Source organism: Argentina anserina, chromosome 2 (genome assembly GCF_933775445.1).
Source record: "Argentina anserina chromosome 2, drPotAnse1.1, whole genome shotgun sequence".
Classification (NCBI taxonomy): domain Eukaryota; kingdom Viridiplantae; phylum Streptophyta; class Magnoliopsida; order Rosales; family Rosaceae; genus Argentina; species Argentina anserina.
Window position 1 is genome coordinate 27,241,994 of NC_065873.1, and position 130,537 is coordinate 27,372,530.

At 37.6% G+C, this 130,537-nt stretch overlaps 18 protein-coding genes and 1 pseudogene across 19 annotated transcripts; 10 read left to right on the forward strand and 9 right to left on the reverse strand.

Annotated features, from left to right (window-relative positions):
* The first annotated feature begins 1,826 nt into the window (after window positions 1-1,826).
* Window positions 1,827-4,300, forward strand: LOC126782939 (uncharacterized). The gene is made up of 6 exons (XM_050508296.1): window positions 1,827-2,308; window positions 2,497-2,606; window positions 2,838-2,902; window positions 3,030-3,119; window positions 3,200-3,292; window positions 3,509-4,300. The coding sequence occupies exons 1-6, from the start codon at window positions 1,938-1,940 to the stop codon at window positions 3,944-3,946; spliced, it is 1,167 nt and encodes a 388-aa protein (XP_050364253.1). The 5' UTR covers window positions 1,827-1,937; the 3' UTR covers window positions 3,947-4,300.
* An 11,042-nt stretch (window positions 4,301-15,342) lies between these two features.
* Window positions 15,343-15,834, reverse strand: LOC126784301 (lachrymatory-factor synthase-like). Its single transcript, XM_050509771.1, has one exon. It carries the CDS (start codon window positions 15,832-15,834, stop codon window positions 15,343-15,345), a length of 492 nt encoding a protein of 163 aa, XP_050365728.1.
* Window positions 15,835-20,028: 4,194 nt separating this feature from the next.
* On the reverse strand, window positions 20,029-27,200 carry LOC126784302 (lachrymatory-factor synthase-like). The gene is given in 2 exon segments (XM_050509772.1): window positions 20,029-20,400; window positions 26,982-27,200. Coding segments are annotated over 2 exon segments (576 nt in total). The 3' UTR covers window positions 20,029-20,043.
* A 448-nt stretch (window positions 27,201-27,648) lies between these two features.
* On the reverse strand, window positions 27,649-28,332 carry LOC126784303 (lachrymatory-factor synthase-like). The gene has a single exon (XM_050509774.1). The coding sequence runs from the start codon at window positions 28,330-28,332 to the stop codon at window positions 27,742-27,744; it is 591 nt and encodes a 196-aa protein (XP_050365731.1). The 3' UTR covers window positions 27,649-27,741.
* Window positions 28,333-31,336: 3,004 nt separating this feature from the next.
* LOC126784304 (protein FAR1-RELATED SEQUENCE 5-like) lies at window positions 31,337-32,548 on the reverse strand. Its single transcript, XM_050509775.1, has 2 exons — window positions 31,549-32,548; window positions 31,337-31,446 (listed from the first exon to the last, which is right to left on the reverse strand). The coding sequence occupies exons 1-2, from the start codon at window positions 32,546-32,548 to the stop codon at window positions 31,337-31,339; spliced, it is 1,110 nt and encodes a 369-aa protein (XP_050365732.1).
* A 36-nt stretch (window positions 32,549-32,584) lies between these two features.
* On the reverse strand, window positions 32,585-33,901 carry LOC126784305 (protein FAR1-RELATED SEQUENCE 5-like). The gene has a single exon (XM_050509776.1). It carries the CDS (start codon window positions 33,899-33,901, stop codon window positions 32,585-32,587), a length of 1,317 nt encoding a protein of 438 aa, XP_050365733.1.
* Window positions 33,902-36,501: 2,600 nt separating this feature from the next.
* Window positions 36,502-37,492, forward strand: LOC126784535 (uncharacterized). Its single transcript, XM_050510000.1, has one exon. The coding sequence runs from the start codon at window positions 36,577-36,579 to the stop codon at window positions 37,153-37,155; it is 579 nt and encodes a 192-aa protein (XP_050365957.1). The 5' UTR covers window positions 36,502-36,576; the 3' UTR covers window positions 37,156-37,492.
* Window positions 37,493-39,341: 1,849 nt separating this feature from the next.
* Window positions 39,342-45,195, forward strand: LOC126782185 (casein kinase 1-like protein HD16). The gene is made up of 18 exons (XM_050507381.1): window positions 39,342-39,793; window positions 40,093-40,203; window positions 40,300-40,373; window positions 40,485-40,554; window positions 40,655-40,710; window positions 40,804-40,875; window positions 41,234-41,328; window positions 41,427-41,493; window positions 41,571-41,700; window positions 41,784-42,002; window positions 42,098-42,240; window positions 42,325-42,499; window positions 42,653-42,743; window positions 42,823-42,980; window positions 43,087-43,275; window positions 43,367-44,138; window positions 44,237-44,312; window positions 44,956-45,195. The coding sequence occupies exons 1-16, from the start codon at window positions 39,524-39,526 to the stop codon at window positions 43,424-43,426; spliced, it is 1,980 nt and encodes a 659-aa protein (XP_050363338.1). The 5' UTR covers window positions 39,342-39,523; the 3' UTR covers window positions 43,427-44,138; window positions 44,237-44,312; window positions 44,956-45,195.
* A 10,392-nt stretch (window positions 45,196-55,587) lies between these two features.
* LOC126783422 (GATA transcription factor 12) lies at window positions 55,588-57,310 on the forward strand. Its single transcript, XM_050508892.1, has 2 exons — window positions 55,588-56,036; window positions 56,307-57,310. Exons 1-2 carry the CDS (start codon window positions 55,719-55,721, stop codon window positions 57,093-57,095), a joined length of 1,107 nt encoding a protein of 368 aa, XP_050364849.1. The 5' UTR covers window positions 55,588-55,718; the 3' UTR covers window positions 57,096-57,310.
* Window positions 57,311-62,481: 5,171 nt separating this feature from the next.
* Window positions 62,482-64,993, reverse strand: LOC126783633 (protein NONRESPONDING TO OXYLIPINS 2, mitochondrial). Of its 2 annotated transcripts, none has more exons than XM_050509137.1 (3): window positions 64,782-64,993; window positions 64,512-64,633; window positions 62,482-63,092 (listed from the first exon to the last, which is right to left on the reverse strand). In XM_050509137.1, the coding sequence occupies exons 1-3, from the start codon at window positions 64,901-64,903 to the stop codon at window positions 63,067-63,069; spliced, it is 270 nt and encodes an 89-aa protein (XP_050365094.1). In that variant the 5' UTR covers window positions 64,904-64,993; the 3' UTR covers window positions 62,482-63,066. The 2 variants fall into 2 exon arrangements, with proteins under 2 accessions (XP_050365094.1, XP_050365093.1); XM_050509136.1 differs by having other exon boundaries at window positions 62,486-63,092; window positions 64,454-64,633; window positions 64,782-64,991.
* Window positions 64,994-65,195: 202 nt separating this feature from the next.
* On the reverse strand, window positions 65,196-68,285 carry LOC126784306 (uncharacterized). Its single transcript, XM_050509777.1, has 8 exons — window positions 68,097-68,285; window positions 67,607-67,819; window positions 66,906-66,966; window positions 66,742-66,778; window positions 66,338-66,415; window positions 66,158-66,230; window positions 65,869-65,908; window positions 65,196-65,602 (listed from the first exon to the last, which is right to left on the reverse strand). The coding sequence occupies exons 1-8, from the start codon at window positions 68,283-68,285 to the stop codon at window positions 65,553-65,555; spliced, it is 741 nt and encodes a 246-aa protein (XP_050365734.1). The 3' UTR covers window positions 65,196-65,552.
* A 418-nt stretch (window positions 68,286-68,703) lies between these two features.
* On the forward strand, window positions 68,704-69,572 carry LOC126784307 (uncharacterized). Its single transcript, XM_050509778.1, has one exon. The coding sequence runs from the start codon at window positions 68,892-68,894 to the stop codon at window positions 69,570-69,572; it is 681 nt and encodes a 226-aa protein (XP_050365735.1). The 5' UTR covers window positions 68,704-68,891.
* Window positions 69,573-75,861: 6,289 nt separating this feature from the next.
* LOC126783264 (uncharacterized) lies at window positions 75,862-78,773 on the forward strand. Its single transcript, XM_050508706.1, is given in 5 exon segments — window positions 75,862-76,045; window positions 76,111-76,272; window positions 76,943-76,978; window positions 77,081-77,181; window positions 77,275-78,773. Coding segments are annotated over 5 exon segments (1,701 nt in total). The 5' UTR covers window positions 75,862-75,939; the 3' UTR covers window positions 78,571-78,773.
* A 1,212-nt stretch (window positions 78,774-79,985) lies between these two features.
* Window positions 79,986-85,559, forward strand: LOC126782488 (nuclear pore complex protein NUP85). Its single transcript, XM_050507746.1, has 18 exons — window positions 79,986-80,420; window positions 80,518-80,620; window positions 80,714-80,824; window positions 80,940-81,023; window positions 81,412-81,483; window positions 81,591-81,647; window positions 82,028-82,147; window positions 82,237-82,437; window positions 82,534-82,644; window positions 82,731-82,768; window positions 82,945-83,101; window positions 83,508-83,609; window positions 83,741-83,797; window positions 84,249-84,395; window positions 84,484-84,554; window positions 84,636-84,723; window positions 84,991-85,047; window positions 85,169-85,559. The coding sequence occupies exons 1-18, from the start codon at window positions 80,044-80,046 to the stop codon at window positions 85,361-85,363; spliced, it is 2,148 nt and encodes a 715-aa protein (XP_050363703.1). The 5' UTR covers window positions 79,986-80,043; the 3' UTR covers window positions 85,364-85,559.
* Window positions 85,560-86,414: 855 nt separating this feature from the next.
* LOC126783798 (F-box protein At3g58530-like) lies at window positions 86,415-88,280 on the forward strand. Its single transcript, XM_050509333.1, has 2 exons — window positions 86,415-86,719; window positions 86,794-88,280. Exon 2 carries the CDS (start codon window positions 86,898-86,900, stop codon window positions 88,068-88,070), a length of 1,173 nt encoding a protein of 390 aa, XP_050365290.1. The 5' UTR covers window positions 86,415-86,719; window positions 86,794-86,897; the 3' UTR covers window positions 88,071-88,280.
* A 951-nt stretch (window positions 88,281-89,231) lies between these two features.
* Window positions 89,232-91,359, forward strand: LOC126783041 (ABC transporter F family member 4-like; annotated as a pseudogene).
* Window positions 91,360-92,426: 1,067 nt separating this feature from the next.
* Window positions 92,427-96,897, reverse strand: LOC126783040 (protein unc-13 homolog). Its single transcript, XM_050508420.1, has 5 exons — window positions 96,306-96,897; window positions 95,167-96,033; window positions 94,521-94,976; window positions 93,900-94,089; window positions 92,427-93,812 (listed from the first exon to the last, which is right to left on the reverse strand). The coding sequence occupies exons 1-5, from the start codon at window positions 96,846-96,848 to the stop codon at window positions 92,878-92,880; spliced, it is 2,991 nt and encodes a 996-aa protein (XP_050364377.1). The 5' UTR covers window positions 96,849-96,897; the 3' UTR covers window positions 92,427-92,877.
* Window positions 96,898-98,885: 1,988 nt separating this feature from the next.
* On the forward strand, window positions 98,886-100,799 carry LOC126783706 (probable transcriptional regulatory protein At2g25830). The gene is given in 9 exon segments (XM_050509221.1): window positions 98,886-99,045; window positions 99,196-99,281; window positions 99,393-99,454; window positions 99,545-99,701; window positions 99,802-99,921; window positions 99,923-100,083; window positions 100,528-100,648; window positions 100,708-100,729; window positions 100,732-100,799. Coding segments are annotated over 9 exon segments (888 nt in total). The 5' UTR covers window positions 98,886-98,954.
* Window positions 100,800-101,459: 660 nt separating this feature from the next.
* On the reverse strand, window positions 101,460-104,574 carry LOC126783307 (carotenoid cleavage dioxygenase 8 homolog B, chloroplastic). Its single transcript, XM_050508753.1, has 5 exons — window positions 104,226-104,574; window positions 102,640-103,383; window positions 102,324-102,520; window positions 102,033-102,222; window positions 101,460-101,928 (listed from the first exon to the last, which is right to left on the reverse strand). Exons 1-5 carry the CDS (start codon window positions 104,529-104,531, stop codon window positions 101,680-101,682), a joined length of 1,686 nt encoding a protein of 561 aa, XP_050364710.1. The 5' UTR covers window positions 104,532-104,574; the 3' UTR covers window positions 101,460-101,679.
* Between the last annotated feature and the right edge of the window lie 25,963 nt (window positions 104,575-130,537).

The following is a 130,537-nucleotide window of genomic DNA, read 5'->3' on the forward strand; positions in this document are numbered from 1 at the left end:
TAGATGAAATAAATTAATATCTAGAAGGGTTAGTATCGTAAACCAAAAAATGAAAAAAAAATAGAAAAAGAAAAGAAAAGGGGGCTGAAAACATGGGAGAGAGTTGGGATATGGTTTCACGCTTTCATCTACAAGACGCGAGTGGATTGGGAAATTGAACGAGGTAACATTCCGGGTAGGTTTCTGCAAATTTTTCTTTGAGTTTTTTTTTCTTCCAATTGTTCTCTCACCCGAGGTTTTCGTCCTCCCTAATTGCAGGGTTCTTCACATTGTTAGATTAGAGTTTGATGTTTGCAATTAAATATGTGGAATTATATATAAGGGTTTCAAACCATGCATGTGAGTCTTCTCTATCCCATATCGTTGGTTTAATTTGAGTTTGGGTGAGTACATCCATTGGCTATTGATTGATATTTGATCATTATTTTTCTCTTCTAAGATTGTTAATTAGGACCGGATGAATTTTTTCTCGAGACTTATTGATCTTTAATATTAATTTGCACTATATACTTAATCACATTATCAAGACAACAAAAATACAAAGTAACACGCGCGCGTGAAGGCGAGCTAACTGATAACGAAGCTTTCATAATCAGAGATGATTAATTATAGATCGCATGTCAGACAAGACAAGGACGATAATTCAGAGGGTGGAGTTTGAACTTCCATGCATGCTTGCGTGGCGGGCTTGTAGCTTATGATGAGGACAGACACGACATTCGTTAACCGTCTTTTCCCTTCCAAGAAAACGACTCAGCTCGAGCCAGCCGCAGAAAGAAAACTATGCCAATTAGCTCTTCATGATGATTTCCTCTTCTAACAGAGATTAATTTGTCCATTATTTTGTTTTTTTGGAGAATGATGGAACTATATTCCCGTAGAAGTTACCAAGTTGGTCGTATATGTAACGTCGAGCAGGAGCAAAACACTCCGGTATACAACATAAAACTTATAAAAAAATGAAATCATTGACATGAGCTAAATCCAAAGCAAAAAAATATAAATAATCAGACAATTTAAAACTAAAATAAAAAATAAAAAATAAAAACTATGAAATTATTGAATCTTTATTAGATCGATTAAAGACAAATTTGAATAAAAATCTTTAGGCCTATAAACCGCATGGTGTACCTTTCAAATTGAAGAAGCATATTGAGACTCTCAATATTGTACAAAGATCTTTGTACAATACCTCCACGAGTGAATCATAGAGCCATAACTTACATACACAAAAAAACCTCAAACTCATATAAACAAACCGATAACTAGTTAACTACTATAGTACCATCATAACCACCAATCTTGTCTCCTCCATGGACTTTAAATGAATATATTTGTCTTTTTTTTATTAAATTTTATTGATCAATAACACTTAACCGTTATATAGTTATTAGTGATTAAAAAAAACAAGTAATGGAAAAATGAATAGAAGGCGTTGTTCGAGCCAAGCTGTTTAGCCAGCTCCGAAATTGAATTTCGGTCTTGAGTTTCTTTTTCTTCGAGAAGATATCGCCTTCAATTTCCCAACTGCCATACCAAATAAACCATATCACATACAGCCACAATCCCCTACTCCCTCCCCAAAATTGCCGAACAAACTCTTACCCATTACAACTCCAATCCCCAATCAAACCCCACCACGTCACCAAATCGCCCCTTCCCGCTCTCTCCCACGCAACGCTGACCGTGCACGGTCGGGACCCACACTCTAAACGGCCGAGATTGACCGCTGCAATAGCGGAGCGGCATTCAACCCCCACACGTATATGTAAAATCCCATCAAATGCGCTAGAATCATTTTCTTCCTCTTTTTTCTCTCTCTTATCTCCTCTCTCACTTTCCGCTGTCGTTTCGCTTTTGAGATTTTCCTCCCTTAACCACCATTCCGGCCGTTACGCCGCCGCCGGCTTTCTCTCTCCACCGTCGATTCTCATACCATGTCGACGGCGGAGATGGACCAGCTGACCTCGGGGGCCAGCAACCGCATCATCCCGCTCCTCAAGGCTCTGAGGACCTCTCTCTTCGTCGTCTACACCGTCTTTCTCTCGCTCCTCCTCTTCGTCCTCCCCCGCCGCCGCCGCTGCCTCTCCGACTCGCTCTCGGACTCCGCCGCCAAGAAGCGCAAATCGGCGTGGCGGAGAGAGGAGGAGGACACTTTCAGACGGCGAGCTCTGGCTGAGGGCCTTCATGCCGGTGACGGCGACTGCGACGAGGACCGAAGGTTCCGTCGCGACACCTTCTTGTTCTACGGCGTGAGGCAGAGCGCTTTATTCTGCCGCTCTTGGTTTCCGATCTCCGGTAATCCAAGGTAAAACTCTTCTCTGTCAATTTTACATAATCAATCTGTTATTTTCGTTTGTAATTAAGCAGAATAATCAGCTGGATGTGTTAAGTAGTCTTTGATAATTTAGGGTTTATTGATCGTTGATTCCGGAATTTCTTGTAGTTCTTTTGAATCTTTATAGTGTTGTGAGAAGCTTTGTGTTGTAATTGCAGGGGTATTTTGATCATCATACATGGACTGAATGAACACAGTGGAAGATATGCCGATTTCGCGAGGCAGCTGACCTCTTGCAACTTTGGGGTTTATGCAATGGACTGGATAGGTAGCTTTTTTCTTTTCAATATTTTGTTAATTTTAGTTCTTTCGATTTATAGTTGGAAATTAGTCAAATTGCAATCAGTGTTTTGGCATAGTAAATTAGAAAAATGAGTACTTTAATTATGTTCACTGGCTTTAGTGAGGTTTAGAACATGATGTTATGTATTTTATACAATAGGATTGCATGAGTTAAATTTAGAATCGCTTATGGTACTGTATTGTTCATATGTTGTAGGTCATGGTGGCAGTGATGGATTGCATGGCTATGTGCCTTCACTTGACCATGTCGTTGCTGATACTGTAAGTTCAAGCTTTATTTTAAGTTTATCATAGATTATGTATCTTTAACTCTGCAGCATTATACCATCAATCAACGAAACATATGATAGATTTAAGTTTGACAGTTTTGTGGTTTCTATGTTTGAAGGGGGATTTCTTGGAAAAGGTTAGATTAGAGAACCCTGGAGTACCGTGCTTCCTCTTTGGTCACTCAACTGGAGGAGCTGTGGTTTTGAAGGTAAATCATTGAAAGATTTATTTTGTTTGGTTTAGTTAATCTTTGTTTCCAAAAGTGTAAATTGGTGAACTTTTGTGTAGGCGGCGGCTTATGCTAAAATTGAAGAAATGGTGGAAGGTATAATATTGACCTCACCTGCTTTGCGTGTTAAACCAGCACATCCAATTGTTGGGGTACGTTCTTTGCTTCTTCACATATTACAATAACTATATGTTGATGCTTCAACTTTTATGCGATTTTATCTTCCATTTCCTTTGAGCTTTGTTGGTCCGTGTTCGTCTCATGGGTGCAGGCACTTCTAAATGTTAACTGGTGTTGAATGCATGTCTGTGTTTACCTTTTGAATTCATGGTTGTTTACATGTTAAGAAGTGTGATCTCTTGATCTAGGCTGTGGCTCCAATTATATCTATGGTCGCTCCAAAGTTCCAGTTTAAAGGCGCGAACAAAAGGGGAATTCCAGTATCAAGAGATCCTGCAGCATTGGTGGCCAAGTATTCTGATCCCCTAGTCTATACAGGGCCAATAAGAGTCAGAACAGGCTATGAAATATTGCGTATCTCTGCTCACTTGATGCGAAACTTTAAGTTTGTCACTGTACCCTTCTTTGTCCTTCATGGGACTGCTGATAGAGTCACAGATCCTCTAGCCTCGCAGGATCTGTACACAGAGGCAGCATCTGAGTTCAAAGCCATCAAGCTCTATGATGGTTTCTTGCATGACCTCCTGTTTGAGCCTGAACGTGAAGAGATTGCGCAGGATATAATCGAGTGGATGGAGAAGCGATTAGGCGCTGCTGTCTTAGAAGACGTGACCAACTTTGCATAAATTATTTGCCCCACCCCATCCTGGCAAAACAAAAGGAAATGGGCAGTTTTGAAGCAGTTAGGCTGTATACGTTGACGCCCATTTAGAAGTGGAAAATTGTCAATGTGGTTTGCTTATCGATCTAATATTCTAATGTTCATAGGGTGTATAGATTCGGATCAGCAAAATGGTATCGCTTTCATCTTGGCACCCTGCTGATGTGAAGATGATGATAAGTGTGTTTAGGAAAGTGTGTCCTCGTGTACGATAAATTGAACTTGTTAGTGCGCAGCACATTATTGATTTTGATATTGTTTTCTCAAATTCTTTGGTGATACTTCAAATCATGAATCCAACTGAAGTTAGCGGGTTCAACACCTGGGCTTGTTATCGTTCTCTTCTGGCTTGTGCTATCCGTGTTCTGATTGACGAGAACGATAGATGCCGATATGATAGCTACGCAGACTTTTGGCGCGGAGTAGTTTTGTCTGTGTAGTCTGTGGCTTCTTTCAAGAATCTGTGAAGGGAAACACCAGACCGATCACATCGTTGGATTTTTGTTCAGGAAAGAGGTTAGCGTTACAGGGTACCTTCTACGCCTTGTATGTATCGAAACCGATTAGAGCAAGTTGCATATCAGCGACTGTTTATTTGTTACAATCCACAGAGTTTAACATCAAATCATCTTTCCCCTTAACCATTGAAACGGAATTGACCATTGAAAAGAAATTGATAAAGGGTGGTGTTATTAACACGCACACGATGTGAATGATAATGACGCTATTAGATATTGAAGGGGATGTGTTATATGCATCACTAAGATTATCGGGTACGGAAGTATACTGGCCCAACTCTTCATGAAAAGTGGTAACCTTCTTTTTTTTTTTTTTTGGTTAAGTGGTAACCTTCTACTTACAGTTGAGGTTCTGTAAGAATAAAAGTAGAGCTTTCTGGCCGCAGTCCACTTTGGGGAATCAACGACTCGAATGAACCAGTGAGGGGGTCATCAGCACAAACTCAAAAAGTTAATAGGCAATAGTCATGTAAAGGCATACGATTATGCCTAGCGCCTCATGACACACTGGATTTTTTTTTAACATTAGCGCACGTAGCATTTCAATAAAATAAAATCTGAACGAGCACACAACCAAAGTAAAAAAGAACTCGATACGAATTGAAGTGTTCAATTACAGAGACGACATACACTAGCAAGAACACAACGTAAATGTGAATCATCACACAGTAGCACTAGTACTACACAAAAGAGCATCTTCAATCTTCTTTGCCATCCCTTGTAGAATAGACTCCAAAAAAGACCGGAAGTCTACGAATTCCATCCCTTCGATCGAATCACCAACAAACGACCACTCGATAATGCACCCTTCATCGTTGTTCATCGGTACCACTTGCATGGTTCCAACATACGACATGAACCCCATGTTAGACTCAATAACCTCGTAGCTCAAGCACCGTTTGATCGGATCCACCGAGATCAGCTTCTCTTTCGCCCACCGAACGTTGGTCTGGTCGTCGTCGGTAGATGGTAAGGCACAGTAGCGGATCAGGCCAGGCTGGCTGTGTTAGACTAAATATGTGAATGACCACATGTTAACATCTCAAGCAAGAATTGATTCCACAAACATGGCACACAGAATATGAAAACAGAACATTGTGTATTCCTGATAGTGTAGAGACTCACCAGTTGAAGAACCTCCTAAGCCTGCCATTGCTACACGTTTTCTGCAGCTGCACCAAGACACTCTTCTGAAACACACACAAGAACACAGTATGGGGCTGAACTTAATGTTTTCTCTCCTATATGTGATCAGGGAATGTCTCTCTTATTTATACCGGTGTAAAACTCCACTTTGTGCTCACCCATAGAGAGTCCAAAGTAGACTGAAATATTATCTGTTAAGAGACCTAATTGATATCACAATCTTCATATTGAACAGGTTGTCAATCTGATAAGACTTCTAGATTTATCAAGAGATATATATCTTGATAACTACTGTAATAAGATTACTGCATATATAATTTCTGCTATTCAACTTGATTTAATCCAATTGAATTATCTGAAGTGGTTAAGATAATGTCAAGTCCATTTTATTTCTAACAATCTCCCACTTGGACTGATATTATCTTTACTGTATAATTGAACTAATGACTGAAACAAATAGCAACTGTAATGTGCACATGAATTATATAAAACCATGTACTTATCCAGCTTATCAAGTAAAAGTAACTATTGCAGAACTCAGAAACAAGTATGTTATAAGCAACAAGTTGATTAAGAGCCACTAACAAGGATCACAGTACTCTCATAAGCTATTGTGATAGTGAAATATGAAGGCTAATATATCTACTTGTAAATGCCATTCTTTCACATCCCTCTGTATGACTTTGTCAAAACAAAATCTCCAGCAACATAATGAACTCCAGTGAACATGGAATTGCTGGACTGATCTGAACTGCTTAAAGCATGAATGTTCACTTGTAAAACACACAATACTTATAAAATGGAATAAAAAACTTTCAGAATTCGAATTAAAGGACATGTATGATTCTGAAACACCTTAAATTTTATTGATTTCTTGCAGAACAAAGTACAAAAGTTGCAGTAATAAAGTACAGAAACTGGAACTAAATGTTACAGTGAGATAAAAATTCATAAATTGCTTAGTACTCCCACTGAACTCAAACATCATCCAATTTGGACAAAATTCCCATATTCTTTACATGTTTCTTGAATGTTTCAACAGGTAATGCCTTAGTAAAAGGATATGCAAGCTGTGACTCGGTATCAATATCTAAAACTATAACCTCTCCATTTTTCACTCTCTGTCTAGTACTGTAGAATTTTAGATCAATGTGTTTAGAGTTGCAGGACCTTTTATTGTTCTTAGTGAAGAACACTGCAGCTTCATTATCACAGAATATCTTAAGTGCATCAGAAACTAAGGAACTTAATATTTCAATTTGAATTATAAAATTCCTCATCCATAATCCCTGACACAGTCCTTCATAAACTGCTATATATTCAGCTTGCATGGTGGAGGTGGTAATCAATTTTTGTTTCATTGTTTTCCAAGACACAGCCCCTCCAGCAAGCATGAATACATATCCACAAGTTGATTTATTTGATTCTGGAAAACGACCTGCAAAGTCTGAATCTGTGTATCCTACCAACTCTAACTCTTTCTCCTGCCTATACACTAGCATATGAGACTTGGTCCTCTGTAAATACCTAAGTACTTTTTTCCCAGCTATCCAATGTTCATGAGTAGGATTAGATTGAAATCTAGAGAGGATGCCAACTGCAAAAGCCAAATCAGGCCTTGTGCAGACCTGAGCATACATGAGACTTCCAATAAGTTTAGCATACAATGTGCTATCTATATCAGAACTCTTCCCCCCAATTTTTGAATTTTTATTCTTTGACAATTTATCTCCTTTAGACATAGGAACTTCCCCAAAAGCACAGTTTTCCATATTAAATCTTTTTAGGACCTTTTGTATGTAGTTATTTTGAGAAAGTCCTAATAAGCCCTGTGCTCTATTCCTATGAATTTCAATCCCTAAAACATAAGAGGCTTCACCTAAATCTTTCATATCAAACTGATTTGATAAAAATGATTTAGTTTCTTTAAGTAGCTTTACATTGCTGCTTGCTAAAAGAATATCATCAACATACAATATAAGAAAAATAAAACTATTCCCAACTGTCTTGATATAAACACATTCATCAACAATGTTTTCTGCAAATCCAAATGAAGAGATTACTGAATCAAATTTTTTATACCACTGTCTAGAAGCTTGTTTCAATCCATATATGGATTTCTCAAGCTTACAAACTAAATTCTCTTTCCCAGGTTCCACAAAACCTTCAGGTTGTTGCATATATATGACTTCTTCTAATTCTCCATTTAAGAATGTTGTTTTAACATCCATTTGATGCAGTTCCATGTTATAATGAGCTACGAGTGCCATTATAATTCTGAATGAATCCTTGGTGGACACAGGAGAAAAGGTTTCATCATAGTCTATGCCCATTTTTTGTGTGAACCCTTTTGCTACTAACCTAGCCTTATACCTCTCTATGTTTCCATTAACAGCCCTCTTAGTCTTAAAAACCCATTTTGAACCTATAGCTTTCTGATTTGGGTTAGGTCTTACAAGTTTCCATACTTTGTTTTGACTCATGGAAACAATTTCTGCTTCCATTGCTTTATGCCATTCTGTAATTTCAGTGCTCTCTATTGCTTGTTTATAACTTAATGGATCATTATCTTCTGCATCCAACTCTTGTAAATAAACAATATAATTGCTATTTTCCCCAAAAGTTGGTTTTCTATGTCTCTGAGATCTCCTAAGCTGAGGTTGTTCTACAATTTGATGTTCAGCTTGAATTTGGTTAGGTTCAACTAAATGCTCATTTTGAGCATGGTTAGGAGCATTCTGATCTAAGACTACTGGTTCCTCGAAATTTTGATTTTGGACTGTAATTTCTGTATCATTACTTTGCATTTCATTTCCTGAATTAAAAGGTAAAAAATTTTGCACAAGAACATTTTCTGTATTTTCTGTAGTTTCCTCAAAAACTGCAGTCAAGTCTTCAAAACTTGTATTACAGATATCTTCATCCATGAACTTAGCTTGATGTGTTTCAAAAGTTCTGGTTGTTCTATTAGGTGTATAAAATTTATAACCTTTTGATTGTTCACAATAACCAATGAAATGACAACTTAAGGTTTTCTGATCTAACTTTTGTGCTAATTCTTTAGGTATTTTTGCTTCAGCTTTGCATCCCCAAACATGAAAATGATGCAAGCTTGGTTGTTTTCCTGTCCAAAGTTCAAATGGAGTCTTTTCTACAGATTTACTAGGGGCTCGGTTGCAAATATAATTTGCAGTCTTAAGAGCCTCACCCCATAGGAATTTAGGCAACCCTGTAGTGCACATCATGCTTATCACCATATTTATTAAGGTTCTATTTTTTCTTTCTGCCACCCCGTTTTGTTGAGGGTTGTAAGGAGTTGTGTACTGAGCCTTAATGCCATTCTCTTGTAAGTAAAGTGCAAAAGGTCCCTTTTGTTGGCCTGATTCAGTATGTCTACCATAGTACTCCCCTCCTCTATCAGACCTAACAATTTTAACTTTATTCTCTAGCTGCAATTCAACTTCAGTTTTATATATTTTGAATGCCTGTAGTGCTTGAGATTTTTCTGATAAAAGATAAATATAGCAGTACCTAGAAAAATCATCTATAAAGGTGATAAAATATATGTTTTCACAGATGGTTATGTGTTTAAAAGGGCCACATATGTCTGTATGAATTATTTCCAATAGTGAATGACTCTTAAATGCATTTGTGTTTCTGTTGTGTGTCATTTTCCCTTTGCAACACTATGCAATCTGTTAAATCAGAATAATCTAAAGGTGGTAAAATTTTATTCTTTTCCAATGTTTTAAGTCTTTCTTTAGATATATGGCCTAATCTCTTATGCCAAAGGTTAGCAGACTTGTTATTATGTATGGTTCTTTTACTTCCTGTAACATGGTTAACTGAATTTATGCTTTCTGCATTCTCAATAGCTAGAATCTCCTGTTTAATCACAGAACAATCTAATTTAAGGTAATTATTGCATAACAAACCACCACCAATGTATTCAGAACCTCGAAAAATTTTTATTCCATCAAAATCAATAACAAGTCTCAATCCAATACCAACCAAAAGACCTACTGAAATAAGATTCCTTTTTAAAGAAGGAATGTAATAAACATTGTTCAAGAAAAGAAAATTTCCAAATCCTTGTCCTAAATCTAATTTCAAGGTTCCAATCGCCTTAACTGCTACCCTGGCACCATTTCCCACACAGACATGTTGCTCATTGTTCCTTGGAGCTCGCCTCTTTATAATACCCTGCAATGAAGTGGTAATATGGATAGGTGAGCCCGAGTCTAACCAGTATGAATGACTATCTATATTAACAAAGTTAACTTCTAGGGAAAATACTGAATTAGGGTATGAGTCACCTTTCTTAATCATCCAGGCTTTAAAACCTGGACAGTCTTTCTTTCTGTGACCAACTTTCTTGCAAAAGAAACATCTGAACCTTGATCCATTCCCTCCAGCCTCTCCATTGCAACCTTTAACATAGCATTTTTTCTCACATGCCTTCTCATGATTCCCAGAAACTTTAGTTGGAACAGTTTTCTTAACTTTAAGTTTGTTTTTACCCTTCCATTTTGGCTTTTCAACTAAATTAATGGCAGTGGTTGGCTTGGACTCTTTCTTAATCCTCTCCTCCTCATTAACACAGACTGAAATGAGTTTGTTGAGGCTCCAATTGGCTTCAGATGCATTATAGGAGGTTTTCAGGTTACTGTAGGTGGTAGGTAAGGAATCTAGCACTTGAGCCACAACCTGGTCATCTTTAACTCCCATGTTTAAATCTCTAAGCCTAGCATTAATGTCCATCATGCCCATAATGTGTTCTCTCACAGAGCCAACACCAGTAAAATTCATGTCATTAAACTGTCTAGACAGCCTAGAAATCTCAGCCTTATCATTTTCCATGTAATATTCAGAGATAGCCTCTAAATAATCCCAAGCAGTCTCAGGTTCCTTAATTGACCCTCTAATAGAGTCTATCATGGTAGTCCTAATGAAACTCTTAGTCTTCCTATTGCTAGTGTGCCACTCTTTATAGATCCTTTTGGTCTCAGCATCATCTTCATCAGTAGGCTCAGCAGGAACATCCTCAACCATGCATAAATCCAATTGATTGGTCATGGTTATATGATAATCTATGTGCCTTCGCCAGTCCTTATAGTTAGTTCCATTAAGCAACACCACTTGACCAAGGTTAACAAAAGTAGAGCCTAAAACAAACAAGGAAAAACATACATAAGCTACTGCAAGCACCATTTTGTGTGTTTATATATATATTATATATTCTGTAAGCTTCAGTCTTATAAAAACAGTCATGCATACTACCAAAAATTAATTGCTCAACCATTTTTCAAATCAGAAGCATGAAACTTTAATTTTCCCCATAGAGCTGTAGTTGATAGTGAATAACATCTTTGGATATAAAATTCATCATCCTAAAGTTTCTTTATCACCAAACCATGGTTGTTATATACCAGTTATTAATGAAACAGTCAAAACTTTGGTTAAGAAAAGTTCCAAGAATCTGAAAAGATATATAAGCCATATAAGATGCTGCATTAACACAAAACAACACAGTGAACATCTTCTTTGGAAGAACAGAATATAAGTGTTATGTTGAATTAGCTGCACAAGCTCAGTTTGTTAAATGAAAATTTTAAGAAACAATAAGAAAAAAATTGCTTTGTGCAATATAGTCCATAAAGCTTCCTTTAAATCACAAACTAAATCAAAGGTCTTATTTCCAGTTCAAAACCTCAGTAAAACCAATGATCTTCAACTATGATTAATTCTGCAGATTTTGTATATATATAATTTGGGAGATTACTGTAATATATATATATATACTTCCTCTTAAAAATTTCTGGCAAAATCATAGTCATGCAGAAACACTATTCAATCACAGAAGCAATACAATTGAATCCATACAGTGCCTGAAAATAAACGTACAAGCCTCCATCTCCAGATCATGTCAAAATCAACCAATTCAGTTATCACAGATCATCTAAATGCCTAGCACACGTCAACCACAACGAATACTTTATCTATATGCCAACACTTCTTCATATGACCATCCACAAATGCAGAATTGAAGTTTTGACAAGATTTAGATTGAAGACTTACCTTTGCCTCTGCTACAGCGCTGCAATTTGTTAGCATAAACTCAGACAATAAACCCAATCTGGCCATATTTGCGCCTAAAAGGGTTTGAATCCCTTCACTGAGATTAATACTCTCAGTTGCGCATCAATTCCCCCAAAAAACCCAGAAGCACGATTATGCAGGACAAGAAATTGGATATGAATTGGGTGCATGAATGGGTTATTAAGTAGGCTTAGAATCGATGAATGCGGATTGAGGATTTTTGCCTACTTCCGAAAAATAGGGTTTTATTCTCTTATGTAGTTTTACTGAAACGAAAACAAAACAAAATTCTTTTATGCAGTTTGTGTTATTCTTGTTCAGCTCTGATACCACATGTTAGACTAAATATGTGAATGACCACATGTTAACATCTCAAGCAAGAATTGATTCCACAAACATGGCACACAGAATATGAAAACAGAACATTGTGTATTCCTGATAGTGTAGAGACTCACCAGTTGAAGAACCTCCTAAGCCTGCCATTGCTACACGTTTTCTGCAGCTGCACCAAGACACTCTTCTGAAACACACACAAGAACACAGTATGGGGCTGAACTTAATGTTTTCTCTCCTATATGTGATCAGGGAATGTCTCTCTTATTTATACCGGTGTAAAACTCCACTTTGTGCTCACCCATAGAGAGTCCAAAGTAGACTGAAATATTATCTGTTAAGAGACCTAATTGATATCACAATCTTCATATTGAACAGGCTGTCAATCTGATAAGACTTCTAGATTTATCAAGAGATATATATCTTGATAACTACTGTAATAGGATTACTGCATATATAATTTCTGCTATTCAACTTGATTTAATCCAATTGAATTATCTGAAGTGGTTAAGATAATGTCAAGTCCATTTTATTTCTAACAGGCTGGGGACTCCTTCGACTTGGTAGCAAGTTTCAAGGTCTGAGAAGATTCTTTGTAGGTTACAGAAATCGGCTAGGAAAGGCCAGACCTGTTGTGGTGGTGAGGTTTTTAGCTCCACTGAGTTTTTTCCTTCCCATGTCGCGTCTGCTAGAACCGTTGACCTCATGGGAAAGAAAGATTGAGAGAGAAGTGAGAGGAAGAGATGTACTTCAAGGGGAGACAAGGAAAGCTTCATGTCATTTACAAAAAAAAATATATTCACATTTAATATTTTAAGTATGTTATTGAAGATAATCTCGGATTCGTCTATGGTGCAGCGCTGCATACCATACATACCGAATCGGACGGTAGATAGAGGATGTCTTAAAATGCACGTGGAGTCCGTGGGGTGTATGAATGGTAGATTAGAGGTATGTATGGTATGCACCATAAAATTTCCCGATAATCTATGCAAAGTTTCATTTAATTTGACAATGGTTTAAGCTTTTAAAATTGAAATTTACATGAACGGTTTACATTAAACAAATTTAATTCGTTGATTGATTTAATTTAATTTCATACCTTAACGATAACCGAATTAGATGAAATTTTGCACATATGATCTTGAATAACATATCTAAATATTGAATCACATATAGTGAAAAAATTTGACCAAACATGTGTTAAAATTGAAATTTCACTCTATAATTTTAAAACAAAGCTTCATTCTATATAAGAACGGTATATATATAGGCAATTTAAATACTAATCCATCATTTGTGGGGGCCGTGGGACAGTTATTACCCAAATAATTAGGAAAATTTTATTGTACATTTGATGTATGAGAAAGTGTTTATAAATTACTAGCACCACCAATTCACGTGCCTTTGGGCCGGAGAGTGAGATAATTATCAATTATTTCAGATAATACTGTATGGAGAAAACCACTCGATCATTATCACCCAGCGTCAGAGTTCAAAGACATCGAGCTCTATGATGGTTTCTTGCATGACCTCCTGTTTGAGCCTGAACGTGAAGAGATCGCGCAGGATATAATTGAGTGGATGGAGTAGCGATTAGGTGCTCTTAGAAGACGTGACACACTTTGCATAAATTATTTGCCTCACCGGCTCACCCCATCCCGGCAAAAGAAACGGAACTGGGCAGTTTTGAAGCAGTTAGGCCATACACATTGATGCCCATTTAGAAGTGGAAAATTGTCAATATGGTTTGCTTATCATCATCAAAACTTGTATCTAATAGTAATGTTCTTGGGTAGGTGGCTGGGCTTGTACTACCCTTCTCTTCTGGCTTGTGCTATCCTTGTTCTGATTGACGAAAACGATAGATGCCGATATGAAAGCTACGTAAACAGACTTTTGGCGCCGAGTACGTAGTTTTGTACGTGTGGTCTCTGGCTTCTTTCAAGAATTGTGAAGGAAAACACCAAACCAATCACATCGTTGGACTTTTGTTCACAAAAGACGTTAACGTTATATGGTACATTGGCTACCTTCTACGCCTTGTAAGTATCTCAACTCCGTTCAACTGAAGCAATCGAACGCCTTAACCGTTTCAACGAAATTGATAAAGGGTAGTGTTATTAACACGCATACCCTTCCAATGAACATGTTAATGAAAACGCTATTAGACTTTTTAAAAGGGTGTGTTATTAGACTTTTAAGATTCGTACCCAATAAAGTAGACTGTCCAAACCCTTCAGGAAAAGTCCGCAGTCCGCTTTGGTGAAGCAATGACTCCAATGAACCAAATGAGGGCAGTGGCCGGAGGGAGAAAGAAATGTGATGGGGGCACTTTTTTTTTTGACAAATACATACATACATGTACCACATAGATTTCCATCATTGAAAACGTTCTCATTCAATTCAATACAATACATCTCAAGGAGTTCATATTTATCTATGGTACCACATAAAAATTGTTTTCAACGCAAAAGATAAACAAAGACAAAAACAGAAGTGGTTAAGCAACCTATAATTGTCCTCGATGAGTTGTCATGTTTTGAAATTGTTGAATTATAACTTCATTGTCAATGACATGTAACATATCTATTTGAATGTACAAGGTTCTCAAAATTGAAAACATGACACTGAATTTTTTGAACTAGCTTCCGTTACATTTTGAATAAAATAAAATTTGAACGAGCACACAACCAAAGCAATACAAAACTCCACATGAAGTGTTCAAAATTGTTCGACACATATGATAACATAACCATAGGTAAATCTAACAGAATAATGAAATAGAAATGAAGAAAACTTGGAGGAATTTTCTCAATATTTTGAATTGAATGAAATGAGCAAAACATACAAAAGGAAAGGGCAGAGCAGAGTATTTTGTGTGCCCAAAATACCACGTGACATTGTCATGTGGTGTACTCAACCAATCATATTAATTTATAGTGTAGTAAACATGCACGCAGTGAAAGAGAAATTTTTTTTTAATTATGAATAATTAATTAGAAATAAACATAATAAAAATTGACTAATAACATTGAAAGTTGCGTTATATAGACTATGTACTAGTTACATATCATTTATTTTTCAGGTACCTAGAGATAAACTCTGACTTATTACACCAGAAAATAAAAAAGCCAGATCACCAATACACAGAGAACAGCTGGCATACAAAACATAACAGTATTAGCATTAAGATGATTAACTCTTATTAGCCTTAATGCTTACAACACACGAGCAAGAACACAACGTACGTAAATGTAAATCATCAAACAGTAGAACTAGTACCAGACAGAAAAGCCTCTTCAATATTCTTTGCCATCTTTTGTATAAAAAACAGGATGTCTTTCGAAGACATCCTTTCGATCGGATCACAAACAAACGACCACTCGATAATGCACCCTTCATCGTTGTTCATCGGTATCACTTGCATGGTTCCAACATACCACCCGAACCCCATGTTAGACTCAATAATCTCGTAGCTCAAGCACCGTTTGATCGGATCCATCGAGATCAACTTCTCTTTCCCCCACAGACCGTTGGTCTGGTCGTCGTCGGTGGACTGAAAGGCGCAGTAGCGGATCAGGCCTGGCTGGCCGGGGACTCCTTCAACTTGGTAGCAAGTTTCAAGGTCTGTGACGATTTTTTGTAGGTTAAAGAAATCGGCTAGGAAAGGCCAGACCTGTTGTGGTGGTAAGGTTTTTAGCTCCACTAACGTTTTCCCTTCCCATTTCGCCTCTGCTAGTTTCATTGATTCCATGGTATCGAAAGATTGAGAGAGAACTCAGAGAAGTGAGAGGAAGATATATATATATATATATATATATATATATATATATATATATATATATATACTTCAAAGGGAGAGAAATTAAAGTTTGCAACCACATAAAGCTTAAATTCTTTGTCCGTCGAGAAAAAAATGATCACATAATCAAAGCTTCATATGTATATACATTACCCAAATAATTAGGGTGTATTGATTCGGATCAGCAAAATGGTGTCGCGTGAAGATGATGATAAGCATGTTTAGAAAAGTGTGTGCTCGTGTACAATAAATTTGAACTTGTTAGTGCACAGCACATTTTTAATTTTGATCTTGTTTTCTCAAATTCTTTGGTGATACACTTCAAATCGGAAGTAAATTTGTCGCACACCCCTATCATGTATATCTCATGCCCACCACTCTAAGTAAATACCTAGTATCATTTTTCTTAACAAATTTATAACTATAGTATTATAAAAGACACTTAGCATTTATTTATGATGGTGGGTATGATAGGGTTGGACGACAAATTTATTTCCATTCAAATCATGAATTCAGTTGAAGTTAGCGGGTTCAATATCCGCCACTGCCGATATGAAAGCTACACAGACTTTTGGCACAGTGTAGTTTTGTAAGTGTGGTCTTTGGATTATTTCAAGAATTTTCTAAGGAACAAACCAAACCAAACCATCACATCATTGAGTGTAGAGGTATAAAACGGGTCGGACCGGGCCACCCAGTTTATTTTATGCGGGCCAAAACCGTACTCGGGTCGGCCCATTTATTTATCGTGTCAGGCTCGAGCTCTGGCCGGCACATGACCCATGTCTATGTCGGGCCAATAAGCGGGCCGGGTTGGCCCATTAGCATTATAAGACATAATTACAATAAAAAATATTACGTAATTATAATATATTTTTTATATAGCTATTTACAATAGTAAAATACTAAATATATTATATAATTTTATTTTTTAAACGTTATGTATGTTAAAACAATGACGTTTTCTTCACTAATTTGAAAATATTTGTGAAATATTGTAGCTAAAATAATGAAATAATCAAGGAATTTTAATTTAAAAGTTATAATATTCAAGTCTAATAATGATAATTGTTTAAATATTTATATAAATAATATACAATTATGTGTTTAACGGGCCGACCCATTAATTTATCGTGTCGGGCTGTGTCGGGCTCAAAACGTGCTCGGGTCGGGCTTATGGGCTAAAATATCTCGGCTCTCCCCATTACAATAACGAGCTCGTGTCGGGTCAATTTTTAACAGGCCGGGTCTGTACCGGGCTTGGGCTTTTCGGCCCATTTGCCACCTCTAATTGTGTGTGTTTGATGCAGTCGGCTTCTCACAAAATTGGATTTTGCTCATTTTTGAAAAACAAAAGTTGAGTGTTTGGTAAAAATAGGGACATGGGTTGGGTAAATCAAAATTGGCTTGTGATTTTTATTCATGAAATGACTAATTTGGACATCATATGATTTTTTTTGTCCCTTGTTTTAAATGCTTTTTTATTAAAAAATATTGCTCTATTTATGATTGGTTCAATCTTCCATATAAAATTTTCTAAGTATCGATTCTTATAAATGTATTCATATGATAGGCATATAATCAAACATTCAGTCAAGACTAGAAGTGTATTTCTTTGTCCAAATATACTACAACTATATTGACACTTTGAATTTAAGATGTAATTGATAGATAAGCATACATATGAAAATAAGCAAGGAAACAACCATATATTGTGTTATATTCGTAACGATATGCATACATGAGGTACAATTAAAACTCAATCACTACAGTGATAAACAAAATATAGAGATATTCAGCTTTGCAATTATCTACACGTGAGATATCATATGTGGATGATAATGTCAAGGTTTGCTCCTGGTATTAGTGGTATACTAAAGAGAGATGTCAAAGCTATACAGGCCTACACCTTTATCTTGGAATCTCACATGGTCTTGTGTCAATTTCCTGTTTTTTGTTTTTTTTTATATCACAATTCATATAGATTTTGTAGTCAACAATCTGAACCACCCCTTTATCCTGCTATATATATCAATCTCATACATCCTCAAGAAGCTATATCTTTATAACCAAAATAAAAAACATTAATTCTCCCAAAAAATTTCCCATATTGAATTTGTCTGACCCCAAATACTAAATTCAAAGAATTTGCACCATAAGATGTTACCGACTTTTTCGGTGGTTTGAGCAGCAACCATGTTTGGTCGTAACGACTTGAAGTTGATGATGTCAATGATTCAAAACGAGATCGAAGACTCAGAAGAGTGTGTCTGTGATGAGAGGATATGGATGTGTGTTGTAGTTCTTACAAGCAAGATAGGGCAATAGCTGGTCATTTGAAATGTTCATTAAACTATAGTTCTCCCGCTACAGTGCAGAAGAGACTTGCAGCTTCCACTTTAGCTTTTAAGGGGAAAAAACTAAGGCTTTTCTTTAAAGCAGGGTAGAGGTAGAGTTACCAAACACAGTCTTCCAGTGAAATTATGAAAGAGTTTTTTTCACCAACAGTCCCTCAACTCTGGTGTACCTACCAATGTGATACCTCAACTCTTAATCGTACCAATGTGATACCCAGACTCTAGTATTGCTATCATTGAAGTACTTCCGTCAGTTTTTTTCAACTTTTCCGTTATCTTGGTGACGTGGCAGGTACGTGAGGCCCACAAAGAGGGTTAAAAGACAAAATTAACCTCATCTGAGAGGAGCAATGTTTTTCCCGCCCTTTACCTTGAGAAAGACACCCAACAATTCCAATTTTGGCGCCAATTTTCACTCCATACTCCTTAATTTGTGTCTAATATCTAAACTAAAGAACTACCGCCAACCAGTCAACCACAATATGATAAAACCTAGATCAATCTCATTTTCTATTTTTACCCTGGCACTTGTTAAACTAACAGAATAAATATATAAATTTATATGGAACATCTCATTTCCACAATCTCATAAGAATATAGAAACACATAACATAACGAAATTCAACTACATGTACCATTAGTTCTTACAAGCAAAAATCATGGCAGATCAACATAAAAGGTGGCAACTAATGGTACTTAAACATGTATTTGAATTTCGCTAAGTTATGTGTTTTTATATTCTTATGAGATTGTGGAAATGAGATGTTCCATATAAATTTATATATTTATTCTGTTAGTTTAACAAGTGCTAGGGTAAAAATAGAAAATGAGATTGATCTAGGGTTTTATCAGATTGTGGTCGACTGGTTGGCGGTAGTTCTTTAGTTTAGATAAGAGACACAAATTAAGGAGTAGAGAGAGAAAATTGGCGCCAAAATTGGAATTGTTGGGTGTCTTTCTCAAGGTAAATGGCGGGAAAAACATTGCTCATCTCAGATGAGGTTAATTTTGTCTTTTAACCCTATTTGTGGGCCTCACGTACCTGCCACGTCACCAAGATAACGGAAAAGTTTAAAAAAACTAACGGAAGTACTTCAATGATAGCAATACTAGAGTCTGGGTATCACATTGGTACGATTAAGAGTTGAGGTATCACATTGGTAGGTACACCAGAGTTGAGGGACTGTTGGTGAAAAAAACTCATTATGAAAACACTATTAGACTTTTAAAAGCGTGTGTTTTCAGACTTTTAAGATTACATGAGTAAAGTAGACTGTCCCAACTCTTCAAAAAAAAATCCACAGTTCACTTTTTGGTGAAACCAATGACTCCAATGAGCGCGCCAGTGAGGGGTCATGAGCACAAACTCAAAAGGTTAAAGACAATAGTAATAGTCATGTAAAGGCATACGATTATGGCTAGCTCATGACACTGGATATTTTGAACGTTAGCCTACGTAACATTTCAATAAAAGAAAATTTGAACGAGCACACAACTAAAATAATACAAAACTCGACACGAAGTGTTCAATATCGTTCCGACACATATGATAACATAGTCACAGCTAAATCTAACAGAATAACAAAAGAGAAAGGAAGAAGAAAAACAAAAGCAGAGCAGAGTATATAACTGAAACTCTAAGACTTATTACAACCAAGAAAATAAATAAAAAAGCCAGGTCACCAATACATGGAGAACAGCTGGCATACAAAACATAACACTATTAGCATTAAGATGATTAACTCAAATTAGCCTTAATGCTACAACACACGAGCAAGAACACAACGTACGTATATGTAAATCATCACACAGAAGCACTGTTAGCAGACAGAAGGGCATCTTCAATCTGCTTTCCCATCCCTTGTAGAGTAGACTCCAAAAAAGACCCGAAGTCTTCGAATCCCATCCCTTCGATCGGATTGCAAACAAACGACCACTCGATAATGCACCCTTCATCGTTGTTCATCGGTACCACTTGCATGGTTCCAACCTACGACCTGAACCCCATGTTAGACTCAATAATCTCGTAGCTCAAGCACCGTTTGATCGGATCCACCGAGATCAGCTTCTCTTTCGCCCATTTAACGGTGGTCTCATCGTTGTCGATGGCCGGTCCGGCGCAGTAGCGGGTCAGACCCGGCTGGCCGGGAACTCCCTCGACCTGGTAGCAGGTCTCAAGGCCTGGGAAGAGTCTTTTCACGTTGCAGAAGTCGGCTAGGAAAAGCCAGACCTGTTGTGGTGGTGAGGTTTTTAGCTCCACTGACCTTTTTCCTTCCCATTTCGCGTCTGCTAGTTTCGTCGACTCCATGGGATCAATCGAAAGAAGATATGTACTTCAAAGGGAGAGGAGGAAAGCTAGCTAATTACGAAATGCAAGTTTGTAACCACATGGATCCGTCGAGAAAAAAGAAACCACATGCATAATAATCAAAGGTTCATAATGTGGCGTAGCCAAAATTTATAAGAGGAGGGTCACAATTACTGCTAGAAACAAAATCGAGCGAAAGTTTTATTAGAAAAACAAAAAAAATGAGTTCAATCTAGTGTCAGAATGGCCAATAATATGATTAAACCATGATATAATACATATATAATATTTAATCATAGTTTGACATCAAATTTGAGAAGGGTATAGTTGACCCTTCTAGCCCCAATGTGTCTACGCCTTTCATATACATTACCCAACTAGAAAATTCTATTGTACATTATGTATGAGAAGGTGTTTATATATATAGATCACCAGACGCCAAATTCACCTTTGGGACGGAGAGGTGAGAGAATTCTCAATTATTTCACATACTACTGCGTGGAGAAAACCACTCGATCATTATGTAAACACATATACTTGATTGTGTTTTTTAATTGTTAAATTATTCGAGATACTTGGAATAATGAATTTAGCTGAAGATGTGGGTTTCATTACCTGAGCTCTTAGGTTTTTTTTTTTCATCTTAAACGTTCTCTTTCATTTTATCTAGGATCTTGCTCTATCAATCCTTATTGTCACGAGTTTACTCTTTTGCTATGCAACTCATGCGGCATTAGCAATTAATTTATGCTAAGTCAGCCTTACTCTCGCAAACGCCCTGCTAGAACAATTGAAAGACAAAGAAGAATATATCGAAAAATAACTTATATTGAACAAAGAAATAACTTACAAGTATGCTTGATAGCTTGCTTCTTGCTTGATTGCTTGATAGATGAAATGAGAGGGGTGCCTTGCTATTTATAGGCATCCTCATCCTACCTTACTAGTTCTAGAGAATTCTAGGACTATGTACAATGTATATGACTCTAGAGAGTTATATACAATTCTACACAAGTTTAAGATGAACCTTGAGTGTTCTAAAGAATTCTTGAGTGATCTAGTTCTCCTAGTCTCTCTAAGATTCTAGAGATTTCCGGAAATGTCTTAAAGCTTATTGAGACTTCTAACGCCTTCTAGGTTCTTCCAAAGAGTTATGTCATATTCCAGATCCGTCTAGAATGCTTAAGGTAAAATTTTGCTTAAGTTTGGTGAGATTTGACATTATGGTCATATTCTAAATTATGATGCCTTCAAAGGCGTATGCATGTGCATGTGGTCCGTGGCCTCTAAGAGTCTGAAGGAAAACACCGAACCATCACATCGTTGGATTTTCGCTGACAAAGACGTTAGCTTTACACGAATACATGGCAGTACGCCTCTTATGTTATTAAAATAACTTATTCATAACACCAAGGTCTAATTGCACTATTTATGTGCAAGTCACAACGGAAAACGTTTGTTTGGTTATTTGTCTTTGTTTCAACTTCTGTCAATATTCTATGCGATCAAAATCGAAAATGTTTAGATAAATTATTATATATACCCACCACATATTTCACGTGACATACTTTTTTAACGTTATTTATTTATTTTACTGTGATTATTTCTAATTAGTTTTTATATGTAAATAAATTTTTGTCATTTTCACCGTGTGCATGTTAATTATACCATATCGTAATATGATTAGCTGGATACATCATATGACAATGTCAGGTGGTGTGCCAGGTTCACATAATAATTACTCAAATGTTTATTCAAAATCCTAAAATTCTGGAAATCTGCCTCTTCTCTCCTTTTCGGCATTTGCTTCAATTATGATTATACAACACAACCGTCAATCCTTCGTTGCTCTATATCCCAAGGCTGATGTATACTGTTTCACCTTCTCAAACAACTCAGTAATAATGCTCTTCAATATTTGCTCTTCGATGTTGCTGTTCCCCGATCAAGCACTCTCTTATCTTGAGAGAGAGAGAGAGAGAGAGAGAGAGCATAGACCGAAACATGCGGTGGTCGAGAAGGTGTCAGGCCAAGAATTGGGGTTGATGGAGCAATGGGTACTAGGTTTAGGAGGAGGAGGAGGGTGGTGGCAGCTGAGTGGGCTAACCACTGTAATTCGAGGCGAAGAGGCTTGAATCTTCTAGATGTGGATCGCAGATTTGCAATTTTTCGCTCCCTCCTCCACTCCAAAATCACCACTCAACAGCATCTCCTCCTCCAAAATCACAAGGGTTTGTATTGAAAATAATAACGAAGAATTGGAAGGTGGGACATGGAACCTGAGGTGAAGAGAATTTCATCAAATGCAACGGGAAACAAATTGGTTACCCACCCATATTTTGTTTATCCCATGCCCACTTCAACAAAAAATTACAAGTGTTTTTATAAAAACCGTAGTTATAAATTTATTGAGAAAAAAATTACTTAACATTTTTTTGTGAGATGGGCATGGGTTGGACGACAAATTTACTTCTACTGCAACCATCTATTGAATAATAAGCTTCTTATAAAAAAATATATTTTGACCATGAAATGAGAAAAATATTAAGAAAGATTTCAAAATTAGAAAAAAATCAAAGGGCTAAAAGTCTTAAAGTGTTGCCCTTGAATTTCATGATATTTACAAAATGCCACTAGGATATTAATTTTTCTAAAACCAACTCAAATCTGTGTTGATTTTTTCCACCAAACAAAATGATGAGTTGTCAACGTCAAAGCATGGTCGGAGGCGCGAGGATGGTGTTAGCGTTGGGGGTGAGGGAACGCGGGGACGACACTAGGATGCTGTGACGACACTGGGACGTGGAGCACCAAACGAAGCTGAGGCGCGAGGCGATGTCGAAGGCACTGTGACGATGTCAGAGGCGCGGGGACGAGCTCGAGGTGTGGGGAGGAGGTTGGAGGTGCGGGACGAGTTCGGAGGCGCGGGGACAACATCGGAAAGCGCGGGCATATGGACAGAAAGAGACACAGGGACAACATCGAGGTGCGAGGATAAAGCTGGTCTTTGATCTAGTAGATATGATACTTGCAACGACGGAGAGGGATGCTAGTGATGTTGTTGTTGCTGGAAAAATCAAAGATCGGTGATATGGGTGTTTAAATCATTTTTTTGGTGCCCAAATAAGATTTTTTAAGCTCTTTTTTTTTAAAAAAAAAATTTGATGTCACATTAGCTATCATACTACCAATCACACTATATTTCTGCTGTGATAGCAAGTATGATAGGCAGTGTGATAACTATTGTGTCACTGATCTACCTATCACATTAGTCATCTCACTACTTGTCACACTATACATCACATAACAAAATTAGTGTGACGAGTAGTGTGATAAGTAGTGTGGTTAGGGTGTGACATCACATTAATGTTGATATTTGAATTGTTTAAGTTGATTTGAGAAGTTTAAGATCACATAACCATAAACAAATGTTCGTTATTTCTAGTCATTCTTCTTCTTCTTATTCTTTTTGTCATAACATAGTCACATAAAACATTGTGACAACAGGTGTGGCAAGTAGTGTGATAGGTAGTGTGATAGTGGGTATGACATGTAGTGTGACAACGAGTGTGACAGGTAGTGTGATAGTCTATGTAGCACGGACACGGACACGAGTGTTCGTATTGGACACGATTCGATACGTAGACACGGCATATAGAAATTTTTTGGACACGGACACGTGGTGGACACGTCAATTAAAATTATTTTAATATATATTTATTTATTTATTAAAAAATTAATTTAAAAATTTGAAAGTATTTAGATGTATATATATTAAAGTGTGCATAAATATAACAAAAACTGAATCTGTTGGAATGGTTGAGGATTTGTTGGGTCCTTTAGATGACCAAGGTTAGAATCCCACCACAAACATTCTTATTTTTATCATGAGTTTCTCTCCTTATATATATTAAATGTGCGTAAATATAACAAAAACTGAATCTGTTGGAATGGTTGAGGAGTTATTGGGTGCCTTGGATGACCAAGGTTCGATTTTCACCATAAGCACTTTCACTTTTATTATGAGTTGGTGCGTGTCCGCGTGTCCGATTCTGACACTCGCGTGTCCGGGCCGTGTCCAAATTGAGTTCGCGTGTCCGAGCGTGTCCAAGCGTGTCCGTGTCCGTATCCGTATCCGTGTCGGACACGCAATACGGACCCTTGTCCGCGTGTCCATGCTTCATTGGTGATAGTAGGTGTGACAGGTAGTGTGACAACAGTGACAAGAAGTGTGACATCAAGTGTGATAATGGGTGTGACATGCCGGGTTAAAATGTCTAAATATGCGAAATGATGTTAAAATTCAAATAAGATTGATATGAGTATGCTAAGAATGAAGAAAATAACTAGAATTATGAAACTTTGAGATCCGATTTTGCCGGAATTGCTTAGAGCACCGCCATCGACGACGGCAGCCCCTTGCGAGGGTTATTGTGCCTTGTACGGTGGTTGGTTCGAAGTGGTTGGGTATCAAATGAAAGAGGGGAGAAAAATATTTCTAACGGTACTAACCACTCTCAAATTCATTGTTGGATGACAAAGTTATGACCGAAATATGAAAAAGAATGAAAAAGAAGAAGACGATGAAGAAAAAATGTAAAATTGTCCGGAAAATATTTTAAAAAGTGACTATTTTCTAACTTTTAATTAATTGAGATTATATTTTTATAATTAGAAAATAAGTAGTGACATTTTTCTAATTTATAATGAGAAATTGTACTATTTTATAATTTACTCTTAAATAATCACTATAAAACTAATTTGATAAGTCAAAAGTCATCTTGATGTCTGATTTATTGTGTTTAACCAGATTTTTTTCATTTAAATTGTGTTAGCAGCGTTAATTTTGGTGACTAGATTAAATGGACGACTGAGATTGCACGATGGTTATTGGTGCAAGTGGATCTTGACGCCGTTAATAAGTTTTCGGAGTGTACGTTAAACTGACACAATCCACACGCGTACTCTTGAGATCAAACCATGCATATTTCGAACTCTCTCTCTCTCTCTCTCCCTCAACTCAAGAATGGTAGAACCGCGCCTTAACGGCTTAACCAATCAACCATTCGAAGGTAACTGATAAAGGAACATGATAATTGGGTACAAAAGTAAAACCAGCATAACTACAAATCATCTGCTTCTATGAATATATAGCTGTCTATTGACCAAAAAAAAAAAAGAATATATAGCTGTCTGTGCATCTTGGTGAGCCAATGAGGGGGTCATCAGCAAAAACTCAATAGTCACGGCATAGGATTCGTGGCTAGCTCATAGCATTGGATTCTTGTAACGTTAGCGTACGTTTCATTCCAATGAAAAATTTGAACAGGCAAACAACTAAGCAAAACAGAACTTGACTCAACGTTCGAATCAGAGACATATTACAACATTCTGGTATTAGATACATATCAGAGACGAAACACAGTTGCAAGAACACAATGACTATAAAATCATTTTACGCTAGGATTGCAGAGCCTCTTCAATCTTCTTTGCCATCCCTTGTAAGGTAGACACCATATAAGAGTCAAGGTCCTTCAATGCCCAACCCTCGATCGGATCGCAAACAAACGATCACTCGATAATGCACCTTTCATCGTTGTTTATCGGAACCACTTGCATAGTTCCATGTTTCCAACATATGACTCGAACCCATGTTAGTCTCAACCAAAGTTTTAAAAAGCACGCATGAGCCGTGCCTCAAGGCGTAAAAGACCCAAGATGTAGACTAAAAGGCTTTTAGTCTTAGTTGCTTAGGCGCAAAAGGGCGAAAGGCGAAGAACTAGAAAAAAAATTAGTTCAAATTTTTTAATTTTAAAAACTATTTTTTAGAATGGAGTATTTTAGGTTTTGAGATTGAGATTTTAAAAATACCACCTCTACTGCTAGAGAGTACCAAACCTATGTTGGTGTTGGAGATGATGTTATTAGAGATGTCGGTGTTGGAGGTGATGATGATGATGACATTTGAATGATGATTTAAATAGTGATATTATAATTGTTGATGATGACGATTTTGACACTTGAAGCTTGTTCAAACATTGTTCTTGTTTTTTTTCATAACTAGTTAGTACTTTAATATATTGATTTATGTTATGCAAAGTGATTTGATTAATTGCATGGTTTTGATATGTATTTGTTATGAAGGAATAACAATTTATCATGTTTATTTTGGTTACAAATCATATTATATATAAGACTAATCAATGTACAAATATATAAATTCATACATAAAGCTTACGCCTTTTGTCTTTTAAAACATTGATATCAACAATCTTCTAGCGATATCAACCATCTCGAAACTGAAGCACCGGTTGATTGGATCCACCGAGATCAGCTTCTCTTTGGCCCATTTAACGTACGGTGGTCTCATCGTTGTCGGTGGCCGGTCCGGCACAGTGGCGGGTCAAACCCGGCTGGCCAGGAACTCCCTCGACCTGGTAGCAGGTCTCAAGGCCTGGGAAGATTCTTTTCATGTTGCAGAAGTCGCCTAGGAAAGGCCAGACCTCTTGGGGTGGTGAGCTTTTGAGCTCGGCTGAGAGTTTCCCTTCCCATTTCGCCTCTGGTTGAACCTCTGACCCCACGAGAGAGACGCAGAGAGAAGCAAGAGAATGAGAGATTTCAAAGGGAGAAAGATAGATAGCTATATAGCGCATTGATCATATATACGCTTTAGGTTAGAGAGGTTGTGATATTGGATAATTGTGTATGGGAATCTCTAGTTATTTTTTGGTGATGTGCTAGTGAGCACTTTGGACGGTTTGATACTCATTCTTTCGACAATGCCAGATGCCCAAGAGAATTGATCGATTTGGGTCAACTGACAGTGTCATGTGATAGAGGAAAAGAAATGAAACAAAAATCTGGCAATATAATTTCACTTAACAGATAAGCTAATGGTGTACCATGGATGATAATCTAGACTAATTACAGGTTGTTCTTGTAACATAATCCAGTAATCAAATCCATATTCCATTTCCCCTAGTCACATGGCATTATATGCGTCCTTACCCATTCTCAAAAACAAAAACAAAAATATACGCGTCCTTATCGACTATCAAACTATAATATTATGTAACGTGCTGAATATAGAAAGTTGACTAATGGAGGCACTAAATTATTAATTTATTATTGTCTATCGTGAAAACAAAGGAATACAGAAAGATAGTGATGTAGGGCACATGCAACGCTGGATAGTTAACTGGTTGAATTGGTAAGAACAAGCTCGATCTTCTTTGCTATGGATTGAAGAGAAAATTCACCAAAAGATTGAACGTCTTCCATTCTCTTGCCCTCGCTCGGGTCACTAACAAATGACCACTCAATCATGGAGCTACCATCGTCGATCGGGACTACCCGCATTATTGCTATGTACGACTGAAACCCCATGTTACTATCAATTACCTCGTAGCTAAAGCACCGTTCGATCGGGTCGATCATTAGCAGCCTCTCTTTGCACCACTTAACGGTCGACTTGTCTTTATTAGTCGCAAATCCAGCGCAGTATCGAACTATACCGGTTTGGCCGGCAACTTCCTCTAGCTGGTAACATGTTTCGACTTTGGGGAATATTTTGTGTAGGTTACAGAAATCGGCCAAGAGAGGCCACACCTCTTGTGCTGCATGGCCATTCACCTGAGCACAGGATTTGCCTCGCCATTTAGGGTGTGCTTGTTCTTCCATAGAGAGCGAAATACAAATTAGAAATCCAATTTGTTTACTGGATATATGGTTGTACACGGGTAGTATGTACGCTCTGTTTTCTCTGCATGTACAGCCATAATACATCCACTATATATATACAGTTTTGCAGGACCATTGATCGTAAAATATATGTATAATATATATATATATATATATATATATATATATATCTTCTTGGTTAATTCCTGACACATGCAATTTTGAATGACCCGGTCATGGCGAGCTAAATAAACCGAGTCAAGTCACATATGGTACAAATAAATGATATAATTATATAAATCTCAATATGATATGTAATCGAATAAGTGAAACTACGAATATAATATTCACTTGACGTCTTGACCCCAATAAGGGTTTAAATCGACTTGGGAATAATTAATAAGGGTTCTTAATCAGAAAATCGTGAATGCATGCTATTACGATTTACTTATGCGTATTAAAAAGCTAGGTTCATATCAATTAGACATAAGATCTCTAGATCGAAATCATGCATGCGGTTTCTTTAAAAGGTTTATAGCCTTAAAGGTCACGTACTAATTTGTGTCCGAAATCATGCGTGTCAAAATGTTTCCTACTTATTATGTCGCTAAGAATAGATTGATCGATTGAGATTTAACCTCAATCAACATCTGCAAGATTCAAACATACATACAGTAACGAGCATTGAGAGTTTCAAACCGAGACTATTACCATGTGGTGGTTATATTAAGCATAATATTGTATTTGCTATTTTGTTCTGTAAATGACGTCTTGGTTTAGTGTCTAGTTCGTTTAATCTATCAAGTTTGAATAAGCAACGAGAAATTTCAAATAAAATCATTGATTCTGCATCAGGTCACTGATTGGTACAAGCTAATCATGATTATTTAATCTGCATGCAAGCGCATCCTCCACTATCGCAGATAGGACTTGGGGAAACTTCCAATACCAACCCGGCAACCCCGGCCTTCCAGCGGTCAACCACCGTCGACAATCCTAATTTTCAAAGGAGTCGATGCATGCAACTTGAAATCGGTGTATGGTTGTAGTCAGCGATCACTTAGCTTAAACATATATGAAACAATCGAACTTTCAGCGTCGAACAATCTTTACCATAAAATATCTGATCCCATAGCAAGTTTTCTGGGTTGGAAAACAGTTGCGGAAGGCTGGAAGTTGAAGAAGTCTTTGAACACTAGTTGTCATATGTGGTTTGCCCCTACAGAAATTTCGCTTTCCGATCCAAGTGCATTCAACTCCATGAAGTTAAACCAAACCTGTTGAAGTGGTGATCACAGAGAGTGATCGATCGGGAATAATATGTACTAGCTAGCCAGTGAGCAGTGAGGGATCATCAGCCTATCTAATTAATAGGGATGTACTTAACTGTATTCAATATATATATTGCTCGTCCTATCAAAATATAACATTAACTACAAAGACAAAGACAGTTACTAAATTTCATTGACAATTAAGCGATCAATGCACCATTAGCTAGCAAATTGGTTTGAATATTATATATTGTACAGCTACACCCTAGCTTAGATTTCATATCAATTCTTGAATCGGCACTAGATGAGTTTTTGGATACAGTCAAATGATGTCGAAGAAATGATACAAATAATATATATTTTTTAGGAGAATAGATTTACTCCACTGGACAAGTCACCTATAACGGCCGAAGCCTTACAAACTCATGTAGTTATACAAGTGAACAGACTCCAACACAAACCATGCGCCATACACTAGACTACTAGCTATGCTCAATAGCAAGTAAACATAAATTAACCCTGTAATATATCCGCATAAAACCTCAATTGGTGTACATCAATACTAATGCAATGTGTTAATTTATGCACTAATTAAAGAGTAAATTGATAGTGCCGGGACCCGCTAATTTTATCGAAGAAAAAAACTAAAAGAAATAAAAGCATATTGACTAAGCCTAGGCCCAGCCTACCTAATGCCCACGAATTGCAGGCCGCCCAAGACACTGCCCATCAGAGAAAACCCACGCCCTGCTCTGATCAACTCTCCTCCACCGTTAGTCCACCCTCGCGACGAAAAATAGCGGCCGCCATCTGCAGCACCTTAGTATCCTTCGATTGCCTCTGCCACCATGAGGATCTTGCAAAAATCAAATCAGATCGAGCCCGACAAAACAACCCCAAAAGGAAAAACCGATTAAGATGGATCGCCGCCTCGGTCTCCCCATCGCAGCGCCACCTCCCTCCGTCGAATGATACAAATACTATAAGTTCTTGACATAATTAAAATACTAATTCACCGTATTGGCGTATCCTTCCAACAACATACAGTTTTAGTTATTGTTGAAGAATTTGTAATTAGGGTCCGGATCCTGGGACATTAGTTTTGACACCGTTTTCTGACCATCAGATTTTAAAAGTTTCAATGGTCTAGATCAATTGCAACTATGATGTCAACTTATAAAAACTGATGTGGCAGAGTGACGTGGCATTATCAAATTTTATAACAATTCAAATTAATCAAAAAGAAGAATAATTCAGAATCTCAAATTCTATAAAACTTGTTTGATAAAAAAGAAGGAAAAAAAAACGCGAAAGAACCCAGACACATATGAAGAACACAAACCCAGATAAAGAACACAAACCGAGCTTTCCTTCTCCGTCGTAGACTTATAATCGGTTTGAATAGTTGTGAGAACGTGAGGTCACTTAAGTCTACAGAAGTCCCATTACAATTAAGCTCACCATGTCACCAATCATAATCAACTTGGGTCGATCAAATAATCTGGAAATCAAACAATCACGAATTTGTAGATTGTTGCAATGGCTTCATTTTTTATCTGGAAATCCCGCAAATACACAGGCAAAGCAAAAGTTGATGTCATTTTGTTTTCATGCCCAAATTCCATCACGAGATGGGGATTCAAAAGTATCATGTCTTTAAGATAAATCACACATATCATTCTCTCAGCACACAGTCAGACCATCTTTTTAGGTTTATAAAAACGAAAACAGGATACAAGTCTCAGTAACAAATCCTCTTGCACAGTAGCAAAATTAACCAACACTAACGATGGTAGTCAAAAAAAAGAAGAAAAAATATCAATATTGAGGCGGTAAATTTAGTCTTCATTGTCCTCATCTGAATCCTCCTCCTCGTCTGAATCCTCCTCATCCGAATCTTCCTCATTCTCATCCGAAACTGTGACAGATTCTTGCATATTTTTGCTTTCTACAAATACAAATTAAGGCAACTGTACGTGTTAGTAACTATCAAAATTTATAGTGAAACTATAAGATCTGATAAATACAAAGAAGAGAAAAACTAACTTACTTTGATTTGAAGAAACAGCTGTTTTTCTTTTTGCATCTGGATTCAATTGGCAAGTAAGCCTATTATGTCCTGGTTGTTGGCACATTGTACACTTTCTTTTTTTGCTTTGAGCCAACTCCATACCACCTTTAATTCTCTTAGAACCATTTGTTATTCTTCTGCTGCTCTCATCCTTCTTTCTACCCTTAGTCTTTGAGATATTTGTATCTAGAAGCAATAGCTCTGAAGACTTACTGGTACATTTATCTGCTCCTTCATCTTGCAAAACATTATCTTGAGACTCCATAACATCTTCCTGTGACACCTTATTGAGCTCTGAAATTTTTTTTGACAATTCATCTAAACCACCCATGTAGATTGTGTAGGCTTCATTAGAAGGCGCAGCAGAACAAGCTAGTTGAGTGGCTCTCCGACACATGTGACTAAATCTCAATGCTTCCGATTGTTCTTTACCATCATTCTGTACCAAGGCTTCAGAATCCGTAACTCTAAATTTATTTGCTCCTTGTTTCCATCTTGAAAGAATAAAGTGGGACGGTATTGTATCAATGTCTTGACGAACAAACACTTTCATAATATGCCGGCAAATTATTCCCACAAATTCAAAATTTTGACATTCACATTTACCCTCATGTGTTTGTAAATTCAACTCCACCAAAAACTTTTGCGGGTTACCAATTTTCTTCATCACTGAGTATCTATGAAAATGGTCGTCAGAATCCCTTTCTTCAACTTTAAGCCGTTTGACTCTAGTCCATTCGCTCTTGAATTTTTCAAACATATTTCTGGTATACACCTGTGCTGCATGTTTCAAAAGAAAATCGTCATCATCCACAATACGATATTTATGCTCTGATGTAAAATCTTCGCTACTTTCCCTTCTAACAATCTTATGTAAGGCTTGTTCATACTTAACAACAAACTCTCTTAGATTTGTTGTTGATGTAACAAAGTCGTCAAAAAATGCATTGGTGCCTTCACTACGCCCTGTAGTATTCATTCTAGCAAAAAATGTACCGCGATTATATACTGGAACCTAGGATTCACGGATTTCATAGAGTTGTTGTAGCCATTCATTCGGTCCCAAATCATGCTCCTCAATTAACTTTTTCCATTGCTCTTCAAAATCATCTACCTTGTATGTTGCCCATATACACTTTTTCATGACGGTCTTGAAGTTGGACTTCTTATAATATACATGTGACAACTTTTCATCAAACTTCTTCTTTATATGCCAAATGCAAAGGCGGTGACGAGTAGCAGGAAAAATCTTAGCAATTGCTCCTTTCATTGCCAAATCTTGGTCAGTGATAATACATAATGGATGCCGACCTCCCATAGCTTCAAGCCACGTCTCAAATAACCATTGAAAAGTTGACTCGGTCTCATCTTGCAAAAGTGCACATCCAAATTGTATGGATTGGAAGTGATGGTTAACTCCAGTAAATGGTGCAAAAGGCATATCATACTTGTTTGTCCGATATGTTGTATCAAATGTCACTACATCCCCAAAATACTGATACGCCATCCTTGATCTAGAGTCCACCAAAAAAAAGTTAGTAGCTCTACCATCTTCATCACACTGAATAGCATAAAAGAAATGCGGATTTTCTGCTTGCTTTTTTCTAAAGTAATTGAAGACCGATTGTGCATCTCCATATTCCAACTCTTTGTGCCTCACGTTCCTTAAATGATTATAGCAGTCCCTATTGTCAAAACCAGTACTATGAGCACCGCCAAACATTGAAGGAACTTTACTGATTCGCAAGTTCTCTCTCTGAAAAGCTTCAGTTAAATCTTTTGCTGCATCAGGCATATGTTTATTTGACTTCATCATCATTCTTCGAGCTGGTGACACTACTTTATGGTTGTGGATGTCACTGAAAACTGAAACTTTCCATTTTCTTGTCCATTTGTCATGAAGAATTCGCATATTAGCCTTGCACCCACACTTTACAGTTGAACAACTTCTACGCCTCTTCTTTTCAACCTGTATATCACATATTTCTGCCTCATCACTCTCAGCTCTCTCGTCTTTCTCTTCCAGATCATCTTCTTTTTCAGTTTGCATGACATGTTTACCTTCATGTGCACAAACAAATAATCTACTTGTCACTTCACTTGACTGTGATCTATACTTTGATGAACTTCGGATACGAGTCCAAAAACCTTCTTGTCGACCGTAATCTTCATAATATTGTTCGGCCTCCTTCAATGTTTCGAAAAACATTCCAACATAAGGAGATTTTAGTTTTGAGTCTTCTTTCTTTTCAGAATGGTGATCACTTGTTTTATCACTGGACTCTTGGTTCAACGAGCATCCAAGATTGTCATCTTCTGAAGCCAAATCCATTGATTCCATGCCAACCTGAACACTACATGATCATAAATATTCATTAAACAAATTGCATAACCACACATGTATACAATCTGAGTATATCTAAGTATAATTAGACAACATAATGTAGACAAGTTGGATAAAAACACAATTATACAATCTGATTGCCAGAAGGGTATATATATCAAATGTGAAAGGAGTTAAAGGAACTGCTATTGTCTATAATACGAATCATCAAGACTTACTACCTTTGTCCATATATTTCTCTTACGAGCTCAATCTCAACTTAGCATCTGTGTATTCTAATCAACTTGCTCAAATTATAAACCTTTCATAGACCAAGACTATGGAAAAACCCAATTATAAAATCTCTTTCATGCCATATCGTTTCATGGACAAAACAATCATACTCTCTATGGAATTTGGTTTCGTTTCCCTAATCTTCAAAACCAAATACTATAAACCCTAAACCTTAACACGCCTATACAAACTCTGACCAAAGAAACAAGATAAGCTTACCTGTACTTTGTCGAAAGTATAAAGTTGTGCCTGGAGTCGGTGAAGATGGTTTCAACTTATTGGTTTGAATGCTGCTCTGTATCCTTCTCTATTCTTTATCTGGGTTTGTGTTCTTCTTCTGGGTTTGTGTTCTTCATATGCGTCTGGGTTCTTTCGCGTTTTTTTTTCCTTCTTTTTTATCAAACAGGTTTTATAGAATTTGAGATTCTGAATTATTCTTCTTTTTGATTAATTTGAATTGTTATAAAATTTGATAATGCCACGTCACTCTGCCACATCAGTTTTTATAAGTTGACATCATAGTTGCAATTGATCTAGACCATTGAAACTTTTAAAATCTGATGGTCAGAAAACGGTGTCAAAATTAGTGTCAAAACTAATGTCCCAGGAACCGGACCCTTGTAATTAAATCTAGAAGCTGAAGAATACTAAAGCAGCTTTTTCATACTTAAATAATTGGCGCCTCTTGGCGGCAATCTTCTTCCTTTTTTCGGATCAATCTGTTGTGCTGTGTCCTTGTCGAAAAAAATATGATGTGCTGTGAACTGGTGATATTGCTCTATAGTGAATTGGATTTGATGTTGTAAAATGACTAAAATCCGGCTTTTTACACAAAGATCTTTCTACTTTCTTATATGGTACGGTTTCATACAGCTACGTATTGACAGAAATAGTTGAAAACTGTTTGGCTGTCGATCAAACTCATCAATGTTGTAAAATGACTAAAATCCGGCTTTTTACACAAAGATCTTTCTACTTTCTTACATGGTACGGTTTCATACAGCTACATATTGACAGAAATAGTTGAAAACTGTTTGGCTGTCGATCAAACTCATCAAAGCACGCATCTTCATTATAATATCAGTTTTTCCCTGATCATGATTACTAAAAAGAAGAAGAAATTGATTCTTCAACTAATCGAGAACACGAGTTTTGAATCTTTGAACTTCCCCTATTTGTAACTGATCATTCAGATTACGTTATTGATTAGAATACAGTGTTTGCCTGGCCATGAATCTGAGATTTCTCATTTCACAAGTTGTTAGGCATATATGCATCTAACTATTGCCTATTAAAGCTAGACCAAGATCATTGATGCATGATGAAAGAAGATGATGTACCATTAACTAACATATAGAATTAATGTGTTAGTTAAGTCATAGACAGAAATCATGAAATCAAAGTAATGTTTCACCTATCAAAACTACTTACAGCAGTATTATACTTTTTAGTTTTTTTGAGGATGTATTATTTCCGTTTAACCTACCACGGTTGCTGGGCACAAGTGCTTGCCTATAAGATGAAAAATATTTCAAGGACTCTTATTTTGATTCTGATATTAACATTTAACATAGGATCCTGACCAGTTACTAGCTATCATCATTATGAAATCCAACACTCCAATTTAATAGTTAAAGTATTTCGATTTGCCTAAAACATTTTCATTTATAAATTTCAAAGTATGGGATAATGTAGGGCTAAAGGTAGGCTTACACCTAAAGAAAGTTTCCACAGAACGGATAGCCATTGATTTTTCACTTTCTACGCCCCTTTATCTCCCACCATTATTAGTCCATTATTATTTGCCTAATTAGCTTTTGATTTATTGACTTATTTCACTCTGTTCATATAGAAAAATATATGATCATTGCTTGAAGGAACACTCTCATAATCTCATTTGTTCAAACATATATGATGTGAAGGGCTTGAGATATGAATGCACTAAGATTGAACTTTTCAATTAGATGGTATTGCGCCGGTTGCTAGCTTCTGTGAAAATATTAAAACCACACTTGTTTTGTAGGGACAAAATTTGCAAATTAACAGAGACCAAAACCCAGTACGAATGCTTTGGAAAATAATTAACAAAAGAAAAGAAACAGCACAAAACAAATGTAATCATTACACATGCCAATGATACCATGCTATACTTATCAACACTAATTATAAACTTGTTTAACAAGAAAAACACATTATTATAGAAATAAGGCTACTTTAGCCCACAAGAAAGAGAAGCCCAATAAAATATGGGCCCCATCATTTCTATTGGCCCTTTATATATGGTTCCAACTACCTAGCTTCAAACTGCTCTCGAGTCTTCTCTGATCTATCTATAAATCTATTTATTTAGCAATATTAGCCTTTGAGTTTTAATCTCTAGAAGCTCATCAATGGAGCATAATACCACACCAGAGATAGCTATAAAGAAACTGAGCAACATGTTACGTCTGATGATGAAGCGTGGCAAGATCCTAGGCAAGTCGGTAAACGACTTCATGCTCCGGCACAACACCACCCTCGACTCAGTCCGGTGCCGCTCGCTCGACGACGTGCACGCTTCATTTGTCTACCCCCTGGAGTACGAGTTCAGCTGCAGCAGCAGCCCACCGCACCACCAACGGTCCCGCACTCCCGGCCACCTTAAGCGCAGCAACACCAACTACAACAACGGCCGTTATTATCATCATCAGCACTCACGGCGGTCTGTTTACGTGCCGATGATGTGCGATGACGTGTTGGGAAGTAAGAACGTGTCCTTCTGCGGAGGTGACGTGGTGGAGCCGCTGCGGCGGAGGCCGAGGGTGAGGAGGGTTAGGATAACAGAGTGGGAGCCGTTATTTCCGTTGAACACCAGTGAAGAAGAGGAGGAGGAGTGGCATGTGGACAAGGCAGCTCAGGAATTCATTGACAATTTTTACAGGGATTTAATGTTGCAAAAGTGGAATACGGTAGCAGATCGATGCTATTAGCTGATGACGTGATCGAGGTTAGGGTTTCTACTACGTTGAACTTGCAGAGGGACGCCGTAGTGTATTTTAACCATGTATCCATCCATGCATGAGAATTTGGATCCTAGTTTTCACATTTTAGCTTTTCCTAGTATGTAAGCTTAAATTACACGTACATTAATGGTCTACTGTGTTAATTTTCTGCTTACAGTATTTTACCACTGCTCGCGTACAGTTGTAGATTAGAAGTATCAAGATTTCCTTGCATGGAATATATATGAAATATTGCAGGAACTCTTGAGAGCAAGTGTTTAATATGTTATCTTATATACAAGTGTACCTTTTCCTTTGCCAATGAGTTTCTGGTTTACGTACAAATGAAATGTGGTAGAAAGGGACCTTCACACTTCAGAATTCCTTTGGCGTGTCAATTGCAGATCGATGGATTAATTGGCATAATTTTTCTCTTTGCTTTAATCCGCAAATTCTGTTAATTGGGACTCTGAACAATTATTTAAACATTGGAGGGACATGCATTATAAAGTAGAGACTGCACTCTGGTTGGCAACATATATTGTTCTTGCTTGTGAATCAATCCAATTTTGATCAGAAAATGCAAATTATCAGAAGAGTATAATTCCCGATTAGTCCAACATAATTGATAAACTAACGAGTCAGTTGATGAATACTATATAGTCGGTTAGAGTTGTAAATATTATAGACGAACTGATAGCCCACAGTACTCACTCTGCATAGGTGAATGATTGAGATTGAAATACAGACAATTATTGCTTGTTTCAAAGTGCTTCTAAAAGATCTCAAATTCAACAAACATACTTTTTTTTATGAAAAAAGAGAAGCTAAAGACTTACATAAATAATTCAAGAAACATTAATTGGAAATATTCATAAAAAAACATTAATTTGAAATATTTGGATTCAAAACCAAACAACCTATAACCAATTGCAAACAGAGAGAGAGAGAGAGAGAGATATATATATATATATATATATATATATATTTGTGTCCATGAATAATCAAATATAATGTCATTTCCAGTTCATTATGGAAAATGAATCAATCCTAGAGACCAAAATAGAAAAGAAAGTAGAAGAAGGATTAATTTTGTCGGGCCTGATAGGCTAACAAGTTATGTAGAGTAACCTGAATTTATGGTCCTTACTAAAAGGAACGACATTAAAATGGATGCGATGCTTCTCGAAAATTAGAACAAAATATTCTAGCACTTGTAGGTTTGGATGAGCAGGAGGGAATTGATTAGGTCTATTTCCACATGGCACAACAGATTTGCTGTACGTTTCTGCCACTGAATCATCCAGAAAGAGTGAGTGGGTCAATTTTAAGCCATTGATTGACACAAAATTTATAAGAAAACAAGTATAATGCAAATCTCCGCCTAGTTTTGTTGCTCACACCAACTTTCGTTTCTAGATGCTGTTCTGTAGTGCTCATACTCGTGATTTCTTTTATTCTTGGGTACCTCATTGTCACAAGCCAAAATAATTACCATTGTTGGTAACTTGTTCATCTACCACATAAAAGACTTATAAAAAAATGAATATTAACTGAGAAATTATTATATATACCCACAACATATCTCACGTGTCATATCCCTTAATATTATGAGATATGTGGCGTATCCCTTAATATTATTAGTTTATTTTTTGTTGTGATTGTTTCTAATTAGTTATTATATATAAATAAACTTTTAACATTCTCACCATGTGCATGTTAATTATACCATGACGTAATATGATTAACTGGGTACACACATGACAGTGTCATGTGGTGTGGCGGGTACACATAATAATTACTCATATTAAGCTATCGACCAATCAAAAACTGAGATTATCACAGAAGATGACACTAACTATATCATGAATTTACCTGCTCTCAGTTTATATCTTGTAAAAATTAAGAATAGTGTTGTTTTTCTAATATGAGAAACAATTTAATCAAGCTACCATGAGTTTGCCTCATCCGAACACATAGCCCCTTGTTTACATCCGGGAGAGACTATGTTATTAGACCAAATGATAATGAATCATTTCCTTTTCCAAGAAGTCTAAAAAGTAATTATTATTATTACTTACTTACTTACTGATCGTAATATTGCGTGTTAAACATTAATTACCTTGGTCTCTTCTCTCTATCTTTTTCATATCTCAATTCCCATCTGTTTTGTTTCTATATTTCTGTGTTTTCCCAAGTAGAAAATCTAGAATCCCCTCCTTTCCCTCCGTAGATCTCCAAATTCCTTACCACCAAACCCTAAATTATCTCTCTCCCAAGTCCCCCCCTCTCTATTTCCACCCCTACATTTCTCCGCCGGTCAATTTCTCATTATTCATGGACTTCCGGCCCATCCATGCCTCAGCTCCGCCGCAGAAATCGGACCCCTAAGAACCCTAACCCGATTGCCCGACAGGCCGCTCCGGAGAAGAAGAAGAAGAAGCAGACGAATTGCGATAAGAACAATCGGAGCAGGAAGAAGCGGATTGTGAAGAGGTCGATTGAGTTGACGGAGGAGGACCGACCTAGGTGTTGCGCCGGCATGGATGAGTACGATTGCGGCGGCCACAGCGGCGATAAGGGCCCTGCTGCCGATGAAGAAGTATCGGCTCCTATTCCTGAAAAGGTTCACTCTTTTTTTCACTGGTTTCAATTTTGCATTTTATTATGTATAATTTTCAATAAAGTCTAGTGCTTTAGCTCTGTTTATGTGTTTAGGAATTAAAAGTTTGATACTTGTTAATCTATGAATTTGATGAAGTTCTGTATTTGTTTTTTACTGCATGAGGTAGTTATTGTGTGTTCTTAGTTACACATAGGATGGTGATGATATGTATTTTGATTTTAAATGGATGGTGAAATCAGCAATGCAGTGTTCTTATGTTGATTTTGATATCGTCGGCTTGTTATTGTTATTGGAAACAGGTCCAGGTTGGTGGTTCCCCGCTGTACAAAGTAGAGAGGAAATTGGGGAAAGGAGGCTTTGGACAAGTATATGTTGGCCGACGCACTGCACCCGGCCCTGGAGCTGTTGAGGTTTGTGATCATGTTTTTTATGATATTGTTGAATAGCTCGTAGTTTGTTACGTTGGATATGTATGGTTGAGGTACTTGGTTTTATCTCAACCTCAGGTTGCGTTGAAGTTTGAGCATAGAAGCAGTAAAGGATGTAATTACGGCCCACCATATGAATGGCAAATTTACAAGTAAGGATTCTCTTATCTTGTTGTATATTTCTGCTCTACATGAATCACCCTCACTATGTTAGTCTTATACAGTAAGTTTGTAATTGAAACTTACATCATATTTCTGTGCAGTGCACTTGGTGGTAGTCATGGAGTTCCCAGAGTTCATTTTAAGGGCCGGCAAGCTGACTACTATATAATGGTATGTGTTTTTTGCCCACATTTGATTATATGACATTAAACTATAGTTTCTCACTAGCCCGATTTGTGAATATATTAATATAAGCTTGTTTTGCATACAGGTTATGGATATTCTTGGGCCCAGTTTGTGGGATGTTTGGAACAACAGCTCACATACGTAAGTTTTTCATATGTTTTAATTTTTAGGAATACAATTTCGTTCTTTTATTTAAACCCTGGAATTCTAACTTTCACTTCAACTTGTGAACAGAATGTCAATTGAAATGGTTGCATGTATTGCCATTGAGGCAATTTCCATATTGGAGAAGATTCACTCTCGAGGGTAATGATCTTTGTTGCAATTCTTTCATTCATTCTCATGCAATAGTCTTTCATTAGTTTCATATAATTACAGAACACTTTATGGTCCAGCAACTTTGAAATATTTTCCATGTAAATAGAAACACATTGTCAAGTTAATTTGAAATTTATAATGATACTCATCTCCCGTGTGGAACCTCTTTAGGTGCTGGAGGTTATTTAGTCTTTTATCTTTGTAGTTTTCGGTGCTATAAAGCAATGTCTTAAGTTTCCATTAGCCTGGTTTCCAGTCGTAGCAAAATGAAAATTTTGGGTTTCTGGCAGCCTTATTGAGCTATCATATGCATGCTTCATAGTTTGTCTGACAATGATCTTGGCAGATATGTGCACGGAGACGTGAAACCTGAGAATTTTTTGCTTGGTCCGCCTGGAACTCCTGAGGAGAAGAAGCTATTTCTGGTTGACCTCGGATTAGGTATGCCCTAGTTATTTATTCTCATTAGAGTTGACTTTACTTCCAGATAACTGTGGCTAATGCCTCATCATCTGATGACCTCCTTTTTAACTTTATAGCCACCAGGTGGCGAGATAGTTCAACTGGCCAGCATGTAGATTATGATCAACGTCCAGATGTCTTCAGGTAAAAGTTCACAGTTGTTTTACTGTATAGCAATATAGTCATTGCCCTTCGGTCTTCTGATAATTCATGTGTTGCAGGGGAACTGTGCGGTATGCAAGTGTGCATGCTCATCTTGGTAGAACTGGTAGCAGGAGAGATGACTTGGAATCTTTAGCTTACACACTAATATTTCTACTCCGTGGGCGGTTACCTTGGCAAGGATATCAGGTTCATTTAATTGCTCAAAATTTCGGTTGGTTTATGTTTTCATCTCTTTGTTGTATGCCGTGCCAACGTCATTCTTTTGTTAGGGAGAAAATAAAGGATTCCTTGTCTGCAAGAAAAAGATGGCCACTTCTCCAGAAACCCTATGTTGCTTTTGCCCTCAACCATTCAGACTGTTTGTGGAGTACGTAGTAAATTTGAAGTTTGATGAAGAACCAAACTATGCTAAATATATATCTCTTTTTGATGGAGTTGTTGGTCCAAATCCAGATATTCGACCAATAAATACTGATGGTGCTCAGAAGGTTGTCCTCGCAAATGTATAGCCTATATTACGAGCAATTAGCTATTTACATTCCTTTAGAGTTCATCTAACATTTATGTCTTTTGCATGATAAAGCTTATATGTCAGGTTGGACAAAAGAGAGGGCGATTGACCATGGAGGAAGAGGATGATGAGCAGCCAAAGAAGAAGATCCGCATGGGGATGCCAGCAACACAATGGATTAGTGTTTACAATGCTCGTAGGCCTATGAAGCAAAGGTATATACTTGTAGTTACATTTTGGTTTGATAAAATCAAATTCAACCAAGAAGTGTACTAAGTTGATGTTTTCATCTTGTGTAGATATCACTACAATGTGGCAGATGTGAGGCTTCCGCAACACATTGAGAAGGGAAATGAAGATGGGTTGTTTATCAGCAGTGTGTCTTCCTGTTCAAATCTTTGGGCCCTTATAATGGATGCAGGAACTGGATTCAGTTCCCAAGTTTATGAACTCTCTCCATATTTTCTTCATAAGGTTTGTGTTCAATTAAATTTAAATGCAGCTTACTATTATTACATCATCGTTGGTGAGCCTATATATTAGAGTTTTTCTTTTCAATTATGCTGTATAGATTAGAGGTAGAGCTTGTGTGAATTAGCATTAATGCCATTTTTGAAATGTTTGAAGGAATGGATTATGGAACAATGGGACAAAAATTACTATATCAGTGCAATAGCGGGAGCCAACAATGGAAGCTCTTTGGTTGTAATGTCTAAAGGTTAGTCTTAAGTTTCAGCAAAGCCATATTGCTTCAAAATTTTCACATGTTTAACTTTTCTTCTATTGTTTTCTTATAGGGACCCAATTCTTACAGCAGTCTTATAAAGTCAGTGAGTCATTTCCTTTCAAGTGGATTAATAAAAAATGGAGGGAAGGTTTTTTTGTTACTGCAATGGCCACTGCAGGGAGTAGATGGGCTATTGTTATGTCTCGAGGTGCAGGATTTTCAGACCAGGTCTTATTCAGATCCTCTAATATTTGTTCTGTTTGAATACCACTTGCTTCTGAAGTGAAGTGTTCTGATTATCTTGTTTTGCGTCCCTTGAAATGAATAATTTTAGGTTGTAGAGCTAGATTTCCTGTATCCCAGTGAAGGCATTCATCGAAGGTGGGATGGTGGTTACCGCATCACGTCAACTGCAGCAACTTGGGATCAGGCAGCTCTTGTTCTTAGTGTTCCAAGGAGAAAGCCTGCTGATGAAACACAAGAGACCCTTCGAACCTCTGCTTTTCCAAGTACACATGTGAAGGTAGGTTGATAGTTTAATTCATCAATTTCTCCTTCTTGTCCATGTTATTCTTCTGTCTGAGAGCTCAAGTTTCTATGTGGCTATTGTGCAGGAGAAATGGGCAAAAAACCTTTACATAGCGTCGATTTGTTATGGTCGAACTGTGTCATGAACAACCAAGGGTTATTGGGATGCTACTGATCTAATTTTGACACATTATGAACAACCAGCTTTACACTTGGTGCCTCTTTGGAATCAAAGATCTTGCGGCAAATTGATTGGCCTTTGGATTTGATGTATGCCATACTCTACTTTATTGCCACCATAACATAGCATCTTAGAAGCACTTGTGCACTGTCTTTCAATCTCTTCAGCTTAATTATTCTCACCTACTGTTAAAAAGTTTGTATATTTCTGAGCAATAAAACCTTGGTTGAAGGGATGTGCACAAGTCATGGTTTGAGTTCAAATTTTGGAACATCACCTTTCATTTTCTGTGATTCGAGACCAGTCTGTACTGAGCTTTGTTCCGTTTTTCTTTTCTTTTCTGAGGGAGGGGAAAAGTGCTCCTTATATGAAATTTAAGATGGGATGTCCCAGTTTAATTGAAAAGCAGAAAGTATATGTATACTTTACATCATTAGTATGTAATGGTTTCAAATTATTTTTTGGCTGACCACTTTTAAAATGTTTGTGTGCTATTGAATCAATATCCACCATACATTGCTGACCAGGTCTTATATTTACATAACACGTATAAGTTGGCAATTGTAATATGCTATATTTTGATAATTTGGTCAAGTTGTTCGAAGCAGAAACACAGTAAGAAAGTTTATATGTATTAAGCAAGACTTATGATGCCAAGGACTGCCTATTTCCTGCTGGTAAGTTGTATGGTCACTAGGGAGTCCTCTGTAAGCGTCTAAGCGTCTTTATAGTTTATGAATGTGACTTTGGAGTTTGGTCTGTCTTGGTTTTGTAGCTATGTGTGTACATCAATTGGCTGTTGGTGTTCCTGGACAACACTGCACTCGGTTCTATTTTTTATGTCAGAACTGGTAAGCAGTTTCTTCCTCTTGTCTGAATTCGTTTTTTGCGGTTTTCGTCATTGAATATGCTGTGAACAATTATCTTTGTTATATATAACAGGTATTGAGGAAAGCTTGGATAGTATTTTATACACTGAACTTCGCCTGTGGCTTTGGTTCTTTGATATCCATCTAACGATGCCATTAAAGGGTTGTTATAATTTACACACAAGGTAGGACATATCTTCCTCTTGTAATCACAATCCTTTTTTCCCGCTGAACTAATTTTACTGTTGAATGCATTTCTAAGTTTGTGTATAGGAGCTTGGTCTTGCAAATGGCGACAAGACTAACCGTACTTTGTACCATTAGTTAGTTGAAAGTCGGAGAAATACACAGAATTCTAAATATATGAAATATGGATATTTACCAAAATAAGGTAGTACAAAAGCATGAAGGAACCCTTACCCTCATCTGAATTATGATCCCCATAGCATTTGTAAAGCATCGGTTGACTAATGGTAGACGCGATTTCAGAGTCCTATGCGTCTTATACTCCCTTGTTATGGTTATGTTACATTGTTACTGTTAAGCTTCTAACTAAAAAGTAATTTTGTAGTTTCGTACATGGTTTATTCCTTTAACTCCCCGAACATTGTTTTTTTTTTCTCAGTTGCAGGTCCTGAAGTGTTGACATGCTGAATTTTCTAGACTGAACAATGAATTGATGTTTTGAAGTTCAATGTGGCTGCACTTGGTCATGGCTCTAAACAAGACGAGAACCCATGACTATAATGAGGCATCTTAGTTTAAATGGGCGATAACAGTTGAACATTATTGAATTTAACTAGTGGACATGTTTAAATATGGAGATTGAAATATCAGAAAACCACAAATTAGATTCTTCGAGTCAGAGATTATGGACATCCTCGTGAGAGCGAGTAACCAATGGCACTATGGCAGAATCATGTTTTGACCACGGATCTTGTCTACCAGCTATAGGCCCCGACGCCGACAAGTAATCATCACAACTGGGTGCCCGCCAAGCACCCCCACATCAATAGCAATTGAAAATATAGTCAAGAATATGAGAACAAACATATTATATAGGCCGATTTGAAACTCCAGCAAATGTTGTATTGGCCACCGCCACATCGTGTTTATAAGGTTTTACGGCTCTGTTTCAATTTATGAGACTATGCGCACCTAAGTTCCATACCACCAGATGCATGCTATCAAACAGTACACTAATTTCCCAGCATCGTTCATTTCGGTTCCAAAATCCATTTTTGTCCACATAACTCATAATGTACCAAGGTTAATGACTACAAAAGCAGGATTGGATCAATGGAATGGTTATGTAACAAAGTAGGGAATGCCAAGTTTGACCCTCTATAAACTGTCATGAACTTAAAGAGTGTTCATTTTCCCTTTTCTTTTGGATCTTTTCGTTGGTGTTTGAACATTCTCTCATAATTATCAAAAACGTTTTTCTTGAATTTAACAAGCAAGGATAAGAAAATTAAAGCAGACAACGGTTATCATATCATATGAAATCTGTATAAGATAGTCATGTGTTCACAAATTCAGTCATTGGATACATGAATTTCAAGGATCTCTCTTTTGCTGCATTACTCTATTGGCGTAAATCCGTTTACAGATACAAATATATAACTAATTTAGAATAGAATTTCCAATATATAGAATGTTAATTAATAGTTAGCATATTTACTTTCAATCAGAAACAGTTTCCAACATGAACTTGTAACTGTTATGAATTAATTTACGAAAGACAGTGGAAAAGTATCCGCATTTTCCTAGATTTGATTGGCATCAAGGTCGCATTCCAGATAAATATAGGCCAGATTTCTTAAGATGTCACCAGAACAAGAAAAATTCCTCAAATTCAAATTAGCTAGTTGATATAGAAATGGAGAAGACCATTAGTTGGATGATCGTTCTCTTGGTCATTGCTGCTTGTGAGTTTCAATATCTACCAGTTTAAAATATTAAGCGTCTTGTCATCTGTGTGAATCCTCAACACCAATTTTGTGCATGATGCGGGTTTACCTCATTTCTCCGAGTTTTCAGAAGCAAAAACTGTGGAATTTTGCCATAAAAACTCAGACTGCGTAAAAACTTCATGTGCTGGGAGCTTTGTTTTGTGTGTCAATGGCGTATGCACTTGCGAAGTAGCCCGCAGCCTTGCACCAGCAACAAACGACGCTCATCTTCCGGAGGATCCAACATGGTGTTCCAGTGTTAGTGACTGCAAAGGCGTCTCTTGCATCACGGTTGGATGGCACGTTGATTGTGATGATGGTAGTTATACATGCGTCTGCGTCTCTTCGAATTCATAGATTCGACTCAATAAGTATTGAGTCCTATATGAAATAAGTATTGAGTCCTATATGATATTTTACTAATGAATAAGATGAAATCAATTACGAGTCGTATTTTCATTATGTATGCATGTCCTTCTGTGAGAGATCAGATGCTTAAGAGATTGATGTTTCGTATATATTCCTTGAGGTCAATCAAAATGCACAACGACAACAGAAGTTAACAGCAAAGAGGAAAAAAAGAAGATTTTAATGCAGTCGGGAATTTATTTAATCGTAGTCCAAGTAGTCGACCACATAAACTGATCGGAAGTTCCACATGTAAGCTGGAGTTTCTTGATGTCTATTTTCCAACTAGTAGTGACATTTCTGGCCTGAACTGATTCTGTTGAGTTTATCGGGGGCAACACTGGGCATGGCTCTAAAGAAGAGCGAAACTAAAACGAACATGAAGCATCTCAGTTTGATGGGGAGCGAGTGAATCATAACTCATTTGTGATTGTTATTCGCGTACATTCATACTGCAATACACAGTTACACACACACACACAATATATTAGAAAATCATATATCACATATAACATTTTTCAAGTCATCATGAAGATTTACGTACGGCCATCCTCTTGAGTGCACATCTTGTCATATCAGCCGTCTGAGTAGAACGTATTCAAGCATTCGCTGAGTGCCTGACAACAAGACCACTACAAGTGAAAATCTCCGAAGTAAAAAGAAAAGGGAAACCAGAAACGACCCTTCAGGGCTTCACCAAGGTGCATGAGGGCAACGCCGATGCTGTATCAACCGGACAACATGGCCAAAACGCCTCTTCCTTCGGCTTTGCTCGATAAAAGTTGCATCATGGAGTTGCTCAAACCGCAAGACTTGCAAAGTACAGATTGTTGGTGAATAAGAAATCTGGGAGAGAGATCGCCCAACAAGAATCTCACTCCTTTGATCTTCGAGAAGTCCTAGACGCAACCATCATATACATTTTGGGGGAGAGGTACGATGATCTCATTCTTCATTCGGTGATTACTATGCTTCATTCGATTATTCAATGATTAGATGATTCCATCATTAGATCATTCCCTCTCCTCCATATCTCCAAGTTTGTGAATATATAGGTATTGCTTCCTTGGCCTCTCAATTCATGTTGAGTGGGAGGTTTTTATTGTAGTGGGGAGGAGAAAGTGTTCCACGTATGTCACTTTTCTGATCATGCTGAGTTACCTTTATTTTGTCAACTATCGAGTTAACTTGGGCATTGACCATTGGCTCGGGTCTAATAAATAAAAGGCCCAAAGGTGAAAATTATTCCCCCATAGTGCCTCCTTTTTCATTTTCGTACGAGCTCCAAGTGCAGGAAGGAAAAATATGTAGAACTTCGAACAATAATAACGCTGATATCAATAACAAAAACAAGCCTGAACCATAAGTTGAAAAATGAAATGTGAGTAGACGGATAATGACTTCAAATCGTTTTTACACGGAGATGAACTACTCGGGGATTGCGTTTAATAATTTATTGTCTCGGGGACTGCGTTCAATAATTTACTGTCTCGGAGACTGCGTTCAATATTTATTGTTTCGTAGACTGCGTTTGATTTTTGATTTTCAATTTTCCGATTTCCGATTTTCAATTTTTGATCTTCGATTTTCGATTTATTATCTCAGAAACGTGTTTCCCCCGGTCATGAGCTTCATAGTGTTATCACACAAAATTTCGTAGTAGGTAGCCGCTGAAAAACAAAATCAAAGTACTAGGAAATGCACATTTCGGTAGTACACATTATCAATAAATTTATATGCATATAAAATCAAGTAATAAGAACACACAAAAGCATTCCATAAGGCAATTATCATATCAAATATATTAGATCGACTTGACCTTGAGTTTGGCAACTGTTAGTACCTCTAGATCGATTAACCAATGGATATTGTCATGTAATCACCAAGGATTAGTCCTAGTATAGCTCTTACAAATATAACAACTCAATCATGTTTCGTTAATTGCGAAGAAGGAAATCGATCTCCAGACAGATAAGGCACAATGAAATGGAGAATGACCAAAAGATATACCCACACTCAAAGCTTCATACTTAGAGACGTTTCACTTGAAATCACAACACAATCAAGCATATGCGATAATAAACAGAAACAATTGATCTTAATATAAGGGAATCAAGAGATTAAAGATCATGTGAAACCTAAAACAGTATAAACGTACTTACACACTGAATCATGCGTATATAAAATAGTAGAAACGCTTATAATTGGATTCAATTCCTGAGGCACGACTCGAGAAGATTATACCATGACTCTCTGATGTGAATTTTGATGTATGTGCTAATCAAATTAGAATGTGCATGCTTTCCCTGCATACAAACAATGCACAACACATAGCCAACGAAATCCTCTATGCAAAGGAGATGAGATATAAGCTACATGAAAACCTGACATCTGCCACTTGAGTGAATTAAGCGACAATATCACATATTTAAAAATAGCAATGACTTAACCTGCCAAATTAAACAGTGAAGTAGGATAAGTCGCCATTTTGAAGAAAGTACACATGTCACGATACAATTGTGTCAAGCTTCTCGACTTCTCTTCCCACACAAAGCCAAATTCCACGATCAAGGCATAACAAATTAACCTAAGCTCAACATTAAACCATTAGAGTTAGATTTTAATATTTCCTCAGTCAGAGGGTTGTGCCATCGAAATCAAATAAGCAGAATATGTTTTTAGTATTGATACGATCTTGAACTCTTATCTGGAAGACCATCGCGTCAAGTTACACTATTGAGGTAGGATTCCTACTTGCACCTCGTCACAGTCCTTTGTCGTGCATTTGGCGATCGTCGGGGCCTCGTTCAAATGCCTTTTCCTTCACACGTCTATGAGCCAATCAATTCTCCAACAACTTGAGAATTGGAAGAGCAACTGTACCCTAGAAAACACGCGCATATCAATTGATTAAATAGATGAGACATGAGAGTGAAGAAGATTTTCTTATCGATCACGATGCAATTCTGCCCCCATTCACGTTTGCCCTAGTTTTAATGGCTACGTCTTGGTCGATGGCTTCTCGACGTCTCACTACTCTTCATTTCTTTTCCCATAGACGGCACCACTGTTGGTGCATAAAAATTCCGGGAGAGAGATCGCTCAACAAGAATCTCACTCCTTTGATCTTCGAGAAGTACTAGACGTAACCATCATATATATTTTGGGGGAGAGGTACGATGATCTCATTCTTCATTTGGTGATTGTTATGCATCATTCGATTATTCAATGATTAGATGATTTCATCATTAAATCATTCCCTCTCCTCCATATCTCCAAGTTTGTGAATATGTAGGTGTTGCTTCCTTGGCCTCTCAATTCATGTTGAGTGGGAGGTTTTTGTTGTAGTGGGAAGGAGAATGTGTTTCACTTGCCACTTTTCTGATCATGCTCAGTTACTTTTATTTTATCAACTATCAAGTTAATTTGGATTTTGGACATTGACCATTGGCTCCGGTCTAATAAATAAAAGGCTCAAAGCTGAAAATTATTCCCCCACACAGATCATTGCAGAGGGGAGATAGATTAACTTTCTTCTTTAAAATTACATGTACTACGGTTGCTACCGAACTTGATGTGCAGTGTTACGGAATAGTTAGTTTTGCTGTATTGCTAGTGAGAGCAGGAAGTAAAATTCTCTGTGATGGATATGTGAGTGTGGCTTGTAGAAGCTAGATTCCTTTGAACAATTCAAGATGCTGATCTTGTAAAGTTAATTTTCTGGCAGAACAGGCAGGTTACCCTGCTTTCATCGTCTACCGAACTTGAATCAGAGTTCCAAAAATAACATTAATAGCCCATCGAGTGATATTCTAGGGCCGATTTGAAATTCTAGGAAATGTTGCATTGGCAACGGCCACATGTTTTTTTAGGCTTTAAAAGTTTACAGAGCTCTGCTTCAATCTGTGATCCTATGCAGACCTAATTAAGTTACATTTCTCAAACAATGTACATCCACTTCCATTCTCCGCATCAGTGATTCATAACTGTTTCAGTAAGCTTTTTTTTTTTTTTTTTTCCAGATTAGCCTAGAGAGAAACAACATCCTCCTACGAAAATTTATTGAAACGAAAAAATATACAAAGAGGAATAAAGAATAACAAATACAATTATCCTTCAACCAACTAAAAAACAACTAATGAAAACGAAAATTATGAAATCCTAATCGATCTCTATAACAATGACTCATCATAAAATCTGGAACTGAATCCCACCAAGTAAAACTATCTGAAGAAGCACCGAAGTTAGCAAGAACATCAGTAGCTTGATTGCCCTCACGAAAAATATGGCTCAATCTAAAATGCATTTAGGAGATTCGATGCAAGCAATTGGACCACTCTACACGAAGACTCCAAGGAACTAGATTAGGAAACTGTAGATAAAAAAGAATGAGAGGATAGTCAACCTCTAACCATATAAACTTCCAGTCTCTAACTCAAGCTAATCCAATAGCCTTAATGACCACCATGACTTATGCAGCAACTGAGTTAGGGATATCAAAAGTATAAGAGAAAACACCTAAAACTGTACCTCTGTAGTCTATAAACACCACCATATCCTGCCTTATTAGAACTAATTTTACATGCTCCATCAATATTAACTTTGATCAAATCAAAAGGAGGGGTTAACCAGTTCCACTCAATCACTTAAGGTGCCCGGCGAGGTTTGCAACTAGCACCCATACTTTTAATTACACAAAGCTCTTGAATTATTAAACATGGAACCGAAAGACAACTTACTAGAGGCTGCAACATTACCCGTAATTAAACGGCAAGCTTGAGAAACAATAACTTCAATACCATCATGCCGGGCTCGATTTCTACAATGCCAAATAAACCAAATAGCTGAGGCAAAACATGCAATCCAAAGATCATGTAATTGAGAACTCTGACCAGCCGACAACTCCATATTCAAAAGATCAACAATAGAGCTCGGGACACTATAAAGCTCAAACTTCCCTAGCATAATGAACCAAATAGCTGTTGAGAAAAACCAATGAAGAAAAATATGATCTAATGATTCTCCATGGCAGCGACAAAGCACACACATTGAAACTAGAGATATGTCTATTCTCTTTAAACAATCTTCTGATAGTTTAAAAAATGTATGGAATGTCAGTAAGCATATGATGGAAAATTATCTGTACAAGCAAATTGATATTCATGTATTCACAAATACAATCATTACATACATGAATTTCAAGCTGTTGTTTGGTGCATTTCTGCACAGTACGTATAAAGTAATTTCCCTTGCATAACAAAGAACTAATCTAGAATACAATCTCCAATTGAGGGAAATTAATGTAACTGTCTGTACTCTTTATTTTCAACCAGAAACAATCTCCAGCACTAATATGCTACTATAACTAAATATCTCTGATTTTTCTTAGTTTTAATTGGCACCAAGACCACAATCCATATAAATATAGGCCAAATTCCAAAGAGTTTGGAATAGAGTTCCTCAAAATCGATCAGTTTAGCTAGGTGATATTGAAATGGTTAAGGCTATTAGCGGCTGGATGCTCGTTCTCCTTGTCATTGCCTCCTGTGAGTCTCAATACATTACAGTTCATGAGGCACAAACTAATGAACTGCATGTGTGATTTGCAAACTAAATACAATATATTTATACATGCAGGTTTAGAAGAAGCAAAATCTGAGGAGACCTGCAGTTTTTCCTATGAATGCGTCAAAACTACATGTGTTGGTAGTACTGTAGGCTATGCCTTGTGTATTGATGGCAAATGTACGTGCGACTACGCTATGCGATATGACTCTGCACCAACACTGGCTGTTCATTTTCCGACTAAGTGTTCCCGTGTTGGTGACTGCAAACACGCCTGATGCCAAATCATCTTCAATTCTTGATATGTATTGTCTAGCTATCCAATAAAAATGAGTCTCTCATACTTATATTATCTATTCAGTAATCAGTATGAAGAGCTCCTATATATATAAGAGTCTATTCAAATTGTTACAATTTTTCTAAGATTATCAAACTAGCTCCTGTTTAATTTGTGTATTTTCGGTTTTGATAAGGTCTGCCTTCTTGCCTCCAACTAATTAATTAGTAATTATACAGTTCTACCTGTAATACATATATAATGCACCTGTTGCAGATGTTTGAAGTTCTAAACTGCTTCATCCTATGTACATGAGTTCATGAGATGACTAAAGACCCTCATTTTGAAATATCTTTACTTACAGCCTAAAACAATTGAAACTTCACTCCCTTTAGAGAAGCTGAATCCATTAATGTCTAGTTTTTCACACTAAAGTACACAATCTCGTTCACACGGTCAGTAGCTGACTATAAAATTCATGCACAACCACCATTGGATGTAAATCTAAAGGTTGAAAACAAAATAATTCAGTTTTTAAAAAAAATCTCTTAACCCTTAGATTTATATCTAATGATGGTCGAACATGACTACATACATACAATGGTATAAATTGGTTGTCAGCCAGTTGCTACATATATAAGCTCAATGTATTGATCAACATCATACTTTCTCATGATCCTCATCACAATTATCTTCAACTGTCCGGGTTTGAGCTCATTCACCTACTAGTATTAGGAAAGACTTAAAACACTAGCTTAAACTTGAAGAAGCACCCACCCAAGCACCGAGGACAAATAAGCTAGTCAAAGCTAGGTTTGCAGAGCTGGTAACTTTCAACATGCACTGCACACTGTAAAGCTCTCAAGTAACTTAGCCATGCAACTTTGTTCACCGCACTACACCTTTGCCACCTTTCGAAGGTGAAGATCATAGCAAATTACCTCACCATTATTTTTACACTACCCAAATTCACCCAACCGCAGAGGTAAAAGCAGAATCAGTAATACCACGTGACCACCACCGACACGTGCTCTCACGTTATCGTATACTTATATAAATGGTGTATGGGATACGATTAGAATTGTACGCCAAATTTATAACATATCCGGTCGACGCATCTTAGAAAAGCCACTGCGCAATAGATACCCGCCGCGTGGCATTAACCACCGTCACTTTTGGCTTTTTACACGAGCAAAGCACTCACATGGCTCGCTGACACTACACCCAACTCAGGCACGTGCCAACTGGGCCCTACGCCAACCTCAAGTATTAATCCTTTCCCGAAATTAAATTTTCACATGTATTATTTTGACATTGTAAATTCTTTTTCTGAAAAAAGAAAAATGACAATAAAGACAAAAAAATATCTCTGAAAAATGAAACCCTCTAAGCCAAGCAACGGTCCAGGTACCCTTTCTTTTTCAGGCTTTTCTTTTAATTCACGCAAATAAAGCTAGATAAAGTAAAAAAAAACTAAAAAAAAAGAATAAATAGAAATTTAAACAAAATAAATATTTCCCCAGTTGTTTATTGGCTATTGCAGCCTTATCCTACCGAGGAGAGTCCTCGGGATCATGACTCATCAAATTCAGCCCCACATTAATCAGTCCTCACGTCTCGATGTCTGCCACGTGTTTTCATGCGCCACATGTAACCTGTTGTTCCATTCGATTAACGTCATCAAAGTCTATAAATACACGCATGTTTATTCTAGTAACTTCTTTGAGAGTTACTGCCCCATGAAAAGTAATTGTTATCATATAGGGTTGAGTTTGAAACTTAGTTACACTAGCTAAGTTAGTTGTTGTTTTTACTAGATTCTTGTCTTTTGACCATTTGAGTCGCATGTACGTACAATATAACCTCTGTGTCTAAATGATTTTCTCCAACTTTAAATGAAATATTATGTACGTAAATTAGTTATTAGTATAACGAAATTCGTAGCAATCTTATCTGGTTGTTATCTGGATGCATTATTGTATGACAATAATAGATGTTTGCTAGTTATAGAATTATATACGGGACTACACTACTAACTGAATAAGAATAAGAGATATAGACTAGAGCAGATAACACTTGGGAGCTACACATCTTTGTTACCACCTCTAAAGTTACGTTTGTGGTAACTATTGAAAAAACGTGATTTATATATTTACTGTAGACTCGCTCCTAAACCGACGCGGCCAGGTGAGGTAAAAAATAAAAAAGTGAAAGCCGAAATAAGTACAGTACCAAGAAGAGGGGGACACGTTTTGGGAGATCACCGCCGTGCATCTCCATGGAGTTGAGTTGAGCTGTAACCGTCGTGCTTACAACTGAAGAGTTTCAATAAATTAAACCAACCTGCACAGGGATTAGTTAAAACCATATTATAAAACCAATTAATTAAAACCAATTTTTTTTAACTCAGAGTTAAATTAAGTAATTAAAAAAAACACGTCTCCCCAGAAAAAAAATTATAAGCAGAGGAATCGGTCTGTGAACTTGGACGCTAATGGCACAAGGCTCAGCGACAAACCTGCTAGATCGATTCCTAAGGGGTTGAATTATAACACTTTAATCACGTTTAACCTCTATTTACGCTTAATTACCCAAATTAATCCAATCCCAACCTTCCACTTTTACCCTCCTATTATTACCAGCACCTCGTACGAAATTTCCAATTTACCCTTTCGCAGCAGTTAAACCGGCAGTGTAATCAGCTACTGTACTTGAAGTACACTCCGTGATCATTGTTGTACACCTCGTTGATCATGACCGTAATCATGCATCCACGTGCGTCTGATTTGATGACTTAAACAAAGACGGGTCCCGCCACGGCTTTAATTTTACTTTACTGACCTTAACGCTTCGGAACAGCCGCTGCCGGTCCATAAAAGCAAAGGGGGCAAAGTAGGTAAAGCAAAAAGGGTAGGAAAGTAACTGGAAATAAAGAGCGCATTAAAATTGTTAGAGAAAATAATAAATAGAATTAGTTGTTTTCTTTAATCAAAATTTTATAGGGGGGAGCATTAGTTTTTGCCCTCGTCAAAGGTGTCCGTCTTCTCGCTCTTTCCTTCACTATTTTCTCACTTACTATCCTCTCTCTCCCTTCCATTCTTCTTCTTCTTCCTCCTCGCCATTTCTGCCTTAACCAAAATCCGACGTCCCTAATACAACCCCAACGCTCTAACTAATTGAGCTATGGAGGCACCCGAATATTTTCAGAACAGCTTCTGCAAGGCCAACAATGGCGCCGGTGCAGGGGGCGACAATTTCATGGTCGAGGACCTTCTCGACTTTTCTAACGACGACGCTGTCATTACCGACGGTGTTGCTGTTGCTGCTGCTTCTGTTGCTTTTGATAACGTCACCGGAAACTCCACGGACTCCTCCACGCTTACCGTCATCGACAGCAGCTGTAATTCTTCTTTATCCGGCTGCGAGCCCGCCAATTTCGCCGCTGATTTCGGAGGCCGGAGTCTCAACGAGGTCCCCTTCTCCAGTGACCTCTGCGTTCCGGTATATCTCTATATCATTATATTTCTATATTTTATTTTTTTAGTTTCTTGTTGGGTTTTGGTTAGTTTTGAAATTGGTTATGCGTTTCAATCCCTAAGAAACAAGACGACAAAAGCTACATGAATTCTCGAGGTGGTTACGTAATTTTGCACTTGGTGATAAAAATAGCTCGTTTTCTAGTTTCGATTTTTCGAAATTTGAATTGGAATTTCCGGTGGTGATAGGCTTGGAATTTTGTTAAGCTGATAGATATGTTTTTTTTTGGGGCAGTACGACGATTTAGCTGAGCTCGAATGGCAGCTCACGAGTTTCTCGGAGGAGTCGTTTTCCAGCGAGGACCTCCAGAAGCTGCAGCTGATATCCGGCATGAAAGCCCGACCCGACGAGGCCGCCTCCGAGACCCGCCACTTCCAGCCCGACCCAAACAACAACCATAGCAACAGCAACCACACCAACCCGATATTCAACTCCGATGTTTCAGTACCCGCCAAGGCCCGCAGCAAACGCTCACGCGCCGCACCGGGCAACTGGACTTCCCGCCTCCTCCTCCTCTCCCCCACAGAATCCTCTCCGGAGTCTTCCGACGTTGTACTTTCCGAAACTCCGCTGCCGCCTCCGGCGGCCTCGAGTGTCGGCAAGAAGGCACTAAAGACCGCGCCGAAGAAGAAGAATGAGAATTCGGACGGCGGCTCTGCGCCTGGTGACGGTCGAAAGTGTCTGCATTGTGCTACGGATAAAACTCCGCAGTGGCGTACCGGGCCTATGGGCCCGAAAACGCTGTGCAACGCTTGCGGAGTTAGGTATAAGTCGGGCCGGCTCGTGCCTGAGTACAGACCGGCAGCCAGCCCGACTTTTGTGCTAACAAAGCACTCGAACTCGCACCGCAAGGTGATGGAGCTGCGGCGGCAGAAGGAGATGGTGAAAGCTCAGCAACACTATATACATCACCCGCCGCCACAGCACCACCACCACCATAATCCCAACATGCTCTTCGACGTTAACGGCGGTGATTACTTGATTCACCAACACGTGGGGCCGGATTTCAGGCAGCTGATCTAGTGTGGAGATGCTAGAGTAGCTAAGCTAGGCAGCAAAGTTTTCGAGGTTAAGTTAGCAGCGGCCCCAGTGATCATCTTCTACTTCCTTTTACTCTTTTTTTCTTCTATTTTTTTATTTGTTAAACTAGACAATTTCGTAATGTTATTTTTTCTTAAAGTTCCTAACTGAAGTTTTGAATTCCATCATAGACTGTTCCAATGTTATTAATCCATTGTGGCTCCATTGGAATACAACTAATGTTCTCCCTCACAAGAAAGAAAATGTTACTTTTATCTTTCTCCTTCTTCTCTGCATAATATGATTGAATTACTTATCGGTACCCCAGTTTATAATTGGTATGGAAACTGAACATTTTATAGTTGATTGGAATTAGTAGTCGTTTTTTGATGATTGAAGGCCAACTATCACAAAAATACAAGATGGTGAGGGGTTAATAATGGGGCAAAGATGGCTCTTTCTCTGTGTCTATGAAAACGAGTTCTGTATTATTATGGTCCCATGCATAAGGTAAATGAATTTCGACCCAGAATTAGAACCATCGATACGACATCATTCATTTGCCCCTACCACGTTTGGAGGCTTCAAGGGTTTCAAAAGAGATACAGTAATCATTTTCAGCTGTGGTAAAATGATAATATATAATGATCCCTATTAATCTTGTTTTCCTGAGTAGGAAGGTAAGTGTTTCAATATATTGCTTTGTTAAAGTACGTGTATCAAAATACTACGTGATCGTAACTGATTGTTTATCTTATGAAATATTGAAGAAAGTTAAGTGATCGATGAATGACGATCGAGATCAGAAACTCCCGCACCCTGCAATCTATAATTGCAGAATGCTTGATGTACCGGACCTGATATCAATAATTACAATATCAAAATTAGGGTAATGCTCCATCAGATATATATATATATATATATATATATATATATATATATATATATATGGAGGTTCAGAAGCGGACGTCCTCAAACCCGAAAAAGCGCGGACGTCTCTGTTTTTATAATAAGGCTCTTCGTCGATACTCAGAAGATCAACCCGAAAAAATGCGAATGTTTATGTTTTGATAATAAGGCTCTTCACCGATACTCAGAAGATCATCATGAAAGTACCGAGATAAAATGATTTCATTCTACTATTAGCCTAGCTAGTGAATGTATGATGTAAAAATCATATTTCCTTGATAATATAAATAGTTTGCATGGTATTATCAAATGGACGATTATGAGATTGTCATTTGATCAGTAATCTGAATTAGCAGGTTCGTATATGATACGAACCATAATTAACGTAAGAGTTTTGGTACTAATTAATTACAGATGATTAAGAAAGTAATGGCACAGCACATGCAAGTATGGTTAATGGGGCCTTGTGATTGAAATGGAATGGTGAATATTTTGTACGATATAGTTGTCCAAATGTGCACCCACTTAGCTAGCTGGTGTTTGGTGAGAGATAATCATGTTATCTTGTTCTTCTGAAGTATCATCTTCCAATCTATCGATTGATTGCTAAGGTCTCTCAACCTAATCATAATTTTCTTGACATCAAAAATAATATTCCACTCTCTTTCAAAACTGGCCCTTATATACTCACCTTACACAATTACAATCACAAATTAACCTCTTTTAATTATGACCTCCATGGAATAATAATTAGGCTAGGCAATAACATGTCAACAATATTAGTAAATATTTCTGATAACTATCATCACAGTACAGTGTAGGTAGATTTAGTTGAGAAATTGAAGAGATGTGAGCAAAGATTGAATATTACTTAAATGAAATTGATGGCATTATATAATTATAGGCATAAATGCCGATTTGCACCACAAACTTGACTGAAATTGTCAATTTACACCCCGAACTTGCATTTGAGTCAATTTACCTCCTAAACTTAGTAAAAATTGCCGATTTACACCCTGAACTTGCATTTGAGTCAATTTACCTCATAAACTTGGTAAAAATTGCCGATTTGCACCATATCCGTCAAATTTAATGTTTTCAATCCAATTTTAAGTCACATGTCATGCATTTAAGGGGTAGTATTGTCATTATATATTTATTCATATTGAATAATGAAATAAATTAATAAAATTACTTAAGAGGAACACTTGCTACAATGTTTGTTTTTTCGAAACATGTTATTGATTTATATATTTATTATTTTATGTGATATTGTATGTTAAATGATATTAGAAAAAATATAAATAAATAAATACATTGAAAATTAAAAATAAATGTGTGTTCCGAGAGAATTACTATTCTACCATTGTGTGTGTTAGCCTTATTAGGTGTCCTGTTAGAGATAGATTCACATCTATGTAATAGATTAGGACTCCGAATCCTACTGATTGTGGTTATGTAATGCCTATATATTGGCCTCATTATCAATCAATAAACGGTTACGTTCTGTTCTATTATGTCATTATTATTCTCGTTTTGTTCATCCTCCAACAATGTGTACATATAAAAATATATTTATACACAACACACTAAATTTGAATGGGTGTAAATAAATAATTTGATTAACAAAATAGTCCTCATTTTAAGGAATTTTTTTATTTGTTTTTAAGAAAAATATAAATAGAAAATGACAACATTGACCCTCATGTGTATGACATGTGACGCAAAATTGGATAGAAACAGTTAAATTTAACAGATGAGGTGCAAATCGGCAATTTTTACCAAGTTTAGGAGGTAAATTGACTCAAATACAAGTTCGGGGTGTAAATCGGCAATTTTTACCAAGTTTAGGAGGTAAATTGACTCAAATGCAAGTTCAGGTGCAAATTGACAATTTCAGCTAAGTTTGGGGTGCAAATCGGCATTTATGCCATAATTATATGCATACATTTTAGTGAAAACAATTAGTAGTGGCCAGTGGGATTAACCATAGCAGCCGAGAATGTTAGAAAAGTTAAGCTGAGTAATTATTATGTGGATCCGCCAATTGACACGTGTTGTATCTAGCTAATTATATTACGTCATAGTATAATTAATATGCACGTGGTGAAAATGACAAAAAATTATTTACATATAATAACTAATCACAAATAATCACAGTAAAAATATACCAATAACATTAAAGGGTATGTCACGTGAGATATGTGACGGGTATATATAATAATTTCTCAAGCTAAGAAAGGCAGATTTGGATAGCACATTTTTTGACATCGTTTTCTGCTGCACAAAATCCGGTTGGCGAATTTTGTTACTATCTTCTTGCACAAATTTTCTCACCACTTCAAAAACTCCGAGAACTTCAACAAGTGAGTAGAATTTTGCCACCAAGAGAAGAAAATGATTGAACATGCATGTATTTCGCAAAACACCCTCAACCCCATTATTATATGCACATTTGCACGTGGACTCATTACCTATGATCGATGAACTTCAGCACAAGTCTAGCGCCAAGGACCATAGTAATACAAATCATAATTATCTTGTTAGATAAGTCGGCCGTTTATTTAGAGCTTGAGTTTAACTGTCGTGAAAATATCACGCGACAATGTCCTGAAATTACCTTAGTTAATAACGAATAGGTCTTCATAGTTCATACAATGTCCGATAGGGCCGGGAGTTCGAGTATTAGATAAATATAGGTTGTCTTTGCAATTTTATGGTTATAGTGCAGATTATATAAGTTTTGGTATCTGGTTGACAATGCAAACAATGTATGCAGATCCTAGGCATCGCTGATCCAAAGGTCTGCTAAGTTCACATTCTATATAGATTATTGTCGAGATATGATATCAATTTTAGTTTTTATTTAAGATGCTCTGTGTACTATTTGGCTGTAGTTTTACTTGGTCTTATCGCTAGTGATCAAATTAAGTTAAAGAATAAAGATGATGTACAGGGAAACCAGCAAACCCTAATGGTGGGAATAATGATATTTCAAAATTCCAGAACTTAATAATTCGATCCGATATGTATTTGTACAGTAGTGTGAATTTCCCTGATTTGTGAAGCAAGGTTTGCGGTGATCACATGCCTCTCTTTTTCATGCCCTCAGGCCTCATGCACCACTCACTACTCTGTATTATGATGCCATGACTGACACAGACACCAGTTAAATAAGTTTCTGCATTACTATTAATAAGTATTGTTCTAATAAAGCTGCACTCTATTAGTTAATTGGGATAATCTTTGGGTTATAGACAAGAAAAATACTCCATTTCTTGTCTTGTCTTGGATTGCTTTGTGCTTATAATCACGTAAGTGATAACCTGGCTTGATTACTGTACGTAATCAAATTTTACTTCTGGGATGTGTGACGAAGAGGGTAAATTCAATGACTAACAAGAGAATGATGCAGGGTGAAATGACTTGTGCAGTTGTGCTGCACAGATTCAAGTCATTCAACGAATTAAGAATCATAGCCAACGGGAAAATAAGGATCAAAGAACACGAAAGTCGAGCTGTATTATTGGTTATTTTACCGGTGTGATTTGACTGATTTCTATTATTGTTTTTATAAAAGTTGAAATTAATTTTAGAAATTGAACATCAGTCATCAATATCAGTAAATGCTAAATTAAAATATAAAAACTCCATACGTAGGAATATATGAAGAACAGTATTACGTATGGAAGGGAAAGAAACTCCACTCTCAAATCAGTGAAATCACCATATTCGGTAAAGACTAAAGAGAAACGTACTCTTTACTTATAAAGAAGATCATTAGCAATATTGGACTATTGGTGTGAATGAACATCATCTTAGTCCCTTTCTAACGAACTAATGGGCTTCCATGCACGGGGGCCGGGATATGTTTACATGTTCATTATAGAGTCTGTCTCCCCTTTCCACTGTCACCTCTTCTGACAATGACTTGATGACAGTAAACTTTATGAGCTAGAGCTTTTCTCAATTGCCCTAACATGGTAACCAGTGACGGTCCAAATGAAGAAACACTATTATTAGTTAAGTACCAATAACACATGGTGGAGCTTCCACACATACAACTAGTTGGTAACAGATACAAATCAATATTTGGATTCAACGAATCAATAATACCATCACAATGGAAATTAAACATCTTGTTAAGTTTTCTTCAGGGCCAGGGCCAGGGCCATTTGACAAAGTTCTAAAGACAGTGGTGCTACTGCTCAAATTGAGCCATGTACATAAGTACAATGTAATGGGTGATGGAAGTTGAGATTGGACATGTAGACAATACTGGTTTGGAACAGCAATCTCAAAAGGTTTGCGGATCATACGACCTTTAACTTCTAAACCCGATTATCGAATCTAAGGTCGGAATTGAAACATCGATCCGACTAAAAACTGCAATCTTTAAGGAGAAAGAAAACCCTAAATCAAAAACAACACAATGATCATTCTCACTACACTCTTGGTTCATGTATGATTGAGTATCGAAGAAGGGACCTTTGTGGGAAGAGATGGAGACTGGAGAGACACATGCAACATGCGAGTGTATTGTGATCATGGGGACATTGAGCGCTGAGGCCAATACTCTTTTCACAAATAAATGGGAGACATTGAACATTATCACATCTACCGCCCATGTAATATGTATCCTCATTCCTCAACCTGCACTTCACGTTGTCTACAAGCTTATTCTATATTATCAAGCTCACTGCTACGTGGCGACAACCCCATTGCCCCTTCTTTAGTTCATCCAAACTTCAAAGACAAAATGAAAACGAAAACTTTAACTGGAACTTCGAACACACGCCAGATCTTAGAGCTTTGAACTTATTTTCTTTTCCAGTAAAGAAACAACAATGTACTATATTGGTGCCATGGGAAAATCCATTGGAAGGTGAAACAAATTTGAAGGAGAATCTCAACAATTATTGCAATGAATCAGAGAATCCAATTCCAGCAGCTACATCATCCGTTTACAGAACTGTAAAATTAACTCCAGTAGGTGATGAATAGGGCAACAGAATGATGTGACACTTGGTCTAAGCCTCTATCTTTCGACTTCAATCTCTTATCATTATCGCGGCACACTGAGACCCAGCTCTGAATACAAACAGGAAAATGAAAAATATATTAGACTTATTACTGCAAACAACTGGAGTTCTGGAGGTGTAAGCTGAACTCTTAAGTAATTAATAAACTAACTCAGATAATCAGCATCTAAATATATTACTGCAGCCTGGCTTTGCTATCCACTATCGGAAGTTAGAACTGAAAAACAAAGTGTCAATCCATGAATGTTGGACTTAAAAGTTACAACATGTAAAATATCTCATTGACAAGGCCGGTTTATGAGTATTGTTGAAGTTTTACATACTTAAAATTAAACTATCACATTCATATCAATGTTTCTCAAGTACCCAATTTAAGAACTATATGCAAAGAATCAAGTTAGAGACCCAAAGGATGGATGCTGGGTAATTTACTCAACAAGCTCAATCTTCTCACATCCTTTGTTGGCCTTGGAAGTACAAAATGGTCACCCAACTTTGTAACAATAGTTAGTTCACCATCGAAAAAGATAACCTCGACCTGAAGGTTTAGAAATAAGGGTTGTTCCTATACTAATCTATAGTTTAATGAGAAATTGATAAAATGATACTGCACATGGAACATCATTTTAAAATTTAAACTATGGTATACAACCAATGAAAGTAGTACAATGCAATCTTATAGTCATCTTCAAGCATTTAAAATTTAGCAAATGGGAATGTTAAACATAAGATGTAAGGCTTGAACAAAATTTTCAAGTCATTGGAACCTATTAGTTCCTGTTTGAGAGATAGCTTTTAGTCTCTAGTGACACATAGTTTTAACAACACCCAACCAGGTCCAGAACCTCCAAACAATTAAGAACTGAACCCACAGAGAAGTTAAAGGTGGTCTATGGGATATTCCCCTTCTCTCTCGTGTGACTTCATCCTGAATTGGTTAAGAATACAATGTATAAAGGTGTCAAATTCAGGTGAATTCATCCCGACTCATCAAGTTTTTCTCTCCACATGTCTACTTGATTACTTATAAAAACCACAAATGTGACACCTAAACCAGAGCTAACCCGAAACTTATCAATTTCAAACATTACTAGTAGTACAATGCACCGATCATCCCCAGTATATGAGGAACTGATTGCTAAATATTGAATTGTTTCTGAAAGCTGAAGTATCATCACAGAGAAGACAAACTAAATAACCAATCTACAGTTGTGATATGTAATCTAAGAAGCAGTGATGTAATCTAAGAAAGCAATCGGCAATGATCAGTATCAAATATCAACACTAGAACTCACTCCTTAGTTGTCAATCATTCTCAATTTCGATCATCTTTTAACAGTTGAGCAAATTTCAACGCGGAAGGATCCAAAAACTAGCTCATTATATGGAGTTTTAAAAAAGGTTGCTTACAGATAATAAATACAAAAGATTTGAAGATATCAAACTCCTGGGTTTGCACCGAGCGTACCCTGAGACAACGACCTCGAGCTCCTCGTGTCAATGCCGAGGCATGACGTCATCCGAGCTGAAGAAACCGCCGTGTGGAATGGAAGCAGAGACTGAAGACTACCCAACTGAGGAGGAGCAGACCTGAAAATTCAGAAACTCAAAAAAGGTCAAAACTTCGCTAATCTGATACAAACCCATTGTACAAAACAACGTTAATTACAATCCCCAGATAACAATTGTGCAAAGGATAGAGGATTTCATAATTAGGGTTTGAAGGGGTTTTGCTTACCTTGAGAGTGATGGGGTGGATGGGAGAGAGGAGATGGGTCTGGAGTTGAGAGGTGGTTTGTTGACTGTGGATTTGAGAAAAGAGAAGGCGGATCTTGAGAACGATCTGCAGCGACAAGCCATTGTGGAAAATGGGAGAGACAAATGTCCAAGTTTAGGGTTTTGGGAATAACAGAGAGCACTGCAATTTGGGATGCTGGGCTCTAGGGGTTTTGCACCTTGGGTGGAAATTACTAAAAGGTACCCAGGGCATTAAGTTTGTCAATGTTTAGTATAGTCAAGACTCAAGACTCAAGACATTGCGACTCTCGATTGTTATAAATTGTGTCGATTGGAATAATAAACCCAAAAAAAGGCTGATATAGAGAATGGATTATCACTGATAGTTGAGTTCATGCTCTATCACACAGTAACTACAAGTACTAAAAAAAAAATCTAAGCTGTTAGTTTGAATTTGCAAACTACCTATCATGCTCCTTTCAAGTTTCAATACATTAATACAAATTTACAATATGTTCTCAGATGTCTGAATCAAAACAATGGAAAGTTCAAGCTATCTCCCCTATCCGCAAGTGAAGTTAGACACCTAATGGAATTAGAGAAGCTTCCTTATAACACTAGGAAAAAGGCATCTGCCATGGCAGAATGGTGGAATCAAACTTCAACTTGACTGCATATTATAGGCTTCAATTAGAGAAGAAGGAAACAAGCTCCCATTACAACTATAAGAACAATGATGGTGTAGGAAATAGCCCTTCGTTTCTACATAACTTCAGAGAAGGCCCTGTTTCCCTGTCACTGAATCTACCAATTCTTTTGGTCCTGCACAGAAACTCAAGTAATTAGAAAATATATCTTTTTCCGGATATTCTTTGTATAATCTCATTGCTGAAAGCCATCAAATAGGAAAAGGTAGAAAGCTATAATAACCATAAAATAGGCAGTAATATCTTTGTTCACCAAACATCTTCCATTACTTTCAAATGTTGGGTAAATTCTACTACCTCATCAATTGAACGAAAGGACAGCATATATGTCTACAAACGCATGCAACTAAATGATTTTGCAGCGAAGTGTGAGACACATACCAGGTCCAACGGCAAGAACTGTCTTTGACCCACTCGCAATCTGTGCAAAATGAACTGTCAACATCTCCAAATTTTCACTACAGTTGCAGGACCAAGAAAGAGCTTAAATCTTATTCACTTGGTTCAAGACGGGGTATTTTTATAATTAATAAGGTGTTTGTGTAAGTAACATTATACTCATTAGAAACAAATCATATACATAGGAATCCTCTTAAAGTTTTATTTGGTAACGATGACAATAGTCCAGGTCAACCATCTTCAGATTAATTTGTACATTCCAACATCTTACTTGTGTTCGCCCTGCATCAGCGACAACAAATGTTGGAAGGCCAATATCCTCAGCTGCTTCTTTCAGCTTATTCCTGATATGAAAAGGTAAGGAAATAAAAAACAGAACTTAAAACAACAAATTGGCCAAAAAGAAACATATCCAGTAAGCTAGATATTTACAACAAAATGACCTGCTTACATTTCTTGTTGATTCTTGCATGTAACCGCTATTTTGGGTTGCCCATTTTGCTCCCATTGTCTCAAAAGTGACCTATGGCTGTAATTAAAATTTAATGTTACACCCTTGGTATGATAATTTAGATTCTAAGTGACATTTTCTTATTCATTTTATAAATGCACAAGTAGCTAGCAGTTATAAAATGTCTTTGAACAGCTTTGGTTTTCATTTGATTTTATCATATTCAATTAATTGTTGCGCCCATGGAAGTTGCAACAGATGCTAACTTCTCTTTATACTTATATAAGTTATATTGCACCCACAAAGGCTACAATTGTCCCAATAGGAACAAACATTATGTAGGAAAGAGGGCATTCAGTCAGAGAATTAGGCTTAATATTAAGAAAAGTACTCATAATAATCACCTTTGACTCAGTTCTGCATACATGCCAGTGGCAGCATCTGCAAGTTTATGAAAGACACAGTTCAGCCAAATGAACCCCCAACAGAAAACAAGTATAAATGATGAAGCTAGGAAAAGGAGAGTTATCAAAGAAATTAAATTAGAAACACCAGATTTCTTACTTACGAGCACACTGAGATGCGATTTTTCCAGTTGTCATCTTCAGGTCTCGTCTAACTACCAGAACCTGTCATGAAAATGAGAGACTATTTAAAAACCCAGACAAGACACTACTTAATAACAAAGCCGAATAAGGTCAATTTTTGAGACGTGTACTAGAACATTAACACTATCTGATACAAGAATGGCTAATACTTCACAATGCTAGAAAATAAAGAGAAGTCAATTTAGCAACAGAATTGAAACCAACAAATGTAATAGCAACAATACTTCTTTAGTTTCTACTGATTCATTTTTATTTGACAAGTAGGATTGTAGGAGAGTGTTTGATAAAGATAAGTTCATAACTAGTCTTTTACAAATACTAGAGCAAGTTAAGGAAAACTTTCCCCACTTTGTTATCACTTATCACTGAGACATATGGTTTGGAATGCTAGCCTGACCTTACTCTTTTCACTCTTTAAGTATTGAACTCACATAATACAAGATTTAAAATTCGAAGTACTGAACTCACATAATATAAGATGATGAAAACTCAATTTCATCATTGATAAAAAACTAGATACTCAACATTAACTTTATCCCTTACACCTATGAGGCAATGCAGCAATTAAGTAGACATGTCAACAAGCACCAAAGCATGAGATAAACCACCCAGTAACATCAGACAACACACGCATTCACTAAGAACGTATCAAGAAACCAACCATTTTAAGCTCTTCATCACCATTGGTCGAGACCAAACTTCTCTGTTGGGGATTACCCTCTGAGAAATTTTTCTTCTTTATCCTTAAAGAGCCCTTGCCAGGCTGTGACAAATCCAACAACAGCCCAAGAATGAAGCCAATGACAACTCCCGGAAGGAAATTCTCCGGCTTAAAACTCAAGTTCAACCATTCTCTCTGTTCCGTTTGCTGCTGCTGTCAATCAATGACACATATTAGACTAAAACAACAAGAAAATCCAATCAATTCCGCATTTTAAATCCTAACAAACTATAACAAACTCCCACCCACATAAGCTCATAAATCAACCTTATGGTCTCTCCCCACTTCACTCCAAATGAGAAAGATGCAATATTTTTCTTTTGGGTAGTTGAGAATTCCAACAAGGTTTCATATTGCCGTAATTCTTAGAATTCAAACAAACATGAAAACAAATAGCACTAATTGACCAAAATGAAATCAGACATAGAACCTTTCTTGGATTCTGGGAAGAAATTCTCAATGACCAAACATTAGTATTGTTCAGTGGTCTACAGAGTGTAACTTTCTCAGAGAAGAAGACTGGTTTTTCTGTTGAAGATGAGGTAGAGCTAAAACCAGATATATATTTCTTTTGGGCCTGTAACTCACTGGACCCAAAATATATTGGGCTCATGTCCATTTGCAGCATATGGGCCTCTAATAATTAGAGACTTTTTGTAGACCAGAAACAGGTGTATAAAGCAAAAGGTAAAGAAGTGAAAAACCTAACAAACAACCACCGCATCGAAAACCAGAAGAGGCGGAGCAGAGACTGAGATGGCGGATCAGCTTCGGTTTCTACTTTCTCCTTTTAACTTTTACTTCTATATTATTACATTTTCTTTTGAATTTTGGGTGTTATATTATAATATTACATAAGTTTGGAGCTCCAATTTGTTGATGCTGGTTTTTACTGTACTTCTCTCACCAAACAAAATCATAGTTCATTGCGGGTTTGAGTATTCATTACTCTGTGTAATTGTTATCTTTGTGCTTTCAGGTAAATTTTATCTGTCATTTCTTTTTAGCAATGCCCATAACTTGTTCCATTGGTTTGCCTCTGGGAAGCACAACACTCCAGCTTTACCAATTTGCTATACGCTCCCGCTATTCCTGACGTGTTACTCAAATTTACATAAAGAATCCACCCACATTTCCCTACCTACAAATCCCACATCGCAAACACTTGGCCTAGTTTTGTTCCAACGATCATATATCACAGTTTCCTAATTGCCCCAATTCAACAATGCCGCGGGCCAGCCGCTTCAAACCCTTCAATGACAGGGTGAGGCGGGCTCTCAGCCAGCACATTCGCCTCCTGCACCGCTCCGGCGCCACCTTCTTCATCTTGGGCGACACTGGAAATGTCTACACTGCCACCATATCCACCCACCCTAAATGCAGCTGCCCTGACCTTGTGACACCCTGCAAGCATTTGCTGTTTGTGTATCTCCAAGTGTTGGGGTATTCGGAGGATGACAGGTCTCTGAGGGACGGCACATTCTCGCAGTGGGAGGTGCAGAGCATGCTGGCGCAAGACACTCTGCCTGAGTCGCTGGCGAGGGAGAGCGCAAGGAAATGGTTTCGTCAGCTGTATGGCAAGCAGAGGCAGCAGGGGCCTTCTTCGTCGTCGTCGAGGCCAAAGGTGGTGATTGAAGAGGGTACTTGCTGCCCTGTTTGTTTGGATGAAATGGGGAAGCAAGACAAAGTGGTGGCTTGTGGGACGTGTAGAAACCTGATTCATGAGGAATGCTTCTTGAAGTGGAAGAGGAGCGCGAGGAAGAAGCCGGCGCATTGTGTGATGTGCAGGGCGATGTGGGGTTCGATTGAGCAAGAGCAGGAGAAGTGCTTGAACTTGGCTGCTTACGCTAGCACTAGCGAGGAGTTGGAGGAGGAGGAGGAGGAGGATGATGATTCCGAAGACTAGTATGAATGAGGATCTCTATGACTCGGGTGATTGTAAGTAGATCGGTAGCAGCAGATGTAAATTTGTTATGGAATTATGGAAGTGCGCAGCAGCGTCTTTATGTGGGAATTTTGTCTGAATTTTATGTGGAATGAATGAACGAATGCTTCCATTTCCAGGTTTCATATTGTTATGAGTACTTGTGAATTTGTACTAATCAAAATCAGAAGCAACTCCGGTCAGAATTAGACAACAAGTCAACATAAAATGAAACCAATCAACTTAATAAGGCTACTATCAATGGATTATCAATTTACATTGACATTTTGTTTTTTATCCAAACTGGAGTATTGTGACATTTTCTTTTTTAGTTCACAAGATAAATGCTTGTTTCCGACAGTAATCCACAGTGGAAGCAACTCTGGTCAGGTTTAGTAAACTGAAAATCACACTTTTCGGCCATTAATTCCATAATTCTCAACAGTTTCCGGGCATATAGATTGAGAGAATGCATTGTTCTTCAAGTGTTTGAACTTTGAACTATGGAAGGCTCTCGGAGATCCTACTTTCAAAGCAAGTGTGGTGGCTGCTAATTCTCAGATGGCAAATGTTGGGGCTGGTAGTAAAACTCTCTAGGGAACACGCAAGTAATGCAACTTAATGTTGTATTACAGGATTTGATTTATTTTTTCTTTGTAAAGACCAAAGAGTATATTAGCATAACTATTACATATCTAACATTAGTCACTTACAAATTACTTTGTTATGTGTATGCTGATTAGCACGCTGCTCAGATTGCCACATGGGAGAGTTGTGTTATTGTAACCAATTCAACTAACTGAGATAAAAATCTCATACATGCTATATTATGTTTGCCACATATGTCTACATCAGGTTTATACTGTTTAGGCTGGAGATGCCTCTGCTAATCTGGGTGGCCTTTGGATGTGATTGTCCACCAGATAGCAGCAGTGAAGGTGGTTTCTCTCCTGTGCGCAGCTTCACTCCAACCTCAGTGTAATTTCCATGACTACACGGTTGTGAAAGTTAGAATGCGAAAACGACCATGGTAGTAAAACATAAAAGTGAAGACCTTGCATGCTCCTCTCAGGTGGTAAGAATCATGTCAGGCTTCAGGTATTAAGTGAACCGCGGTAGATTTTAATAAGGACTCCAGTCTTGTGGTTTGTGAAGAAATGCAGGGACTCATAAATACCATCAGAAGGGAGACAGAACTATAGATTAGAACACAAAAACAATCACCGAACACACAAAAACACTCATCATCAATTCATTCAATTTGAACTAAGACAACGATACCAACAGTTTTTTTTTCTTCTTCTACAGGGCTCAAAACACAATTCTCATTGGAGTGATACAAATTCTACAGATATGACATGCTAATCTGAAGTTCATTCAAGATAATTTTTTGCTGGTAATGATGCAACAACAATAGAAGAGAACAACACAAGGTAACTAAAACAATCTTAAAAGCAGATACATGTGTATAATTGAAGTACCCCAATTATAACTGAACTAAGTTGAAACCTTAAAATCAGGTTGAGGTCTCATCAAGATAATTAACAGGGTGTGGTCCGACACCTTTTTCTATCTTTGCTTTAGCAACAATTATAAGACTATTTTGCCTTTCTGGTACAGAAAAACAATGTAGTCTCATAATTGTTGCTAAAAAAAAGAGAGGCCTAAAAGTGCATCACTCTACTACTCCACTGTGTCGCTCCTACATGCTGCGCTGTTGTAGTAATGGAGTTGGTGATATGGTGGTGGGAACGGTTACTACCCACTGCAAACCAGAGAGCAGGCACGCATTCATTCACCTGACCAAACCAACTAAATATATCCAGCAATTTTCATTCAACTGTCTAAAACCCCTTCTGTGCATCTCACAAAACAATAATTTCTAGCTGTAACCAGAAGCCAATTAGCAAAGAAAACTATAGCACCATGCCATATAAACTGTATTTTATCCCTAGCATTTCCGAAAAACAGGTTGAAGCCATACTTTCTCTCAAGTACGTTGCACTACCTCGGACTGCATGATAAAAAAAAAAGCGCATGAGGAACGCATCAAGGACAATCTAGAGCAGGAAATGATTAAACAAGCTACAAGTTTAAAGTTCGTGCATACCTCTTCCAAAGCAGAAAAAGTATTGACAAGCTTTCAGTAGTCAGAGAAGGGCAGAACCCATATCTTCTTGTTTTCCCCAATGTGCCAAGCCTTGACACATCCACCCTTCAGTGTGTAGGCACTCATGGTGACTGGATCATCAAGAAAATTGGGTGTTTACCTTCACTGGATTGAACCCGGAGCAAAGGATCAAACCCCTAATTCGTGCATACATTTTGGTTATTTTGTCATTGTTTGATCTAACCATGACACTATGACCTGTCTTTGGTTCTTGTGATGCCAATATGTGCTCTATAGTATGTCTTGCTTGTAAATATTTATCCTGCGCACTATAAATTTGTTTGGTTTCATCGTGAGGTCTCCCTTGCAATTCATACCACTACAAATTTGTTTGATTTAATCGTGAGGTCTCTAACTCCGTTTGCTTATTGTGAAACTCTCAGGGGCACACCTGCATTCAATTTGACTAGTTCATGCAAATTAGCCAAAATGGTAGCGAACTTGATCATATATAGTCAACTTAATGACAATCCGCTAAAATCAGCCTATATGAGGCTATTCCAGAAGGGAATATTGTACGTTACAAATATAGTCGAATATTGGCCGAACTTCCTCGGCAGTGATCAAACAAAAGGAAATTGGCATGGTTTCTCGTCACTTGACATCCTGATTATTTTGGCCCTGCACCTACTCAGTGGGAAATCACCCGTTTTACGTATATGAGAAGATTAAACACCATCCATGTAATGTAGATTTAGATTGACAGTAAAGTGCAGAGTAGATTAAACACCATACATGCCAGGCTATATACAGATTCATGCAGTTTATTATCAAGATACACGCAACAATTATTTACCAAACAATGGTAAGCATTACCAAACCGCCATCAAGCTATGCAATATCTGCACTTCCCTTTATTTTCATGGCCAGAACGCATACATCTCTTATCAAGGGCACAAAGTTCTTCACGAGCACAAACATGGAAATCAAAACAAGGTAGTACCAATGCAGCTGGTCAGCTAGCTAGATGGAGCATTAGGTTGTCGACAAGTAGGACAAACAGTCAGACATGATTGATCCGGAGCCACAGGACGATGCAATCTCGATGATAATAATGGGGCAGGGCAACTTAGTAATGCTTCGGGTATGTGCAAACATTTCCATGCAAATCGCACAGTCTAATTCATCATCAGGTGGACTCGCCTCCTCCAAAGCCTAGATAAATGATTTAGTTGCCGGAATCAGCTTGGCCCTGTAGTATGATTCCTCTTCCCACTCCAAGACACGTTCCACCGGTTCTCTAATTGTTGAATTCAGTGTTTTAACATCGATAACTTTGTCGGGGACGGCTTCTGCTAGAAGAAAACTCAATATTTGCTCAATAATACACGGATACGCATCTTCGGAAACACCCGCATGATTGTAAACGTACCTGCGCAATTTGTGCCGTAACTTGTTGGCTTCCAGGGGAGACCGATCTATGACCCTTTTATACCTCGCCAATCTCTCCATCGTCGTCCTTGCATTTCCACTTTCCCTCTCCCTCGAGAACCGCAACTTGAGAGTTCCCTTGCGTAGCAAAACCTAGTTCATATCTATCATAACCATCGGTTTCTGCATTATACTTAAAACATGCCTTATACAGTCGGATTCTGATCGGAATTACGTCCACGCCGGCTCTGCTTCGGTAGGTGCTTTCGGTGTTTTGATGAACTTGAGAGGTATAGTTGTATCTCGTGTGAAAGGTGCTCATGCCAGCTGTTGCTTCAACTCTGTTCCTCAGCGGCGGCGATGGGGTAGTTCCATATATACGAATCTGGGACTTTAACCCTAAATCCACCGCAGATAGGGAAACCTATTACCAAAACGTATACTTGTACTAGGAAAACGATTTCGTTCCGTCATCTTCTGTTAAATAAGTTTCTGAAGCTTTTTATTGGTGAAAAATGTGAACCTACTCGCATCATTCTATGTTGATTATTGATTACCTTTGTGCAGCTGAAGCTGCTAAACTGGCAGGTGTGTACTTTGCTAAATGTCTCTCAGACAGACCTCTTGCTCAAATTAACTGCGAAGTTGTCCATGGCGAAGCTCCGTCCAGACTGTCCAGAGTGCTGTAGGCTTAAGGTAACATAAGAACACATTGGTCTAGATTAAAAATTGTCATTTTGAGGTAGAGAGGGCTTCAATTTTTAAAGTTCTTGTTTGCAATTGCATGGAGAGATACATGTAATGGGAAGAAACAAGAGCATACATATAATGTTACACAGAGCAATAGTTTGAAGTTTTGATATAATAGTGCATTTTTCTCGATACTTCGATATACAAAAGATGGATGATCAAGGAAGCAAAAACATGGAAATTAAAACATGGTAGTACCAATGCAGCTGGTTATGCCCAAAACTGCAGCAGCTAGCTAGATGGAGCATTAATAGGTTGTCGACAAGTAGGACAGACACGATTGATCCGGAGCCACCGGACGATGCAATCTCGATGATAATAATGGGAGCAGGGCAATTTAGTAATGCTGCGAGTATGTGCAAACATTTCCATACAAATCGCACAGTCGAATTCATCATCAGGTGGACTCGCCTCCTCCAAAGCCCGGGTGAAGACTCAGTTGCCGGAATCAGCTTGGCCCTGTAGTACGATTCCACTTGCCGCGCCAAGTGTCGTTCCACCGGATCTCTAATTGTTGAATTCAGTGTTTGAACCTCGATAGTTTATTCGGGCACGGCAGAAAACTCAATATCTGCTCAACGATACAGGGATGCTCATCTTCGGAACATAGTTTTAAACGTACCTGCGCAATTTGTCCCTTAACTTGTTGGTTTCCGGGGGAGACTGATCTATGACCCTTTTATACCTCGCAAATCTCTCCATCGTCGTCTTTGCATCTCCACTTTCCCTCTCCCTCGAGAATCGCAACTTCAGAGTTCCCTGGCGTACCACAATTGCTTCTTGAGTATCGTAATTACTGTTTTCTGAATTATACTTAAAAGACGCCTTGTGCCGCTGGACTCTGATCGGAATTACATCCACGCCGGCTCTGCTTCGGTAGGTGCTTTCGGTGTTTTGATGAACTTGAGATATATAGGTGTATCTCACACAAAAGGTGCTCATGCTGTTGCTTCAACTCTGTTCCTCAGCGGCGGCGATCGGGTAGTTCCTTATATATATAGGAATCTGGTTATTTAACCCTAAATCCACCGGAGATGGGGAAACCACCTGTTACCAAAATGTATACTCTACTACTATTAGGAAAAGTTTTTCGATTCGACATCTTTTAAACCATTAGTTTGAAAGCTTTTAGAACTTCATCTGGCAGAATAGAGACTATTTCAAAAAACTTACTTGGGTTTGGAGATATAGTAATGTATGCAACAAACCCTAATGCAGCAAAATTTGGGGAATAATTGCATATTGGGACGATCATCCAGAACTATATCAGTAATGAAGTGATCGAAGTGCGCATAATAGGACGATGTGTACTAATATGAAGAACCCTCTGTTTAGTACAACATGACATCAATCGTGAAGGCTTATGATAGTGAACTGTAAATGATGTAAATTACAACTTAGTTATCGATGAAATGAATGCGTGCGTTTCGTAATTCTTATCACATAAGGAGCAGATTAACTACGTGGGGGTTGAGTCACAATGTGAATTAATTGATCCGTATTTGACGAAGAACACAAGTTGATAAGATAAGCATCTCGATGACATGGTTGGTCAATGGCCATCTTATTATTTAGGCTGCTTCTTGTTCAACAAATTCCAACTTAACTTCTGCCAATTACGGCTTTACAACAAGGGAACACATAATCATAGATGACTCTTATTCTTCAGCATCATCGAGTAAACACATATCCTTAATCAATCACATATAAAGACGTAATTGACTTTGTAAACACATAATCATAGGTTTGGTGTCTCACAATGACACATTCTTTAGCATTATCATCCTTAATCAACCAAATTAAACACGTAATTAGCTACAACCATGCAATGGATTAGTCGTAGCTACAACCATGCAATAATTTAGTCATCATCTAATTCAAACTCATGGTTGGCCAAAATATCCTAAATTCATATTAAAAAATCCAAACTGCCCCAAGTAGTTATATACCGGAACTTATCACACATTACACAGACCTCTTCATCTCTCACGTTGGCATTTTATCAAACACTTGGTGAACACAAACAATTTCAGTATCAGAGAGCTCCGCATTTCCTCAATGGATTACAGCGATGATGTCAGTGTTTCTCCCACTGATGGCGGCAACTTGGCCCGTAAAGTGGTGGCGGTGGCTGCCGGAGAAGCTCACACTCTAGCTCTCACAGGTAGGAGAGTAATTGTAGAATTTGATGAACTTTGCTTTTGAGTAATTGTGGGTGTTGATTTTCAGGTGATGGTTATGTGTATACATGGGGAAGAGGCATGTTCGGGCGACTAGGAACGGGGTCGGAGTCCGACGAGCTGTTTCCGGTTCGGGTCAAGTTGAAACCGGAGAAGAGTCTCAAGTTTGTGGGAGTGGCTGCTGGTGCTTACCACAGTATTGCTCTTGCTGGTCAGTTTTGAATTGTTAGCTTTTAGTATTGACAAATATCAATCTTTTAGCTATACATACGATAATTGCTGCAATAGGCTTTTATGCTTGTTTAGATGATCTTTTTTCACTGTTTATTAAGTGTTAGCAGATATTTGTGGGCAGACATTGAAATTAGTCTAATTAGTAGATGATGATATCTTGGTGTTGCATAAGATTAGGCTTATTTTATAGGTGATTCTTCTAATCACCATCCTTAAACAACAAGAAAGACTGAAAGAGGCTGCTTGTTGTTAAATTTTATGGCTTTTGCCTGGTTATATCCTCGAATTAGGTTTGTTTTTGGGTGTCTTGAGCTTAAATGGTATGAAAAGTTATTCAACTATAGAGCCTGGGAGTAGAGATATGAATGATCAAGTTCAAACTTGCTACATTTCATTGCATGACCTGTGTACAAAGATCATTTGCTTCTTTACTTATTACTGTTCTGATTTGCCTTTGTACATTATGCTTACTGAAAATGTGATCACTGGCTTACTCAGCACTGGTTAACTAACCTTTAGATATCAGAACACAACAGTATATGTCTCTGAAGAGTTTTATTCTATCTACTTTTGAATTGACAGAACACTAATATAATTACATGATGTGCATGATCTCGTATGTTTCAACTTTCCGTCCATTGTTGCAGATGATGGGTCTGTTTGGTGTTGGGGCTACAACATCTGTATCCTTCTTAACATGATTTAGCTATGAAAGTTGCATCATAAAATTTTCAATTTTTTTTCCTTGCCTATTTACACTGTTTAATTCCTCAACTGTTAAATGGATGGTCAACTTGGTGTAAATGGAGAAAGTTCTTTAGTACCCTGCTTGCTAGAGCGATTCCTTGAGTTGGGATCTGGAACGAGGAGTTAAGTGCCACTACAGGTATGAAATAATTGGTATTGTCACCGACTTGAATTAGATAAGATAAGAGCCTGATATATGCTATAATTTGGTTGCCATCTATGTCTACATCAGGTTTGTTCTGTTAAGGCTGGAGGAATGATGTCACTAGCAATAGATAATCTCGGTGGCCTTTGGATGTGGGGCAATTGTCCACTAGAAAGCAGCAGCAGTGAAGCTGGGTTCTCGCTCGTGAGCAGTTTCACTCCCACCCCGGTGTGGGATTTCCATGGCCACATGGCTGTGAAGGTAGCATGCGGAAATGAGCATGTAGTAGCCCTAGTCACTGCTGGAGAAACATATAAAGGTGAAGATCTTGTATGCTTCTCTTGGGGTAGTAACAATCATGGTCAGTTAGGCCTTGGGGATAGAGAGAACCGGAAACGTCCTGAAATTGTACAAGATTTTAACAAGGACTCCATTTTTGCTATTTATGATGTGGCATGTGGGGCTTTTCACACGGCTTTGCTTACCCACAAAAAAAGACCAAGTGAGACATTAGAAAGCATGTGCTGGACGTTTGGCCTTGGCGAAAATGGGCAACTTGGGCATGGAACCATCCAAAGTGAATCGTCTCCTGAAATTGTAAAGGAATTGCCACAATATGTGTATCTAGTCTCTGTTGACTGTGGCTTATTCCACACCAGTGTTGTTTCATCTGCCGGAGATGTGTGGTCATGGGGGATGGAGAAGGGTCTTGGTCTTTGCCCAGATGCTAGTTTTACTGGGACAGATGCAGGAGATGCCCTTTCTCCCTTACAGATTCTGTGTAATGGATCAAGTGAGTCTAAATTTCAGGAGCCTGTCCAAGTTGTATGTGGTGCTGCCCATACTGTTCTTGTCGCAAATGATGGATACAAGCTTTGGTCTTGGGGGAGAGGAAGGAGTGGGGTTCTTGGAAACGGGAAGACAATCGACTGTTTTTCCCCCACTATTGTGTTGTGGCCTCCACTTACAGAGGATTTCAAGCAAGAAGAACTGAATACTGTTGGGGAGGGACACAGATCTGCAGAAGATAATTCTGAAAGAGTCACTGAAACAGGAAAATGCTCGTCTTCATCAACAGAAGAAATGAAGCCTCTTCAGTCAAAACTCTCAGTGATGGAACGATATGCCGGCATACTTCATTGTTCAGTATTTGGAAAACCCTTGGAAGAGCAGGATATTCCGATCTCCTTGCAGAACCCGGGTACTTATGAGATCGGAAAGGAATGGGACAGAATGTTAGAGTCAGCAGATCGCTTGAAACTCTTAAGGCTGGAAAGCTTCTATCAGAATATGCTTGAAGGTGTTAAAGATAAGCTGATGAAGAGAAGGATTCAGGAGATAGTAAAAGAATGTCTCAGTTCTTCTACTATAAACAAAGTATAGGTAATGCATATCGAAACAATGATATTATACATATACACAATTCGAGTAAGGAAAACGATCATAGAGATGTTACTAACGGAAACACAATTCTGTTTTGGGATAGATGGGGTTCGATTGAACTGGAATGGAGCAGGAGAAGTGCTTGAACTTACACTAGTACTAGCGAGAAGGAGGATGATGTGCGGATGAAGACGAGTCATGAGGGCCTCTACAGTGATAGTTGAAAGTGCAGGGTGATTGTAATACATATGTAATAGATGATGTAAATTTGCTATGATTGATGTACACTGGTAGTAGTATGGGAATTTTGTCTCAACTTCATGTGGAATGAACGAGCACGAATGCTTCCATTTCCACGTTTAGTCAATTAGCCAGAATTCAAGTGCTTGCCGGACACCAATCTAAATCGGATGCAACTCTAGTTAGGCTTATACAACAATTCAATTGAAAATTCTGTCAATTACATGGTTGTATTCTCAATCCACAATGTGATTCTTAATTCTTGTAGAAGCAAAAAACATAGGCAAAATTACCAAAATACATCCTAAATTTGGCTGAAATTGTCAATTTGCACCTCGAATTTGCATTTCAGTCAATTTATTTTCTAAACTTGGTAAAAAATTTCGATTTGCAACTCATCCGTTAAATTTAACTGTTTTTATCTAATTTTGTGTCACATGTCATATACATGAGGGATAATTTTGTCATTTTTTATTTTTATTTTTCTTAAAAACAAATAAAAATATTCTTTAAAAAGAGAATTATTTTTTTAATCAAATTATTTATTTACATATTTTTTCTACATACTTAATCATACTTCGAATTATATATTCAACATACACACTCATTCAAATATAATGTGTTGTGTATATATATTTTTATATGTACACCTTTATTTTTGATTTTTTGTGTATTTATTTATATATTTTTAATATCTTTTAACGTACCATATTACGTAAAATAATAAATATATAAATCAGTAACATGTTTCGAAAAAAATAAAAAAACATAGTAGCAAATATTCTTCTTAAATAATTTTATTAATTTATTTCATTATTAAATATGAATAAATATATAATGACAATATTGTCCCTCAAATGCATGATATGTGATTAAAATTGGATGGAAAACATTAAATTTAACGGATGAGGTGCAAATCGGCAATTTTTACCAAATTTAGGAGGTAAATTGACTCAAATACAAATTCGGAGTGAAAACTGATAATTATTATTAAATTTAAAATACAAATTGACACTTTTGCCAAAAATATACTGTGTGTGACTGACTCTCTTCTAAATTATGATGGATAGTAGGGGGGGGGGGGGGGGGGTTATGGGTTATGTGTGAAATTACATAAATATCCTACCTTCTACTTGCACTTTCCCTCTCTTCCGTCCTGAACCCCTAAAATCTCAAAAATCCCAAATTAACAGAAGACTAACCTCCCAAAACCTCTCTCACTCACTTCCTCAAATGCCCGGCGTCGCATCAGATTCCGGCGACGGTTCTCTGGTCCCCCACTCGCCGGAGCTCCCGCAGCCCGTCGCACACTCCATCCACCACGGCCTCAATCCTCCGATCGCTCGCCTCTCCATCTCCTGGTCCCGCGGCAACACCCTGCGCGTGTCGGTTCTCCGTCCGCCGTCCAATGAGGACTCCGAAGAAGGCGAGGCCGGCGGGAGAGTAGTGGAGGTGAAGCTCAGCAATGGAGACGGTGAGAATAGCGACACCACGTGGCGGAGGATCGCCTACGGCTCCGTTACGCCGTTCGCTCACCTCCAGAGCCGCCGGAGCACCATCTCCAACTTGTCGAACATGTCTCTCAGTCCGTCGCCGTACAGCATCGATTGGTAGTTCAATTTTCTCGAGCTCAATTTAGTCGTTTTCGATTTTTATTTTCTTGTGTGAATTTTAGCTATGAAAATGTGACTGCTTAGAAAATTTTAGGTGGGAGTATGTGATGGAATACAGTAAGGACATAAATGCACTCCTTGGTAGCCTCGATTCAGGTCCTGAACCGGTGATTGACGACCGGAAGAGGGTTTTAAAGGTGAAATGTTTGGGTTTTGATCATGCTGTGTGGCTTTCCAGATTACATTTACTGTTTTTCTAACTGAATTTAGTTGGTGAAATTAATTTTTAGAGAGCTGAGGAGCCTACCTCGATAAAAGCAGCTTGGGAGTTGATGGAGATATTTTATGCCGACAAGCAGTCACAGCCATGGCAATTGGAACGGCTTGTTGATTGGTTGGCTGTAATGATCGTTTCGTATTTCTTCTGCTTGTTTGTTGATATTTTATCCGGCATTTTGATTGTTGCTTTTGTTATGGTCGGTTTACAGGACTGATGATTGCCTTGTTTTGTGGCAGGATTATGATTGTTTGCTCTCGAGTACTCACCCAACAGTTTATGCAAAACTTGTCGATTTCCAAAATGAACTTTCCGGCTTACAGGTTTGGCATGTCCTGTTCTTATATCCATTTCCATCGTGTTTTCTATGGAGAGCTGGTCATAATGTACTTGTTAAGTAATACATATTATATTTCCAATTTGTTTTGAGTAAAACTGTTTTGTTACCTTGCCTGTTCTTATCATGCCATAAGTCACTGCCTCATTCGTTAGTTCATGTCTTCTGCCTAATCTAATGATATTTCTGCTTTATTTAGCAAATCCTTTGAGTAGTTTTTGTTTGACTTTATTGAAGGCAACATTCATTGTGCCTATATGGTCTTATTCCAAAAGTCACACTCTGTGGACTATGTCTTTAAGATTAGTAGCTTCATTTTTTTTTGGTTCTTCAAGATGGTGGAGAATTTTATCATGCACCTTTTCCATTTACAGATTATTGAGGACGATCCTAAATATTGGGATATGTTATCATCAGCACTTGCTGTTGGCTGGATTGATATTGTGGTATGCAGTTCTTTTTTAAGCGCTAAACTATATTCTATTTTAACCTCTCTTTTTTTTTATGTTTATTGATCATTTAAGTTGTTATATGCGGTTTATTTCAATTGCAGGTGAAAATGTTACGCTCGCATGGATCTTATCAACTTGATCAGCTTGGAAACCGTGAGGTTGGTGGGAAAATAGCTAATTTAGGACATATTACATTTGCTTCCTACTTACTTGCGTGTATATTATATATTTATATGATCATGGCATGTAATAATAATTTGTAGTCTTTAACCTTTTTTATGATAATGCTGGATTCTAATCCATTTCTCTGTACTGCATAAGTCTTTTTATTTGACAGTCATCTAATTTACTCTTCATGTTTCTTCATTCCATGCTCCTTTTTACTTTGATATTTCAGGTTTTTTGTTTTCCAAAATAAAACATAATATCGTTTTCTCTGCTACAACAATAAAAACTATTGCCACATTGGTGTTCTGATGTCCATGTAGCAATATCAACAGTACCTTATCTAATGTATGTCCTGTATGTAACTGAATAGACAGAGAATGGACTTGTAGAGGCAGTTGCTGTTCTTATCTCAAATAAGCCACGTATGCGTCCAGGAGTAGAAGATGGAAAGTTGGGTGAATGCTTTAAAGCGAAGCCTGATTTTATCAGGGTATATATAGTCTGTTAAAACTTCAGTTCTTCTTTTATGCTCCGGGTTTTGTCTTCTTTAATTTGAAATGTAAAGGATTGTATGGCTAGGCATGGGAGAAGTGGAGAGCACAAATTACGAAGCTAGACTGCAGTGGCTTCTGGCTTCAGTGTGGTCACCATCAAACCCGGGAGGGATTGAAGAATATGATACAGGTTATGCTTGGAAATATTGACAATCTCTGCAATGGAACCTGCCATTGGATAGAGCTGTTTGTTTCGCACTTTCTATATGTCAGGCCATTAACAGTGGTAATGCCTAATTCTTATACCATAATATGGTTTTTCTAATGTCTTTATATAACTGGATGCTGAAAGCAGACAACTAATGTCTTCTGTTGAAATCAGGGTCTTGAAAGCATGTATAGCCTAGCCCAGAAGTGCTTACAACTTAAACCAATGTCGGGACCTCATAGGTTGATAGATATTATTCTTGGAATTCTTGGGGAAAATACTGAGGTAAAGATCAGACACGAATGGCACACAGATATAGTTTCCATCTTTTTCTTCTATTTAACTCCTTCAGTCTTTTGGAAATTGTACAGGTTGTCTTGGCGGAATGCTCTCGAGCATTTGGGCCTTGGTAAGCTACTAAATTCTCTTTCTCACTGCACATACCCTCCCAAAACATCCCCTATCCCACCTAGTATGGCAGGATCTAATTTGCTTGTCAGTTTGAAGCAAAACATATTGATTATGCTGCTGCTGTTTTGTTGCTGGAATTCATAGTTATGTAATTTTGTTCTTTGTTTGCAACAGGATGGTTGCCCATGCCATTGAATTATTGACTACTGGGAGTGATCATGCAGAAAGTCTTCTACATGAAGAACGTGATAATTTGGGGGGAATTAGTATAGCAGAACTACATCGGCTTGTCTATGCTCAAGTTTTATCATCACATGCATTGACTTGGCAGGTAATTCTAAATGAGCTAGTGGTAGATTGTTTTGTTTCGGGTACTATAGTAATTGGTTTGTGATCGTATGCTAAATATACGTGGACTACGGTTGCGATGAAGGCAACTGAACTGATGGTGTTGATCACTTTGTCGGAACTGACCAGAGAATCCTTGGTCAGCCACCATTGGTTTTAGTGATGCCATTAGGTCAACCAGTTTCACTCAACTAAGGTCCTTTAGTCTTCAGTCTTCACGATTTGTAGCATATAAAACTTTGTGGTTGCTATTAATACAAATTACCACTAGTATTTTCTTATAAGTGCTATGTCTCTTTTGATCCTGGCCTATTTCTTTTTTGGTTAGTAGTATAAATCTTAGTGCACAGGCTAAATATGTTGAAATATTGACTTATTCATGTTTCCAGATTGCTCCAATATATTTGTCGTCGTGCATGAAGCAAGGAATGGGTTTGTTAGAGATTTTATTGTCTAAGTTGCCTACTGAACATAATGAAACACTTCTTAAGGTAATGAATTGCTGATAATAATGCCAAATTTTTGTTACTTACCATTAGTCATCCTGGAAATTTATACTGGAATCTACTATGTATTATTTTACTGATATAAAAGATATTAACTGTTGGCACTTTTCATGCAGAATATAGAGATTTGTCGTCTTTACGAACTTGATACTGTTGGTGAAAATATTATGAAGGTATGTGCACATTTCCATATGTTTTCTGTTTATGCAAATTCTGTATGCACTTTTGGACTTTCCAATTGTGAAACTTAACAATTGCATGTTTGATCACGAATCCTGTCGAAAGTCGAAATTAAGGTTCTTGGGAAATGGAAGACATTAAGTTTAGGATAAAGGATAGTTTATCCTGAATATAAAGAATACACATGTCCTGGAACTTAAGTATCCACTTGTGCTAAGAACTGCCAGACATTGTTAACCTCTAGGCAGTAGGCATTCTTCAACTTACGTTGTCATTGTTTTTCAATCTCACAAGTTTCGCACGCCTAGAGCCTAGAGCTTATTGACTTCTTTTTTTCTTTTCTTTTTGGGTGACTCATGGAATATCTGGTCAAACTTGTTATATCTCCTGTTCTTGCAAAAGTTGAATTTCCAAAACACCTGTTAAAAGTTTTTCAGTTTTTAGATTGCCGGGGTGTACCATTGGAAGCATGGTAGGAAAGGTTGTGGAGTATTCTGGCTTCAGCAAGCCCGAGATGAAGTTCGTCTTACTAGGATTGCTCAGCATTTGTTTGATTCTGTTGGAAAGTCGATCTCCGATGAGAGCTTCAAGGTAAATGCTATTTGCCTCCAGAAATTCGAAGCCATGGTATTAGAAGAATATTTCATTTGTGAAACAACTCTCTACTTTTTATACACAGCAATGGGAAGGCTTGATTGAATTGTTGGGGTCTGAATCCAAAGCTACTGGGGGTCTAGACTTCCTGCACAGGTATGAAAATGTTACCTTGCATTTCCATGAGCAGTCATTATCTCCATCAGTTTCCTGACTTAAAGTTCTTATGTGTTCTAGGTATAGGGATTTCAAGAAGTCCCTCAAGCAGGTTCGTGATGGAAAAACTACAGATGCAGCTCATCAAGCTGTAGAATCTCTGATCTTGGTCAGTGTATAACTTACATGTAATTGTTGTATCTACCATCCTCATAGTTTACAGTTGCTTAACACTAAGATCTAAACTGCGTGCTTATACTGCTTTGCCACATCGTATATTTGAACTCTGCACCGTCAAGACTCATTGCTTATGAGTGATCCAATGTATTAGAGAGAACGGATTCTAATTGGATAGTTTACTACTACCCGTAATGGAAAAGTTGTTGCTCTCTGTCTGCCACTTTGTAAAGTGACATTATTCAATATGATTCTGCAGCTTATGAAAAACCCTTCTACACCTCAGCGCTTCTGGCTGCCTCTACTTCATGATTCGGTAAGCTCACTAAAAGGTTTTTATTAAATTCTGATAGAAGAATCAAATAAGACTCTTGCCATATATAGGCTTGGATTTGTGAACCTACATGCATCATTCTATTCTGCCTATCTTTGTGCAGTTGAAGCTGCTAAACTGGCAGGAGCGTCCTCTGCTTAATGTCTCTCAGACAGATCTCGTGCTCAATAAACTACAAGAGTTGTCCATGGCTAAGCTCCGTCCAGACTTTATTGAAACAGACTTGCCACCAGAGGCCCTGCGTTGTGTGCGGTTGGCTCTTGCTTCAAATCTTGGACGTGCCATCTTGGAGGAGTAATAGTTGACAGTCTATTAGGCACTTGTTTGGTAAATCGTCTCGAATGTCTTAGCTAGTTTGGCCTTCGCTTAATTTTGGAGAAAAGTGGTGTTTGTATGTTCTTATGATTCTTGCTAGCAACAAATCTACTTACAATCACCCCATTTATAGCTATCACTATAGAGATCCTCATTCATACTAGTCCTCGCACTCATCATCGTCATCTCGTTCTCAGTTTTTGAGATGTGTTTTACGTCAACAGAATATGGCTTCAAATCGTGAATTGTATGATAGTTTTAACATCGTGTAATGCCATCTCGAATTAATGGTCTCTATTGACACAAGAAATAGTTAAACTCCCAGAATCCTTGCATCTAGTTCTGGAATCAGATATCCGTTAGAATAGGAGCTCAGGTCCATGCACGGGACAAGAAAGTCGCTGCCTAATTTAGGCTGCAACATTGAACATCTCTGGCAATCTTGAGTTGACAGTGTTCTATTTTCTTAGTGTTGGCAATCTTGAGTTGACAGTGTCCTATTTTCTTAGTGTGTTGGCAATGACGACTTGATTGCGGGTTCCTGCAATGGTTTGATATGTCTATAAGTCTTAATCAACCCCCTTAAGAATTGCATAAACTTGGCCGATCGATGTATGCTTACCAACAACAAAAAACTATTGCAACTCTTAAGAAGAATTGCATAAACTTGGAGGAGCTTAATCTACATGGCGGTAAACAGATCATCACCTCCTGTATTGATGCATTTTCAAATCACAAGTGCTTACAATTTCTTAATCTATTTGGTTGTTTATCCGAATATATATGCTCAAGAAAACCCAGCTCTTCGATGACCTTCATTGGAGGTGATTGTAGTTTAAGAAAGTTAGAGAGATAGGTTGTTTCAAGAAATGTAAGATAAAACTCTTATCAAATTCCTACAGCTCGTTAACCATTGAAAATTAAGGATCATAGGGCTTATGATTTATGAACAACTTGTGGTGGGAACCATCAGTATTTTATTAGTGTTGAAGTTTACAAGACATAGAGCTTGTGTTGAGTCCAAACATCTCTAATGAAAAAGATTCATCAAGTAGCCCAGCAAAAGCTGGAACCCAATGCCCATACTGGTGCAAGTCTACAAGAAATTGAAGAAAATGAAAACGTAGACTTTCTCCACCCAACTACACTGTTTGCTCCTCCGCCGTCGGCGGACCCGGAAGAGTAGACTCTGCTGCGAATCAAATTAGCTGTGCCTTTTTGTCCATTTTTCTTGGTTTTGCTATCTTTATAAGTTTCTCTTCTCTGTTCCTTGTCATTAGCCGCGCGGCAATCATATTCATGTGATGACCTCCAACTCTTAACTACAATCATTTTCTCGGTACGTTTGCAATTCTTCTCTTCTAGATTTCAAATAGACCCTCTTCTGACTGTTTCTTGTGATTTTCATTCCAGTAAGTTCAGTAACTAGTACAAAGTCGACATGTTGTAGTGTTCGAGTACCTCTGCAAGCCATTCGTGCTCACACTTTGATTTGAGCTTATGCAAACACAGAATAGATGAACATGGATAAGATAGGAGATGATGAACTATGCCAAATCCTGGGATGGGTCACCGACCCAGCTGATAGAAAATCGGCCTCTCAGGTGTGCAAGGGGTGGTGGCTCATGGAGTCTCTGACCCGATCATCACTCCGACTTCTCAACCTTGAGCATCTCCCTCGATTACTTGCTAGGTACCCAAACATAGTCACATTCCAAACCCCCAAGGGAGTGAGCAACGCCGACCTCGCTTTGGTGGCTCAATCATGCCCCAAATTGGAGGCCATCAAACTCGAGGCGATATCAGATATTGAGGAAATTGGGGTGCGAGGCATTCACCTACTGGGAGGCACAGGTGGAGCTGCAGCTGAGGATTCAGGGATCTCTGTTGATGAATTATGGGAGAAATTGCGGGTGGTTAAACAAGTTGGGGACGAAGGTTTGTGCGCTCTGGCAAATGGGTGTCCCAAGTTGTCCAAGATTGTGATCAACAGGAGTGGGGCTGGACTGCTTGGAATTATTGCCATGATTACTTCTTCAGCACATAACTTGACTCATTTGGATTTGGGAGAGTGCTCTTTGGTTTCGGACAAAGCCCTTGAAGCAATTGGGTACTCTAGTTGTCCCATTCGCGTTTTGAGTCTAAGACTCTGCTCCAAAATTACAGATGCCGGATTGAAGTTTTTGGCAGATGGGCCTTGCTCAAAAACCATACAGCAGTTGAAACTCCTCGGCTGTACTAAAATCACTGGTGCCGGGGTCTGGCATTTGTCCAAGATGCATGTCCTGGAGGAGCTGGATTTGGCGATGTGTATCAAGGTAACTGATGTTGGAGGAGTGGCAATTTCCTCGATTCAAAACCTCAAAAATTTGAACCTGGCCGGTCTACATTTGCTGACGGAAAAAACCTTTGTAGCTCTTGCTAAGAATTGCATTAACTTGGAGGAGTTGCGTGTATCTAATGGTAGAGGGACCGCTACAGCCAGTATTGATGCTTTTTTGGGCCACAAGTGCTTGCGATCCCTTAATCTAGCTGGTTGTTTTTCTGATGATATTAAAGGATATGCTTTAGAAAGTCTAGCGCTTGGATGCCCTTCATTGGAGTCAATTGTGGTGTTCAGAAATTTTAGAGAAAGGCTGTTGCAGGAAATGCAAGAGGACATTGTTAGCAGATTCCTGAAGTTTCTTTGATTGTTGATAGTTTGGGTTTGCGCTCTTCAGTTTCATACGGGGGAGTATTTATAACTTGCATAGTTTAGTGTTGGAGCAATGTAGTTTGCTGGGAATGCTAAAAATTGTTTGTTTGACCTGAATAAGTTTTTCTGGTGCTTTTGCCAGCTCTTCTCATCTAGTTGTTTGTACATTGATAATCTGAAAAATACAATGAGATTGTTGGGTGTGGCTTGTCCCTGCTTATGAAACACTTCAACACCTTGGCTCTTCTGGCTGTTGCCTGTTCATGAATCGTGTGAATAAAGTCAACAAACGCGTTCTTGAAAACAGGCAAAGTCTACTTAAAGTTCTTGGTACTTCATTAAAATTCATTATTGTTGGTACATGAAAAGTCTGGAGAGAATTCTTGTTTGCAGGGTTTAGACTGGTAATTACCATCGTTACATTACCAGTCCAAACTTAACTTTAATCTGAGAATTATGTAACATCTCTAATTTAAGCTAGTGATTGGACTTTAATTAAAACCGAGCAAGCAGAGTGGTTTAAGACTTGATTCAGGGAAACCTGCTCTGCCGACCTTCGACCTCCTTCAACACTGGTACCACCACTTTTATATCACAATTTGTGTCGAATTGATTTCACAGAATTGTTACTTGTCTAAGTGTGATTGCTGTTCAATAGTTCACTGAAACAGAATTTAAAACATGAATATGGATATGATAGTGTTACATCGTTTTGGATTTAGTCTTATACATAGTCATCGTAATCTTAGAATATGTAGTAGCTATTGAGGCTTTCGATGATATATTACTTGCAATGACCTATTAAAAGAAAAACAGTTTCAAACATCAATAAGGAATCCTAATTCGTATTGGTTTATTGTTATTTTAGTTCGGGACTAGATAGTATTAGAATTCTGTTATTGAATTACAATTCAGAAAACTTATTGTCCATGTTATTTGGTTCTAGGTGAAAACAACATCACCTATCATCAGAATTCAGAATCATTCTCATACCTTTCACTGCGTTATATTCAAGGGCTTGTTCTGCTGAAAAGTGAAAATCATTGAGCTTTATCATAAGATTTTCTTTTTCTGTATACTGTCCATAGTCTTGGATAAAAATTGGCCCTTAGTTAAAGTAATTCATTACTGTTGTTTGTTATTAGATACTTCTGCAATGGGAAAAAAGAAGACAGATGAAGATGGTGCATCCAAGAAGGGTAAATCAGCTGAGAAAGATGCTTCTAAAGATTGGAAGAAAGTGAAGGCACCTAATGTCTCCTCCAGATTGTTCGACATGGAGGCATCTTCCTCCAGTTCCTCCAGTGCAAAGGCGAAAGTTTCTTCATACATTGATGATATTGATCTCCCTCCCTCTGATGATGATGAGGTGGAAGAGGAAGAACAACCTAATCAGCAAAGGGAGAGGCTAACATGCTTGATATATCCATGACAGAGAAACAGTTTAAAAAGCCCGAAAGGAAGGACTTTCTTGCTGCCCATGCTGCTGAGCACTCAAAGAAGGAGGCCTTAAGAGATGATCCTGATGCTTTTACTGTTGTTATTGGAGGCAGGATAGGTGACAATGCAGATGCTAATGTCAAGGATATATCAATAGATGGGTTTTCTGTGGCGGTTACTGGAAAGGAACTACTAAAGAATGCATCAGTGAAGATATCCTATGGGAAAAGATAAGGACTGGTTGGTCCGAATGAGACCGGGAAGTCTACCCTCTTGAAGCATCTTGCTTTGAAGAAGATTCCAGTTCCAAAAAATATTGATGTGCTTTTAGTTGAACAAGAGGTAGTTGGTGATAATAGAAGTGCTCTTGAAGCAGTTGTTTCGGCTAATGAAGAACTCATTAAGCTCAGTGAAGGTTGCAGCATTGCATAATTCAGAGGAAGAGAACAGTCATGATGATGATGTGGGAGAGAAGCTTGTTGAATTGTACGATCAATTGCAGCAGATGGGATCGGATGCTGCTGAAGCCAAGGCTTCAAAGTTCTTGCTGGTTTGGGGTTTACAAAGGATATGCAAGGTCGTCCTACTAAGTCATTCAGTGGTGGTTGGAGAATGAGAATCTCATTAGCTAGGGCACTGTTTGTGCAACCAACTCTGTTGTTGCTTGATGACCCAACAAACCATCTTGACTTGCGGGCTGTTCTTTGGTTGGAGGACTACTTGTGCCGCTGGAAAAAGACTTTGGTGGTTGTCTCACATGATCGTGGTTTCCTCAACTCAGTGTGCACAGATATTATTCTTCTGTATGATCTGAAGCTCCACCAGAACAGTGGGAACTTTGATGATTTTGAAAGTGGATATGACAAACGCCGCAAAGAAGTAAACAAGAAATATGAAACTTACGAGAAGGAGAAGGACAAAGCAAAGTTCTTAGTTACTAAAGAAAAATCAATAAGCAAGGGCAAGGGCAAGAAAAAGGCCGACGAGGAGGACGACAACCAAGTTGATGAGGCTCCTAAGAAGTGGAGGGATTATAGTGTGGAGTTTCACCTTCCTGAACCAACTGAGCTTACACCTCCACTCTTGCAACTTATCAATGTCAGCTTCAGTTATCCAAACCGGGAAGATTTTAGGCTGTCTGATGTTGATGTTGGTATTGATATGGGTACTCGTGTTGCCATTGTTGGACCTAATGGAGCCGGAAAGTCTACTCTGCTCAACCTTCTTGCTGGTGATTTGGTTCCTAGTGAGGGTGAAGTAAGGAGGAGTCAGAAGTTAAAGATAGGTAGGTACTCTCAGCATTTTGTGGACCTTCTGACAATGGAAGAAACCCCAGTTTCATACCTTCTTCGTCTTCATCCTAACCAAAAGGGATGTAGCAAGCAGGAGGCTGTTCGTGCAAAGCTTGGAAAGTATGGACTCCCTGGCCACAACCATCTGAAACCTATTGCAACATTATCTGGAGGACAGAAAGCTCGAGTTGTCTTCACATCAATATCCATGTCAAACCCCCACCTTCTGCTTTTGGATGAACCGACGAACCATTTAGATATGCAAAGCATTGATGCACTGGCTAATGCACTTGATGAATTCACCGGCGGGGTTGTACTGGTCAGTCATGACTCCAGACTAATATCAAGTGTGTGCAAGGATGAAGAAAAGAGTCAAATTTGGATTGTTGAAGATGGTACTGTGGAGAAATTTGATGGCAGTTTTCATGAGTATAAGGACGAGCTACTAAATGAAATTAGAGCTGAAAGTGATGAGCAGTAAGGTTTCCATTATTTTCATGACAATGTAAAATAGTTTCTCATGTCATGCTCATAGCAAGTCGCTACACGCAGTTTGATCACCGTTTGACGGATCAGCATTGCTACTAATCCAGACTTTCAGAGTTGTACTAACGATGTGATTAAGCTTGTTAAAATGTGTGAACCTATCAATGCTGCCCAGCAATCCATGCTTACACTGAGCTGGTCACCTGGTGCCATCGGGTTGCTGTTTTTGGGCCGGATTGTCCAAAGTAAAAAGATAATAACCAGATAACTTCGTAGTGGCCTAACGCTTCATTGTTTCTATTTGTTCCAGACTTCTATCTCATGTAGGGCTCTTGAGCCAGCTCTTCAGAAGCTTATTACGTAGTTCGAGTTTCTCTTTCATTCCCATCTGTGTTTTCAATTTTGCGATGTCTTCGAGAAGAAAAGGAAAGAAGACTATGGATGTGCCAAGTGATGACGAGTTGGGTCTAATCTTAAAGCTGATTACCGACCCGGATGATAGAAAATCCATTTCTCTAGTTTGCAAGCGATAGTTTCATGTGGAGGGTCTGACTCGATTATCTATTCGTGTCACCAAACCAAAACTCCTCCCTCGATTTCTCTCTAGATTGCCCAACTTGGTAGAATTCGAAACATCAAAGTGTTTGAGCGACGCCAACCTAATATTGATGGCAAAAACATGTCCCAAATTGGAGTTGCTCAATCTTAGCACGCTGTCGATACGAAGACGAGTTGGCGACGAAGGTCTGTGTGCGTTGGCAACCCACTGTCCCAAACTAGCCGAACTTATTTTGCAAGAGGCCATAATGTTGGTTTGATGGGACTAAACTCGATCATAACTTCAGCAGCAAGTAATCTGAGTTTGGCATATTGCACCAAGGTTTGTGACAATGTGCTTCATGCAATTACGTGTGGTAAAAATTTAGAGTTGGATTTCCCTTCTTCTCTTCCGAAGGTGTTTTAGCATTCCATCTGTATTCCTTCTAGTGAACAAGATAATAATTTTCAGGCTCTGCTCTTCTTAGTTCAATGCCATTATAACTGAGTTATTAGATCGCAGTGAACCTATTACATTGGTAGTATTGCTTCTGTGATATAGTAGTAGGATCAAATGTAATGATACCATATAGGTGTACCAACAACTAAACAAATGTAATTGAATACTCTCACCTAACAAATTGGCTGTGCAGTAGAGAATGTAAAAGAATAGCATCAATGAGGTCATATAGCCGCTAAATGCAAAATAAGGATACAAAACTACCCATCATTCCTCAACGGAAAGTGTAGAACAGTAGAAGTCTGGCGACCTCTAGTTTCGTCTGCTCCAACCTTTTGAGTCCCCGCTGGATTAACCAAGTCCTTTCACAATGTACTATACATGATCACTGACCACTTCCAATGGCAAATGCCTTCCCTTCCTGCCCACAAGTGAATGAATTGACAAGCATCTCACCAGGGTGATCTTCGATAAATACACTAAATACAAGCACTGTCCAAATCTCCAGGAATCTTCTGCAAGAGAACACCCAGGAAAGCCATGGCTCAGTAGTCTCTTCCTGTAATGCACCATGCTGCAAGTTAGGTTTACAGTTTCTTGGGCAGATTGTAAGTCTTCTTAAGAAACTTGGAAGCTGCTTCATCATTTCTATAGCACAAAACACGGAGGAGCGTATTTGGTTCAGTCGGATTCCACTGCCCAGTAGTAGGAGGTAAAGGGAGTCTGGACCTGGCAGAAGAGCCATATGACTCCAAGGTCACGCGTCTAAATCGTTCAATGAGGCTCTCAGTATCGGTTCTGAAAAGAGGAAGTACACCTCTCACTGTAGTTGTAAACTTATCTATCAATTCAGAAGGCAAGCCGTCCCCATTCGCCCAGAACAGATCTTTAAGGGACTTGAAGTCGTCTTCTATTATTTGAGAATCCTTCCGGGAGAATGCACGAGAAGGGCCTCCAGCAAGCAAAACCAGCAAGAACCCATCAAAAGAAGCTCTCATTATGTCAGTAATAATGCGTGTGCGTACTCTTTCATGAACCGTGTTTGATATGATAAGTAAGTTCTTCTCCAGCTCGTCAAGGAAAGGCTCTATTCTAGAAGATGATGGTTCTCCAACATACAAACCATCCCAAAGAACATGACTGAGGTCATGGAAGACCATTTTATAAGCTACTGCCTCACAAAGTTGAGTGATAACCTCCACACAAGCCGCAGGTGAAAGCTCAAACTTCTTTCCCAGACCATTTGAAAAGTCCTCTACATGAGCAGATTCAGAATTTCTCAGATGCGTAACAATCCGTTTCTCCAAAACTTCCAATTCACTCCGGATTCTTTGCAATGTGTTGATGCGACAAAGCAACTGTGGTATCCCAAAGGAGTTATCCCCGTTGACTGTTGCAACCTGAGAGTTCCTCTTCAGAGAAGTTGGCGATTTTTCTTTCTTTTTGCCAAAACCTTGGAACTTTGATTCCATAGTGCATCTGGTTAATGCAGGCATAGTGGGAACAAATGTGTTATGTGATCCTGCAGATCAGAAGAAAAAACTGCTTATCACGAAATGAACATACCTTACTTAATTTATAAAATATAAGGAGTTACAATATTACTTACCACATCCAGACTTTGCTTTGGTCACATAATATTGAAGAGATCTATCAAGGCCTGTCATCAAATCAGGAAGCAATGCAGGATGCATTGGTATTGGTAGCTGAAAGAATGCAACCAGAGTCTCATCAAAAGTTCGCAGAACTTCAACAGCAGATGGAGCATATCCATCTTCACTTGCTGGTGGATTCCATTCCTGTAACATCAATGAACAATGTTAGCTCTACTACATAAGATTAAGTTAAATGGTAAGTTATTAATGACGACCTTCCATATCACCAATAAAAAAATCTGCAGGGAGGATTTCATCCATCTACTTGGGATTAAGATGATAAGAATGATCAAGCCAAGACAAAACACCAAATAAAGTTCATGCTGTGGGTTATAGAAGGAAAAACAGAACAAAATACAACATACAGATAAAATTCAGGAAACAGACACAATGTACAGCCATGGGTTTAGATTTTTCTGTGGGAATCAAGTGCAATAATGGGACTCGGGGTGTAGATTTTGTGTAGGCCATGAGTGGCATGAACAATGTGCAGCCATGCCCTTACAACAGAACTTTGTCCTCTTTTGCCCGGATATAAGACCAACAAATGAATTCAATTCAGAGTTACTGCATACCTCTTGTTGCAGGTTCCTATCAATCCATTCTTTAAGTCTGTCCACTCTTGTCTTGATCCACACTTTAACCAGATTTGCAATTGCAGCTTCAGCCTCATAAGGAGGCATCTCACGAATAATTGCCTTGCCACCATCATCACTATCCACAGAATCCTCAACTGCTATGAGCACAAGATCTTTCTCCAGCTTATCTGCAGCTCTCAAAACCTGAACAGCATCTGGCGTCAACTCTGCTATACCCGATATGAACTGTTTTATTTCATTTGCATAGCAAGCATGAAGAGTTGCCACAGCTACACCGGCAGCAAAAGGATGCCATATCTTTAGTATTGGACTGAATAACTGCTTCTCCTTAATTGCCAGCTCACCAACATCCTTTGCAAGGATGGCCAGAACAGGAAGAGAATCTGCCTGGCCTCGTGATGCTCTCCTGCTAGAATCTGCCTGCTCCATTCTCTGTGTACAGTTTACCAAACATATGGCAGGTCATACATCTAAATAAATAGATTAAAAAAAACACTGAATATGCAAGCAAAACATGTCAGACAAAGTTATGAAGCAAAAACTTGGCCGTAAAGGAAACTTGGTATGTCGTCAGGCATTTTTTTAATCATATTACACCTTCCAGAATTGGCATATAACTTACCTGAGCAAAAGCAGTGCGTAATGATGATCTGATATAAGTGTCAATCCTGTTGCGAGCAACATCAGCTTCATTTTTTCTCCTCCTGCGGTACTCATTTGATATGTCTTCAACAAGTATCTTAGCTGCAACTACTCCCAGAGAAACAATTGCCTGCATGGTATCGATATTACTGCTATCAAAAGTGTCATGATAGGCTAGGAGTCTCTTTTCTGCCCAACCCAATATCGAAGTCAATGTGGAACTCAAGATCTTGCAGTATTCGGGATCCTTTGTTGCCTTTGCGTCTTTAGCAACCTCCGCTAACTGCGTATCAGCAGCATACAATAGGTCTAATTCAACTTGGCCAGTAGCGACAAAACGGTTAAACAAAACCCACGTAAAGCAAAGGTTGTGGAGCATCTGGTTAAGTCCAAGGATGGACCAGGTCTTCTTTATATGCTCCATTAGCTCGTCCACTTCCTCTATCACAGATGTCTCATCTTGATTATCAAACACGGCTTGGAGAAGCATTTCATAAATGCGGAGATTCAACGGTAACCCATCTGCCCAGTGGGACGTATCATATAAGCCATCCGATGACCTGGAAGCCAGAGCTGTAACAGCACTACGAAGAACCTGCATGGACTCATTATTTCTACCCGTTTCAAATGGCCTGTCCAATGCTCCATGGATAATCTGCCGTAGCCGCTGCGCAGCGCTATTGGACTTGTCCAGTGGCACAAAGGGATGCAAAAGCAGACCAGCCTCGAGAATTCTAAGGGTTCTTTTCCGCCATTCCTCGTGTTCTTGCGGGTCAGTAAAATCAGATGACTTGAGCTGCTGTAACAGCTCCAGTGGAACCACAACCGACTCAATTCGCCTTCCAACCTGTAAATAAGCACATCAAAACAGATGACTATCACTTACTATATCAGAAATATGCTAACTAGAACATTTAGGCTCCTATAAAGACACAAATATGCTCTGAAGTAACTGTAATTCATTTAATAAGAACATTTCATCATCAGATCGAACCACATTTAGTAAACAAGCCATTACTCTTCCAAAAATGGATTGTAATTCCAAATTTGACCAACTCAGTATTCAAATTCAAATTACTTAATAAAAACAGAGAAAATGAGAGTGATAATTGAGCTGACCTGTCCAGCTGAAATTCGAAGCAGAGCTCTCTTGACTCTGGAGTCCATAGCTTCAGATATCCCCATTTGGATCCTCATCAGCTCCCCAACCGTCATAGCCCGCTTAGGCCTACCGGGCCCCGACCCTGACCCGGACCCGGGGCTCTTCTTCGAACCGGAAGAGCCCGGCGATTTGAGGCCCAATGCCTTCTTCATCTTACTCGCCGCGGCGGAGGTGAGCGATCTCTGCAGCGCCGGTGAGCCATTCGGCGAGCCGACGGCGCCGTTGCTGTGCTGCTGCTGCGTCGGCGACTCGGAGGAGACGAACGTGAGGGCTTTCCCGGTGGAGGTGCGGCAGGCGGCGACGAAGATCTCGTAGGCCGTGAGGCGGAGCTCCGAATCGGTGAGCTGGGCCGAGAGCTGGCCCAATGGGGACGGAAGATCGGCGGCCATGGCGGTTGGCTTTGCCGGTATCGTCAGTGCCGTGGTGGTGGTGGTGGAGGAGGAGGAGTGGGACCCTCTCTTAGAATGGCCCAGTGAGAGCTCTCTGAAAAGATGAGCCATTGCAGAAGAAGAGAGAGAAAGAGAGAGCTTAGCAGACTAGAGCTGCAGCTTAATACATTCATACACTCAAAAGCTAAACAAATAGTGAAAGAGAAAGGAGAGAGAAAATGTTTTTTTTTTTTTTACTTTTTGGGGTGAATGGAAGGAGAAGAAGAAGAAGAACATGGTTTAGTGAATAAGTGACCAATTTAATCATGGGGACCAGGTGGAATGAGTTATATTAAGTAGTTGTTTAAAGTTTAATTTTTGTTAACTAGTTGTTATTGTACCTATCTACCATGGCTATTGGTTTTGGTTGTAGGTTAATGTCAAATTTTGAATAAGACATACCAGCCAATCTCTATATTACGAGGAGAAAGAAAGAGATGGCAGAGTTTACTATATGGTTGAGGACTTGTGAATGGGAAAGTGTCAAATCTATACAAGAAAAACATTATGTAAGAAACGGAAAAACAAATTTTTTGAATTTGGGATTATAGATAACAAGATTAGGGTTGTTTTGAAATGGTGATCCATACACATAGGTTTATGAGTACGTAGTTACATTTCCGATACTTGTAAAGTTGTAAGGTTCAAATTTGAAAATTTCCCTCCTTCAAAATAAAGATGAAATAAATTGTTTGAAGCTTAATCGGATATTTTAACAAGAGTGTCAGAAGCGAGTTATGAAGTGCACATATCAATGTTGCAATTTTTTACACTATGTATACCATTTTCACTGCAGACATGCTCCGTTACGCGTAATTAACAAGCGAAGTCAGAAACGAACACGTGTCGCAGCGTCGGTAAACTTTTGTGCGCAAATAATAGAATTTAGATGGTTCTAAATCTCTGATCGACCTCCCTCACATGCTTTACTTCCTTTCCGGAACATCATGTGGATTGAAAACAATAGCGCGGAGGGCAGCAGGTTCAAGACGGACGCGGCGCGTGAGATACCAACATTCCCTCCTGGACGTGTAACTTATAAAGTTGCATGACAGCTGGAACTTGGAGGCAAAAGGTTGGATACGAACCGCGGGGAATGCGAATCCCCCTGATCCTGGGCCCTCGCCTTCTATCTATGATTAAGCTAACTAATTATATGTTTAGAAGATAATTAAGGAGACAAAACTAATTATCTGTTTAAAATGCAACCCGGTATACTGAAAGTGGAATTCATGTTCAACCACGATTTGATGTAAATCTAATGGTTGAAAACAAACTAACTCAATTTAAAAAAAAAAAATTCTTCACCCTTGAATTTACATCAAATGGTGGTTTAACATGAATTCATGGTCAGTAATTAATGTGTGAACGAGACTGGTTTAAAATAATTAAGGAGATCGACAAAAGAATGCATACATATACATACGGATTTGTATCAGAATACCATATGCAAATATACTATCGGATTATAATATCGTACACCATCATTGATTATTGATTTTTATTGTTGTCAAAGCAATGGAGATTACAGGACAGTTGGTCGATGAATTAATAGAAAAGTTTGGTGAAAGGGTAGAGTTGGTTACTAGATGACGACAGGAGGCCACATGGTTTTCAGGATTTGACAATATATCATATCATATTCCTCACAAATTTAAATAATAATCACAAAGACCATATCTTATTGACTAATTCCCATGCAAACTTTCGTGAGAGGGTTCATTATTAATTTTTCGGTACCATATCTTATTAATTTGATCAACCTCTTAGGAGTGGCGTCGTTACGATCGGGCTTGTTCGAGTCTATTGTGGAAATCTGATACTTTTTATTAGTAAAGCAATTGGATCAACTGCTCTTTGATACGGTTTACATCCAGTGTTATCCAATCAATTTAGACGTTGTTGTAGAAGGCGACTCCGAAGTGCTGATGGATTTATAAATGAGATATCTGAATTCAAGAACACTCAATTTTGTAACCCGAGAAAAAAAAAACACGCAATTTTCCTGTTGGACACAGGAAAACCATTTCTAAGTTTCCGTGGCCCATCAATTGTCTGGTCCAGGGCCCAAAAAGGAGTTCAATTTTGCGCGCAGGTTCATCCGTCAGTGAACTCAACGACGAAAGCAGCGGCAGCCTCTCCTAGTTCGCATTGGAATTCATCAAAATCATAACCAAAATGGGTTCATCTTGTACAATCAGAGCCGTCGGATCAATCCTCCATAGATTCACCACCGGTGTCTCCTCCAAATGCCCCAACTCCTCAGCCAGTATGTACTCATCTTCCACCATTTGATTTCTGTGCAATTTTTCCGTTCTGATATCTCTGTCGAAAGTGAAGCTGGAGCTTACTTTGTGTTCCAGGGACTAATTTTCTGAGCAGAAACTTATCATCTTCATCTTCATCTCGACACCTATAGGAGGCTGCCCCGGCAGAAGAAGAACCATTCGGACCGTCTCTCCTCTCTTCATGGGCAGACGTTCCAGCAAAATCGCCGGCCGAAAGGTTCCTATTTGATTGGTTTTTGTTTTGATTTTCATGCACGCTACCTGGTCGATGAAATGCCTGTGTGAGTTTTTTCGGCCTTTTCGTAAAGTGGGTAATGTGGAAATGCAGGGGGTGCAAGACGCAAAGAAGATGAAGCTGTACTCGAAGATTGGGAAGGAACTCGTGTCTGCGTATGTCAGTCGAGTTTTATGTTCTCGTTTTATTAATTTGTATTGGTGCTGCGTTGTTGTGATCTTTGTTGTTCTGAAAGGGTTATGCAGTTTGAGGAAGGGTGGTCCGAATCCTTTGTCGAATACAGCTCTGGCGACTATATTGGAGAAAGCCAAGGAGCTTGATGTACCCAAGGAAATCTTGGATCGCAACATTAAGAAAGCAGCTGAGAAGGGACAAGAAGAGTACATTGAGAAAGTATATGAGGTTGGTCACTTCCTGTTTTGCCAGTAAGCTTTGTTTAACTTGTCAGGTTGATGCTTACCTCGTATAGTATGTAGTTCAGTAATGAAATGTTTTGTACCAGGTATATGGTTTTGGTGGAGCTAGCATGGTAGTAGAGGTATTGACAGATAAAATAGCCCGATCTGTGGCAAAGATTAGAGAGGTTGTGAAGAACTGTGGTGGGAAGATGGCTGATCAGGATCTGTTCTGTTCTGTTCAACTTCAGGCGTGCTCGCGTCGTAAACATAAAAGCTTCAGATACTGACAAAGATCACCTCCTCTCCATTGCTTTATATGCTGGTGCTGAGGATGTTATTGAACTGCCAGTGTATGAAGATGATACCGAGGAAGATCAATCAGAAAGGTAATATATTCGTCAGTGGCTGCAATTCTCCAGTTATTAATCTTTGTGCTGTTATTTTCTTTTTCTCCAGTTTTCAAACGCATTATTCTGCTAAATTGACTTACACTATGAAAGGAAAGGAGTTCTTGGGAACTCAGGGACTCAAACACTCCTGTTGTGATTATACCTCACATGATATCTATAGATGGGGATGGGTGAGGGTGAGGGTCTGGACTCTTGAGTCTTGACACATTAGAATTTGAGTACGCTTACATTTTCTGCTAAACACAGCTTCTACTGTGGATCATACATTCATACTCAGTTCTGGCTGAGTGGAATCTGGAGACTTGCTTGGACTTCATCAACTCCTGTAAAATTTAAAGCCATAGTAGATTCAGTTGGAGCTTGACCTTGTATTCTGGTGAAACAAAGTTCTAATTTTTTTATTTATTTGGCTTTTCATAGCTATTATAAGATCGTGAGTGACTCAGATAACTACTCAGCAATACTTTCAAAGTTGCGTGAAGAAGGAATCAATTTTGAGACAGATAATGGTTCTGAGCTACTTCCAGTAAGTCCCATTGAGGTGTGTCTTTATACGATTATTATTATAAGAGTTGAGTTTCTGGTGGCGGTCTGATTCAGGTAGATGACGAGGCTGTGGATTTGATAAGGAACTCATGGCCAATTAACTTGAACTTGATGATGTTGATGCCGTTTATACAGACCAGAAATGATTAAAGCCCCTATCATAATACATTTAGACATAATCTAAGTTTTCCCTTTCTTTTTTTTTTTTGCATTTTTACACCGTCGTCGACCACCTTCTTGGCGAAACCAAGACTCCCTAATAGGCAAATCAGTCCTATTTTGGTGAGCCCAATCAATTATCTGTATTTCCAAGTTCAATCCTTCGAATTGATGTATTCCTTTTATAACTCAAATCTTATTCACCCTACTACTTTCTTTGTTTTGCTGCTATCATGAAATTATCACTTCCGGCGAGCTTCAAACTATTTTGGGATAGCGTCAGTAAGAAGAGACTTAAATTTAAGAAGCAGAGAGTTGGATATGGAGCCGAGAGGTGCGGCATCATCGATTTCAATAAACTTTTCTGGAAAAGCCAACAAGGTAGCAGACTAGTTCTTTTTACCTTTTAAAAGGAGTCTAATTGAAACTCTTGGCGTTAGTGTACGTGTTAGTGTGTTACTCTCGTCTTGGTACTATGCTAGTGTATGTCCTATTTTGTAGGAGAGCAGATGAGCAAGGGATTTTTATTTTTTCCAGCATTTTTCTTATTCATTGTGAAGCAATAAAGTTTTAATTTGGATGCTTCTGGTCGTCAGTAGCCTCATATGTATGGATCTTTCATAATGGGATCTTTCATACAAGTTTAAGTTGGCGAACAAAGGAAAGTCTATTGATAAGCTTTGTATGTAAACTGCAGTTTACAAATAATCGAAAGACTTGCACACTACAAAATTACAAATAATAGATATGAAGATTACTTCTCACGCTGCAAAGAAGCTTATGTAATTGCTTATGTACATCATAACAAATACTATAATTTATACTTACGTAACATACTGGTAAAAACCTTAAGCAGTTGATTTTACTTCATTTCTTCGGAACCCAGCATCCATGAAGCCCGTACGGAAGGCCATAAGGGAACTTGGCTCTAGCAATCTCTTCAAACGTGGTTCCATCTAATACCAATGCATAACCACCTCCGTCTTTCTGACTGATCATCGAGATCACCACACCGTCATCTTCTTCGGTTGCGCCAGGTCGAGCCACAAAGTATGGTTCGGATGGCACGGCGCCCTCTTCGTACCAATTCTTAGCTTTCTTCTCCACCAAATCAATCTGCCATCGTTTGGACAAAACATTAACTTCTGTAAGAATCTGAATACCAACCAGAGATAGCATCTGGAAAATAGAAGTAACTAGTGCATGCAGTAGTAATTTACCTTTGTGAGGGTGTTGGGGAAGTTGCAAGGGCGCTCAGCCCCACAAGCATAGGCATATCTATACTTCTTACCCAAGAATGCGGGGTTTATGCTGCACATGTCCATCCCTTTACCATGTTCATTTGGGTCTAGCGCTGCATCTAGTTCTCCATATGCACTCCCATCGAATGGTATTCTAAACCTTCCAACCCTGCATTGATAAGTCCTCGATATAAATCGATAACATTCTAACACCACAACATCTCGAATACATTAAGAGACTTAACAACAAAACATTATAGTTTTACGTACCTAGCATCTGGTAACACATCGTCTTCCCCAGTATATGAACGCAGATTCTGTATCCTAAGCTTATCCAGGATTGTGACATCAGCGTTGTGCTCGCAACAATCTGCAATGAGCGCTGTCACCCTCCCATCTTCATCTGTCTCTTCATATGCATTAATGAAATGGAATGTAACATACAACGGCACTTCCACACTCGCAACCTTCATAACAAAATTATAATAAGCGTAAATAACCAAAGGAAAAAAGAAAAAAAAAAACTAAACTCAGTGACATATTATTCTATATCGAAGAGAGAGCATCACATAGGAGATTGACTTACAATTTTACCACTAGCTTTACACATTGCGTGCATATAGGCCTTGGACTCAGGATGCCACTCAAACTTGTACAATGGTGTTGGTTCGGCCCTGAGCAAATTCCCTGCACAATATCTCAATGGCATTTCGGGCACAATTATATAGTGCTCGGTCACCGGAAAGCTATGAACCCACCCTGGCGCCGGACCTTGGCTGCAATCTACCCTCCCGATCACCTTCCTTTCGTTCGTACCAGGCTCCATCTTCACCGCCAAGTAACCCGGGTTGATCAGATCAGGCAATAAAGTCAGGAACTCGGACTCAGTCACAATAGGATGTGCTGAGTGGATCAAACCTCCCAACGAGTCAGTGTACTCGAACTTTCCTATTGTGTCCAAAGTGTCGGGGTCAATCACTATGGACCCTTTTTGGGTCTCAGTGAGGCACACCACCCGCCCATCTCCGAGGTGAACCACACCGGTGTTTGCATTATCAGTTAGGGATGCACCGGAGAATAGGTTGGCCAACTCACCAATGTAAGATAGGAAATTATCCGGTTTAGGAACTTCTGAGAACTCACGGTAGCATAACTTTTTGCTCTTCATTGCAGCTTTGTAAGCATCAGATTCAATTTGCCGGTGACCGGCGATCAAACGGCCGTTTTCAAAGTGGAGCTTGGCTAGCATTGCGTAGCCGTCAAAGAGGTGACGGAAGTTGTAATCCTCAATGTGCCAAAGTCCCGGACCATTTCTTAGGTACGTTCCTTTCTGCATGAGAACCAAGTAATAAATAAGTATCATGCTATCATCTAATTATAAAGTAATTCATTGGTATAATTCTTTTACAGAAAAATAGCATACTTCTACCAATTTGGAATGAGACCGTTATACGTAATCGGCTAAGGCATATAAATACTAGGAGGTACTAAGAGCAAGGAGAAAGAACAAGGCAAAAGTTGAATAATTTTTCTAGTTAAACATTTAAAGATACTTAGAGGAGGAATATAATTTTTTTTTCGGAAATGCAATTAGTAGTACTACTAGAATAACACAACGTCATTCAGACAAACACCTGGTGGTAGGCCCTCTCACTTAGCAATAAGTTTTGAAGATTACGAAAGAAATCAAAGGCTAGGGACTATTTCTTCTGAATAAAACAAGACTAAAGAGGGATCATCTTCTTAGTATACTTCAGGCTCTTCTATGCCTACTTCCTGCAATTTACAGGCTTACAGCACAACTGAGTTGTAAAAGATGGTGGCCTAATCTTGCCATCACTCTCTTGCTAGCTAGGGTTTGAGTAATTCTTAGTGATTTGTGAATGAGCTAGCCGATCAGAGTTAAGATTATATAATTATTTAGCAAAGAGAAGTGCACTCCTTACTTAACTTCTCTTATAATTTTTTTTTTTGAGTTGAACGCTCTAATTCTTCACAACTGAATTCAATTCGAAAACTCGAGAACAGTGATTGTTTACGAGTTGCGACATCAGTATACATCTCTTGAGAATTGTATACCGCGCGCGTTTGAGTTCTTATTTGAACTCAAGAATCTGTCATGCAAGCTTATATTGATATGGACATAAATTTAGAAATGAAGGAATCACGTACCAGCCACAGTGGTATTTCTCCTTGTACATGCAGCTCTCCTTCCCATCTTTCCTGCCGCACACTGGTCCAAGCTACGTGGCTTCCTCGGTCATCACTTTCCTTACTCGGCGGTAGAAAAGGAGCTGCAACAGCCGGCAATGGAGGGCTTGCGACGTTTGTAGACGTCAAGTGCTTCCTGCTATTAGCCTCCTTCATTAAGGGATTAAATCCATATCTGCTACTTTTAGGATTGGAGCGATCTGAAGCTGCTGCTCTCGGCAGCAAACACGAGTTTCCACTTCCTACAGAGAATCCTAATGAAGCCATATATAGTCTGTCAAGCTAAGAAGATATAAACTTGCACAACGTACTAGCTAGCTTGAAAGATATTGATTAGCAAAGGTTGAAGAGTGAAGAGGTGCCGTCTTGTATTTATAGGAAGATCCTGATGAATAGGCAGCTGGTACTACTGAAAGAAACTATGATAAGCTATATTGTGTTTGATTACATGTTGGAATCTTAATTGGTGGAATTCCCTTTCACTAGGCGACATATTTCTATGAATACGTACATACAGACACACATCCATGTGTCGCATATGTGTGTGTGTAATTTAGTCTAGTGCGATTTCTCGGTTTCACATATGAGGCACACATAATGCTTAGGGTAGAACACAAACTTGTGATGCGGTAACTAGGATTTATTGATTCTATTTAATTATTGATGTATGATCTACGAGTAAGTACGCAAGAACCTGCTTAGATCCATTTCATATGGACCAATAAGGCATCTAATTGTTCCAAATCGATCTTTGTCATTGCATAATAAGGCATCCAATGATAAGTATTCCTGGACGTACGTACAAATACAGTCGAATGCTGCCAATAAAGTGTCGTCATATTTGGTGAAACTACTTATGTATTTTACTGTAATACATAAAATCTCCTCGATCGATCAAACGTTAGAATGATAAACTGATGATCGTATATGTATATATATATATATACATATATTAGTCGATCGGTTCATCTACAATTTTAGTGTGTAATTCATCACGTATATTTCTTGATTAGCATCAAACAAATTAAGTTGGAATCAATGCAAAAAAAAATTTCGCTTTCGAAATCAAATTCAAGCTGCTGTTACGTACTTCTCTCTCAGTTGTGTTAAGATTACCAATGCCACATATATAGCTATCAATCCATCCATGTTATGGTTCGGAAAGCTCCCTGTCCACTGATATATTGCATCAGTTTTGAATCTTTTAATTCAGAGAAAACTAGCTGGGTTCACAATTGGAAATAACGGAAAAGTAAAACTACAAATGAAATGACAACAATGACAACAATTTTATTGAATTAAATTACGATATTGATAATAAAATAATTATATTTATTTTACACATTTACATATAATTAAATAAAATTACCGTCATTACAACAATTTGTTAAAAATCTTGTAAAATGTTATAAGTGAAGTAATTACTAATATTAAAATTATAATTACTTAAATAATTATTTGTTTTTACGAAAATGATGACAAAATTTATAGTCATATTTATCAATGTAGGTTTCATGAAATGACGAGCGAAATTTGGAACAATTGGTGCTATCGGTGATGATGGAATATATGGCCGTCGAAAGTGGGGAGCTCAGACAAATTGAAGCTTTTACTTTGTTGGAGAAATTGCGTTCATGAGCAAATAATGATGTTTTCCATGAAGAATCCACCATTTTTCATGATTTCACCAGCTACATTTCTAATGTACCCCCACTCATCTACATAGTCCATACCCATTTGGGAAAGTGGGAGCCTCAAGTTGTTTCCTTTATTTTTGGTTATTCTTGACATGGGCTCTGACCCAATTTGTTTGATGCCAAAAATTTCTCAAATTTGCCCCACTCATGGGGCAGATTCAACAGAATTCCACCCTCCTGGCCTCCTGCATAAAATGATGCTGCAAAGTTCGATTTGTCATATGAACCATACACATAGTTAGCCAGTTAGGGTTTTAAAAAGCATTTTACGAAGAGTTTGAGATTCTCAATCTCCTAGTCGGGCGTGGTGATCGATTTATTACTTATTAAACAAACAAATGAAGGTGAACTTTAATGAAGCATTTCAATCTATATATCTTAAAAAAACAGTGATCAAGTTAATAGAAGCTACGTTTGAAATGATGGAAGCTTAGGTCTGTTAATTCTAAAACTACTTAATGACCCACTTGTTCAAATTAATTAAGTGCCTTCATTCAAAGTCATGTCTGGTTTGGCATTGGAGGAGTACAACTACCAGTTGTTTAGAGAATTCAAGACCCTTGTAATTGCTTGCGTCTCTTCATGCCCTTAATGATTCCCACGGATTTTCAATCAGAGAATGACCTAATAGCTCGAATGTGGCGGACAAAATTAGGGTTTCCCCATACAAGCAACACCTTCCTTCATTTTAATTTTAATTAAACTTGTCGGTGGATGGTCCAAAACCAAACACATCCCATATACACATTAAAATTGAATTTGAAAATCTGGGTGTGTGGCCGGTGCTGATGATGCAAACTGACGTCTCAGCTGTTCAAATCATATCAATTAGTCGCTAATTAATTAGCCAAGGCCAGCATTTGGTTTTTGTAATCTTATTCTAACTTCCAAAGCTAATTCAAGTCAATAAAGCAAGCTGATTTCATTTGCTTGATTCAGCATTAGTGGAACGAGAATCCATTTATACTCCACAACTTTACAAAAGCACTAATCATGAAGTTCATTCTATGATTTCATTAGGAACTTTTAACGTGTAGATGCTCTTATATACAATAGTCATATTTTGGTAATGGTAGCTATAATCATTAGGACCTGAATCTTACGCCTTAAAGAATTATATCTTGCTCAAATCCCGTTATTAAGTATTTTGTTTATCATCGATCAGATAGATCTCTGTTTATATTTTGCTTGAAGGTTGGAATTAATGACATATAATTGAGATGTAATTACGTACAATTTATATCATCAAACATATCATACACTTCTATATAAGCATCTTTATACACATTACCTAGCCAGTAGCCACTCCCAGCAAAGGGTTCTCTTCCAAATTGATGACCACTCCTAAGGTATGGGACATACATTAATAAACATATAGAACTATCATTACCTCTTTTGACCAAAAAAAAAAAAGAACTATCATTACCTCAGTGGGGATGGATTTTTGGAGAAAAATTTGGAGGCTTACTGTTCCAAATGCGGCAAAGGTTAACATTTGGAGGGTTTGCCATAACATTTTACCCTCTCGTGCTCGTCTTGAAGCTAAACATGTTGAGGTGGAGTCGATATTGTATCCTTTCATTCCTTTGCGTTCTGTGGAAAATGAGTCTACTCTTCATTTATGTCGAGATTGCCCCTAGGGAAGTCTTATGCACTAATCTCACCTTAGCACGGATATGTTTTACTTCAGATATGGTTATTATGGAGTTGCTACTGTGGATTGAAGCTTGTACTGTTAGACCATCCTCTTCTGCTCTAGGGGAATTGGTCTACTTACTTTGGGGATCTGGAAGGATCGAAATAACAGAGTTTGGGATGAGACAAAATGTCTCTGTTATGAATGCTGTTATTTCTAGTATGGCCCGACTAACAAACTTTTGTTTGATTAAAGAAAAGGCTGGTTCTTGCAGTGATAGGGTTTGAACTGTGGCTCGATGGAAGCCCCCCTCTTCTGGAATTGTTAAAGTTAATGCGGATGGCTTGTTTGACAATGTTTCAAAGAAAGGAGCGTCAGGTTTTGTGATCAGGGAATCGGTTGGGAGTTTTCTTGGCGGTGGTGGAAGACCTCTTGCGAGCCACTCGGCTGAGTATGCTGAGGTACTTGCCTGTCAACATGCTATTTCTATTTTGATTGCTCATGACCCTATGCCTGTTATTGTTGAGATGGATGCCCAAGTTATGGGTACCAACTTAATAGCAACAAGGCTTCAAATTGCTCGATGTTGGGGAGGATATAAGGTTGTTGCTTTAGCCTAATGCTATTCGTATAGTCTATGTCCAGCGTAGTGCTAATGGGGCAGCTCATTCTCTGGCTGCTTATTCGAAATCTCTATCTGTAGAGACATATTCTTCTTCTGTTCCTTCGTTTGCTTTGGCTGCTATAGCAGCTGACAATTCTATTATATAATCCTTTTGATTCTCAATAAAGTTTTTGACCTCTTTGATTAAAAAAAAACTTTATATACCAAAAAATAACTAATTGAATATAATCGAATACAATATATACATATATATATATATATATATATTATAGTTTCATATTTAAAACACGTACGTTACTTATTCATGAAACATTTAGGACATCGAAAACTCTATTTATCCAAGTTTAATATTGGCATGCACACGCATAATATATTTGTTAAACTACGCAGTCGGACATTTGGTTCGAGCTAGATAGTGATCTATAAGAAGTTAATCGATCACTAATGACGTATCATCATTTGCTTGTCGAGCAGCTTAAATTGAACACGCGAATCTTGCTTGCATTATTTAAACCAACAAATGAACTCAACCACATATATTTATGCAACGGATTGGTCAGTTTTATCAGTTCATCTATGTACCTATACCTATGCATGCTTCCTCCTAAGAGCATATTACTCGGTGAAATATGTCACTTATTGAAAAATACAATCATGCTGTACCAAATTTACAAGGTTAGAAAATAGATTAGAGTTTGAAATCTTATCTAATCATCGTCAAAACTTATACATATATATGCTTAATCTTTTGTAACTAAGCGGCGCCTTTAAAAATAAAAGAAAAAACAGTCCATGCTGAAAGTGATTAGAAGATTGAAAATGGACGTAAAGTTTTATTTCAACGTCCAAGATACAGAGTACGTGGGAGACGAAATACCAATTGGTACTTGGTTTTGAAGGTCGATTACAAAAACAATAACATACATGGGGAGGGAATTATCAATTAAGGATCTCTACCAGATTAAAGTGAGCTGGTTTGAGCAAAATCCAGACCAAATGTTCAGCCATATACGTAAATAACCTCACTACGAGTTCTTCGAGTGAAATGCCTAGCTAGCTAGCTCATACAGTATTGCACCTTCTTCGATCGTATAGTGCACTTTCATCGCCTCAAAATAACAAGAAAAATACGTGAAGGTCAGCCATTTAAAACACTGGCCTCATCATCTTTCATGACTAACCCAAACAATCGAATTTGTGTTTACGCCTTTACGGGATGATCGACCCGATTCAAACCCTTTTTTTTTTTTATAATCGATACACTCGGCCCAAAAATGTTAGCATCAGATTAGTGATTGATAAGCCAACTGTATTGAGCAGTGGAGAATGGGCAAATGCAAATACCTTCAGATCTTATAAACAATGGGCCAGACCCTCTACTTTCGTTGAACAAATACTAGAAGCTTTTTCGCCAGGAAAGGGGCGAGGCCATTATCTTAGCTACAACAAAACTAAACCAGAAGTGCAAACGCTACCTGTTTTTTACAGTTCAATTTCCATGCCAGTTGTCTTTGATATTTTATAGGCTAGTCTGTGGCTGTGGCTTGCCATAAACATGTTCGTATCTGTGTTGTTGATCCATATCGATCAATCCATTTGACTCTGCATTCTCACCAGAAGGAAGTAATAGTACTACTGCTACCTGTACCCAGAAGGCCACTGCAGAAAGTTCCTTGCTGACAAACACACACAATAAGGGCACAAGCTTCATAATTGTATGAGATCGAGGCGACTATACGTGGAGTAATTAACATATCTGAGGAAACGTATAATTGGGAGAAAAGAAAACAGATTCAGAGCCTTCTTAATGAACTTTGTCACTACTTCTATGTGATAATTAATGGAGTTCCTGCATGTAGTGTTTCCAAGGCTTTGGAGGTTTATGGTGAAAAAGCAAGGGTAGTACAGTGATAGATAAACCTGTAGATCGAGCCTGGTTGATTCAATTTGTTTGATGGGATACAGAGCTAGTAAATCGATATACCTTAGGTTCGTTACTTGCAGAAACTCACATGGGTGTAATTTCTCTCTCTCTACCTAGCCAGCCTTGTGCATGTGTTATATATACCCCATTAGTATATGAGACCATTGATAACGAAGAGCTAGGGTTTTCTTCTGGTAGAGAATTGACAATACCCCATGAATGTCTAGAAAAACTTGGATGAAATCCCCAATATGCGTATCTCTTCCGGGGCTTCCAGGTGTAGATCGATAATTAACATGCATTTCTGATCGATTGCTTTCTAGCTAGTCTACACAAGCACCAGTCGTTCACTTTAAGTTATCTGACCTACGATAACAGTCCAAAGGATAGAAAGAGATGGGACATTGTCCATTGTCTTTTCATCTGATGGGTAATGTTTCCTTTCCTAAATGGATGCTACATTTATATTTATGCTTCAATTCATTGCTCTAGGGTTCAGTCTTTAGAGGTCGTCTTTCCCGTCCTTTCGTACGTGTTTTCTTTCTTTCTTTTATTTATTTTTTTGTTCCAAAAATTCATCGCGATAAACTTCATCGACAATGAAATAATATTACAATGAGCATATACACAGAGCACTGCCGGCCCTGGGCAAGACATATTAGGCACCAGTGTAGGGCCTCAAGTTTTTGAGGCTCAACAAAAAAATTTGTATGCATGCATTTAAAAAAATAATTAAAAAGAAATTTTTTCTTAATTATGTATGAATCATGCAATAGTCACTAATTATATATCTCAATTTTTATTACAATGCATGAGTTATGCAATTGGCACTGATTATAACTCTTTTTTTCTTATTACAATTTTTTCCTACAATCATTTTGAGGCATAATAACCTTCTCAATTTATGGTTTTTCTTTCTCAATCTAAGAAATCAGATGTAAGATTTTTGAAGTTTTTTTTAAGGGAATGAATAACTTCATTGGGCAAAGCCCTTCCACGACCATAATGATCAAATACAAGATATAACAGGTCATCTCTTATACACGCTAACAACTAAGAAAACAAATAAAAGCGCAAAAACGTGCTTATTATAAAAATCAACGCCTGAAAAGATCCGAAGAAAAAACAGAAAAACTAATGCAAAGCACAAGCACAGTAACTCCCTTATGTCAAAACTAACGACAAAAACACACTAACAGATCAAACCCAAGACATCAATTTGCGTACTCTCAATGTTAATGAAGTCAAAAGAAAAATACAAGAGAGGATCTTTCCTGGCTAGGCTAGGAAATCATCCTTCAATTACTTCAACCTCCTCAGGGGCTTGGGCCTCCACCGCCTGCCCCGAGTCTACTCCAAAACCGAGCTCACTGACCTGGCATGTGTCCACTTGTGCGCTCAGCTGCTCTGCCAGGAGTCATCCCCAACTCCGCATCCAAATCCAAGTTGAGCCGTCGGGCCGCCGCCTTCCCTTTCTTGTTCCTCTGACTACGCAGCTAGCCACGCTTCACCGGTGAACAGAGCATAATCTTACCCATCGAAGTGGCATTTAACCTTAGCTTTGTTGGGGTCAAATTCACCACGTATAGGGCATGATCGTGCCGACTGTGCTTCCCTCCATATGAGGTTTCCTTCTCGCGATGCCGCCGAGTTCCAAACGAAATCGAGAAGAACTGCCATCAGATCTGAGAAGTCATCACAGTCATTAATGAGGAATTGAGGATCATGGCACGCTGAAACGCCCATGGCTCTCCTTTCTTCACTCAATCTTTGTCATTCGTGGTCCTGAAGGTGAACAAATATCTATCCTCCCTTGCCTGCACTTCCACCGGCATGTTCGACTTCCACATCGACCGCACAACACAGCAAATTGATCGAAAGATGCTACCCTAGTCGTTTTTAACTTGCCAACTAGGTAAACCCTATGAGCCACAAAACCTCCCTTCTTCTGTTTGAGGTTTCCGTGATCAACGATCCCATCATCATGGTTGGACAACGAGAGCCTGGAAGCCAAGCGCGCAGCCATTGAAGCTACAGACGCAGCCATAGCGAGATCGGCGTCACACATATGAGTTTTCTCTAAAAACCTAACCCTAGCACACGAGAGTGTTTTGGAGAGGGAGAGAGAAATATCCGCGGTATACTGCTTGTTACAAGTTGTTTGTTGATTAAGATTTTTGAAGCTTTTTATTTTGTGTTTTCTATTTTTTTGTTTTGTTTTTTTCTTCTCTATATTAGTTAAGACAAGATTTAATTATCGTAATTAGTTGAAAATGTAAAATTTCGGAGTCATTTATATGTTTAGAATAATGAATTTGTTTTATCGTTATTTATACAAATTTTACAATTATCCATGTTTTAACTTTCAACAATGAAACTATGAACAATTATGATTTTTTTCAAGCATTTATTTTGTGGCCTCAAATTTTTTCGCCTTGAGTCTTCTTGCACACAAAGCTGGCCCTGACACAGAGACAATGCACGAAATAAAATTAAAAAGGTTGGACATGAATGATTTTATCCTACAACGCCTCTGGGCATACGTATAAAGCCCCCAAAAATTCATATCCGTCGTTCTAAACAATCGAACAAACATTGACAAACTTATACCGCTAAGAAGTTCGTGTTAATGCCGTCATCAACAGTAACTGAGTAGGGTTTTGAAGGGCAAGCAGTACTGCATGCGTCCAAACTCCAGAAGCAGTTGTCATACAAGTTTACAACAAGTACTACATAATTGATATCACCCACGGTATTGATCGAGATGTATTATTGTCACGTGCCCCGGTAATGAGACATCACGTGCAGGTGTCGTTGACGTAGCAGAGATGGTTGCTCAGAGCAAGCATTTGCCGGTCGGTGGTGGTGTCAAACGCCGCAAAGTCGACCGTCCGCATCCTCCTCTCCTATGTCCCGTTTTGGACCACAATGTACGGACGTCCCATCGGTGAGCAGACACGTCACGTCACTGGAGGCGGTGCATAGTAACAGACGATGCGACTCCTCCGATCGAAAGGTTAAAACGCCTCTTGAAGTCTCGAGTTCCACGGCCTGTGCTCGACATAGACCATCAGAGAGATATCGAGGTACTTGATTCTGTTTAGCTTAAAGTATCATATCAAAGTTTGTTTTCTTGGGCTGGGTCCACTTATTATTCAATATATTAACGACGGTAGGGGTCCTGTTACAATTGAGACTAGCTCGCGCGTCTATTTTGAGTAGCTAGGAATAGTTGCGATCGCGGGGAATACATACCAGCTAGTTGGATTAATTGGAAAAAACTTGCGTACAAACTAGTATGTACGCGTGCGTCCAAATTCTCGTTTATTTGCACACTTTGCGAATATAAATACATGATTTTAACCGTTCAAAGATTTAGTTTATTACTAAAGATCATTTCTGTAAAAGATCAACATAAACACAAATCGTCTTCATAGTCGATTGCATCAAACAAATGAACGGTTATGGTGAAAGTTAGTAGTCTCATGATCAACCGTCAATTTGTTTGATGCAATCGACTATGAAGACGATTTTTGTTTATGTTGATATTTTACAGAAATAATCTTTAGTAATAAACTAAACTTTTGAACGGTTAAAATCATGTATTTATATTCGCAAAGTGTGCAAATAAACGAGAGTTTGGACGCACGCGTACATACTAGTTTGTACGCAAGTTTTTCCCGGGGTAATTTCACTTTCGATCGAAGTCGTAACAGACTATAACACACCGTACTGTATAATCTTCAGAAAATACAAGGCACTGCAACTTTAAGTAAAAAATTAATTTCTAACTGAATTTGTATTTCTAGTTAAATTTTAATGTAAAAAATAATAATTTTAAATATTATCTCATCTCAAATTTCTATATATAACTCATAAATAATCATAATTATTTTTTCTAACCCAACACATTATAAAATTATGGCTTCACCCTTACTTTAAAATAAGATTGGTACATTATATTTCTAAAACATATGAATTACTAATTAATGTAATTGATCAATGGACTTCACATTTGTTGTTCATGCATCTAAAACGATAATTGATGCTTCTAAACTTGTGTTTAAAGGAATGGAGCGCCCTTTTCTCCATTTTAGGGGACTTTGACTTGCTTATGATCCAAATCGCCAAAGAAAAAATATATAATTTTTTTTGTCTTGAGTACATTTGATGAAGCATGAACACAGGCCACATGATATTGACCCAAATTACTACATTCATTGTACAATTAGCTAACTAGAGTAAATGATCGAATGTCCCATAATTTTTTTTTCTCTTATACTGTATATAAACCACCCGCCATTTAATCATTATACAAAACAAGTGCGTACATATATGTTATTTCAATTGGATTTTGACTACAAATCGATAATTTGCTAACGTAAAATTAATAGAAAACAAGTTGTGGATAGATAAGACTACAGTTTAATGCAAGACTCAGCTTTCAGTCTTTCACTATAGAGGAGGTCTGAAGGTGGTAAGGTGTCACTTTCTAATTCTGCCTTCAGAGAGAGAGAGTGGGGACCATAATTGCATTTTCAAATCGGCCCCAATGGAATTGTCCTGCTTTCAACTAATTAATATGAATTATCGATTTTGCTCCCTAACGCCTTTGGCGGTAAAGTCAGATATATATGAACGATTTAAATTTTTAAAATTGAAATTTTTATAAACGGTTTATATTAAATAAATTTTATTTATTTATTAATTTAATTTAATTTTAATAATTTAATGATTATCGAATTAGATGCAATTTTACAGAGATGGTTTTGAATAACATACATAAATATTGAATAATTTGTGATGAAAAAATTTGACCGAAAAATATATTAAAGTTAAAACTTCATTATATAATTTCAGAATGAAAATTCTAAAAACCCATATATATAAGGTCCTACGTGTTGAAAGCTGCGACATTAATGCATTACCAAGTTGAATGATGGGAATCACGGGATGAGTAAAAGTATTTTACTTCTCGCGATCGCTTAATTTTCTTGAACTCGGTCTAAATCGAATCCGACGGATTTGCTCATTGATCTCTGTAGAAAGCTACAAATTAATGACACAGTAATCATGATAATGTTTTTCTAATGAGTAGTTTATGAAGATATGATATTTAATCCTCCGCAAACCTTCACTAGCTAGTAAATAATTGATGTCCATGACAGAAAGATCATATATGTTTTGATTGTGACTGGAACAACTTGCAAGTTTAATGAGATTATCTCCGGCCGTACGTCTTGTATCGATCGTCCGACCAAAAAGAAGCTCTTTGTTTTATTTTCTTATATGCTTGTTATCATTGTTTTCCGTTTCCATTCCCGATGTTTTTCTCAGATTCGACAATTCCAGTACCGCTCTTGCTAGATTTTCCTTTATCTGAGATCTATCATGGCATGGTATTAGATATGGTCACGGGGCCTAGCCGTTGCTAAATAAACTTTTGTTTATACGCAGAAGATTTAAAGTTTTAAACAGACATACAGAAGCCACATTAAACCTCGCTCTGTGGAAAACCAGAAAAGCAGTGTGACGCTCTGTTGTCATTGGCCTTAAATTCTGATATAGAAGCGAAAAAAGCAGGGTACGGTGGGTAGGGAACCTGTATAAATGCAGAAATGCGACGCAGCGACGCCAGCATATCTGTATGACCTGATCGATATAAATGCTTCTCCCGGCCTACGTACTTGATTATATATCACAATTGCACTTCGGCTTTGCACAGCCACGAAGCTAGAATTGAAGAGGAGAACATTGTGTATGCTGTACTATCTAACATCCTGGGTGATGCGCGTAATTGGATTTACAACTCTAAAGAATGTTCAGTACGAAAATATACTCCAGTAATGTTGGTTTTTTTTTTCTCCCCAGAAAAGTACACACTGCAGATCGATTTGATATTTGTGAAAAAATACTTCAAAAAAGCTCGAAATTTCTAGGAGTTTTAATTAATCTGCGGATCCAGATCCTCTTCTGATTTTTTTTCCTGACATTTCGATGATAGTGACGTGTTCATCCAATGGCTCACAAAATGTCTTCTTTCTTCTCTCATTCTCTCTGCTCTCTCTCTTAATTCCCAGAAAACCTCCCTCTCTTAGTTCCTAGGAAACCCAGCTCTCCCCCATCGAAAATAAATTCTCAAGCCTTCAACTTTAGGTCTTTAACTACTATTTCTTAAGGCTGTGTTCGGGTGTTAATTAATTCTTTTTAGATGAACCCGAGATTCGACCATTGTTCATTATTCGGTTTGGATTTTGTATTTTTCAAGATAAGACCCAAGTGGATCCGGATCTAACATGAATCGGTTCGGTTCTCGGTTTTATTCAGTTTTAAAATGAATATGTAATCTACGTAATATATTGAAGTCTTTGATGCAATATATAATTATATAACTCTATCAATAAACAAGAGAAATCAACCAAATTATAAATTATCTCACAATATAATATATAAAGTCTTAAATAATTAAACCAATATTCAATTTCAAAATAAAAACAAATGACAAAACCCAATAAAATTCGTAGTTCTTTTAATTAAAGCTTCTCGCACCAAATCAAAGACACTAACAGATTTGTAAGTGGAATGACAAGTTTGATTCTAAATATCCGATCACAAAAATTACCCTAATAATCTAACGGTTCATATCATTCTAATATAAATCTAACAATACTCCGTTCCTCCGATTCGTATCTGAATTTTCGTAATCAGTTCAGGTCCTAAATAAAAACCATTTATTCTAAAATAAACTCGACTCGACCCGCCTTATTTGGCTCAAATCAGATCGGTTATGTTTGGACCCGATCCAAATGCACAGCCATACTCTCTCTCTCTCTCTCTCTCTCTCTCTCTCTCTCTCTCTCTCTCTCTCTCTCTCTCTCTCTCTCTCTCTCTCCTCTCTCTCTCCTCTCTCTCTCTCTCTCTCTCTCTCTCTCTCTCTCTCTCTCTCTCTCTCTCTCTCTCTGTTCTAAGACCTCTATGGTCTCCAGACTCTCCACCCACCTCAACCCAATTTCCAAGCTCTAGCATGTTAAGCAACCACTCCTCTTTTTCTAACTCTAGTTGCCCAAAAAATAAGGTCAAGAAATAATGGGGATTTTAGCAAAGATTGAACTTTTCGTGTTTCTTGAGCTAAATTGTGAAAATTGTTACAGAAAAATGTAATACGCATTAGAATAAGGAGAAACATCATCGTTATTCATTAATAAGTAGACTTTTATATAGACATTACATTGAGTATCTCGTAGAATCAGAGATTATATATCATTCTTTATATAGATTAACTTATACTTATTAAGACAAGATACACCGGAATATTACAGAAAGTAATTCTCATACACATTCCCCCTTGTATCGCGATCCTAATATGACATTGTCCATAAATTGTTGCCTTGCTAAAACTTTACCAAGTAAAACAAAAACCTCTTATGTAAAATTAAAACGTTAGTCGAATGAGAAAAGAGCACAACACACCAACTACAGTTGAAGATAACATGTGGTAGAGACTCCCCCTGAAGTATGTAAAACAACTTTTCCAAATCGGTAACTCAATCTTAGAGTTTAGATAGATAACGTATACGAACGCTCTTCACATTCTTCAAAAGTGGCAATGGGTCAATGATTTGAATACCAAATTTCGCCAAACATTCTTAAATCAAACATGTATACTTATCTATACTTGGATCAAAATAAAAAGAATTACATAACAACTCAAAACAAGAATTTGCAATGAAAATCAAATTCACGCGTAGAATGACCTTCAGGCACTTAAACAGTCATAACGTCTTCAATACAATTGGTATAAACAAACCATAAACGGTTCTGGAAAATAGACACCCATGGCATTCCAGAGATATATGGTACATAACTTAATTCATTATGAGATGATCACAAAGCTCAGTAGAAGTTGAATCAGTTGCAAATTCTGGACAAGTCCGTCCTATTTTGCTAAACCAGCTATAATTCACCCAATATAATAGATATCTGATCTCGTCACTTCAATTTATGGGACTATTAGGAACATGATGAGGCACAGTGGGACAAACCACGAGAAAACCAAGTCATTTCATTTGAACAATCTTGTTCTTCTCTCCCTCTAATGACGGGAAGACTAGCTCATTAAAAGTGACTAAACGAGATCGCATGTTAAAGTCGTTATGTAAACGGATTGAGGTGAAAGTTCATGTCTTATTCAAAGATAAAATTCAACATCAAATAACCAATCATTATGAGCTTGTGGAGGCGTAATTTGACACAAAAATATGTGGACGATAAATCATTAACATAATCCGTTAACACAATAACTAGTCTGCAATATGGAAATCCTGAAATTGTAGGTTTTTGTTTTAACTTTTTGTCATTGTTTTAGGTGCTCCATAACATCTAAATGTTATGGTTTGAGTTTAACCATGATATATATATATATATATATATGTATATATATATCACCACAATATATTTTAGCCTCAAAGTGAATCATGATCAGCCAATCTAGGCTTACATCTTATATCTCATTCTCTTTAACGTATGATAGTGTTACTTCTAAACTTTGCTAAAAATCAGACTTGGATATTAAACATAGTCAATGAATGATTATTGGGCTTATGTACTTGTTAACGCATAGATTACATCTCCATTATGTTGGAGAAATTATATTGATCCCTATAACATATTTGCTTAAAAGAATAGCCTATACAAGTCACCGATTCATTATTCTGAATCATAGTAACGTGAAAGAATACAATTCACACTATATCAACTCATGAGATGTGCCCTCATTAGAAACAATACATAAGAACTATTTCATAATGAGTTTCTAGGTACACGTTGGTGTAAGTATTGTCTTCAAGTAGTTTATCGTCTCACCAATTTTTATTCATGGTTTCGTTGTGAATTCATCAACGTAGACAATTACTATAACAAAACCAATTTATAGGTTTAATTGTTCTCTTGATGCATAAAAGCATGTGACTTGAATCATAACGCCATAAGTCATTTAAACTTGAGCCTTAAAATTGCTCTTGATTCTATGTGATGATTTAGTCATCGTAGTCACAATAGATTAAAATAGTAAATTCATTAATAGTTTTGAAGTTCTTCTAGCTATGCACTCAATATCTCTTGAACATATTCATAAACAAGAATATATAGATAAGTGGACTTATGTTAAGACATAAAAATCACAATATAAAGTTGGGCAAGTGCACTAAAATAATCCTGAATGGCCGCCTACCGTTACTTAAGGGTTTTGGACCCTCAAGCGTCATTCATGAATGACTTTGACATGTTAATATCATGCATATACACCATAGATGCAAATACAAGGTCGGTGTTACCTATGCATACTAAAAACATTATAGCTAAAATTGCTTGGAGTTCGTAATGGGGCCGTGCAAGGGGGCTACTAGGTGTTGCGGGGACTGGCGAGGAGCCTACAGGGGGCCATGTAAAGGCCTGCCAGGGTCTGCCGAGAGGGCTACTTGGGCCTAGGGGCTGAGATTAGTGCTCAAATACTTTTTAGTGTCATTAGGGGTAATCCCGGGCTGTGGACGGGGCATCTCGACCGAAGCTAAGGCCATCTCGCAAAACATATTATAGCTTTGTCACTCCCCCTTATCTTTCAAGTCTTAATTCAATTTGAATTTGTGAAAACATCACCATATTTAAAACCAGTGGAATATAGAGTGTATTACATGGAGATACATTGCATATCATATAATTATAATGTATCAAACCATATTTGCATCAAAACATTCTCGGTTGTTCATTTATTTGAAATCCATGAGAATTTTACATATTAATGTTAACAATTGGATTGAGATCTTGACCATGAAGAAATTAAAAATGCATTGACTAAGTAACATTAGTCACATAAACTTGGAAATAAATAAATTTATAGTCATTAAGACTGTTAACCGAAGCATTTATGCTTCATTCTTTTCTTTTAATAACCGTAATATATAATTGTTTTTGTATACCGTAATTGTGAAATAATATTCTCATGTTCCTCCATATAATGAGTGTCTTATTTCAAGAACTTCTCATACTTAGCTCTTGTAGATATTTCTCATACGTAGCTCTTGTAGATATTTGACCATAATATTTCTGTCTTTCAATGAAACGATGTTGCAACAAAAGATATTAATCTAGACTAAGTGCGCCAAATTTCAGGCGCATGTTACAGTCAAGAAGAGGGAAGATTCATTCGTATCAATATCTGATACAACTTTCAAGTACTAAATTGTTGGTCAAGTCCTAAAGCATGATAACTTAATTCAATAAACTTATGACAATTATCGTCACAAATGGTATAAGTGACAATTTTTTCACAAAACCGATGGTATAAGCGACAATTGCCGTCACAAACCAATATTTGTCCCTTTGTTTTTTTTTTAAGCTGTAGCTACACATAACAGCTACGAATGGTAACAACGGCACTCCAAACCACTCCTAAAACTTGGTACCAGGGGAATTATATCCTTATATACCACTCGAGAAGCGAAAGAATCAGGTTGAAAATGAAAGGGAGGTTGAAAGTCCCCGATGAAAGACATAATTCAGAGGAATTTAAATTGAATGAAAACAACAACGTTAATTAAAAAAATACTTAATTGTTTGCCAAATAAACAACATATATGTTTCTCTTGCTTAATTCAACGGTCATGCTTCAATCCACAAATATATGTCGCAAAGTAACTCTCGCCGTTCGATTTCATATCGTCCTGTGATTAATTTTCATAAAAACGAAATCATATGGTTAGAACTTTTCACCATATAGAAAATCAGTAAAATAAAAATGAAATTACTGAATTAAATACACTATTAACCTAGAGACAAAGTTACCATGACTCTTTTACTAATTCACTGATTTATCCAGAGAGGTAAAAACCTATTTTTTTTCATGGTTAGGTCGAAGAAGAACAACTAGGTCGGGTCTACAAATCCGGGTCGCACTCTCAGCTGCATAACAAACGACACTACAGGGCTTTGGGTTGCCAGAGGTAGTAGTTGCAGCGGTTAGGCGCGCCAGAAATTGGGAGACGTCGGTTACTGCTAGCTCCGTCGCCGTCGGGAGAATTGACGAGAGATGTGGTCGAGCTCTCAACATTGGAAAACCCAGGTCGCCGTGAGTTCCTACCACCGTTATGGGTTCTTAAGCTTGCGGGGATGCCGCAAAAGGTCGTTGTTGAGGAGGAAGCTGGCTCGCCGGCGCGGGTCGACGTTGGCAGGTCGGTGGAAGACAAGGGTGCCTATAGCAAATTTCTGGGTGCCCTAGTCCATATCGATTTTCTGGGTTTTTTGTCTATTTTATAAACAAATTCAGCATAAGGATTTTGTTTGTCATCTTTTGGCGAATTATTTATTGGCATAAGGATTGTTTTTTCATAATTTTTCATTTCTTCAGTCGAATTTTTCATGGCAAGAGGGATTTTTTGTTTGTTCAAAATTTAGGGTTCTAGACCTAGAAACTTAGGGTTAGAACTACGTGTTAGACTGTTAGTAATGTGTTATAGAAAAATGTAATACATATTAAAATATGGAGAAACATCATATTTATTCATTGATAATTAGGTCTTTATATATGTATTACATTAAGTATTCCATATAATTAAATATTATATATCATTTATTATCTAGACTAACTTATATTAATTAGAACAAGATACACTGGAATATTAGAGGGTAACTCTCCTACAACAAAAATCCATATTTTTTTTACAACCAAATCAATGGTTTTAATTAGAATTGTGAATTTGTGTGCTTCTTTAACTCATTTATGAGATGCAAAATCTCTATCAAGTTTGCTGATGAAATCCATAATTTTGGAGACAAACCAAAGAGCAACATAAGAGAGACAGATGGAAGGGATGAAATTTTGTTTCGAACCACAGAGAAGAAACAAGAAACCAAAGGGGATGTGTGAGGGAATTGTAGACCATTGGATTTCTTGAATCCACATGTCCTCGTCTCTCTCTATCTTAAAAGGGCAAAATTAGATCATGAGAGGATCCGAATCCTTAATCTGCTCAACTGTTACATGGTACGGGTGTTTGATCTACACAATGAGTACTCGATCGACTTTGTATCAAATTAAGCCAGTTATAAGCTTGGTATGGCAGAACTAAGTTCCGTAACACTGAAAATGGTGGATAGATCAATCAGTGGGATCCTCAATCAGTCGTAAATCAAAAGGGTAGAGTTTTTCAGCTAGGGGTTTTGACCAGTTGAAGACGACGGGAAAATGTAAACCCTAGACGTGTTATACATACGACACTTGTAAGTCGCTATAGATTCTTGTACGGCCAAGTCAAGTTCATAATCACCATGGGGCCCTAGTTAATCTGTTTTTTGTTTCTGATGCCAGTCGATCTCAAGACCTCATGGTCTCCGCAATTAAAGCACAGCCAATAGACCACTGAGTGACCTCATGGGGCCCTAATTAATAACCCAACGGTGATGAACAGCCTGGAGTTGACAAAAACCAACGAGGGGATGTCAAGGAAACACGAGGCGACCTATCAGGATGCCGACAGTCGCTATCGACGTCCCTTTACGCATTACCCATTGTGCCCTAATGGGACAACGATAGTGACCCAAGCATTTTCCAATACGCTCATTCTTCGGCTTTGCAAATAGCAACTGCAAATTATTGTAGAAAATTGTATCAGCATTAATCATGGTAATGCCGTAATGGTGTTAGTATATATGAACATAAACGTCATGGAAATTAGGTTAGCGATTCCCTTAGATAGGTATCATGCTTAACCAACTTTTTCAACATTAATCCTAATACATGTACTATATATCAATGTCGTGTTTTTTTTTGTTTCCGTCAAAATTAGGATAATGTTTTATTAGTACCGACATTTTACATACTGAGATGACCATTAAGAGGACATACTGATAGTAAAATAATCTTGAGCTATCACCACTACTATAATTGGAAGCGTGGTTTTGGTATCAACTGCTTCGCCAAAGTTTTAAAGTCTCTAAAATGATCATGCTATAAATAAAAATAAAGAGAGAAAATACTGTGTATGAGATATAATATGGTAAATTATAAAAATTAAAGTAAAAATAAAATTAAGAGATAAAAGTGAAAAAGTATGGGAAGCATGAGATGGCTTAATATCATAAGAAAGATTGTAGGTAGTATGAAATAGATAAACCAAAACCAACTTTTTTTTAAAGTAATTATGTAATCTGTGAATAATTGTTAAGATTGATTCATATATGAGCACACACTTTCATAGTTGGTGGCTCGTTGTATACTTATTTGTAGATATTTCTAATATTTTTATTTTTATTTTTTAATGAGTTTAGTTGTTTAGGCTTCAATACCACCCGGTGTATTCAATATTTTCATCAATTAAAGCTGAAAGGTAACCTCAGAAGTCCTTTATTCAAAAATTAAAAACTCCGAGCTATAATTTTTTGTTGTTGTTTGTTTAAATATATAAAAAAATGATGTAAAAGATTGAAATTATCCTCATCGCAAATATGAATGATAAAAAAACTGTAAGTGTAAATGTTCTAATCAAGCAAATCCAGTCAATTGTTGTACCTCTTTAATTATTCATAGGAAAAAACTTGTGTACAACATAATATATAAGTGTATGTCCGAACTCGCTCTCATTTGCTTACTTTTTGCAATGTTAATAAATAATTTAAATCGTTTAAAAATTTAATAAATCAATAAAGATCATTTATGAAAAAGATTGATGTAAATAAGAATCATTTTCATAAGTGATTGCATCAAAGAAATTGACGACTGATCATGAGACTACTAACTTTCACCATATGTGTTCATTTGTTTGATACAATTGACTGTGTAAACGAATTTTGTTTTATATTGATCTTTTACATAAATAATAGTTAATGATAAACTAAACTTTTTAACGGTTAAAATCATGTATTCGTATTCCCTAAATGTGCAAATGAGTGAGAATTCGGACACACACGTACACAAATAAAAAATGTGCAAATAGAATCCGGACCTTTTTTTTTCGATTACAAATCATTTACTTTATCTCTCAACTTCTAAAGTGATATGACATAAATGGAACACACAATGATATTGTAGTGATACTCGATTTTGTTTTCATGGACTTAGTTGTACTAAGCCTTAAACAGCCATGCATGCATATCTTCCTCAAAAGTCATAAAGGGATTTTTTTCTCCCATCTCTCAATCAATTTCCTCTAATTTCCTTAATAGTTGATTTTTTCTTCCATGTGTATGATTTTTAGTCACTAGTTACTTGTACGTAATTATGATGAAAATCTGGAAAAAAAATGCATGCAATATATACTTGTTAGGACGAATGAATTCAATTAATATATATATATATATATATATGTTTCCTTGATGTCAGCCAATGCGAGGGGACGTATAACAATATTGGAAAAGCTCTTCTACGCGGCGAGGTGCAATCTAGCTCAGATCCGTATTTAATAAACAATACATTACATGCAAAGATGAAGTGGCAAAATATAATAACTGAATAGAACCGTAGCATAGTGGCCTGGAGAACTGCAGATCAACCATAGTCTCAGCATATTCCATAAAAATATGAATTGCAAGATCAAAGGGCCAATAAAAGCAGTGGTCACAAGATTCAATTACTAAAGCATCAAGAAACACTAGTATAGTTGAATACTTAACGGCGTAAGTTGTGCATAGTGCATACTATAGGTGAATACGTTAATTACATCTAATTGTGTGTGTGGAATCCGCACTCTTCAATTATAGCACAGGCAGTCTTTTTTGGCCGTCTTGTTTCAGGTTATGGCACCAAAGTAACGAATATCAACATTGGGTATCATGGATTTGGATACAAAGTTAATCATGCTTAATTAGTGTTACTGGTGGAAAACAACTATGAAAAGGGTTTGTGAAGAAGACAGCTCATTTCAATATATTAGGAGTAAATATTTTATTTTTACCCGTATCTACGATATTTCTCCGATAACATAAAATATCTCCGATATATTTTCGATATTTTGGAGACTTCACTTAAACAAATTTATCTCAACTTGAGGATGTCTCAAAATCTCAGAGATGAGATTTTGATTAATTAATCACTTCGAGTCTCGAGAAATATAAAAAAGAAGACTAGAAGAGTAGTCTCTCAATCAGCTAATTTTTAATTTTTCATAAAATATATCTAGATGAGGAGTGAAATTTCAAATTTTAACTCTTAAGAGTCAAGTCATATTAGTGACAAGTGCTCTCATTGACCTTGAGAGAATCTAAAATAAAGAGTCACAAAGTATCCCATGAAGGCCATAAAAGGATATCCAGAATTCCATGCAGTCAACTATCAGTCTAGTTATCTTATTTACGATTATGGTTAATTTCGAGAAGCATATAATCAATCATCGAGTTGGATTCATAATCAATCATCGAGTTGGATTCATTGTTACTACCATATTCTCTGAAAAACTGTCGACATCTCGAAAGAGATATATGACTATCATGTTAACCATTATAATTCGTACTATATGACTCACATATTTTGGGCAGAGTATTAAAGTTTTGTCGACCACCATGCGTTTTTGAAAACACTTGGAGCCTCTTTCTAGCACTAGGTAAAGTTAATAATTGTATTTGTTTGTATGTAATTTAATAATAAATAAATAAATAATTTCGGAACATGAACGATATTTTTTTTTCTAATATCCCAATATATCTCAAATATCTTCATTTTAAAAAAACGATATATCTACCGATACAAATATTTTGAACCTTGAGAGAGACCAATAATGGAGATGAGAAAAAAACGAAAACCGAAAACAGATTCAACAATTACTAATCCAAAACCACTAGCATATTGTTTAATGAGAAAAGAAAATGCTAAACCAATTTAAGTTGCAACGATCGATATCGATCGCGATATAAGAACACAAAATATCTAAGATTCAATAAAATTAGAAAAAGGAGAGGGTGACACTGATTCGTGTAAAGGGTTGTTATTAGCACCTGACTTACATAAATTTGATTAGGTAATTAGTAAGATTAACTAGGAACGGAAACTATAAGCTAGACTACCCATTAGTCACATTATTCCACCAAAATATCTAGGAAATTAACCTCGAGTTTCAACAGAAGGCCAGGTGAGTTCTGGTCATCCCTTTCAGAGTATGTTCATGTCGTACACCAGAATATTAAAACAGTGAACCTTTTTTTTTTCTCTTTGATTATCAGTTGTATAATCATATTTTCATTCGATAATTACTAAATATTTGAGCGTTTATTTCACTCGGCTCTTAATTATGATATACATGTGAAAGTACTGCCAGCCTCGATCATAGACCAATAATTAAGGTGGTGATTATGCTTATTCATCATCTTCTGCTCATTTCAAATAATCGTCATTCGTAATCTACAAAGTAGAATTAGGATACATACTTTCAGATACAAATGGGAACTGGCCCAGAGGTGCTGATTAAGTGCGTCAATCTAGCCTATTTATAGATTGTTATGATGTTATAAACGTCTTAACTAAGTGCTAATAGCATTTATCAGCATTCTTGGTCTCTAATGAGTGTCGGTTTCAGCTACCTCTTATATCAGCAAACTAAAAAACGATGAAAGACACGTGAAGAAAGCCATGCATGATAAGACAGATATGTTGTCGTGTACAGAGATCGAGATTACTACTAAGCTAATTGCATTGCAACTACGAAATGATTCAACAATATATTCAATCAAAATTTAGCTAGCAAATTGGGTCGTGAAGAATGCATGAGATATCGTACACATATATATAGAAAGGTTATAAAGCAGACGTCTACGGTGCAGATTTGTATGTTTCGGCGACTGGCGAACCACAACGATAGCGTAGATGGTGCCGGCTTCTTAAAATTTGCAGATTCCGATATATGATATGGTGTCTGATATTAATGGACCTAGGAATCGAGTTGAGGGGTCCAAAATAAGATTAAAAGTTGGAACAATGAATCAAAGAACCGAAAGAAGCTTTGCACTAGGACTGTAAACGGTTCCAAAACAGCTAAAAATATGTGGAACCGTAAACCGGACTGTATTATTTAAATGGTTCGATTTTTGTATTTTTCATAATAAGAACTGTTTGGTTCGGTTCCTAACGGTTCCATTACGGTTCCGGTGCCAAAACGGTTCAAAAAAAAACCTATAGCTGAAACTCTGTATAAACTATGTATAAACAATGAAACATCAATGTTTCTTGATGATATTGGCAATATGCAATTGTGGAAGTCTGTAACAAAGTAAATCAACTAATACTGCTACTATCTAGAGTAATTTGCTTCATGATTACAAATTTACAATCATTCAATCAACATTCAAGTTTTCTTCATAAAGTACCAAACTCACTCAACTCAGTCTCAGTGGTAAACTAAGGAGACTCACTAGATTACAAAATAACAAACCATAGTACCAAATTCATCAAATAGTCAAGAAAGCATAGCAAATTACAATATTAATCATCTATAACATCTTCAGTTCATACCTTCCCACATGCTTCTGATTCTCCGCATTTAATTTTTTTTCCTGCCTTTTCTTCCTGTTGTTGGTAGCTATAGGGGCTGAAACTGAAGCCTCCGAACTTTTGGTAGTTCTCACACTTGGTGCAGATGTAGATGCACAAGCAGAACTAGTTGGAGTAGTTGCCTTGTTAAGAGCCTCTTTTATATGTTCTACACCAAGAAAAAAAACACATTAATGAGAAGAATGAAGAATGTAAATACTAAATACATATCAACTTCAAGGCATTAAATAAACAAAGTTGTTATTTAAATTGTTAAGAAAACAAATCAGAATCATACCAGCTTCAAGGGCTTGATATGTCTCCATTTCTCTTGGTTCTGGAACGTATTGCAGCCCCATAATTACATCAGATTTCAGCCAATTTTGAAGGCAAATAAGTTTTTCAACAATTTTAGGTAGTAGAGAGGCTCGATACGGATCTATCACCCTTTTTACGGTACTGAAATTTGACTCACTTGCAACTGTAGACACTTGTACTGCAAGTACATCTCTTGCAAGTGATTGCAAGTTTGGATATTTATCTCCATTCACCTTCCACCAGTTTAAAATCCCCCAATCCTCATCTTCACCGGGTATTTTAATAGGTTTTTCAATGGGGTCCAACAATTATCTATCAACTTCATGTCCCACAACAATTTCCTCATTATGTACATAAACAGATCAAAATGCAGACACAAGCATAGGGATTAGAGACATAAGGATCCCTAGCAAAACCCAACAACATGAGAAACTTTCTGCATAGGGATCAGAGACCAAACACAGAAGCTAGGGGAATGTTTGATGAAATTTCTGGTTTTTTGTAAACACATGTTATCAATATACATAGTACAACTACAACTCTCAAAGTGGATCATTTTTGTTTAATAATACTGACAGCAACTACTATGATCAACCATAATATTTGTTAAAAAGAAGATATAATTCGTAGCTTAGTTGATGTTGCAGCTGGCCGGGAGATTTGATATTTATAGTTTGGCCTCTCAATTTGTGCTTTACCTCCTCTCTAATTTGAATAAATACTACATATGGTTCTGACATTGTTAACTCTTAAAGATTTATTCGTTAACGGTTAATCTTATGATGTATACTTTGTGCTTGAGAACATGAAGTTGTGGTCTATCATCATCTATCAGTTGATGGAAGTTGTGGTTTATCATTGATGAGCATAATTACGTACTCATATAAACTATAAAGTCATCTGATCAGATTAAGAATCGAGAACCACATTACTAGAAAAATTTAATGAATCTAAACAACCATTTGAATCCTAGTTAAGGCTAGTTGAATTTACGCATGCCTTGGTTCATTAAAACAAGACAAGCTAGCTGAATACATATATATAAAATTGATGCATAGCGGTAAAAAATCAATTGCTCTGCTTAAATGTTGAATAATGAGATTAAATCCTTTCAATTTCAGGATAATCCTTAACGAGTTAACGTTAGGCTCCAAGAGAAAATATTTGCTTTTTCTCTTGTTTGATTGTGGATTATAGCTTTGCCTTGCAATTAGCTAATCAAACATCTCAAAAAGTACATTATTATTAAAGATCATTATGATACTTTTAACTCTGAAAATCATTAGTTCACTTAAGTCTTCAAAGAAATCCTTTGATGTCAGATGTGGTTTATGGTTTATAGTGTACTATACCATGTTGTAGGGAAGCCAGGTTGAATAATATCTAGGAGAGACTCAGAGTGGAGAATCTGGAACTATAATGTGTAATGTCTACTGTTGTAATGACTCTAGTCAATCAGTCTTATTATTTTGTTTTCACTGCTTTTCTTTGCTGCAAGTAATATATTGCATATTCTATGGATCATAATTGCATATTGATATTTCTGTATATATACACTTAGCATTTTTCTAATAACACTTGTGTCTTTTCAATATACAACTACAACTCTCAAAATTTATGGTATATAAATTTGAATAAGGATACATTCTTGATAACATAAAGATGTATAGACTTGCATATGGCTACATATTTACAGAGGAGTGGGAAACAATACCAGTAATAATCAGTGAAGGAGGCAAAGATGTGAGGACACCAATTAATTACGGACAGTCTCCTCCTTGTGATCCCTAACCTTCCTCTTCGACTATAAAACACAATCTGACAGACAACAATTAAATAAGTCAAGGGCTACTTGCAATAATCAGTGATCAGAAAGCAACTAATAGATCAACATATTGGACATCAAATTGTATGTATTGGGATCAATCAAATGAAACCTCTGTGAATTTTTACTATGTAATACTTCTTACAGTGCTACAAGAAAGAATGAAAGTTCTGTTTGTTATTTATATGTTCATTGATTGAAATATATGTCTCTCCACTGACTTGAAATCTGATTTGGTTAGATCTGAATGGTGTGGGTTATAAAAGAACACCTATTAGTTGACTAAGAAACCAAATATGATTACCATAGAGTAAACTAAATCTCTAAAGATTATATAGTGTATTGAACAACAATTCCCAACAGGAGCAGAACTCAAGAACTCATTACAAACCAACAATTATGAACTCATTACAAACTAACAGGAGATGCAATTACTGTGACAATTGATCCAAAACAATATTAGTACAGACCCAAAATTTTACGTGATATCATAATTAACATCATTTCATCTTGCAATCACAGAAAACTTCAACCTAAGGGAACATTTGGTGGGCTTAGTTTCAACAAGTAAATCAAATAAAAGTAGCAATCTTGCGAATCAAACAGCTCCAGCATCATAGTAAAGAGACTAGAAATAGGTATTCACTCGTGGATTACCTTCAAAATGAGCAGAGAAGGTTCGTTTGTGGAAGGTTAATTCTTGTCCAAAGGGTGGAGGTGGATAAGGGAGGTGGGGGTGGAT

What these genes read in the sequence shown, in the direction of transcription:
- LOC126782185 (XM_050507381.1), top strand. Translation starts at nt 39,524, where the DNA reads ATGCCTCAGCTCCGCCGCAGAAATCGGACCCCTAAGAACCCTAACCCG. An exon ending in AAGCTGACTACTATATAATG is followed by an intron (nt 40,555 to 40,654) that starts GTATGTGTTTTT and finishes TTTTGCATACAG; the next exon opens with GTTATGGATATTCTTGGGCC. An exon ending in CTCCATATTTTCTTCATAAG is followed by an intron (nt 42,500 to 42,652) that starts GTTTGTGTTCAA and finishes AAATGTTTGAAG; the next exon opens with GAATGGATTATGGAACAATG.
- LOC126782939 (XM_050508296.1), top strand. Translation starts at nt 1,938, where the DNA reads ATGTCGACGGCGGAGATGGACCAGCTGACCTCGGGGGCCAGCAACCGC. An exon ending in CCGATCTCCGGTAATCCAAG is followed by an intron (nt 2,309 to 2,496) that starts GTAAAACTCTTC and finishes TTGTAATTGCAG; the next exon opens with GGGTATTTTGATCATCATAC. An exon ending in ACCATGTCGTTGCTGATACT is followed by an intron (nt 2,903 to 3,029) that starts GTAAGTTCAAGC and finishes CTATGTTTGAAG; the next exon opens with GGGGATTTCTTGGAAAAGGT.
- LOC126783040 (XM_050508420.1), bottom strand. Translation starts at nt 96,848, where the DNA reads ATGGCTCATCTTTTCAGAGAGCTCTCACTGGGCCATTCTAAGAGAGGG. An exon ending in TACGCACTGCTTTTGCTCAG is followed by an intron (nt 94,977 to 95,166) that starts GTAAGTTATATG and finishes AACTGTACACAG; the next exon opens with AGAATGGAGCAGGCAGATTC. An exon ending in CAAAGCAAAGTCTGGATGTG is followed by an intron (nt 93,813 to 93,899) that starts GTAAGTAATATT and finishes TCTGATCTGCAG; the next exon opens with GATCACATAACACATTTGTT.
- LOC126784305 (XM_050509776.1), bottom strand. Translation starts at nt 33,901, where the DNA reads ATGGATTTGGCTTCAGAAGATGACAATCTTGGATGCTCGTTGAACCAA.
- LOC126784304 (XM_050509775.1), bottom strand. Translation starts at nt 32,548, where the DNA reads ATGAATACTACAGGGCGTAGTGAAGGCACCAATGCATTTTTTGACGAC. An exon ending in AGCTGTTTCTTCAAATCAAA is followed by an intron (nt 31,447 to 31,548) that starts GTAAGTTAGTTT and finishes TTGTATTTGTAG; the next exon opens with AAAGCAAAAATATGCAAGAA.
- LOC126784535 (XM_050510000.1), top strand. Translation starts at nt 36,577, where the DNA reads ATGGAGCATAATACCACACCAGAGATAGCTATAAAGAAACTGAGCAAC.
- LOC126783422 (XM_050508892.1), top strand. Translation starts at nt 55,719, where the DNA reads ATGGAGGCACCCGAATATTTTCAGAACAGCTTCTGCAAGGCCAACAAT. An exon ending in CCAGTGACCTCTGCGTTCCG is followed by an intron (nt 56,037 to 56,306) that starts GTATATCTCTAT and finishes TTTTTGGGGCAG; the next exon opens with TACGACGATTTAGCTGAGCT.
- LOC126783798 (XM_050509333.1), top strand. Translation starts at nt 86,898, where the DNA reads ATGAACATGGATAAGATAGGAGATGATGAACTATGCCAAATCCTGGGA.
- LOC126783307 (XM_050508753.1), bottom strand. Translation starts at nt 104,531, where the DNA reads ATGGCTTCATTAGGATTCTCTGTAGGAAGTGGAAACTCGTGTTTGCTG. An exon ending in GAGAAATACCACTGTGGCTG is followed by an intron (nt 103,384 to 104,225) that starts GTACGTGATTCC and finishes GTTCTCATGCAG; the next exon opens with AAAGGAACGTACCTAAGAAA. An exon ending in TCCCCAACACCCTCACAAAG is followed by an intron (nt 101,929 to 102,032) that starts GTAAATTACTAC and finishes AAACGATGGCAG; the next exon opens with ATTGATTTGGTGGAGAAGAA.
- LOC126784301 (XM_050509771.1), bottom strand. Translation starts at nt 15,834, where the DNA reads ATGGAATCAATGAAACTAGCAGAGGCGAAATGGGAAGGGAAAACGTTA.
- LOC126784307 (XM_050509778.1), top strand. Translation starts at nt 68,892, where the DNA reads ATGCCGCGGGCCAGCCGCTTCAAACCCTTCAATGACAGGGTGAGGCGG.
- LOC126784303 (XM_050509774.1), bottom strand. Translation starts at nt 28,332, where the DNA reads ATGTATTATGGCTGTACATGCAGAGAAAACAGAGCGTACATACTACCC.
- LOC126783633 (XM_050509136.1), bottom strand. Translation starts at nt 64,903, where the DNA reads ATGGCTTGTCGCTGCAGATCGTTCTCAAGATCCGCCTTCTCTTTTCTC. An exon ending in TCCACCCCATCACTCTCAAG is followed by an intron (nt 64,634 to 64,781) that starts GTAAGCAAAACC and finishes CTGAATTTTCAG; the next exon opens with GTCTGCTCCTCCTCAGTTGG.
- LOC126784306 (XM_050509777.1), bottom strand. Translation starts at nt 68,285, where the DNA reads ATGGACATGAGCCCAATATATTTTGGGTCCAGTGAGTTACAGGCCCAA. An exon ending in CTTCCCAGAATCCAAGAAAG is followed by an intron (nt 67,820 to 68,096) that starts GTTCTATGTCTG and finishes ATTGATTGACAG; the next exon opens with CAGCAGCAAACGGAACAGAG. An exon ending in CTGATGCAGGGCGAACACAA is followed by an intron (nt 65,909 to 66,157) that starts GTAAGATGTTGG and finishes CATTTTGCACAG; the next exon opens with ATTGCGAGTGGGTCAAAGAC.
- LOC126782488 (XM_050507746.1), top strand. Translation starts at nt 80,044, where the DNA reads ATGCCCGGCGTCGCATCAGATTCCGGCGACGGTTCTCTGGTCCCCCAC. An exon ending in CGAAGCCTGATTTTATCAGG is followed by an intron (nt 82,148 to 82,236) that starts GTATATATAGTC and finishes TTGTATGGCTAG; the next exon opens with GCATGGGAGAAGTGGAGAGC. An exon ending in TCTCGAGCATTTGGGCCTTG is followed by an intron (nt 82,769 to 82,944) that starts GTAAGCTACTAA and finishes TGTTTGCAACAG; the next exon opens with GATGGTTGCCCATGCCATTG.